The sequence below is a fragment of the Acipenser ruthenus genome, chromosome 10, assembly GCF_902713425.1.
Source record: "Acipenser ruthenus chromosome 10, fAciRut3.2 maternal haplotype, whole genome shotgun sequence".
Taxonomy (NCBI): Eukaryota; Metazoa; Chordata; class Actinopteri; order Acipenseriformes; family Acipenseridae; genus Acipenser; species Acipenser ruthenus.
The window spans coordinates 9,015,221-9,159,399 of record NC_081198.1 but is presented as its reverse complement, the minus strand read 5'-3'; the positions used below and the strand labels follow the sequence as shown (position 1 = coordinate 9,159,399).

At 38.5% G+C, this 144,179-nt stretch overlaps 1 protein-coding gene across 7 annotated transcripts; it reads right to left on the bottom strand.

The window, feature by feature from the left end:
- Positions 1-56,479: 56,479 nt before the first annotated feature.
- rasal2 (RAS protein activator like 2) lies at positions 56,480-142,121 on the bottom strand. Of its 7 annotated transcripts, XM_034014054.3 has the most exons (19): positions 141,636-142,121; positions 140,975-141,145; positions 98,198-98,325; positions 97,358-97,484; positions 77,521-77,627; positions 73,353-73,465; positions 68,706-68,859; positions 68,161-68,259; positions 66,700-67,254; positions 66,410-66,554; positions 66,139-66,283; positions 65,597-65,833; positions 65,054-65,255; positions 63,640-63,836; positions 62,191-63,121; positions 61,318-61,446; positions 59,817-60,019; positions 59,445-59,532; positions 56,480-58,754 (listed from the first exon to the last, which is right to left on the bottom strand). In XM_034014054.3, the coding sequence occupies exons 2-19, from the start codon at positions 141,141-141,143 to the stop codon at positions 58,587-58,589; spliced, it is 3,897 nt and encodes a 1,298-aa protein (XP_033869945.3). In that variant the 5' UTR covers positions 141,144-141,145; positions 141,636-142,121; the 3' UTR covers positions 56,480-58,586. The 7 variants fall into 7 exon arrangements, with proteins under 7 accessions (XP_033869945.3, XP_033869954.3, XP_033869938.2 ...); XM_034014063.3 differs by lacking the exon at positions 141,636-142,121 and having other exon boundaries at positions 63,640-63,815; positions 140,975-141,620; XM_034014047.3 differs by lacking the exons at positions 140,975-141,145; positions 141,636-142,121 and adding an exon at positions 111,835-112,615 and having other exon boundaries at positions 63,640-63,815.
- Positions 142,122-144,179: the final 2,058 nt, after the last annotated feature.

Below are 144,179 nucleotides of genomic sequence, written 5' to 3'. Positions count from 1 at the left end.
ATTGTTAATGACGAAATGTCAACACATTTAATATCCATCATTTTGCCGTTCCAAATCCAGCTGCCACTCAGGATCTTAATTGGTGAATATTTATAGGTAGTAAAAAATGAAAGCAATATACAGGTCTTGGTAATTTCATTTTTTAAGTATTGAATTTCCATGAGAAATTCAGGGCCATTATTATTATTATATTAGTGTGTAGTTCAGGGGACAGGCGCTAGGGCTCCTTCCCCGTTCTGTCCCTCCAATAATATCTGGCAATCTCCCTATTTAAACCCCAAGTCATGACCTTACGCTGTCTTGTGTTTTTTGTTTCCTTCATCCTCCCTTCCTCCTCCACCATGTTGCTCCACCTGTGCACTCGAGGCAAGTGAAGCTCACTTCCCAACCTTAGAGATCCAGCCCAGATTGACAATAGGGGTTGAAAGATTAAAATGTCACATAAAATGATTACACTCCACATACGAGTTCAAGCCAGAGAACAGTACTACCAATTGCTGCCCAGTTGAAGGAGTCACCTGGTGCTGAGGGCAAGGCACCAAAAAGTGATGTTGGAAACAGAAAGGGTTACAAAAGGTTCACTGAATGAAGTGTCAAGCCCATAAAAGAATGAGTAAGGTACACTACTGAGAGATAGCTAAAGATCCTGTAGGAATATCTAATGATACTCAGTGACCAGGGCCATGGACATACAGGATGCCAAAGACAGATACAGTCCATATGTTACACCTCTAGAGAGCAAATCAATATGCGAAAACAAAATGGGTTAATCAAATTAAACAATGGAAGATTGCTGCTTACTGGATTAAGTTTGAGATTTTTGGAAACAGTCAATGGCAGTTATTTCAAATACAGGGCAGCAGGACGTTAAACAATACAGAGCAGCTTCATTAAACCCTGGTGGTTATTCTGTGTAAACTGAGTGAGTGTTGCCTCGCACAAGCTGATTCTGAGCTTGCAATCCCAATGACATGGGATTACTGTATAAAACAGGGCAATCACCTGAGGAATTCTGCTAACACAATAAATACATGCTTCATAATGTAACAAACACCTTGTATGTTACTAAAATATTATATCTAATATATGTATTTACACACACATATAAGCATCATTATGCTATTTTTAAGTATTTATTATTCAGTTCTATATGTGGTAATTTTGGCTGTGAAGAAATCTGCTGCCATATGCCATCAAATGTGGCTCTGGCATACCCTTATAGTTTGTAATTGGCATCTTTTTCTATGCAGCCCATCTGCTCATCACATTCATAGAGCACCTTGTCTCTGCAGCAAATGGCGTGGTGTTTTTTTATCTGCTGGGGGAAAGTAGCTAATGGGGTTCCAGAGGTACTCTTCTGTACTGCTTGTCTACCAAGAATCAATCTGAAATTCAAGACCCTTGTAATGTGTAACAAGGCATTCAACAGCTTCACAGAAGCATTTTGGTCAATGCCTGTTGCATATAACACAGTATAACACTGTGGCAGTCTGGCTCGCAGTGGTGAGGTGTGGTGACGTCACAGCCCAGGAAGTAACTGAAACTAAACAGTGGATGGGCGGGTGAAGCTGAGTGCAATAGCACTCAGCGTATTTATTAACAAACAAAAGATTTAAACAAAACACAAAACAAAAAGGCACAAGGGCCAAACGAATAAACAAACAAACAAGTAAGTGTCGTGCTGGCTAATCCAGCATGTTTTAGCAATTGTTAATTATGTCTTATTCTCCTCGCGCTCTTTCTCTCTCCGCTCTCCCATACTCTCCTCTACACTCAACCACGAGTGCAGAGAGCTGCAGGTTTATATACTCTGGCCGAGGGATTAACTAGTTGTTAATTATCTTATTACCCCTCGGCCAGAGTCTGCACGCATTTGGTAAGGATGCATGACTGTCAGCTAGTTCAATAATCAGTAGCTGATCAGCCATGCATCCTCGCAGGGTTTATAAATATAATAATAAAAGACGCTGCGCTTTTACCCGCGCCGCAAACAAAAATACAAATAATAATACATAGGGGCGGGACACTCCGCCACAAACACATATTGTATGTACGCTAGGTATGGATTTCAGCATTAAATTGGTCTTGAATAAGAATTTACTGTAATTTAAAGGAAGTACTGCAACTTATAAATACTGCAGAATTCTCAAGATCACTAGTTTTAAAGGATACTGAGAGACTGGGTTTGATTCAGTGACGTGAAACAACTAATTAGAATGGCATACATACAGCAAAGAGTTAAGAGCATTTTGCATTATAGTTATAGCCTATTAGACAGCTTGCCACAATTAAAACTTTAAGGCATTGTGTAATTGCCTAATTAACCTTTACAAGTACACATTTAATTACATCCTGCACATCTATTGCCGTCAAGTCAATCTCTCCTTCGGGATTAATAGTTCTCTGCTCAGTTAATTGTTTAAGTGACATCGGGGAATCCTAGACCCTTTTTCACTCATTAATTCTGTAGAATAACATGCATTTAGATAACATGCTGTCTATGTGTCTTTGCTTTTTATATGTTCAAGGGTACCCCCAGTTGAGAGAGCAGTACGTTTCCAGCTGTGCTCCCCCTGTAAGGGAAGTATCCTGCTGCCTCTGGGATCCATCTTTCTACCTGACACTGGGAAGTGTCAATGTGACAACCATCCTGTCAAATTGTAGCCTGTACAGTACTGGCAGAAAGTCTTCCCCTCAGTCTTTGGGCCTCAATTACGAAAGGGTTCTTAAAAGTAGCCATAAGACGCGTGTTAACACAATCCCGTAACACGCGTCTTAAAACTATACCCAAGTTGGTAACACTTTATATTAAGGTGCTGCTTATTAATGTTTTATAAATGTATAATTTATGTGTAATAACCATGTTATACAGTGTTAGTAAAGCATTATAGGTGGTGTATAACCATGCAATAGCCATAGACGGAATTCCATTTAAACATCCCAAAGTACAATAGTTTCTAAAAATGGCTATTGCATGGTGTGGCAAAGTGGTAATTAGCAGCAGGTGTATAGCAGGTGTGGGGCGGATGCAGTAATCCCAAGAACAAACAGACAACAAAGTATGGGTGAAATGGTTAATTTAATGATTATTAATCCAATGGTCTGATGACCAGCCAGCAAATAATAATTAACTGGCAAACAACAATGTGTATTGCACAGTAATCAAAAGGGTTGCAGTCCCGTAAATAATAAGCACAGTACTAACACGCACAATTAGACACACACACGATCACAAGTCCAAAGTGAGTGCTCTCAGTGCTTGTGGTGAAGTACAATATAATACGTGTTATACTTGTGAACAAGTGCTGATAACAGTGTTAATCGTGACGGTAGTGCAGTGTTGATCCAGTTTTGTGCGGCCCTTGGCGACAGCTCCGGATTCGTGTTTAGCCGTCTAGTGCTATGTAACAAAAACACAGATAGTTACTAAACAAACACGAACAAACAAACAAAACACTCACAAATATTTTTTTCTGTATGCTTTCTCTGCATCTCACATGGTCCTTCCAGTCTCTCAATAAAACCCAAGTGAAGGAACTGATTACAGTCTACGTGCCCTTTTTATGCTGTCACGCATGACCCCTTGGTAAACTAATGCAGCTGCCTTAACAATCAACGGCTGCTACATTGTTTACCTTCCGGGTCAATACGTTCTTGAAACAGAGACTTGGTTCTTCCAGACTGGCCAACTCCCCGACCCGGGAAAGAACTGTCAGTCCAGCCCGTCAAAAGAACTCTGTCGTTGCTGCTTCTCACAGGTCGGGAGGGAGATTTACAACCAGAACTCATTATATTTCTGTCACACATGGTTATAAACCATCTATACTGCTTTATTAACACTTTATAACACAGCTATTAAGCATCTATTATATATTTATAGAACATTTATAAAAAATTAATAAGCAGCGTCTTAATATAAAGTGTTACCAATAAGTTGGTATTTACTAATGTGAATGCCGCTTATTAAGACGCGTGCTATGGAAATTATTAGCATATTAAGATGTTCCTTATCACAGGAGATAAGGCGCCTCAATGAAATGAAGACATAGGGGCCACTGACTATAAAGGAATGAGCAGAGATTGAGATACCATTTGTCAGTTCTTGACTTGTACTAAATATATGTATTAAATACATATTTGAAAGGCAGGAACGCAAAAATAAATAAATAAATAAAAAGTTATAAACAATCCTACCTAGACACTGTCATGGCTGTACAGTATATATATAAAGCATTTTGCTTATCCTATAGTAGCCTTTTTTTATTTTTTATTATCCATCATTGATTAGATCAGTCTGTCCTTTGGCTACATTAATGAAACAGTGAATACAACGAAGTATGGAGTTGGCATTTAGACCAGGTGGCATATTTCAGCGATGCCAGCAATGCCGTTCACGTGTTTTACAACGTCGATCTCGCAGACTGTACATAGCCTACTGTATAATCTATTGTAGCTAGACAAAGAATCATTTTGTACAGAAAAGTGCAAATCGGTTACACTGTGGAGGTACAGAATGATTTGTACAGAAGTAAAAGCAGGTGTGCAGAAAGTATCAACCCCGTGCCAGCCAACACATGCAATGGTATAGCTATGCTGAAACTGTGTGGAGAAAAAAAGGGCACTGTATGCAGGTATGTGATTTAGAAGAACACTTGTGATTGTAAACCCAATTGCCTTTATTTATTTATATTACCGTGTTTCAATTATGTCTGTATGAATGCAGTTATGTCTTTTGTTTTTTGTTTGCATAGAAAGTTATGTCCATTTTTTTCTGCTTGCATAGTAAGCTTTTGCATGCTTTTTATGTCTATAGGCTACATAAACACATTTATTTTCAATGTCCTGTTACTTATTTTGTTTTATTTAATCATAATATACCTGTATATAGATGCATTTCTGTTCAAAAGTTGTTTTTCTTTATTTATTTTATGCAGTCGACTGGTATATGTGCATTGTAGTATATAAACTTATATAAAATTCAAATTAGTCTTATTTACAGAGTTTCAGATGTGTAGTATCATGCATACACCTGTACCTTGTGCTGACAGACAGCTTTAAGACGGATCTCGGCTTGTAACACCTGCTTTCCATCAGTGCTATCTAGCACGCGATTTAAGGTGTGCTTCATGGTTAGCACAGTTTAGTAAATATCGTCTGCATATCATTAGCCTCATTAGTGCTCTCATGCCACATCATTTGAATACATCCCCATGCATTTTACATATTCAGCAGATGCTAATGTACCCATCTTGTTATTTTTAAGGTGTGCGTGCTAATTCATGTCTTATGCATTTAAATTGCGCTTTATTGTGGTTGATAAATACGGGATTATCTAGCATGCATCTTATCCTTGGATAACACGCGTGTTATCTCATAAGAACCATGAGGCCCTTTGAGTCTTCTTAACAAGATAATATGAATATAAAAGCGCTTTTAAAAATGCACTTTTAAGCTCCATTTATCATGAAACAACATTTAAAGGCAAATAATTTATTTTTTTGTTAGGGGCAATGTCATAGACAAGGGCAACTACAATGCAAAGAACCACAATATTAACTTTTCTATATTGACATACCAACAATAGCACAATGCTCTACCGTTTCATGGTCACTGCGGAGTATGTGTGTCAAATCCACAGTGTTAACATTAAGCACCATTTAAAAAAAGAAATTGGTGACTTTGTTACTCAGGTACCTCGAATGTTAATGATACTGATGTCTGGAGATCACAGACTATGATTGGATTTGTGCATGAACCCAAATGAAAAACTCTACATGCTAAGAAATAAATAATAATAGTAATAATACATGAAGCTTTCAGACATAAAGCGGAATATGATTTGCTCTGCAGAACCCCTGCTTTTAAACAAATGTATTCAGTATTTCTATTAGCAATTCTAATCAGTGAGATCATCTAATCAGACCATCAGCAAAAGTTTCAAAAAGAGAAGTTGATGGGTCAGCTCTCATCTTAGCAAGAAACCACAGGATGCCTTTTAATTATAATTGGTACAAAATACTGATGTGAAGACAGACTGAATCATTAAGATGATGAACAGTTATTTATGTGTATCCCTTCTCTGAAATATTGCAGCTTAGGGATATATGTAATCCCAGGTAAGCTCCAAGATGTACCACAAAACAGCCCGTCCACACATACAATCTGAAAAGATATGTACGGTAGATAAAAGTTGCCTTTGCAGGTTGATGAGTTTCTACCTCAGAACAAACTCAGGGATGAAAGGGTTAATCCAAGGCAACAAATTCTAATAATTTATACTATCCCAGAAAGCTCATTTACAAAACTAAAACATATTCTTTGTTGCAGCCCTGAGATTTAAGAGGAGTGTTTCTAATTAAAACTGAAGTCCTCACATACATGTTTGATTTGGTCTTATTAAAATTTAGGACCTGCATTACCCTTTTTGATCTCCCAGAGAATTAAATTATAGCTCGATACCGGCAATTTCATTATGTACAATTGTTTGTATTCGTTGTATCATAAGTTATCATTTTCATTATGTATATGTGGTTTTATCCGTCGTATAATAATAATTTCTGCCTCTCCAGATGAGCTACCCAGGCTTTAGTGGGTTAAAACCTGTACATTTGATTTAAAACACAGGTTAGCCCATTTTGAACTGTCATTTCTGCCTCTCCAAATGACCTACCTATTCTTCAATTGAGGTATCCTATTTGGAGGGGAGGCCAAGCATTTTTCAGTGGGATGCTCCCCAGGTCCAGATGTTGTTTGGCTTTTTTTCACTAAAAAAATGTTTTACAGTAGCATCTTGGAAATGGTGTCCTTTTTTCAGAACTTGTGTCCTTTTTTCAGAACACAAATATATATATATACAGTATATACCTACTTATATCCACTTGTTTCTTGATATTTATAAATGTTGTAAAAACATATATATTTGTTCTTTTAGATCTATGTTTAACACATCATATTCAGTTTGTCCTGTTTGTTTTTTTTTATTTTCTGCTGCTTTCTTTTTTTGTAATCCTCATTAGGTCATGCCATTTTTTTAATGTCAAGTGTCTGTCGCTTACAGTGTCCCAGTGAATTTATTTTGTTAGTTACTTCTTTCCATTTCTCATTTCTTAATGGTTTTTGGCCTGTGAAGTGTTAAATAATATTAACTGATTTTTTTTCCATTTCACAAACTAACAGGTAAATTTCGTATTTGTGGAAGTTTGTTTTCCTTTTCTTTTTGGCTAGTGCCATAGTTGCATCAGTGTTGGAGTCGGAGTCTGCAGAAGCCGTAGCTCAATCCTATTATATTTGCCTACTAATTCTTCCTGTTCACGATACCACTCATTTATCTTTGCCAGAAGGAAATTCTAAATCTTGACTTTTGGCGTTGTGACCAGACAAAGTCAGCTTTTGAATGAGAACAAAGGCTATCCCAAATTTGAATTTAAACCAGTTTCCCCAGTCTACACTCTCAAAAATTCTCAAAATGTCTCTTTCTTAGAAATGCTCTTAGTAGTGCAATTCCTGAATTGAGCAACCCCCATGGCAGCATCTTTCCTAAATATTTTATTTGTGTGATAACACTTGTGGATTCAATTACCCGTATTCATTCCATGTTTCTTTGTAACAAATGATGTTGATCACATGTATTCATGCTTGAATTAACAATTCTCACAATCTGTTAATTCATGCACAAATGCCTTATACATGTGATCAACATAATGTTTTTACTTTATGTTGATCACATGTATAATGTTTATACTATGTTTTTAACTAAATCCACATGAATTAACAGGGCAGAATTCAAAATGAATTACTTCAGAACTGAGAGGAAGTGCATTTTATTATTATTATTTGTTTATTTAGCAGACGCCTTTATCCAAGGCAACTTACAGAGACTAGGGTGTGTGAACTATGCATCAGCTGCAGAGACACTTACAATTACGTCTCACCCGAAAGACGGAGCACAAGGAGGTTAAGCGACTTGCTCAGGGTCACACAATGAGTCAGTGGCAGAGGTGGGATTTGAACCGGGGACCTCCTGGTTACAAGGCTGTTTCTTTAACCACTGGACCACACAGCCTCCTATGCAAGTGTTATTCATTAAAGTATTTTAAAGTGTTACCATTTTGAGTGAGAAATATATATATTATGTTGTATTGTTTTCTTATAACGTTGATCACTTACAATATTACTCAGCATGGAACATGGTTCCAGATGAGACAGATTTGTTTGCCCAGAAAACCAGCATCTGACTCTGCTGTCTCTGTGTTATCAGACTGTCCACCTCACCTCACAATTCTACGTTTTTTTTATTTTTATTTCAGTTAAGTCCAGACAAGACAGAGGTCATGCTGCCTGTTTTTCTGGGTTTTCTAAAGAATCACTTCTTCTTTGACATGGTTATTGATGGACAAGATGGGTCACAGGTTAGACATCTGCTTGTTATCTTCAACCCCAAGTTAACCTTTGAAACTCATGAGAGGTGGTTTCTTTCTATCACCATCAAAACATCCCCAGACAGGGGAATGGTCTCTACAAATATCTGATACCATAAGGCTTCTCAGTGTCTTTGGACTGTATTCACAGGGCTAGTCAGTGGGGGATAGTGGAGGAGATTAAGACCTGCGAGAAGGGCTACAATAGACTCCAACAAAACAGGAACAAAATACACAACATAACAACAAAAAGTTTGTTGAATCCATTTAGTTTTAGAATTTTAGAAGTCTGACCTTCCTGTACTACTAGTCAATTTGATCAATCAGCTGTCCATTCCCATGTCACATTAGAACTAGTTATTTTGAGTATTACTTTGGTGCTACAGGGGGGCCTGAATTTCTCAGACCAGTCCTACGGTATATTATACATTTATCTGTGTGCTTGTGCTACAAAAGCAGCCTGAGCTTTGCCTCCTCTAGGGCTGATTGCAGCAGTACATCTATGATAATGATCTGAAGGCAAGCCTAATTATTCTCCTAGTTTTGACTTTCCTTAATTGGGTAGCAAATGTTTTCATTGACCTCTAAGCATGTAAATTGCTTTTCTCTCTAAATCACGTACATAGACTAAACTCTCTAAGTGGAGGTTTTCTGTGGACTGCTGGGCTACAAGCCTGTTTCTTGGTATGTCCTCTGGTACCGTATGCCTTATCTTTACTTGCACGTTTCCTTAAAGAGGAGCCTATATGGTGTATTCTTGTAATGGGCAGGAAAGATAACAGCAGCGAGATTTAATTAGGATTCATTATCTCAAAGTGATGTGAGACTGCAGCAACTAGAAGTGTTCTATGCAGTTCTATGGCTGTTAAATCCAAAAGGGCTGTTAGTCTTTAATTTTTTTATTCATATTTGTTAAAATAGTTAAAATGCAAATTAACCAGTGGCCTGGTTTTTTCCAGTTCTCTAGTTGCAGCCTTGCTATTTTACAGCCGCTGTTTTCATACGGTTTCATGTTTTGTGCTGCTTTTTTGCCCTGTTATCAAATGCTAGTCTAAGCATCCAGATGAAGAGTGTGTGTGTGTGTGTGTGTGTGTGTGTGTGTGTGTGTGTGTGTGTGAGTGTGTGTGTGAGAAATATTTTGATGAAAATGGGCAAAGACCCTATGGTAATTCTTACAGCCAAATAAAAGTTCAGTAATTCATCTTGCAATTGATTTATTATCCCTAGACATAAATAAATGATATTAAAAAAAGCAGAAACAGGAGACATATGAGCAACATATTGTGTAAAAATAATATCAGTTATTTACTGATGTTCAGGGCCCTTCATGGGATAAGCTCTGCAAAGGTTTGTCATCTGACTTGACACAGCAGTTACCATCCTGCTGCTGGGTGGATAATTAATTTTGAAATGTTGTTCCACAACAAAATCAAAGCAAGTGACAGGGGTCTGAAAATCTGTGAGGAAAACAATATATATATAACAGGAAAATATCTTTCTTCGTGAGAGCCATTTTTGATAGTTGTGTGTAGAATATTTACCTGTAGTGCTTGGTGTACCATATTGTACATCACATAATAATACTGTAGCTAATGTGTATTTTTGTCCGACACATGTGTATTTTGCTTCCAGGAGCATCTACACAGAAACAAAGTCCTAACTTTAATGCACAATATTACCTCAAACCTTTTACTTAATCCTAACCTTAAAGTCACTTAAGCATTTCATACCGGACAAATCGATAACCTGCACCCTTTAAATGATTAGGAGCCAGTCATTGTGGCCCTTCAAAAAGCAACGTAATTACAAATACATTATACCAAATACGAACCTTTTTCTCAGTTACACAGTACAGGGTTAAGGTTTGTAGAAGCTTGGTGGGGTATTTTATGTGAAAGTTTCCTTACAGCTGAGTGCCTTATCCCCCACTGTAGAGCCCCTGTTAGGAGAGCAGAAGGTTGCATGTTTCCCCACTTCCCTTCGCTTCAGTGTGGCAACGTAGGTGGTGCTCAGTAGGAGGCATCTGCTGCAGAGATGTCACAAGCTGACAGAAACTACGAATAACATATTTATAAAAGCAATATGACTATGAAATGCACTTTATTATTATTATTATTATTATTATTATTATTATTATTATTATTATTATTATTATTATTATTATTATTATTTCAAAACTAACACGGTAAATACAACTATGTAGATAGATTAATGTATTGGTTACAGTCAGTACATTGTCAAATAAAAAATTGTTCATGACAAACTATGGTTGATTATGGATTTAGACATTAAGATAAGTTTGCTTCATTATTATGAACATGATGATAAGCACAGTTATAAAACTTGAAGAGTGTTTTGTGTACAGTACATTCAGTACATTATTTTCACATTTAATAATGAAAAGACTTTTACTAATGCAACCAAACTCATTTGGCGTTAAAAATGGCCCACACTGTATTAAAACCAACTGAAGCTTAATTGCATAAGAATACATTTCATTGGAACAATTTACTGAGCACTGGTGATTTGATAGTACTGTACTTTCATTCAGAATGTGCAACAGGTTAGTGGCACTCTAACTTGCAGTATACATCAAATCAATTATATTTTGTATTACAAGGAGCCTCAGCCCACAAACACAGAATTTAATTTAAATATAGATAAATTACAGAATAAAAATATGTCACACAGTAGACGATGTATGGTGAAATCATATTCATTAGTTATTATAGTCTAAGGCCAAGACCGCTATGAATACAATGATTCCTACTATATTTATATCCAAGCATAAAATCTGGTCTATTATTTTTTCATCTTTGTCATAGCATTTGGAAAGAGCATTTTCAGGGCAGCAGTGTGGAGTAGTGGTTAGGGCCCCAGACTCTTGACTGGAGGGTTGTGGGTTCAGTCCCAGGTGGGGGACACTGCTGTTGTACCCTTGAGCAAGGTACTTTACCTAGATTGCTACAGTAAAAACCCAACTGCATAAATGGGTAATTGTATGTAAAATATATATATATAAAATGTGTAAAAGTAATGTAATTGTATGTAAAAATAGTGTGATATCTTGTAACAATTGTAAGTCGCCTGGACAAGGGCGTCTGCTAAGAAATAAATAATAATAATAATTTTGCAAAGTTCCTACTGATATGTTGTATGTTTTTTATAAGTCTGGTTCCAAAGCAGCCCCATTTTCCAGGCCACCTTCCTAGTAAGCAGATGATGATTACAATGTTCTTTATATTAATTAAAATGTTTCATACTGAGAGTTTAATTACTTGACTTTCACTGAAATTGCCATGCTGTGTATTTTTGCCGTTTCATAGGTAATTATCGCTATCTGGAAAGACTTTCCATAAAAGTTTCATGAGCAATTTTAAAGAGATTGCACAATTAAAAGTCCTTGACAACCTGATAATCCAGCAGACCAAGTAATTAGGAAAGAAACATTGAAGTGAGAGAATTACGAAAGCAATAGTTAGACATTCTACAAAAAAGATACTAACCCATTCGGCGTTACTAATGACTTTCTTGATTGTAGATCCTGGAAAACTGTCAAAATACAGATACCAAAACATTTTTTTAAATAACTCAAACATAATTATTTGAGTTATTTAAAAAAAAGTGGATACTTGCCACAGTTACCAATATAGAATGGTTTTGGAGTAACCAAGCAGTTTAACCTTGTTTTTAGTTGTGACGTACGTGTTTGTAAGATGCAGGAATGTACAGTATAATTAGGGCTTCTGTTTTTCGGGTTTTATTAATTGTATTTTTCGGGGCTTTTGTTTTCGATGTACTGTATGAAATCAGTGTTTTCGGTAATGTTTTCTTGACTGATTCATATATTGAATACATACTGCGGACTCAGACATAGTGGAAAATTAAATGCCCCTCGGGAAGACTATTGTTACCTCCAGGGTGCAATGCAACGTGTCAATAATTTCTACTATAGCCCTCCTCTCCAGTCCATACTTACTATATATAATAACGTAGCCTCTCCGTACTCAGTTTGTTTGCCCTTTAGAACATAGAACCAGACACAAGAATTGCACGGTGAAGCACTTTAGTGCACTTTTATTTTTACAACACAAAAATAAACAAAACAAAAGCCTAGCTCAAGCGTAGAGCCTAACTTCACTTTAAACAGTCCCTAATTACCAGGGCTGTTTACCAGTGACACTTTTACAAACACTTTACCTTTATTTTTCTTGAACAGCACTTCTCTTCATAAACCAGCTCCCTAGTAATCTCTAATCTAATGGAGCTGGAAGCTTTCTTTTATAGTATGTGGCTGTTCCCAATTGACACCAATTATCTCTTTTGGGAACAGCCACATTCTCACATTTTTTGGCAGGGACAGGAATTAACGCTGGCCCTGCCAACCACCACCAAAACACAAACATCACCCAGACTTTATTTACATACAGAGCTCTTGCTCTGCCACAATTACAGATGTACGGTTGAAAGACTAATATAAAAAGTGTGTGATTAGCGTGAGAAAAATAAACTTCTTAGACTAATGATGGAAAAGTGTAGCAGTAGTACTCGACTGTGTTAGAAACATAAAGTCCCTGGAGGTATTATTCTGTCTCACAGCCCATTCCTGTGAGGGGGGGTCTGATCTCAGCAGGGTAAGCCAGTAGAAGCTCAGCGTGTGATTTACAGATCCCCTGCACTGCTGAGCTGCATGGAATCTGAGATATAAAGAGATTGCTTAGCCTGCAGGCTTTAACACATCTTTTATAGTGCTCCGACTTTTTTTTTTATATATATTTACATATGCATCCCCACAACGGTCTTTTCCTAATATTAGTTGAGCTATCTATTGTTTTTTAAAGTTTGTCTTAGTTGTGAATAATCTTCAGAAGTGATACCAAATTAGACATACAGAATGTACACTGTGGGAAAAAAACATGGCCCTGAATTCACCAGATCTAAACAATGGAAATACAAAAATGCACAGAATTGTTTATTGTAATGTGAAAATGTATTAAAGAGTTACTTTATAGGACTCTAAATGACACATTGTTACAAAAAGAATACATGTTTGTTTCGGGTTCTGCAGCCCACCTGGGATGTGTTTTCCTGCTTTTCCACTAGTGGAAACATACAATAAAGACAAGGCTATTTTAAAGACATTCAGAAATGAAATGACATAAATACACACATATCTCCAACTTCCAAATTATGTCACGTCTGCTGTGTAGTTCCTTTGGCATATGAAATCTTTCAGCCTTGGTCCTCTCTGACCTTCTTGGCAATTTAATACAATGGAAAAAAAGCTGTCTTGTGCTATGGAGTAACTAAGAAAACATCATTCGAGTAACCTCAAAAATCCCCTGATGTCACTTTTAAAAAAAGGAAAAAAAAGTCACCAGTTTGAGTAGTGTTTTCAGATACTACTTTGCAACTGCAGTATTGCAGTGATTACCGCTGTGAAAGAAACAAAGAGAAATTATACATACAGCTAGATCAAAAAGGAGACACACAAAATAAGATTGTGAATACAAAAACCTTCCTTGAAGCCTAAAAGGAACTGATTATTTTAATTGACTGGTGTGAGGGATGGGGATAATAAAACAAATTAAGGCTCCTGTAGAATGAATTGGCTTATGACATACAAAGATGACTGCACTAACTCATCAAAACACGATAGCAATAGTGAGGAATCATTTCCAGAAATAAAACTGATGTACATTATAGTGTCATTTGCAAGTGTCATAAAAAATACCCCAATTGATAGTTGTCCCACTTTAGCAGTTGCAAGACATTCAAATTAAAGTAACAACCCTTTGCTGTGTGTTTATTTTCTTGCAGCATGATTTCCCTTGGTTCTAACTACATCTACATGAACGTGTTGCTCAAACACTAAAGCAAAATTTGAAAGGAAGCAAAAAAAATCATTGCCAGGGGTTCACACAGACCCTCAAGTCTCATTTAACGAGACTTTAAACTATTAACATACAATCCACTTCCATATTTTTTCCAATCAAATCCTCCTACCCAGTGAAGGAATTCTTACAGCAGGGTTGATTGCTTTTGCTCACATTTTGATGTCTTTTTTTCTTGCTTTATATCTTCGAGCAATCAGTCCTGGTGAGCCGCCGGGCACATAGTAAAATTGTTTTATATCAGCAAGTCTGATTCCTATTAGAGTAAGTGTTTTTTTTCTTAACAGCCTGTCATAAAATACATAACGTCATCATCAAACTTAGGCTGATCACCATAGTGCCTTGGGGCCAGATGGTGTAATCAGTTACACACCACTTTTAGCTGATACAGGAAGGGGCTACAGACCTAACTACGCACAACAAAAGAGATCATGGTTCCAAATGAGTTCTGCATTCCAATAAAACAGTGGGCCTGGCATTCAATTGTTTAAATATGTTATTGTAGCGCCTCCTAAATTTAACAGGTAGCCTACAGCTATGGCCAGAAGTTTAGCATCACCTATCATATTATGATTGAGACATAATTAAATATATATATTTTTATTTAACATAATTTAATTGAAGGAACGATAGAAATGACAAAACGATATCACAAAAGTCTACCAGAGGCTATAATAGTTGTACAATATTTCATGTTAGATTTCGAAATATCTTTGAATACATGAATACATAAATAAAAGGTCTAAATTGTGTTCATATAGTTTTTCTTGTGAGAGGGACAGTGGCAGAAGATACGTGTTTGTGTGTCAGTCACGTGTCTGAAGGAGTCTGTTTCAGATCTGCTCCAGTTCTTGCTCTAGCCTTTAGCTCTGTATTTCGTCTTTCAGCCTCTTGAGAGTCTTTTCTTTGTTTAGTAATGCGTAAAAAACGAAATCATATTTATTGGGTTACTTTTGTATTTATATAATACAGATCTGGCAACCCTGCCCCACAAGTCACAAGAATTTTGAATATCAGTTTATTTCAACAGAAGATAGTGGGCCACATGTTTAAAGTCCCAGGGTGTAGTACTTGAATTAAAGTTATAAAAATTAATACAATCTTATTAAAACCATGGTTATAGGATTTAAATAATGTGCTATTGCACTGACTTCCAAGCAGAAAAGTATTCTCCCCAGAACGCTTTACAAACGGTCCAACCAGCTATTTATTCACCAGAGACCCTATAGGGTGGGCACATACAATATCTTTTTTACTTTCATTTTTGTCCAGGTTTCATTTTAGAACGTTACCCACCTACAATTTTTATCCTCAGGTGCAACATTTGTATCAGGAAATGTGGCTCATCAGCATTTGACATTAAAAACAGCTTACAGAGAAGATAGAAATGTTCACAATCATGAAAACCCAGACGCATTGAAGCAAATTTGGTGAAATGTAGAAGAATTGAAGCATGTCAATACACCACACAAAGAAAAAAAATATATATATATATTTAAAGATTCAAAATACACAATAAGACCTACTGTCTTCAGTTGTTATCCAATCAGAACCATACTTTGTGTGTGTAGCAACTTCGAAATCACCCTATGAGAAGATTATACCCTTCATTACACTGATTTGACATCTGCTTTCACAATATGTTAGAAAGAGATTATACATATTATTATTATTATTGAGGAATCATAATGAGCCGCTGGTGCCACATGTTAATGGGGAATGCTAACATCAACTGCATCTGATAGATTTTTTTTTCTTTAAACAATTTAAGGATTTCTCAAAATCTAAATTCAATATAGACAATACAAGATTCTAGGTAGCAGGAGGTTGACAAATTCATTATTAGGGCAGCAGTGTGGAGTAGTGGTTAGGGCTCTGGACTCTTGACCGGAGGGTTGTGGGTTCAATCCCCAGTGGGGACACTGCTGTTGTACCCTTGAGCAAGGTACTTTACCTAGATTGCTCCAGTAAAAACCCAACTGTATAAATGGGTAATTGTATGTGAAATAATGTATAATGTGATATCTTGTAACAATTGTAAGTTGCCCTGGATAAGGGCGTCTGCTAAGAAATAAATAATAATAATACCAAGGGAAAATAGCCAGTTAGGAATTATTGGACTTTACTATAATAGAAACCGAACTGTGCAGTATGTCGGCTTTTTTGAAGAGTTTCTTTACTGTGCAGTCACTCATTTCCATTACGTACACTTTTTTGTGATGAAGCAGTGCTTGCAATACTGGGATATTAAATTCACCTGCTGAAGTGACCAAGAAGTTGTGTAGCTCTGCTGTCACCACCAACATAACATTATTGAGCAGGTTTCATTTGACTTCATGGAGCAAAATATGTTGATTCTATAGGGTGATGCAAAACTTTTGGCCATTGCTGTAGTTATGCACATTGCCCCCTCCCTATCCCCCTCGTTGGCATAAGTAGAGGAATTCATATGTATTCATACTTCAGCCTCCTTACTGATCTGATAAAAAGCATCACATGAGCACTCTCATTACATTTTGTAATGCTGTGGATTGAATTTGTATTGTGGCTGTGTACATTTGTACAGCATTTAGAGTATATCACTTAGTTCTTCTTCTTCTTCTTCTTCTTCTCTTAGCTAGCAATTTAAAACCTAGTAACTCGAGCTAACTAATCTTTTACGAAATCTTTACTAATATAGAAATCAGCAGTTCATGGCTCAGTGTACCTTCAAACTGTACGCAAGCAGCAGAACATATATGTCTAACAGACCAGTATTTTATTTATTGTAATGATGTTCTTCCTACGTAAGTGTTGGCGAATGTTTCAATATTTTTGCATAAACTACATTGTAGCACATACTGTAGTTTGGATCGCAGTGAGTTTTTGTTTACAGTACTGATCCTCCCATGTCAAATAACAAATACTGTGATGTATATTGTTCATATGAGCTGTATACCAGCTTTTTATTATTATTATTATTATTATTATTATTATTATTATTATTATTATTATTATTTTTATTATCAAAGAGCAGTAGAAATATATCGCAACAAAACATTTCAAGAAGTTCCTTATCTGATTTTATTTTATTTGTTCTTTTCCTTCTGACTGTTTCAGTGCTGGGAGATTGTGTGCAGCAGTTCACAGGTTAATAGTATCTGGATACCTACAGTACATGTGACCTTAAAGCTACTGAAGCACAGATTTTTTTTAAATGCTCCAACAGTGTTCTTAACATACTCTGCTCTTGTGACAGCTGTGTGTTTACTTTTTTTTTCTTTTCTGTACATTCTATGAATATGCTCATAACAATGATTGTTTTTTTCATTGTCTTTTCAATCAGTCTCAATGGGATTATGTGTTTTTCTCTTTATCTGTAGCAAAACACAAAATTCCAGAGGGGCTGGGTATTCTAATTCCAGAATCGTCTTGTTTTGTTACAAAAAAGATTCTTGTGAAATAATTGCCTTTCTTCAGCAGTGTAGTCTTAAAATGCTATTCATCACTTCCATCCTAACCCAGTAATACATATTTTTTGTAAGTGCAAAAAGTATTGCATTTGTTCACTAGTGAATACTAAATCTACTAAATCTACTAAATCTTTATTTTTATTTTTATTTTTTTGCTGAAGCAACATTTTTCTGAAAAAAATGAAATGTATTTCAACTGAGCATTTCCTGTACCTACAAAAGTATCTGAGATGTGTTGGTATAACCTGTAAGCCGGGCAATGGCATTTCCACTTTGAAAATTGAAATTGGAAAAATGCCTATTTACAGTAAATAAGATAGTGAAAAACATACATGACAGGTTTAAGTGTCCCTTCCCATTAAATACTATATAACTGCCCACGTTTGTACATAGGGAGGTGAAAATACTATTGTAATTTCCTCTTCCTTTAAATTCAAGTCCACAATGCCTTAACACAAGCTGTAACTATCGTAACTTCCATGTGTTCATAATATAAGACCTTATACAGCTACAGTGGGGTCTGAATAATACCAGAGCTGGCAGAAGCTTTCTACTTATTTATAGTCAAAGTTAAGCCGCCACAGACGGTTGTTTCCACTTTATCACAGGATAAGGTAAAGCTGCTACAGCATTACAAATCTCCAGTGCAGACTATTTTCATCTTGCTGTAATTCATAAAATGAACCAAAAAGATGGTATCACAACCAGTCTGCAATTTCTATAGCCGTTATGATTGCTGATAAATAGACAGACATTTTAATCTCTTATCTCTGTCCAGTGTGCTTATTTTTCTTTTTTTCCCCTTGTGTTTTTATATTTAGTATTATGGTACATGTTATAATAAATGTTGAAGAAAGATGTATAAATGTACAGCTATAGTCAAATGTTTTGCATCACCCTATAGTATTGACACATTTTGTTTCATAAAGTCGAATGAAACCTGCTGAATAATGTTCCCTTTCAATTCGAAGACGACCACCAACAACATTACATATGGGATATGCCTGCCTATTGGTAGGTATTTTCTGAACGCTATACCAGAGCTGCCGATAGGCCCCTTCCTGGGATGATGCCCTCAGTCCCGCCTACCGAGGGATTAAAACCGTCATACTGAGGAAGCCATTTCTCTTTTTGCCTCTCAAGATGGTAAGACCCTCTGTGTTGATATCTAAGCATATTGAGAAAACAGCTTTGAGTCCACTGCAGTTTCCTTGTCTTTCAGGCTGAAAGCTGGCTTGCCACTTTCATGGAATCAGTGACTCCTGATTTAGCCTTTTTTCTTTCTATCTTTCCTCAGCTACCTGTGCGTGGTTGCGTTGCAAGCTGCTGCTTTCCTATCTGTGGTACGTGAGTCGACTGCCTGTGCAGTATTGTCTCCTCTTGACTCAACTACTGCAACTCTCTATATGGTGGTCTCCCGGCACGCACCTTAAACTGACTGCAGCTAGTTCAGAATGCAGCTGCCAGGATCCTTACCAGATGTAAAAAATGTGATCACATCACCCCCTGTCTTGCCCAGCTGCACTGGCTACCTGTAAAGTTCAGGATTACTTTCAAAACTCTCCTGCTCACCTACAATGCCCTTCATCACTATATATATATATATATATATATATATATATATAGATATATAGATATATAGATATATAGATATATAGATACTGTGCACTCTATTGCTTCCAGCATGCTGAGAAAACCAGAAATGTCATAGAATTTGTTTTCAAGGCTTGTAAGTACACCCTGACTTTAGTGAAAATTAGGTACTTGGGTGTTCGTCTCAAATACATTGAGCCCAACTAGCAACACACGAGAAAAAGCGGACTGGGAAATGCCAGCAAAAATTGCGACTGTTTAAAAGATGCTTTCAAAAGTTAACAAACAAATTGATGCAATTGTAAGTGTTGCAATTGCCCGCAGCTTTAGTACATCTCATTACACACTTTTTTATATTTTATATTTTTGATCTCCACGCTGTTTTTGTGAATTTCTGCAGTAACACCCAGAATTACATATTCATTTAAGGCTAAAGCTCAAATAAGAACTGCGGCTGCAAAGCATTCGTTAAAATGACGCTAACAGCGTTGCGTTTGTTTAGTACATTTCATGCTACACTTCCTTCTGGTTTGCATGTGGTTTGCAACGATTGCAACAGACGCAACACTTTAGTACATCTACCCCCAAATGTCTTGTAGAAAGCTCCATTTATTTTCCTTTGAATACCACATAAAATTGATTGCAACACTTAAATGGATTATCCATTGGAGAAATATTTTTTTACTGTTTTGTTTTAAATGTAATGGTTGCAGAGGGGTGGGTGGGTGGTTGGGGTTGTTCTTGATTTCCACCATTTGGAGAAACATCAAGCTTTACAGATACAGATTTTCTGACGAACATGTAGGTACAGAAAGGTAAACTTGCACAATGTTATATAAAACAATGCAAATAAAATAAATACTTGTATTAATAATTTTTGCACTGAATTTCATCAGTTTCCTCATCTGTCAAACCTGAATATTGCACAAGGTGCAGCTTTAAAGACAATTACCAGACCACCTGCTACTCCACAGATGCTAATGGTATCATAGTATAATATAGTGCCAGAACTGGGTAATTTAATTTCTAATTATTTCTAATTTTTTTCTGTAGAAATTCAGAATTAGCATTCATTAAACACCTTGCAGGTGGTTTCAGATTTGTAATTAAGTTCCATGTAATAAACTTATTGAACTATATGTGACTCAGCTAAAGTGAGATGAGATGTTAATAAAGTCTTTGTGTTTTTTTAATGGCCAAATACGGTAATTTTCTGAACATTACATGCATGCATTTATAAATCTTGAGAGAATTTATGCATGCAATATTTGGATTATGAAGTGAACAGTACACTTCGGAAGTATTCTATACAGTATTGTGCAGTGATTTTGATTGGGTAGCATACAGGATTGTGTGTTATACAAGAGGTGCATATTATACAGAGAAATTACTGTAATTTGTTGTTTTCCTTTATCCTATAGATAATTCTATCCGGATTTTGTTTGATATTATTATTTTATGATTTACTTATTATTGTTATATATCAGAAATTGATAGAACTGAAAACACACTGAAAATATACTCGTAACATTAAAACACTTTTTTTCTCATGCATACAAAGAAATTACAGCTTTTGACATCTGTGTGCAGCCAAGAGATTTAAATACAGCTCCATACTATATTTGGTTTCAGTTTATAAGTTGTTTTTAATGACTACTGTATTTAAAACTATATAATATAAAAACAAATTAAAAGACGGTAGTGATCAAACTGGCTCAACTGAAACAGGGAAATAAATATCAGACCTGAACCCCAGATAAAAATGGACGTGTAAATAATGTATTCTATTTATTTTTCCATACAAATCTGTGGAAAAACTACATAATGTAAAGTATATTATGCCAATAGTGTACTCTGATCACAACAGCCAAGTTTAAGGACTTAAGGATTTTTCAGTTTTAATCATGTAACAAATTGAATGTGGTGACTGCTTTGTATCTGCTTATATTTTTGTCATGTGACTTGGGATATATTCCTCTTAAAAGGGTTGTTCTGCATCATGCATCTGGTAACTTGAAGCAAGCTATTTTAACAACATCATATTGAGGTGTACAGTACATGGCTATATGCAACAATTCAACACCTGAGCGTGCTGTCGCCCCCCACCCCCCCCCCCCCCCGAGAAGGAAATAAATAAAATGTACAAGTAATAATTAAAAATGTGCTTCATTTTTGAGAACATGGTGCTCCGTAACACTCACAGGGCTCAGTAGCATTGGAAATGGAGCTGTAGCCTTTTGGGACTAAGCTGTCACATAGGTATTGACACAACCCTCATCTGAAAGCCTGTTGGGGAAAACAATACAAGAAAGTCACTTGCACTTTGTGATTAATGTTCTTTTAAGAGAAACAGCAGCATGGCTAAAATACATGAGGCACTGAAAATATGACAGCGTGTCATGTGTCCATAATATTGATGTGTGTAAGATTTCTCTTGGGCATTTCAAGATCGGCCTTCCAGTTTTGTGCAATGTGTCACTGCATATGTGCTTCTGAATGTTTAGCCAGGGGACATTCAGATATATTCTATAGTAGGGACCAGAACAGCCAAACTGAACTGAATTTAGAACTAATGGCACTAGGCTTACTAGGACTCCCACTTGTTTTTGAGTCAGAAGACCTGAACATATTCATCTACTATGGCAAAGTAATTCTCAGCATGATACCATTGATAACAACATAAACAACAACAGCAAACTTCTTAAACATCTCAAGGTGCTTTGGAAAAAGAGAAAATATGAACTAGCTACTGCTTTGAAACAACACAAGGCTCTTTAACAAGACAGCAGACATACAATTAACATAAAGATCATTCAAAGAAATACGCCTTCATTCTGAATATAACAGGGATGGAGTCCTTGATAGATATGTCACATCATAGGATCAACCTAATGTGTATAATTAATTCAGGGCGATGCCATTCCAATCAGGTAGACAGGTCCTACTGGCCAGGCAGTGTATATACTAACACCACAGTACGAAATCATTAGGAAACAAAGACATAATATGAACATTACTGTTAAATATGCTGTACCATTAGGATGCACATGCTGAGCACAGGCACCAGTGACAGTGGAGAAAGGATTTAAAGGGTCGTGTTTTTCCTTTATGTTGGAATACTTACCTGACTCTTGTGTGATGTATCAGAAGAAGACATTGTGTTTTCCACACAATGAACAACAACTACAAGAAGTCAAACAGGACTTTTATATCCTAGGGTGATCAGTGCAATAGTTTGCACCCATGCGCTCATCTCCCTGCCATCAAATGATGGGAAATCGCAAGCATTCTTGTTCCATTAATGTCCAGGTGTCTACTATTTCATTACTAATGTTATAGGGAATGTCCCTGGGTCTTGCCATGCAGTCTTGAGTCCGCACTATAATGAAGAGCCTGCCACCGGGCAGTGCTTTGCTTCTTGGTAACTATTCTTTTAATTATTAAATATTTCTGTGTTTGCTAATGAAAACAATGGGTTTAAAGTGAAAACATCTGCAATTCAGACAACACAAACAGTCCTGTAACAAAATGAATTATGTACAAATAAAAACATGCTTCATTTTAAGTAGATGAACTTTACAAATGTGTGACTGTTCATTAGAGCATGACAGCCCTTCAAGTGTCATTTCTGTACTTCCCTGTGACTTAACTGAAGTGCTGTATCTGTGTCTAACACTCCCAAATCACAAACAGTAGTAATTGACAGTAAAGAGGCCACAGGCTTTTTCAAAGTCAAGCACGACTGGATTTTTAGGCAGTCCTCTGCCAGCTGCCTGTTTTGTTTATACAATAACGCTGCTTTCTTTTTTGTTGAACATTTAATATCTTGCCATCTTTTTTTTTAACTCGTCATGTTTCTTTTTACACAAGACACCCCATTAATGTTGCTTGTGATCGATTGCCATGTTTTTCCTTTTTCTCATTCTGCCAGCTTTATACTTTCTGGACCAAATCATTTTTTTTTTATAATAACAGGAACATTCTCCAACCACCACTTCAAATTCTTTCACTGTAAATCTGGCAAATCACAAGTTTGGCCCTTTCGGAATGGTTTTCCTTCTATGAAGATGTATAACTCGCCTCATTTAAATAGAGAAATGTAGTTTCCAAAATGTGCATGCAGAAAACCAGATGTGTTGGCTTTGAAATAGAGGAATTATGTATTATGAAAATTAGTCAAAATCATTTTATTTTCACTAAGTGCATTACATTTTAGTGAATAAGGCCTAAGGCATCAATTCTAACCAATAAAACCCCAGCAATAGTTGGGTTCCACTCATCAACAATATGAGTTTTCTGGTACAAACTGTAATCATTTGTGGATAACAAGTATCAATGCATTAAGAATATGATTTATATGAACAATGATCATATTGAATATTAGTCAGACTAGCAAAATCATTACATGATTTAACATTATTGCTTCATGAAACTTCATCCCATAATATCTTAGGTTAAGGTTTTCAATTTTGATTAATTCCTTTGCCCTTTACAGAAAACCACTAGAGCCTCCAATCTGCACTTTCACATTTACTATTATCACTACCTCCGGAGACAAATGTGCTAACCTCACTTCTTCTTCACCCTGTATTAAGACACTCTGCTCTAGTGGGCCAAGCTGTGTATAGCAATCTAGTGATTTGTCACCGAGTTGCCAAATGACATAACAGGGTTTCTGCAAATAACCTATAAATGATCTAATTGACATTTTGGTTGTGTTGACTGTTGAAATTTGATTATGCAGCAAGAATACACAAGTGGGATCATACTTGGGGACACAGAGGCTATGTATGAAACTTGGCTTCAGAACCAACAGGCCAACAGGTTGTAAGCAGGTCAGTCAGACAAGGGTTACACGAATGTGTATTAAAGTTTACTGACAATCTTTAATCACACACACTAGGATAACTGTACGGTACCAGCATTCACAGATATCTGACCTACAACACAAGCAGAGCTGTGGGCAGTTGAGTTGCATTGCACTACAAAATTGAACTCAATATTTAAAATGTAATTTGAAGGGGCTCCCGAGTGGCGCATCCAGTAAATGCGCTCCACGTGGAGAGCAGGATGTGCCCTATAGTCTGGGCGTCGTGAGTTCGAGTCCAAGCTATTCCTTTGCCGACCGAGGACGGGAGCTTCCAGGGGGCAGCGCTCAATTGGCCATGCGCCGCCGCGGGGGGGGGGGCTAGGTCGGCCAGGGTGGCCTCAGCTCACCGCGCACCAGCGACCCCTGTAGCTTGGCCGGGCGCCTGCGGGCTTGCCTGTAAGCTGCCCGAGAGCTGCATTGTCCTCCGACGCTGTAGCTCTTGGGTGGCTGCATGGTGAGTCCACATTGTGAAAAAAAGCGGTCGGCTGACGGCACACACTTCGGAGGACAGCGTGTGTTCGTCTTCGCCCTCCCGAGTCAGCGCAGGGGTGGTAGCGGTGAGCTGAGCCTAAAAATAATTGGCCATTTCAAATTGGGGAGAAAATAATTTTAAAAAATTGGCAGCGACTAAATTGGGACATATGGGCTTAGTCATTATTTTAGATAGGGTGTGGCAAAGCCATGTAAAGCTTTATAATGTAAGTTAGAAACTGGACCTTCAAATCAATCCTGAACCGCACAGGAAGCCAATGTAAGGCTGCTAACACAGGGGTAATGTGTTCATGTTTGCAATTGCAATTGAGATAAAACATGACTTTAAATACCAGAGAAAAGAGCATTGCAATAATCAATCCTAGATGTCATAAAGGCATGCATCAGTCTCTCAGCATCTGCCAGCAAAAGAGGACGTCTTAGTTTCTTTCTTCAGCTCCTACCTGCTGAGAATCTCAATGGCCTTCCAAACTACTTTAATACTCATTGCATGCCTTCTGCCTCCTCGGCAATGGGCAGGTGGTGGAGCATGTGATGTCTTATTGCTCCTCAGGTAGTTTTTCTTGGAGCCGCAATCCTATTTATCTGAGGTGCAGAACTCAAAACAAATCTTTTGAATAGTTCTGAGGACCTCTCGTTTTGCTCTGACAAACCATTCTGCTTGTATTTAAAAGATATCTAAGAATGGGGATGTACTGTATAGTCACATTGAAAAAAATGAAGGTATTTTATAAAACATCTACCTGTCTCAATGTCTGAATATGATTAATATACACTGTCATTAAATAATACCACCCTACACAAATATAAATGTAAGGCTACAAAAACTGATGCCTTTACATGTATTGTATAAATGACTGAAGATTTAGTATTGGGTGTTTTAGGTGCCAGTCCTACTTCCAGTAATCTGGTCTATTTTTTAAAAGAACTCAACCTGTCATGAACTTGAAATCAACACATTTTAAAAGAACGATTTTTTTTAAAATTAATAGCTATTTACAGTTTATAAGAAAGAACAGTGCCCTTTATTTATTTAACGAAAGCCTTAGATGCAGGCCTGTAATAAAAACATATATCTTTATAAACTTGTTTACATCTTAACACAACATGAAACAAAAGTCCAGAATTACTTGTTTCTGGAGAATGTCCTTGTAATCTCTTTATATACCTCTGAACTGTCTGGAGGCCTTTAGTAAGGATTCAAAACTAAATTGAACAGGCTGATGGAATGTGTTGGTGATAGGGCAACTTTCAGAAAACATTCATTTGAAATAAACTGATTTGAGGAGAATGCCTTTGTAGAACAAAAGTGCTCAATAATTGAGTTTATACTGCTGCAATAGTTCAGAATGTTTTACTTGCAAAATGTATCATCTGCAAGGGGAGTTTAACTTTCTCTTGGCAGACAAAGGCCGGTTCATTGAGGAATGAAGTGCTGCACTCTTTTTTTTTAAGTCACAGCTTTAATCGCTCACAGCCTGACAGAAGAAAATAAATAGTCAAAGATAAAATATTTTTCAGCAATAACAGTAATGTGTGATTTCCCTGTCCTGTCGCTTGTCAAAGACATCTATGAAAGGTAAAATTGAAAGTCACTGTTGAGGAATTCTCTCATCTACTCTGTGTACCACTTACTGTAGCTGTAGCAACAGCATAGAGCAGAGATCTGCTAACTATGGAGGTAATTCCCTATTTCAGCAGCTAAATGAGTAAGAGTGGTTTGGTTGCTCTAGTCCCCATATTTGAAATGTCGTTTTCACCTGTTAGGCCTGAATAACCTGGGTTGGGTCCTTGCAAACTTGGTTTGTTGTTGGATTTTATTGGGTTGAAGAAATGGGTTGGGTTGGGGTTGGTTGCTGAGGGAAACTGGCAGGTTTTTCTGTACATACCAATCAGTGACTGTAGCATAGCAGTGAGGTCCGCAGAGAAGAGCATTGAGTGGTGTGGGGCTGCGCTTGGGGTGTAATGATACACTAATGTAATGAAACATGTCAGCATATGCAGGTCATATTATTATATGCATCTTGATGCATATTATGGCACTGATGGACTACTTTGTTGAAAGTGTAGGGAGCTAGACCTCTTACTCTAGACTAATGTTTTTTGTGACCTAGGCAAGGTTTAACAAAATGCTCTCGGCTGGACTGTGATGTACATTTACAGCCTATTTGTGCTCACAACCATAACCAGAAAAGAGGATTCCCTACTTAACCTAACCAATAGCAAGAAGTTGATGTGACAAAAAAGAAAACTTTGATGGTTCCATCCCAGTCATGGTCGGTACATACTCCCAAATAAAGAGTTTCATCACCTGTACTGTCAATTCAGGATGAATTAATCAGACCTGAAATAAAACACAATAAGTGTGGGAGGTGGAGGAGTGTCACATCCTCTTAGATATCACTATGGTATGGAGAATTGTTATACTTTCCTGGAACTTTTAAAAGTGTTAAACTGCCTCAATGTATCCTTTCTCTAAGCTGTAGCTTTTCAAATTTTAGACTTTCTTTTCTAGATACATTTAAGTTACATTAAATTTGGACAAACGGCAGATGATAATATTGAATAACTAATGTTTTAAGTTTTTTTTGTTTTTTTTGTGGTTCTCTGCCCCCCCACACAGATGGGACACTTTTCAATCAATTAAAAACAGCAGGACATACTGTAGTACAGTGTGATTCCCTGGACTGTTCATAGGCAAGGAATTCCAACTGCCAACTGCCTTTCTAAATGACAAGGCACCTGCAGGTCACAGCAATGACCAGGTGTTTATCTTACCAGACATTCATTCCTGATATGGACAGATACAGAAATCTGCCTAAGGCAGGGCTTCCCTACCCTGGTCTTGGGAACCCCATGTGTCTTCTGGTTTTCATTCCAACTGGGCTCTTAATTACTTAACTAAACCCTAAAAACTAATAATTTGCTTAATTAGACTTTTTTTTATTATTTTTTTTACTTATTTTCACCTCTTAAACAGTTGCAGATTTCAAGTTAGCTATAACGTTTTATAAGTAACTTGTACTCTGCAACCTTTTAGGAGTTGAGAACAATTAAAAAGTATAATTAAGCAAATGATTAGTTAAAATAAGAGTTTAGTTAAGTAATTGAGAGCTCAGTTGGAATGAAAACCAGAAGACACGAGGTCCCCACGGTCAGGGTTACACCTTATTTTAGCAATTAGGTTCTCTGAAGTGCCAAATAGCATCTACCGATGAGCTGTCACCTTTTCAGTGAGAACTGACAGCTCCTCAGGAAAAATAAGCAAGACTGTTTCTAAACCAAGGTTGTCAGCCGCTATAGCCATTATCACATCATTAAAATTGACAGTGAACAGAGAGGCAGTGACATCACTAGTAATTGGCAACAGTCAATTCGCAATTGGCTGGTTTTGCTAACAAATGTTGTCTTGATGAAAAGTCATCAATGATCATCAAATAATTCTGTCCCAAAGAATAGTTTGTTTCTAAAGCATGCATTGTAGATGATTTACCAGCATAACTTTGTCAGGTAAAGGTAGCTTATTGATATATTAGGCTTGGTTTTCCTGGACAGGGAAGGAAATTTGAATTGCTTCCTCTGAACAAGGCATTTTTTTCTGTAATGATATACATTATATAACATAATTTAGATATGCGGTATACATATTATTGAATTGTATGGCACTGTTTCAGGATAACACAATAGAGGGAAGATGCAGTTTAACCGAAGGTGGAGCAGCATGCATATTTATTAGATATTTATTAGAAGTTACTCAATAGGGCCTTGGTGCTGTAACCTCTGTATAAGATGTATTTGTTATTTAGTCTCTCTCAGTGTCGACATCATTCAACAAGTTATGGCATTGTTTTATGTTATTATTTCTGTTATAGGAAATTTCTAGTTATTCCCTATTTGGATAAATATGGAACAGCAACATGAGCAACAGCTTTTGTAACTAACTGTACATGAAATTTTGTTTTTTTTATAATAATTATAAAACAATACATTCCTGCAAGTACCTGAAATAATTTACTCGTGGGATTCTGAAGGCATTTACAAGCCACTCCATCTTGACGTCAACAGGCCCCCTCCAGTGAAATGCTTCTTTGATCTGTACTATATCTTGCTTACAGGTTTGCTTTTGTTCTCTTCATTGTAAGGTCAACCTTCTCGGGTAACCAGGGGACATAGCACAGATTTAAATGTCATAAGCAGAATTTAACACAGTACCCCAGAGATGGCAAATAAAGGCCAATTATTATTTGGATAACAATGATTAAAAATCCCTTATATTACTACAGCCTGAAGTTCAACATGAATTTGGGTGACTCAAGGCACTATGACACTATGCTTCAATGAGCCAAATCACTACACTAAACATTAGGGCTAAGGCTTAGCAGGGGACATAGATAAAAAGAGCCAGCATACACTGTGTAGGTACTTATTCATGTGGTAAATATGATGCCCATATAGACATCACTACTAAGTGTTGCATAGGTTATAACTTATAACTAGGGCCTTGTGTTTTACACAACTTATCTTTTAACCTGTAATTTAGTCCTACAGCCAGAAGATGTCAGTATAGCCTCCACAGTAAGCCATGTAATGAGAAATCATTAAACAATCATCCAATTTACATTTGAATTAGTCATTTCATTACTACAAAGTATGTATTAGCAGATTAATAAACAACGCTGTAGATGGCTACTGACATTTATTTAACCCCTTATTTCCCTGTGAATACATACAACAGGATTTTAAAAGGAAGTATTTTTCAACATTATTTCAGAAAACTCATAAGTGTAAATACATTATTTGTAGGTTTTAATTTTACAGTACACTTTTACGCAAATCATTTTGTAAATCTGGATCTCACCGGGCAGAAATATGTATTTCGTCAACAGAAAAGAAGATATTGTTTTTATAATGGATGTCCCGTTTCTGGAACCGATCCACGAACACCATATTTGATAGATTCTGTAACATATGTAAGCTGTGTTTATCTATTTGTTCTTTGTTTTGTTTTTAGTGGCTTTGTTTTGTTCTTTGAGTATAATGTAAAAAAAAAATGTTGTTCATAAGAAGCCCATAAGTGTTATTTATGTTTGATGAAAGACAACAAAATCCATTCTCAGTTATTGTGCATTATATTTTGCTATTAGACTTAAGCATTGTCCGTTGGTTAACCCGGTCTTCTTTTATGGATTGAAGTTGCTCTGTGAAAATGTGTCCAGATGAAGAAGCACTTTCATCATCCACAGAATTGGTAACAGCTGACACACATATTTTAGCCTTTCTTGCTAAGTTGGGAAATGGTTATTCTGCATTCTCCACAATTTGGTCAAAGAAATTCCACTACCATTTCCTTTTGCATATAGTTGATATCCCTCCATTTCTGAATTTACAGTAAACATCAAACCCTGGAATAGAATCTAACTGGAGGGGTTTTTTATCCAAACTACAAACATGTTGTGTGTCTCAAATCCTTACTGCCTTCAGAAACTCGTGAGCTGGTTAAATAAAATATGATTTTATTCTGCAATGATCAGGGTTGTAGTAACTTGTTAATTTTTCAAAAACTTTGTGGAAAGTTTTAACAACACACTGTATGTTTATTTTGTCATCTGTGCTGTGCAAATCTCATGCCAGTGCAGCACACCACATGAATATTGCTGCGTGCAATCTCTCAAATAAATGCTTTTTGAGTTTGTTGGTGCATCTATTTGCAAGTCTCCAGGTAAGCTTTTTCTTTAAACATATCCATTTCTAGAAAGGTAATAAATGTCCCTCGTAATTAGGGGGTATTTTCTAATTGGCCAGAATTTAATGGGTTAATTACTTAATTATTCTTTTGATCAGTTTAGCTGGAGTGGTTACACGGACATCTTGAGGTTTAGGACTGAATTGCAGGTTAGTCATGTTGCTCTAATTCTCTTCATGAATTTCACAGGGCCTTAGTTAAAACTTATGCTTTTTAAGGGAGTGGTTAGAATCTCTAGTACTGTATTAATATTTGCTTGATATTTAGCCTGTGGTACAGTTCTCAGATAACGTTGATCATAATATCAATTCAAGCTATTTACAAGCACACATTTTCAAGTTTTTTTTTTTTTGTTTGTTTGTTTAAAAGTAAAATAAAATAAAAAATACATTGTTTTGTATGTACTTAAGACATATTTTTTAAGGTTTGATATTAAACTATCCTCAGTTGTTGTGAATAAACTCAAAAAGTATATATCAGTTTCATGATGATCAAACTTGAGGTAAGCTTTGTGAATAGGGTTAATTACTTCAGATGGCTGAAGAGAATGAAACTGTCATATTTCATTTTAAATACATTTTTAAATACAGGTTTCAGTCCTTTAATGGTTCTTTATCTTCCCTTCAATCTGACATTTGGTGTTTTTTCTTACATGTCAAAATGAAACACTGCATGCTGCCACTGAATTCCCAGAACGTGTGTGTATCAGCAAACAGTTCCCGGGGGGAAACACAGTGCAGCCTATTAAAGTTCCTTTCAAGGTTAGGTCGCAATCTCTTTAATGTACCAGCAAGGTGAGAATCAAACAAGTTAGGGTTAGTTATGAGACAAGATTTATTGTGTTCAATCCTGATCTGGAAACTTGAGCTCTTGGGATAAAGATAATGTGAAATCGGAAAGAGCTGCAATAATGCTCCAGTGACATTCATTAAAGGGCAGAGAAATGTATCAAACCCAGAGGCAATAGCTTTCAAGGGAAAGAAGAAATCTAGACCAAATGGAAAAGAGTCAAGTGTGACACCAATATTTGCCAGGTAAAGTCCTTCTTCCCTTTAATACTGTTTAAAATGTATACTCTGGAACAAAGTATTGAAAACTTCCCCTTGATAGTATCAATGCATTCAATAGTAAACACAGTTACTTAAGTTTAATTGACCGATTTAAAAGGGGGCACTACTTTCAGATATTTATTGTCTGTGATCTATTTGTTATTTTGTGTTAAATTCAATCATATTAGGTGCTCCCGTTTGATTGTGGATGAGGTGACTAAATGGAACAATTTTCTGGATTGTGATTGTGTTCTGACCCCTGCTTGTGTCTCTAAAACAGCTCTGTTACAATATAATTCACTCCAGATATAGCAATTCCACCACTTAGCAGTGAAGTGAATGCTTCAGTGATTATTCCGAATTTTAGGTATTTCACACGCCTCTTGACAATAGGAGCGGTAGGGCTAGTTAATACTTTTATTGCCTTTCGTTTGTTATCAAATCAAGCGCCACATTCATGGGCAGCTGTTAACTTTGATTTTGTTAATTAGCACACAAGCTGTTGCCTATCTAGTTTACATTGCGCAGCAAAAAGGAAGAAATGGAAATCAAAACAGTCAATCGGGTCTTGGAATTACATTTCGAAATGAATGCTATAAACATCTGCTGAAAAGGCATGCGGTCTGTGGATGTAAAATTAGGAGAAAAAAAAAACCAACACTGTGACTTTGAAATATTGCAGGAAATTAAAATACATTAGCATATCTAAAAGAAAGTTAAGACGGATTGGCAGTTTTTTAAAAAAGAACAGTAGGATGGCTAGGGGGAGGAGATCTAGCTCATGTCCCCTGAACCACACACCAAGGTTACAATTAACCCTTTCTACCTTTGAAACAGTTGCAACAGCAAAAAAAAGACACTCTTTGAAAAGGTTGCTGTTTACAGTTAAAAGAACACTGTCAATCAACTTTCTAAATCATGATCTGAATCTTAATTTAACAATTAAAATATCAGATATATACTGTACTTTTTTACATTTACTAAAGACTTTCAAAAGGTATACTGTTCTGCTCTGTGTAAGAGGAGCTTCTTTCAAGTTAAACCTTCTCTTGTTGTGCAAATAATTATGGGATGTCACGTATATCTATAATCTTACTTGAAAATTGGACTGAAATGTATTTGGTACTGTAAGTGGCATTACCAGATTTGTCATGCATGAAAGCTTACAGGTGCTGGTGTAAATAAAATTGCCCTGTAATGTCACAAAAGCTCCCGTAACACATTCAACACACGTAAAAAGCAGAAGAAAGCTAATATTACATTTCTCCATTATAAACAGGAGTTAGAGATTATAAAGAGAGATGGTCAGTGTCTCTGTCTGTCTTGAAGTTATTGGGTGGAATTTAAAAATAGAAACAGTTTCTGAATGGTTGATGTGTTTTGGCAGGGCATTTCACAGTTTGGGGGCATAATCAGCAAGCTTTATCCCCTCATGTGCACAATCTGGCCTTAGGCACCAGAAAATGACTAGGAATGCAAGCAGTTGTCAGCTCAGTCAAATAAGATGGAGCAAGGCCATTTACAGCATATAAGTAGTATACAATTTGGATTCCCCGAGTGGCTCATTCAGTTAAAGCGCGGCCGCTGGGAGCGCAGGATGAGTCACACAGCTTGGATGGCACCAGTTCGCGTCCAGGCTGTGCAAAGAGGCCGAACTTTGTTGGGGACCCCTAAGGGGGGTGACACATTGGCTCTGATGCTCTCGGATGGAAGCCCACCCGCCTCTGCTCTGGATTGCTTGGCGTAAAAGCGATTCTGGCTTTAGGCTTGTGAGATCGGAGTACGATCACACGCCCTCAGAATGCCTGTGCTGTGTGGGGACTCGCTGCAGTGAGGAGAAAAAACATAACTGGACATTCCAAACTGGGCAAATTAAATAAAAATAACTGGTCACTCTAAATTAAAAAAAAAAAAAAAAAAAAAACATACCCAAATTCTACTGAGTCTGGAAACTAAAATGGGTCCTATATTTGATTTTGTTCTATTCAAATTATGGGATTTTCACAAACTACACTACCCAAAACCTCAAAACATCCTAGCCTTGTCAATTTAGCCTGTCCTTTTCCCACGCTAACCAACATGTCCCATCCAACTTGAGTACCTTTCCAGAAGGCATGGCCAAGAGCAGAAGCTTGACGTGGCCTTGCACCACTTCTAAATGTTGGCTATAACCTGGATTTAAACCAGGGCTCCTGAGATGCAGGGCAGGATCCTTTGTTATCAGAACCACGATGCCTAGGAACTTATTTTATTAGATTATCATTCCGCTTGGTTAAGTTGACCTGGTGCTAAATGAGAAGGCAGGAGGTTGCTCCCTGCCAGTTCAAGCCATACATCATTAATTTCCTGAAATCGAGAGCTGTTGAACTGGAGACTGTAGCACAAACCCACTAAACTCATTATTCTGCAAAAATATCCAGTTAACTCCCATTCACGCATTATAATTCAGTGTACATAGGAGCACTTTCTCAAAGCAATTTCACACATTCTATCCATCAGTCTTTTTCATGGCATAATCACCATTAACCCGTTTCACACATTCCTTTTGTTTTTATTTCTTTCCTTTTTTATGGAAAACATATGTGTCACTTATCCTATTCAAAAATAAATGAAAATAAAGCTTATAGTTTTCTCTCTAGTACCTCAGGTAACATCCTGTGCAGCACTGTAGCACAGCAGGAAAAACTACCAAGAATCCTACAAGCACAATATCCCTTTCAACACAGTATGAGATCGATCGATCTATCTATCTATCTATCTATCTATCTATCTATCTATCTATCTATCTATCTATCTATCCAGTGTAGAGAGAGAGAGAGAGAGAGAGAGAGAGAGAGAGAGAGAGAGAGAGAATATTTCCTCAAGCCCTTATCATCAATATTTTAAAAGCAATTTTATGAAGGTGGTGCTAAATTGCTATTCACTGATAACGTGGTACTGCAGTAAGAATAATCCACAGGACTTTTATAGGTGTAACAACACAATCTAATATACAGTAGGTAGAAGAATAGCAGTGCTGGTGATCCCCTGTTACACAGCATTGTCCAGTATAAGTCTTCTACACTAAAATTAACACTAAGGTAAGGACATAAATGAATACATAGTAACAGCATATGCAATGCCACTTTAGTACTAATGCAGTGGATTTAGAGTTTAGTTAAAATGTAGAGTGAGAGTGCAACTAAAGTATAGTCATTGTGTAGGACATCATTTTGCTTCAGCTTCCCTGTCACCACGTCCCCCTTTCCTGTCATGATGGGATGTGACAGAAAGCCAATACAGTAGTTTAAACACAGAAGTAACTGCTGCTTGCAGTCTATGGCTTTCTCTGTTATATTCCACCAATATCGTATTAATTACTCTGCAAAGTCATCAAGCATCTTGCTGACTTTTGAATATCCAAGTAAATATGAGATTGTCACCCAGCTTTTTCAAAGCAAGGCAATTTCCTACTTGATGGGTAATACACATTTTATAGGCTCCTTTTCTTGTGGTGCTAATCATTTTAGAAAATGTTTTTCAAAAAAGAACATAGTAACCGAGACTGCTGATGGCTGTGAAAGTAAAGTAATTAAGCCATCAGCATGGAACATTCTGTGCAATGCAGAGATTATAGTAATCAGTGTCCAGCTGGACCCTTCAAAGTTGAATGCAGCTTTAGATCAATGTGCCACTGAATGAGTCTAAAGGAAAGTTCTGCTTGTGCTCTTACCCTAATTTCAAGAAAGCTATAACATTACATCTCCACAGTTTGGAGCAAAACAGCCTCATAGTGACCATAGTTTAATTGCACTTTATTTAACCCTAGATCTTATTGCATCCTTAATCATCCAAATGTCAACATAAACAGCCAACATAAAAAATCATAAAAAACAGAGTGAACAATAAGAACTAAGGTTTAAATTAGCCAGTGTTTGTATTAGTCAGTACTGATTTAAAAACATAATGGACTGTTCCATATTACATTTTAGATAAATATACAAATGTACAATACAAAATAAAACACTTGTTTGGAGTAAAAAAAATGGATCTTTGCCATTAATAATGGCATCGCTATGTGTGAACTGATTGGTTAACAAAAGTTGCAAGGCAAGATGTATAATTTAAAATAAACTGTCCAGATGATTTAAACTAAATTGATGGGAGGCTCATTTGCACAAGCATAAAGCTGTTAACCTCATTTCATACTGCCTGTTATACCTATTTCCATTGTTACTCAAGTGCATTCAGTTAGATAATTGAGATATGTAACTCATGCCATATACTTTTTAAAAGGTTTAAACATTGTTTACAGCAACAAAAATAAAATATGTATAATAATAATCAAGATTAAAAAAAAAACCTTCTCATCTACTGCTCAAGCATAATTTGAAATGCATCTTGATTTTAAAGTGTCCATAGAAGTCGTTCTTATGTACTGGTCCAAGGCAGTTTTATATAAAGCCAATTTTAATAAAGATTAATGGAGTTGAAAAGGCAGTTTCCAAATTAATATTGAGTGCTTCTCATATTCCATGGCTATTTACTATAGCATGTTCACCCCACGTTTCAATAAATGCAGCCTTATTGGTCCCAGTTTTATTTAATTGAAGTCAATAGCTGTGTTGCTCTGCTTATGGAAGTGTTCCAGTGCATTATATGTCATACAATTTAAGGACTGCTAGCTGCAACCCCCCCCCCCCCCCCCCCCCCTTTAGAGATCAGATATGAAATATATCCTGCAGATTTACTCAGTGACTTTTTTTTTTTAAGAGCTTGTGTCAACAGGATGCTGAATAATAAGAAACATTTAGACAACTGTGCCAGTGCTTTGTTAAGGGAAACAGATGGTAGTGTGTGAAGCCCTCAGCTCATCCGTTATTTTGGTTTTCAGGTTCCTGAAAATGTATTTTAAATTGGACCTCCTGATCTGGCAGGCCAGGTGGAATTCTGATTTGCATCAGAACCCTGGCCTCACCACCAACCAATTAGAGCTCTTCATTTCCAGTGCAATATATACAGTGTAGGGGCTATGCAAAAACACACAGGTCGTTCAGTTTTCCACAGTGGTTAAAATGTTTATATTTTGGCAAAATACCAATGGTATGAAGCATTACGCACTGGTAATCCATTAAATGACCATGTGATTGTACCATATCAGTACCAGTGGGATCCTGTATTAAGTATCCCTGTTGTATTTGGTTCAATATCCATTGTGTTACTATGTTGATAATGTTGCAGCCTGCTTTGTTTTGTTTTTTAAATATACCTGCATAGTGTATATGGACAGTGTGGTAAACTTTACATTTAATGTGCAACTTTACCATGGTTAACTTTTATAAACTTGTCCATCCAGTCAAGCAGAGAATATACTGTATGGATCTACAGTGTAGAATCTCTTGTTGGGTGCCTTGCTGTTTGTTTTTCTGTCATCTTGGCTCAAGACTAGGTGGACGAGCATCCTGTAATTATGCGCCCAGATTGTGGAACTCACTTCCAAAATGTATCAGTCAGGCTGAATCACTCAGTCTCTTCTTACTGCATCTAGTTAAAAAGAGTTTTGCCTAACACACTAAAGGCTGTTTTGCTGAGTGAGTTGAGACGATTTTACAAAAGGTGTAGCCAAGTGTATTCTTTTAATTTCATTAGGTAATTGATATTGCGCTATTCTGGGGAAGAATGGTACATACAAATGGGGAGATTTGAAGTCTGGTACAACAGTAGATTGAACAAATGGCTCACTTATTATTTGAATTCCCACCGCAAGTCATTACAAAAGGTGCTAAACGTATATCATATTGTCTTGTATCAGTGTACAGTAGTATAAGCTTTGTCTTTCTAAAACATGAACTTCCCGTTGTCCATTGAATTTTAATCTTCAATTCATATTACCAAAGTGCTGCTAGTATGAAGTGCTTTCCTACAAATAGTTTTGGGACTTCTGGGATTTTATTGTAAACCAATTTTTCACGGTCACTCTCTTGCAAGCAAAGACATCTCAGAAAGGGTTCATTAATAAACAACAAATCAACAAAAGCTCCCCCAGTCGCAACAGGTCAACAGCAACTCAACTAGTCTTCCCCCAGGTTTACCAATAGCTTGAATCACACCAGGTTTGACTGTTATATTTCTGCCAGCAAGAATGGTCAAAACTTTCTTTTAATTCCTGGGGGACTCTTGAGCTCTCTTTTGACATGGACATGCAGTGCATCAGTCAACGGGTCTTTGAATTCTAGCACTGATGTTTTTGATGATAGTCTTAGAGGGTCTACCTTTCACAAAGAATAACTGAATACAACTGCAAGCTATGTTTTCATGACAGGGAAATCCAAACTTTCTATACTACATAAATTCAATATAGGAGGGGTGAACAGAATTATGTTGTAGAATAGAATTGTGATCATTATACATTTATCGTCCTTATTCGTGCCTGTCTAATAATGTATGTTGTTGTTAAATTTAAGGGATGAAACACTCCTGCTGTATGGTTTTCAATCTGAATAAAACTGTTTTGCTTCAACATTTCTTTGGTTGTATTGACAATAAATGAAACATGGAAACCATGTTAGTGGGTACTCCTCCCCAGATTAGTACAGTTGATCATTTCAGGTTGTTAATTGATGGGCATGACCAGGAGGTCCCCGGTTCAAATCCCACCTCAGCCACTGACTCATTGTGTGACCCTGAGCAAGTCACTTAACCTCCTTGTGCTCCGTCTTTCGGGTGAGACGTAATTGTAAGTGACTCTGCAGCTGATACATAGTTCACACACCCTAGTTTCTGTAAGTCGCCTTGGATAAAGGCGTCTGCTGAATAAACAAATAATAATAAGAAGAAATTTGATTTTTTTAAAAAAAAGCTAGCTTAGTAACACACATTTTACGCATTTGCTGGTCCACAACATGTTACTATTGTATTAAAAAATGTCTTCTTGAAGTTGGTAGTTACAAATTGATTACAGTTTCTGGTACCTGCTTGTATTTTTGCCTTTGTATCAATATAATGATCTGAACCTGCCTTCCTTTTATTTAAACTGAAAGATAAGCCTTTTCCCTTTTGTCTTCCTGAATAACCTTGAGCACGAGGCTCCTGTGAAAAACAGAATTTCCCTCCAGGTCAGGCTTTAGCACATAGGCTATAATGCAGACTAAGATAATCCTGCATCCTGTGATGGCTTGTGATGTACCTAAACTGAGTATTGACAGATTCAGAACTAAAGTATTTAAATAATTTAGATCATAAAGGTAGAGACAGTCCATTAGAGCTTTAAGAATATTGACATGTACACTACCATTACAATGGAAAAATATCCATTAGAATTGGATATCTTTTCTTTCTCTGGCTCTTTGGCAGGTTTCCATGGAAACAACAGAAAAGCAGAAAAGCTAAATCATAGTGTGGCAATGCGCCCCGCCCCTGTGTGCATTTGTGTGTTTTGTGTGTATGTTGCGTGTGTAAATGTTGGTGTATAGTCATTGGTACACGGGATATAAACGGGTCTGTGTTTCACGTGTATTTAAATAGTGTATATTTGTATTTAGGCACGGGATTGCACATCACGCACGTGCATTTAAAATATAATATGTGAACACGGGGTTTCACGTAATGAATTCACGTGCTGGGATTCAAGTGAGTAATTAATTAGTAATTGAATCCCAGCACAACAGTATATATAGAGACACATTTTCACTCACTGGTGGTTGGGTGTTCGAGAGTGGAGAACGGGTGAGGAGGAGGAAAGTAAAGGAAAGTAAAGTGAAATCTAAAAGTGTTTGTACTCACCGTGTTTGTTTGTCTCTCCGTGCACCGTTTGTTTAGTGTTAGTCCGTTTTGTATGTCTCTTTATTTTGGCGTATAGTGCCGTGTCCCGTGTTTTTGTGTTTCAAACCTTTTATTTTCTGTTTATTAAATGCTGAGCGCGATCACGCGCTCAGCCTAACCAAAATCCAAGTCTCTGTGTTTGTATTCCTTCCTGCTTCTGGTCTGACGCCACCCACTCTGGCCGTCTTTGTGACACGTGGTGTCATCGTGGGATAGCCGCGCCTCCAAGCGTCAGACCAGGAGGGGTTTTGTTTAAAAAAAAAAAAAAAAAAAAAAAAAAAAAAGGATTACAAATATTGTTTTTGGGGGGAAAAAAAAAAAGAAAAAAAGAGAGTCAATGGCAGAAGACGCCATCAAACTGCGGGGCTGGTTCCTGGAGAATGCTGGGCTGGAGGCCCAGTCTCTGCCCATGGTCGTCCGGGCTCTGTGGATGATGGACTGTGAGAGATGGGAGGCATATCAGGAGGAACACACCCCAAACACCTTGGAGGAAGGTGTGGAGTTTGTCCTCAGCTACCTGGAGGCAACCATAAATGGAACAGCAGCCCAGGTAGCAGGACCACCAGCAGAGGAGTACCTGCTGTCCCCATCTCCACCAGCAGAGGGTGAGTACCTGCTGTCCCCATCTCCACCAGCAGAGGGTGAATGCCTGCTGGTTTTGCCTCCACAGCCCAAATGGGAGGAGCCTGAGCGTCCACAGCCCAAATGGGAGGAGCCTGAGCGTCCACAGCCCAAGCGGGAGGAGCCTGAGCGTCCACAGCCCAAGCGGGAGGAGCCTGAACGTCCTACGCCTGAGTGGGAGGAGCCCGAACGTCCTACGCCTGAGTGGGAGGAGCCCGAACGTCCTACGCCTGAGTGGGAGGAGCCCGAACGTCCTACGCCTGAGTGGGAGGAGCCCGAACGTCCTACGCCTGAGTGGGAGGAGCCCGAACGTCCTACGCCTGAGTGGGAGGAGCCCGAACGTCCTACGCCTGAGTGGGAGGAGCCCGAACGTCCTACGCCTGAGTGGGAGGAGCCCGAACGTCCTACGCCTGAGTGGGAGGAGCCCGAACGTCCTACGCCTGAGTGGGGGGAGCCCGAGCGTCCACAGCCCAAGAGGGGGGAGTCGGTGCGTCCACAGCCCAAAAGGGAGGAGTCGGTGCGTCCACAGCCCAAAAGGGAGGAGTCGGTGCGTCCACAGCCCAAAAGGGAGGAGTCGGTGCGTCCACAGCCCAAAGGGAGGCAAGTCGGGGCTTCCACAGCCCTGGGACCCAAGCCACCAGCAGAGGGAAAATGCCTGCTGGTTCAGCCCCAAGAGCCGGAAGGGGAGGGGTTACAGGCTCAACCCCCTGAGAATTTTTGGGGGGGAGAAGGGCAGGATGCTGGTGTCCCCCAGCAGCCTCTCGCTATGCTGCTGAAGGCAGCACGGCGCGCACATGCCCAGCCGCCACAGCAGAGGGAGCCAGCACCGCCAGGAGCAGAGGAGCTGGAGCTGCCTCTGCCTCCACCACCTCCAGGAGCAGAGGAGCAGGAGCTGCCTCTGCCTCCGCCACCACCACCGCAAGGAGCAGAGGAGCAGGAGCTGCCTCTGCCTCCGCCACCACCACCGCAAGGAGCAGAGGAGCAGGAGCTGCCTCTGCCTCCGCCACCACCACCGCAAGGAGCAGAGGAGCAGGAGCTGCCTCTGCCTCCACCACCGCCCGGAGCAGAGGAGCAGGAGCTGCCTCTGCTGCCCGTACCTCCGCAGGGAGTACGGTGGCCGGAGCCCCAGAAAGGGGAGCTGCCGGCCACGAAGGGGGAGGAGGTCTGGAGACCACCAACCCCAGCAGCAGTTTCGCTGCCGGAGATCGTGGGGGAGGTCCGGAGACCTGCTCCCACTGCAGCTTTTTCGCTGCAGGAGTTCTTGTGGCCGGAGCCCCACAGGAGGGAGCTGCCGGCTACGAAGAAGGGGGAGGTCGGGGGACCACCTGCCCCCGCAGCTTTTTCGCTGCAGGACGGGACCAACAGGCTGTCAGCCGTGCCACTACCGGCAGGGGTGCTGACAGCATGGCCAGCCATGGGCCCACTGAAGCCTCCCTTCCCAGCCCGAGACTTTGTCCTGGACTGCTGGGTTTTTAAGGGGGGAGGTGGCCGTTGAGGCCATGTGTGCTGCGCACAAGGGGGGGTATATGTGGCAATGCGCCCCGCCCCTGTGTGCATTTGTGTGTTTTGTGTGTATGTTGCGTGTGTAAATGTTGGTGTATAGTCATTGGTACACGGGATATAAACGGGTCTGTGTTTCACGTGTATTTAAATAGTGTATATTTGTATTTAGGCACGGGATTGCACATCACGCACGTGCATTTAAAATATAATATGTGAACACGGGGTTTCACGTAATGAATTCACGTGCTGGGATTCAAGTGAGTAATTAATTAGTAATTGAATCCCAGCACAACAGTATATATAGAGACACATTTTCACTCACTGGTGGTTGGGTGTTCGAGAGTGGAGAACGGGTGAGGAGGAGGAAAGTAAAGGAAAGTAAAGTGAAATCTAAAAGTGTTTGTACTCACCGTGTTTGTTTGTCTCTCCGTGCACCGTTTGTTTAGTGTTAGTCCGTTTTGTATGTCTCTTTATTTTGGCGTATAGTGCCGTGTCCCGTGTTTTTGTGTTTCAAACCTTTTATTTTCTGTTTATTAAATGCTGAGCGCGATCACGCGCTCAGCCTAACCAAAATCCAAGTCTCTGTGTTTGTATTCCTTCCTGCTTCTGGTCTGACGCCACCCACTCTGGCCGTCTTTGTGACACGTGGTGTCATCGTGGGATAGCCGCGCCTCCAAGCGTCAGACCAGGAGGGGTTTTGTTTAAAAAAAAAAAAAAAAAAAAAAAAAAAAAGGATTACAAATATTGTTTTTGGGGGGAAAAAAAAAAAGAAAAAAAGAGAGTCAATGGCAGAAGACGCCATCAAACTGCGGGGCTGGTTCCTGGAGAATGCTGGGCTGGAGGCCCAGTCTCTGCCCATGGTCGTCCGGGCTCTGTGGATGATGGACTGTGAGAGATGGGAGGCATATCAGGAGGAACACACCCCAAACACCTTGGAGGAAGGTGTGGAGTTTGTCCTCAGCTACCTGGAGGCAACCATAAATGGAACAGCAGCCCAGGTAGCAGGACCACCAGCAGAGGAGTACCTGCTGTCCCCATCTCCACCAGCAGAGGGTGAGTACCTGCTGTCCCCATCTCCACCAGCAGAGGGTGAATGCCTGCTGGTTTTGCCTCCACAGCCCAAATGGGAGGAGCCTGAGCGTCCACAGCCCAAATGGGAGGAGCCTGAGCGTCCACAGCCCAAGCGGGAGGAGCCTGAGCGTCCACAGCCCAAGCGGGAGGAGCCTGAACGTCCTACGCCTGAGTGGGAGGAGCCCGAACGTCCTACGCCTGAGTGGGAGGAGCCCGAACGTCCTACGCCTGAGTGGGAGGAGCCCGAACGTCCTACGCCTGAGTGGGAGGAGCCCGAACGTCCTACGCCTGAGTGGGAGGAGCCCGAACGTCCTACGCCTGAGTGGGAGGAGCCCGAACGTCCTACGCCTGAGTGGGAGGAGCCCGAACGTCCTACGCCTGAGTGGGAGGAGCCCGAACGTCCTACGCCTGAGTGGGGGGAGCCCGAGCGTCCACAGCCCAAGAGGGGGGAGTCGGTGCGTCCACAGCCCAAAAGGGAGGAGTCGGTGCGTCCACAGCCCAAAAGGGAGGAGTCGGTGCGTCCACAGCCCAAAAGGGAGGAGTCGGTGCGTCCACAGCCCAAAGGGAGGCAAGTCGGGGCTTCCACAGCCCTGGGACCCAAGCCACCAGCAGAGGGAAAATGCCTGCTGGTTCAGCCCCAAGAGCCGGAAGGGGAGGGGTTACAGGCTCAACCCCCTGAGAATTTTTGGGGGGGAGAAGGGCAGGATGCTGGTGTCCCCCAGCAGCCTCTCGCTATGCTGCTGAAGGCAGCACGGCGCGCACATGCCCAGCCGCCACAGCAGAGGGAGCCAGCACCGCCAGGAGCAGAGGAGCTGGAGCTGCCTCTGCCTCCACCACCTCCAGGAGCAGAGGAGCAGGAGCTGCCTCTGCCTCCGCCACCACCACCGCAAGGAGCAGAGGAGCAGGAGCTGCCTCTGCCTCCGCCACCACCACCGCAAGGAGCAGAGGAGCAGGAGCTGCCTCTGCCTCCGCCACCACCACCGCAAGGAGCAGAGGAGCAGGAGCTGCCTCTGCCTCCACCACCGCCCGGAGCAGAGGAGCAGGAGCTGCCTCTGCTGCCCGTACCTCCGCAGGGAGTACGGTGGCCGGAGCCCCAGAAAGGGGAGCTGCCGGCCACGAAGGGGGAGGAGGTCTGGAGACCACCAACCCCAGCAGCAGTTTCGCTGCCGGAGATCGTGGGGGAGGTCCGGAGACCTGCTCCCACTGCAGCTTTTTCGCTGCAGGAGTTCTTGTGGCCGGAGCCCCACAGGAGGGAGCTGCCGGCTACGAAGAAGGGGGAGGTCGGGGGACCACCTGCCCCCGCAGCTTTTTCGCTGCAGGACGGGACCAACAGGCTGTCAGCCGTGCCACTACCGGCAGGGGTGCTGACAGCATGGCCAGCCATGGGCCCACTGAAGCCTCCCTTCCCAGCCCGAGACTTTGTCCTGGACTGCTGGGTTTTTAAGGGGGGAGGTGGCCGTTGAGGCCATGTGTGCTGCGCACAAGGGGGGGTATATGTGGCAATGCGCCCCGCCCCTGTGTGCATTTGTGTGTTTTGTGTGTATGTTGCGTGTGTAAATGTTGGTGTATAGTCATTGGTACACGGGATATAAACGGGTCTGTGTTTCACGTGTATTTAAATAGTGTATATTTGTATTTAGGCACGGGATTGCACATCACGCACGTGCATTTAAAATATAATATGTGAACACGGGGTTTCACGTAATGAATTCACGTGCTGGGATTCAAGTGAGTAATTAATTAGTAATTGAATCCCAGCACAACAGTATATATAGAGACACATTTTCACTCACTGGTGGTTGGGTGTTCGAGAGTGGAGAACGGGTGAGGAGGAGGAAAGTAAAGGAAAGTAAAGTGAAATCTAAAAGTGTTTGTACTCACCGTGTTTGTTTGTCTCTCCGTGCACCGTTTGTTTAGTGTTAGTCCGTTTTGTATGTCTCTTTATTTTGGCGTATAGTGCCGTGTCCCGTGTTTTTGTGTTTCAAACCTTTTATTTTCTGTTTATTAAATGCTGAGCGCGATCACGCGCTCAGCCTAACCAAAATCCAAGTCTCTGTGTTTGTATTCCTTCCTGCTTCTGGTCTGACGCCACCCACTCTGGCCGTCTTTGTGACAATAGGTATGCTGTAAAGTTATTGAAATGTTATTAACACTTCCTGTAGATAAGTGTCAACCTATTAAAAGGCCTATTTGATAAATTACTGTTCTTTAAAATGTGCTGTAAAACATGTCAGCCCTTTGTTAGTGATTCTTACTTTAAAATTGACATGGCTAACATAGATCCTTCTGCTTTTTTTAAACTAGAACTTAAATAAATCAGTACTTGCTTGGAGGAAACTGCACTCAGTGGTTCCCAACCCTGGTCCTGGGGACCCCCTGTGTCTGCTGATTTTCATTCCAGCTGAGCTCTCAATTACTTAACTAGATCCTTAAAATTGAACTGATAACGTGCTCAGTTAGACCTTTTTATTGTTTTCAGCTCTTAAACAGTTGCAGAGTTCAAGTTACTTATAACACGTAATAGCTAACTTCAAATACGCAACTGTTTAAGAGCTGAATACAATTAAAAGGTTCTAATTAAGCAAATTATCAGTTCATTTAAGGGTCTAGTTAAGTAATTGGGAGCTCGGTTGGAATGAAAACCAGCATACACGGGGACCCTGAGGACTAGGATTGACAACCACTGAGAAAGGGCATTTTAATTTGAATAATATAAATTTAGTGTGCCCAGTTATTTTACCCCATGGTTTTCTCCTCAATTTGAAATGTCCAATACTTTTCCCTCTCACCACAGCAATTCCCCACACAGCTCAGGAGAACTGAAGGTTCAGTGGGTGCCCTCTGATCCCACGACTGAGCCAGCTTCCTTTTTTACACCCAGGACCTCAAGAGCGGATGTCAGCAAGCTATCGACCTCTGGGGGACAAAGGCCAGCCCTGCAGGTGTCCGCTTTTGAGCTCACTGGTCACCTGGCCAGCAGGGTTTGCTGTAGGGCGATGAGGAGAAACAGTCCCTGACAGTTTTGCATCCCTAACCCACTGGAGTGCCAGAACCAATGTGACACTCCCTTTGGAATCCCCAGCAAAGACCAGCTACTTCACACAGGCAGGACGCATACTTTATGTTTTACAATAAAAAGAATCTTGTTATTAATAAAAATGAATACATTTGATTCATTTAAACCTATAACATATATTTTTAACAAAAAATAGAGTCTTTTTTGTGTGGTTTCTTGACACATAGCCCCAGGGAGTATAATCTGACAAGTTGCCATCTGAAGGCAGCCCACGCAAGGTAGGATCATGGTGTGTTTTTGGAGCAGACCCCCAGCAGGAAACAAGTCTCTGCCGCTGATATGCTAAGCAGGCTGTGGCTTGCGTGCTCCAGTGAACAAACATGGGAATGCTCTGCGGAAAGACTTTCTGGGCAATTATCATATTGACGATACTTTTTAAAAAAGAAATATATAAAGACAGCAGTCTCTTTCAGAGAACAGTCATGGACAGCAATGCATAAAATAGAGAGTGGGACTACTGGTACATTATTTCTGAAAAGGATCATTGCTCTCCCCATTGCAGAGGTATGGGGTACTGTAAATGAAGAGCAGTGGACTGCTCATATTCAAGCTACAATATAAGTACAATAAACACTAAAGTACTCCGAATTTAGGGCCTCTCTATTTAACTACTTGGCAGAAGAATAATTATATGATTTATATACTGTATTTACACGAAGAGGAAATTAATAATATGATTTACCATCTTTCAGAAACCAACTGAGGAAAGATTATTTATTATTTGAGACCGGCGGAAAGCTGATCTCGTAAAGTGTAGCTGGTGTGGATGGGGTTGAATCCCCCATCCTAAGTAGCTCGTGGGAATGTGGCTGGAGCCTTAATAAGGTAATTGTTTAATGGGTAATTAAGGCTCCAGCCACAGTATAAAAGACCCACTCCGGGCTCAGAGAGTTGGAAAGAGTTTAGGAGAGAATTAACCAGAGAAACAGCGAATGCTACCAGCCAGCGAACCACGCTACTCGTTTTTATAATAAGAATTATAATTTGTGTTTGTTACTTTGGCCCATGTGCCCTTTTGTTAATTATTGTGTTTTTGTTTATTTTGTTTATTAAATAAAACGCTGAGTGCCAATGTGCTCAGTTTCAGCCCCATACCTTTTGTTTCTGCACTTCATCCTGGTCCGTGACATCACTACACGCCTGCGCACTGCAACCACTCTGCCACACCTCCATCTTTAAAGTGTTAAAAAGATTGCAGTTTGTTGTTTGTTGAAATATGCTGCCTCTTTGTACGGAGGTGTTTACTGTGATTCCCTGTCCATGGCACAGACGACAGGGCCAAGGGAGCAAACGGTTCTGTCACTTATGATTAATGCTGATGAACATTCATTAATGTAGATTTTTCAACCAATTCCCCCAGTTAGAGCATGCTGTTGAGCTGCTTCATAAATGGGACTGTCAGTCCCATTTAAAAAGCACTAGATGCACCTTGTGTGCAGAAGCGACACAATTAATGGGACACAGTATTTAACTGACTCAAAGGGCAAACTCCATATTTCCGTGGATGTAGCTGAAACAATCAATGCCTTTCTGAAATAGTTATCATTTAAATACCTAACAAGTGAATAAAGGAGGTGTGGATGGACAGGAATTGCTGAGTTACAAAACCTCTGGTTAGAAAACAACTAACTGGTTAGCGTGCCTCTTTTAGCAATATATTATTTAATTCCATTAAATTGCTTTGAATTCCATGTAAATAATGTTTATGATGCACTCCACACTTATTTTATTAATCCCCAAGCATAGCATGTATTTATTGTGGCCAGTTATTATTCTCAGGGGCAAGGTCGCTTAAATCAATGCATTTTAAATGTACAGTACCATTAATTGATGCTTAGTTCAAATATGAGTTAAACACATTCAGCAGAAATGCATAACGTGCTACCATTATTTATTTAATAAGTGTTTGTGTTGTTGTTTGTTTTCAAATTTTCACAGAATTGAAATGTGTAGCTTTTTTTTTTTTGTTTGCTTACAGTAGTTCTGATCAGGAAATGTAGTAATGCAGCTCCAGCATACAGTAACCCAAAAACATGCTGACGGGTCACACATTATCTTTTTAGTCTCAGACTTTTAATGGGCTGTTATTGCAGAAGCAATCACTCTACATGCCACTGCATTTAATAACTGTTCCTTCAATCTCATAGTTCATACCCATTCCTAGAAGGAAACTCAGTTTCCCTCAACTTAGATGATGATGGAGTGTAATAGTTGACAATAATGATATTATATACCGAAGGTCAATTCAGAAAATGCTTAGCTCTGTTGACTATTGAGTACACTGCTTCACATTCATTAAGTCTTATTTGTCCCAGATGACTCCCTTGCCAGGTGCTTCATATTATCCTACACCTGGTAGTTAACTGGTTACGAAGCATATATTTTGACCCTGGTCCATTTTTAGACTTGACAGCTCAGCACTGCCACCTAATGATTAATTGGCATATTAGAGGATTGGGAAAAGCATGCAAACTTCTACAAATCAAATTCTGATTGCTATTTGTAACTGTCAAACCAAGTGCCTTGCCCACAGTAACAGATTTGTCACACTCCTGAGTGGAGTCTGCTTTTATTTTGTAGCAATCGGCACAGGAAATCTTAAGATCTGTAGCCATTGTCCTTGGATCAGAGCTGTGCTTTCAGTGCAACCTTGCCAGGTCAGCTGTGATGAGGCTGATCGAGGCTTGAGTAGCTGAGTTGTTCAATAGTGTACTCGGCTTAAGTGAGAAAAATAAGTGTTTTGGCACTTTTCACTCAAAGGACACCTGCCACAAGAGGAACCAGCTGTGATCAAATGTACAATAGACTAGCTGTCAATGACAGTATTGTGTGTGAGAGTGTCTTCATGTAGAGACATACATTACTTACAAACCTGCCCTAAAAATCTACTTGTGGATTTAGAATCATTTTGAACACGTATAAAGGGATATTTAAGATGCAGAATGAGATGATTTTGTTAAAGCTGGTAACTACTGTGAATTTAATTGGAAAACGTTATAAACTTACATTTTGCAATTTCTTTGACCGTCAGTCCTTATCATTTTGCGATGTTTAATTTGCTCTTTCCAGTCACATGTGTTCTTGTTCCAAATCATTCTGGTGCTGGTCCAGGAAATAGAGCTTGGAAGTGTAATTTAAGAAGCACTCTAGTCCACAAAAACATTAGATCTGTAAAGCTACTTTAATTGATAGTGCAGTCCACTGAAACTGTGCGCTAATACTGCAGACCACAGACTCCAGTAGAAATGAAAGTGGAGCCAAGAAAAAGACCTAGCTACAGTAAGAATTTCTTTGGTTTTTGCCTGTGAGATTTTTATTATTGTTTTATAATGTAACCAAAACACCCCAGGACACCATGGGTTATTTCTTTCTATGAGTTGCTTTGCATATTATTATTATTATTATTAGTAGTAGTAGTAGTAGTAGTAGTAGTAGTAGTAGTAGTAGCCATAGTAGTAGTAGTCGTAGTCATAGTAATGGATCAAGAAACTATTTGAAAACCTATTTACAAATATGCCTGCACACCCATACAAAATAATAATTCAAAATATTAAAATACACACATATACACAAAATAGACGTACACAAAAACAACTTGAATTAGTTACATATTTTTGGTTTCCTGTATGAGGGACACCTAAAGAATGCACAATACATTATTTCAGCACCAGAGACAGTTCCAAAACCAACAACAAAATTAGATTAAATTTCAATGACATACAGTACAAACATTGTTAAGATAAATATGTATGAAGTTTAAATAAAACATTTTTAAAAGGTGATCATAGTTTCAGCTTGAGGAGTAACGTTGTATCATGGTTTTCACTAAGAGCTTGGTGGCAGCTATAAAGGAATGCTAACCAATGATTTAAAATGCATTTCAGCCTACTGTGGGAATAGATAGATAAGTCGCATGTATAGTTTTAGTGTTCAAATTAGGCTTTCGTTTATTGGGACATGCACGTGTGTAATCTTCTGGCCTATTCAGTGCGAAAATAGGCTCTGTATTGATAGCGTGTAAAACTGTAATAGTGGTTCTCTCGTTAGCATATACTTGCTGTTTACTGACAGCCAGATGAATGGCTAGTCAGAGGCTTTCTGAAAGCAATGGAAATAAACTCACTTGAATTACAAATCGGTGCTATTAAACATTTGTACACTACGTCCCTCTCTCCCCAAGGAACCTGCTGTTGGCCATGTTACTGCACAGCTGCGAGAATTAAATAATCTAAATGATTTCAGCCCGATGTTCTGCAGAATGCATTGTTTACCAACCCATTTGTCGAACAAACCACATAAACTTCACTGCTAATTTGTAAAACTAAAACGTAGCAAAATGCCATTGTTGTAAATGTTGCTAAGAAGAGTAGGTACAATAATATCAGACAGTTTCCTAAAATAAGAAGCCTTTAGGGGACCATATTTTTTACTTCAAATTGTTCAATTCTCTTGTTTTGTGACTTGCAACATATAATTTTTAATTTGCAAAATGCTAAGGATAAACCAGGGACATAACATGTTATAATAATTGTTTTCAATTAAGAGCACATTATCAACTTACAAAGTGTGATATTAATTAATTGCTGTTACTATTGAGAATGATACCACACTGTATTAAATATGCTGTTACAGTTTAAGAGGGCACAGCTTGTTAGAAAATTCAATAATTCCATTAATCCCATTGTAGTGCAATGTCAGGCAGTCAGAAGGGCTTATAGTCTTTGCCATTTGTTAAAAGGGTTAAGCCTATGCCAATGTGAAAGTAATGGGAAAGAAACCCTATAGCTTAAAACCATCTTAATAAGGTGTCCTAAATTAATGTTTAATTTTAAGACTTTCTGGATAACTTCCATAAAATCTAATTAAACGTCTCACTGTGTCTGCAATGTGACCCAGCAGGGGCTCTGGAGGAATTACTTCAAGATAAGATGCAGCTAAGCTAAAGTATGATAACATGAGATGGCAGGAAACAGGAAACTAGTTGCAGATTGGAATAAGAAGCTGTGGATGCTGAATTTTGTGAAGTGGAAGGTGTTTTTTTTTATGAGTTTGATAATCTTTCAGACACATTTAAGCAGTGATAAAGTTCTGGTTGTAGCCTAGTATGCTTGGCATTAGCACTGAAGGAAAGGTGTAATAACAAGATCAACAGCTCACCATCCATATCAGCAATAGCTGGCACACTGAGAGCAGAGCAACTATAGGAAAGGTTATTAGAACTAAGATTCGCCTGTGACAATTGGACACTTCTAGATTGGAGAATGCAGGCCAACACCTTATTTTCTCACCAAGAATGCTACAAGTACCCTTTGACCTGACTTTGTCCTGTGGTCAGTCTCAGGACGCCTTGTTCTAACAGTGCCATGAGAGGATTCGCTGAGGTGGAACAGCAGTGGTGGAGTGTCCGGGATTATCCAGTAGAGGTGGGTTGTCAGGGATTCGTCGGGCACTCCATGATCCGGCTTCTCAGAGGTACTGGATTCAGTGGACAGAAGTTATTATTATTATTATTATTATTATTTATTTCTTAGCAGACACCCTTATCCAGGGCGACTTACAATTATTACAAGATATCACATTATTTTTACCCATTTATACAGTTGGGTTTTTACTGGAGCAATCTAGGTAAAGTACCTTGCTCAAGGGTACAGCAGCAGTGTCCCCACTGGGGATTGAACCCACAACCCTCCGGTCAAGAGTCCAGAGCCCTAACCACTACTCCACACTGCTACCCACACAAGTTGCGGCATATAGTGAAGGCTCCATCTGAGGAGGCAGAGGTTGAGGAGGAAAGAGGCCAGTTGGGGACCTCAAAAGACAGCTGATGGAGGAAGTTAACATCAATGGAAAGGAATGGATGGCTAAGTAAACTGGGCTGGGTTGGAGGGGGGTGGTGCTGGAATGCCAGCATCACTAATGAGCCTTCCTGAGGTGGTGTGGGCTAATCTGCAAAACACAGAAGACGGGAGATGCCCATCTGACGACACCTGTGAAGTGACCCACCCAGCCATTCCAGACGTTTGCCATGCTGAGGCGCTAGGGAGGCTGCACTTTGGTTGATCCCTGGAGCCGGCATCACCGCTGTGGTGTGTGCTGATGCACCAGGGAGGCTGCAAATTGGCTGATCCCTGGCGCCAACGTTACACTTCCACCATTAAAACCAGGTCAGTAGGAAATCCACGTTAGCAGTGAAGCTACGAAAGCCGAGTTCAACATTAGCATGAAGCAAATAACAGTTATTCTCGTGTAATAAAAATCAGGAAATCAGAACCAGTACATTGTGAAATATAATTGCATCTTAATTAAACATTAATTTGAATCAAGTCTGGTCTCATGCTAGTGCTAAACTGCAGTAAAAATACAACACAAGTAGTTTTTAAAATATTTACTTGTTGCTGTCTGTTAAGCTCTACATTATGAATTCATTATTGGAAGAAAACAAGAGTAATCTGCTTTGAGAGTACCTTTATCAGTGGTATGGTAATCCATGTATGTCCTATGCATAGGACAGTCACACAGGAACAACTGAACAGGGTTAGGAGATGTTCAGCACTGGAGTGAATAAATGTTTTTCTTGTATTGTATTTCAACTACATCCAATCAGTGCATCCAAAGAGTGTACATTAATATAAAAAAGGATGGTGCAGTGCACAAATAGTGACACCTGTCTCTGACTGGCATTCTAAAGAGGCAGTATTCAATACTCAATGGTTCTCCTGGGTATTATGTTGGAAGGTCTGCAAGGAGAGTGCAAAGCAATGAACAGCACTGATAAAAAGAAAGAAAAGTTTGCAACAAAGCCAGGTGATAGTCTGCAGAGAGGTTTCATGGAAGCCTGTGACATTTCTCAAGCTTGTCTGAGGTGGAAGCAGGAAGCCTCTTAAGATGTTAAGGTGCTGTAATTTAATGTCTTCAATAATGTAAGAAGCAAGAAGCCCAGCGGGAGGCTAGTTAGTTAACTTCTTTCAGCGACATGTGATCAGAATAGCAAGCTGTACACTTCACAGAGTGGTATTTTAATTTGTCATTTTTAAGGTTTTATGATCAAACATAATAACGAAACAGAATCTAAAAGCTGTTAGAAAATCCATCCTGTTTGTGGATTTCCTCTAGCTCTAATTCCCCAATTTCCTTTTTATTTATTTACCAGTGTTTCTGCCTCAAATATGTATCTTGCAATGCATTTCAGACTGCTGACGAGACTCATTCAGGCATTGAAAGATGGCTTTACTTCTGTTTATTTAGAAACTAGAAATAATATTCACATAATAAAAGTGTGTTGTATAATCATATGAACTATGTACTTTTGTGAAACGAAAAAGGGGAAACTGTTTCTAAAGAAATAGCTATTCTGAATATAATAACAAAAAAATACTGCAATTATAGCCTCATATACCATTAAATTAATTATTTAATTGGTCTCAGCAACACTAAAAATTAACTGTCCAGAATGAGCATTTTATAATATTTTTGAACATATCAACTACTGTTGCCTTCACAATAGAGAATAAAGGCTTAATTTATTCATGAGGAGATATTCCTTTTTTTAACTGAATTAACTTTAGGTTAATTATAGTATATTGCAATCTAAAGAGATTTAAGTGTTAAGTATTAAATACCTAATAGATCGGTAATTAAAAACTTGAGGCTCTTAATTTGACTAGATCTACTGCATCATATAGTACAGAGTGTGCATACTGATTCTTCCCAAGTATATTCAGATGTTGTTCTTTTACATGTATTTCAATAAAACTGTTTGTAGAAGTGCTGCATGGATGTTTCCACCATTGGGGGGACTTTTATTTATAGAATGAATTATTAGGTGTTAGATCACAAAGCTAGTTTTAAACAAAAAATGTCATTCTGGGGGTCTGTTGAAATGCTCTGTGTATAACCTAAATATGAAATGTTCAAGAAAGATTAAAAACATTCCACATTTCCACAGTGAGTTTCTCCTAGTTGACTTGGTGCCAAACATAAATACTTTACATTGCTACTGAACAAGTGAAGACATGGCCCACCAGAGCTGCTTTTCAACCTAGAATTGTATTACGACACAAGGCTTTGGGTATTGTAACATACATCTTAGTTCCTTCCCTTTGTAAACAGTGGGCTTTTACACTGAAAAGCTGCTGGTGCACTATTTATATAATACTAGATTTAATTCAAGTTTCAGTGCTTCAGTGAGTCAGAATCAGTCGGCTTGTCAGGTCTTTATCTCACAGTATGGTACTTTGAACTGCTGAGAACACTTTGCTATTTCATGGTTTACATTGTAAGTGGAAATGAGCCATGTGTATCCATATGAAAGAATCACAGAAGTTTCAGGTCCCAAACTTTATTTCTTTAGTTTAATGTTTTTGTACTGTACATTGAACCAGCTCACTGAGAAGATGGATCTGTGCACCACTTTGTAAAAACAGAAACCAATTGTTTTATAACTGCCTGATACCAATAGCAGTTAGGGGTGACTTAACACTAGAACACAATTATTGCAAATAAAATTATTTAAACTTTGATTTAAAAAGCTTTCAGAACATTTTCAGTAATGAAGAAATATTTAAAAAGGGATGAACTGTAGAATATATCAAACATACAGGTACACCATTTATATGCAACATTTTTCACACATACCTCGCCAGGACATGGAATAGGTAGCAGATGCCTAGTGGAGTATCCTTCCCGGTTTTACTTCCTTGAAATACTTACCAAAATACTATTTGTGATGTGCACATGAACAAACATCACAATGCCCCAGCAAACTGAAATAAAATAATGTATTTTTCTAGCCTTACATGTTTGATATTTATTACCTAAGTAGCCATCACATCATAAGTAATACGGTCATGTAAAATCTTCATCTAAGATGCATATGGTTTAAGTTCATGTTACATTGCCTCTGTCCATTATTGCACACCTATTAAAACTATAAATGCCTTATTGGCATTGAGCAATCCAAAACATGGCATTATGCTGATTGATGCCTCTTTATTGGTTGTGTCAATAATCGTTTTAAGTTAAACAATTAAATGTAAAAGGTTTAATGTTGTATTGCTCAGGCAGTTGTCAATTTTCAGATTGGTAGTCAACATAAATCTATACTTTATGTGTTCCAGCGTCATCAGTTATGCTGCCATTGCTCAAACTTTAAATCGATGAAACACAAACATTGAAAATTAATTTGCAAATAAAATAAAATGGTTAACTTATTTGTGTGAAACACAGCCGACGAGCTACATTATTCATACTGCCAGGTTATTTCTGGCAGGACCAGTTAAATCACATATCTCTACCAGTTATTGAAACGCATCTTTCAAATGCGATTCTAAAATTAGCTGGGGCAGCTAAAAGCATGTCAGTCGCCAGTGAATGCTGGTTGTGAATTTTTTCCTCACTTTGATATATTTGGTGAGGTCAGACATCCTTGTGTGGTTTCAGAGCACCAAATGCATTGCCCTTGGCTTTACTGCTGTATCTGTGACAGTCCTGCACAAGATTGACATGGCAGTCACCCTACCTAATTCAATATTAATATCTTCATCCCAGGTCAGGCTTTCTAGCATTGATTCCTTGTAGCTTAATTCTTTAACCTGATATAAAATTGACCTGCAACAAGAAAGCTTAAAAGAATGGCTTGTATTCAGCCACGTTTTGTCTTAAAATACACTAGTGCCATAAGAGGTCAAGCAAGCTTATCATGTTTCTCTGTGACTCATTAATGAGTCTGTAAATACAGCATCAGTTGCAAGACATCATTTGTGCCAGACACTATTACCCTATTTCTGCTTACTAGTGATATATGCAAGAAATGTAAACAACTGTGTGAACAGTAACTTTCTCTTTAAGGTATTCCAGGAAACTATTTTGAATCACCTATAACTTCAATAACTTGATCTTAAACTTAAAAATTCAGACATACAAATAGAAAATAAATGAATACTGGGAGAAGGCATAAACTATGATCTTATTTTCAATCTAGCCCCTAGTGATTTTTGTAATTGCATTGTATTAAAATAGAATATGAATATATATATATATATATATATATATATATATATATATATATATATATTCAAATTCAATGTTAATCATGTGAGCAGATTCCACATATTTATTTCAGTTTCATTTTTTTTTTTTTTAAACTCATTTAAGATCCAATATTTACTGTGTGTATCCTGGGATTCAACTTTGAAAAAACACTGCAAGCAGCAGAGCTTTGTTTCCTTCTCTCCTTTGTATTGTTCATCATGTTTGAAATATTTTCTATAAGCTCTGGATGTAACTTGGGATGCAGAAATTACATTGTTTATTGAGCTTTACTGTCGATAATCATGAATGCCACATGGTGGAGTTATGAGTCTTTAAAGCACCAGAGAGAAAAACAATTCAAATGGAAGACTAGGAAAACAAAGAGAACTACATAGAATTCCCAAAGTGTGGATTCCTGAGACTAAGATTTCAAAAGTCATCTCACATAAAAGTGTTGCAAAACTGTTTTGAACCAGCAGGGGATATGGGTGTTTCTCTCTGTTGATGGCTGACAATGGCTTTCTTGTCAAACAGCACCACCATATGGATCACAGGGGTACTGGAGGCATTGTTTGACAGTGCTGTGGGAAGCGGCACATTTTTAGACTTTGTCATGGTCATATATTGTCACTTTTGTATAAGGCAAAGTCTCTCCTATATCTGCCGGTCACATTAAAAGATGTATTCAATAACAAACTTTATTTAAGCTAATATATTATGTTGTTAAATTGTACACAATAACCTCTGTGTGTGTGTGTGTGTGTGCGTTCCATCCCTTTTCAACCAGGAAAATGAAATTAAACAACTCTACCGCCTTCCACACACAAATTAAAATTCCAGCTATAAAAGGTATGAAATGATATGGCAACTTACATTGAAAGGGTCATCTTTAATCAGGATTTACATCAAATATAGTAACCCTATTGAACAAATCTTTGGGTGTATTGTTAGGCTTGGTACAGCCTGATATGTAATGCAGTTTTTTTTTTTCTTTTTTAAATGCAGTTACTATTAATTACAATATCGTTTGTTTTCTGCTAAGCACAACAGCCTTGTGTCCTAAGTCCTGATTGCAGTTTCATTTAGCCAATGGGAAGACTTTAAATCGGTCACACCAAACTGCGTTAGCTATACGTTAAACATCTGTGAACAGGTGCCATCAAAAACACAAAGGCTTACAGGTCTTACAGGTACAAAGTGCAAAGATACAGCTAAGGCTTTCACAGGCAGGGTTCAATTTCCTATCTGAAAAGTGTTTTCTTCAGTATGTGCTGTTACTTTTTAGTGATCCATCCTTTTTTTTTTTTCAACAAGACTCCCTACAGCTCTACAGATGTTAGTGTCCCTTTAATTTGGGAGGTAATACCACGCTCATTTTCTTAATATGGTATTCATGACCACTATTGCATTTCTAATGCAATAAATATTTTCACTTAATTGAAAACATTTTCCACCGAGAGCGTCCTTCCTTTCTTTCCTTCTTTGTTCCCTTGGAATAAGGTTTCCGTCAGGAGTTACTTCAATTCTTGGAATAGGAAAGGTAACTCTGTCTTTAGTCTAATTGCTAGTTTGAGTTTTTTAATGCCCCAGTTTGGTGAAGCTTTACACCTGTACAGTAGCACAACATGCTGAAGATAAACATTTTCCAATTGACACAATGGCCTTGAATCTGATCTTTAATTTGGGTTAGTATAACTAATATACAGATATGTTTATGTAACTGTTTTTAAAGTTAGTATTTACATATTAATAGAAATATCCCTTCTGTTATAAAGAACTTAATGGTGCCTTGATACCCCTGTTAATTTGATATACAAAGTTACCGTTTATATAAATACAGTGAACTTGCACAAGTTTATGCCTTTCCTTTCTTTCCATCAATTATCCTGGAGTGTAAACAAGTACTTGAACAGCTTGAGAATAAGGTGACTCAACTTAATAAAACACCTCATGAAGCACTCGTCAGTTGTGGGGGTTTTACATTTTACTTGACTTATTTTGTTTTTTTGTTGTTTTTTCATCTGGCAGTGCAATTATTGGACGATCATCAAATTAGCTTGGTTGGACAAAGTAACTTTGTTAACTGAACGGTCAAGCAAATTGCAAATCACCTACATGTAAAGAACACTTCTTAAAACCTTGTAACAGGCAGACAACTGTTACTACCATGAACTGAACAATAAGATGCATTCAATGAATTTTAACAAAGATCAAAATATATCTGCCAAGAAAACAAGGCAAATAAAAACAAAACTTTCATTTTTACCCAACTGTAGAAAGAAGGAAAAAAAGAAAGTCCTCTTTGGGTACAAAAATACCAGGGAGCAATTCTGAAGAAGCAGTGAACTGGACAGCCTTAGATCTGTAAAGTTAAAAAGCACTTACATTTCATCAAAATAAACAGACAGCATTTTAGATTAAAAAAAAGGACAAACAAAACTGGGATTGCCAAATTGAGTGCACAAAATGCCATCACACTTCTTTTAATCTTTATAATTTCATTAAAAACATTCCTCCAACCTATACTGATTCTATAAATCACTGTTACTCTATTTCCTATATGATATGTACAGCTCTAGCTAGTGAATCTCAATTACACACACACAAAGAAAAAAGAAAAATTCTGCATAAATCTGCTCTCTATGTCTGCACAGGGGAACGTTATTTATAAAACACAACTCGCAAACACATAATATCTACACTCCCCCCCCCACCCCCACCCCCACCCCACCCTTTGAGTCCTTTCCTTGGCAGTATCTTACAATACATCTCTGTACAGACCCATACAAGATATTTCTATATACAGTGATATGGAGGGCAACATTCCTTATCTATATATTTTGTAAATAGGAACCAAACGCAAAGGCTATTTCTTTCTGTTGATTTAGCAGCACCAGTAGTAAACCAGTCGGTTTCAGTCCATTAGCGACCCATTCGCTAGCGCTTTCCCTGTGCTGGGTGCCGTTGCCGATGTTGTCAGCAGCTGCTGTTCTTGAACTCCCCGTTCTCTGTGATGGACAGCTTGGTGGGATTGGTAGGCGAGATCCCATTGCGGGTGTTCTGCACACTGTAGCGTTCCTTCACCTGCGTCAATGCGCTCATGAGCCGCGAGTTTGCCACATCCAGCGAGGAGATCCTCTTCTCCTAGAAAATGGGAAGGGAGAGAGAAAGAGAGAGAGTCAGGCAATCCCCCTCTTTACCCCTTTCCAAGGCTTAAAAGATGCCAGTACTCCACTACATCATTGCATAACACAAACAATTTATGGTTATTAAAAAGTCTAGAATGATGCCAATACTGACAACAGTAAGTACCTGTCTATTTCAAGCACTGTTCCTTTCTAAATTTAGCTGACACATGATTTAAAGTGAACCATAAAGCTGGTAAACCCCTCTATTCTATAAAAAGACAAGCCAAAATCCCTGACAAATAGGGGTAAAGAGCTAACCTCAGTGTTTTTTCCCCAATTTTCCTTTTTCACCTTATTTCTCCAGGATACTAACCTTAAATGTCTAAACATTAAAACACTGTCTGATTGTAGCTGAGCTTAAGCACACAGCAGAGCCCAGCACCGTGCAGTGCAATGGTAGTACACAGGCAGAAAAATGTTATTATCATAACCCTGGTTCCCTGAAATAGGAATATTAACCATTACAAAATGGGTGTTTCCCTTTAGACACCCGAACTGAAAAACTATACCAAAGATTCTCACTTCAGTTCGGGTGTCTTAAAGGGAAACACCCATTTTGTGAAGGTTAATATTCCCTACTTGAAAGGGAACTACATGTTTAATGTTATTCCATCTGCCACCACCACCTTTCCAGTGAGTCCATTACCTGTGCGTCAATAATTTTCTGTTTGGAATCAATAACGGCCTGCATCTCAGCATGATCTCTCCTCAGCTCCTCTTCCACTGCCATCAACCTAAAAGCAGATGGATAACAGGGGTTTCTTCATTTTTTCCACAGAATTAATACCTAATTCTAATTAGTTAAAGAAAACTGCCAAAGCATGTGATATAAAAGTAATGCTGTTCCACGTACAACAGTATGCTTCAGATTCGTTCAAATTTGAACAAAGTTTTCAGAAACACCAACATAAAAGGCTATATTAAAGTCAACATAAAATAAATAAAGAGAGTAAATGGCTACACCACGGTAGCGTTAGAACGTCCGTGTACAAAAGACGCTTCTGTTGTTGTTCAGTACCTGCTGATGATGCTCTTCATCTGACTGTCCTTCTCCTCCTGCTGCCTCCGCAGCCTCTCCTCGCTGTCCTCCAACCGGGCCTTGTACTCCATCAACAGCTTCTGCATCTGCTGCTCCTGGGCCAGTAGCCTCCGCTCATATTCCTCAAGGCGCCGGCTCGACAAACGCAGCTTCTCCTTCAGTTTTGCAATCTCCTGCTCATACTTGTAAGAGCAAACACACAGCAGTGAGGGGAGGGGTTATTTTTTATGTCATATAGAAAATAATAATACAAATAATAACAACCTGATAGAAAACAATAAGTTAATGTTTCGGTTAAATCAGGTAAATATACGGTGTTCACTTAAAACCTACCGTAATTAAAATCAGTTGACTTTGCATTCCTTAATTACTTACACTGACTGTTAATGAATAGAGTTCTGCTGACTGAGCGGCATGCAGTTTTTCCCTTTAAAAGAATATAGTTAGGGCTTCTGATTTTCGGTTTTAACCAATGAACACCGGAAAACACTGTAAAAACTGTGGAAATGGGTTAAGCAATTCATGTTGACTTTACCCTTTTCACATTAAAAAAAAAATAAAACATTACTACAAAAATAATAATAAATATATTTCCCTGTGCTGCTGGGCAATGTCCCACCTTCCTGACTTGTATCTATCATTGATTCGTTCTGAATACTTTAAACCCGCCCCAACTACTGAGTGACAGCACATTCCTACATTTCTATTGGAGACTCCACTTGTGAGATTTAAATTGAGATTACAATCAGGATGAAGGCTTGTTAGCGGGATTTCAAGCTGTATTAGTTAAAATACTGATGATTTAAAACAGAATTGTGGCGAAATGTACAAAAATGCCTCCACACAAAAACCCCAGAAGAATGTGCCCGTGACCATAGGGATTTCGCTGTGGAAGACAGCAAAGGAAAGAAGATACAACTTAAGTGTGTAAGTACTGTTGAGTTACTATACATATCTTGACACAAAAAACAATAATTTCATACAGTATATGAAAAATGAAAACCCCCCAAAAAAACTAATTTACATAAAACTCGAAAACAGCTAAAAATAAGCACCGAAAAATACAATTAATAAAACCCAAAAAACAGAAGCCCTAAATATAATAAATGATAATATTTGTTTTTTAAAAAGAGCTGGGATGTGAAGCCCTGTTCCCCAGCTCTTTACATATTGCAGAGTGCAACCCCAACAAAAAAAAAAAGATAAGCAAGGTTTCTCCAATGTAACTGACCTGAGGGATGAAACCTTGTCCATTTTTCCAGCACAAAGACAAAACTATTTTATGCAAACCCAGAGGCAGGCTTCAAAGGGGAGTACATTAGAATAAAATCGACACATAGGTTCCTTGTATCATTACATTCATTAAATAACTGACAGAAAAGAGGATCTTATGAGAGAATATAAATGTGTTTTCATTTTTGTCAGGGTGCTATATCCTGTGCATATTAAAACCACAAATGAAATTGAAATCGCTCTTTACCTTTTCCACATGCTTGCTCTCATCACGACCCTGCTCTGTCTCCTCATCCTCGTACTGCCCATTGTTGAGGACCCAGGCCGCCGTCCTCTCCACTGGAGACATTGTGATCGACTCCACAGGAGACTGCACCTGAAGCAAGGACATCGCACACACTTCCAGTCAGTGCCGACAAAGCTTGTGTCTGCTGCAGCATGGCTGTGCTGCTGTTAACAGTACTGTTAAAACTGCTGGACACTAATTTAGGGCATCTGATATCCTTCCAAAAACCAACAGTATGTCATAAACCATTTTAGTGGGCGTTTTCTCCATCCCTCAAGTATGTTTGTTATCCGTTTCTTTAAAGTTTACAGACGCTGCTAAAGAAACCACAGAAATCTTGAGTCACTGCAGTAGAGCTGAGGAAGGAGATACCCACAGGCGCAGGCAAGCTGGGTTAACATTTCCCCAGCATGTACATACTGTGCTGTGCTGTACTGTACCCACTGTATACGTTTGCACAATAAATGGCACGTTGTGCACACTGAATCAAGCGGATATTCAGATCTGATAAGACATGTTTATGGTTTAACTGTTAAAGCACACATACACATTATTATATAAAAGTATATTTGTATTTACAGCACAGAATAGTACATTAGTACAAGAGGTGGTGAGTAACTGTGGATCTGGATATACCAATAGGCAACCAAGTCATCTCAGACACACATACAATGTCATATAGTGTGGGTCATGTAATCAAGGTGGCCTTTGGCTTGGGAATCCAAAACACTAGTTAAAAGGCTGGTGTGTTGACCATATGCTACAACATTGCTTTGAGCCCCTAGAAGGATTTTAACTGCCATACATAAACAAATAGCAGTCTGGTGCACTCACCTGTTGAGCTTGTTGAGGTGGTTGTTGTTTATGTACCATTCTGGCTTTGGGCACTGGGCTCTCCCTGGAGGAGGTAGACTGCTGCCTGGAACGGTTTCCATTGTGCAAAGACGCCTCAACAGGGACTGGGATTCCTGTAACACTGCTCGTGCTGCGCAGTGAGGCACTGTGGGGCAGTGATCGAGGTGTTCTGGCACCCCCACTCCCACTGTGGCTCTGCTGCTCCACGCGCACAATCTGGGCCTGACCGGCACTGTTCTGCCTAGGCAGGGCCACAGGCAGAGGCATGGCGTGCCGATCAAGCACGGTGTGGCGCCGGGGGGCACAGTCTTCGCTCTGCGTGCTGCCCCTGCTGAAGTCCTCCATGCTGCTGTTGGAAGGGGCGCTCAGCTTAACAGCGCCAGCAAAGTCCTCACTGTTGCTGTGGCTGCGTGAGCTCTCAGTGCTCAGGTTCTCTGAGCTGGAGTCTGGCCCGCAGGCTTGCTGAGGGGGGTTGCTGAGGTGGTACACAGGGTTCTGGAAGGACAGTGGCTGCAGGCTGCCTTGATGGCTTAGTGCGGAGTGCAGCGGTCGGCGGATCTGGGGGGCGCTCTGAGGCATGTTCTGTGCCTCCCGTGGAGGGGGCTTGGCAGGGGCTTGGTGGTGATGCTGCTGCTGCTGGTTGTGTGGGTGTGGGTGTCCCACAGACAGCTGGCTCCCAGCGAGCCTAGCTGACACCTCGTGGATAGACACCCTCTCGCTGTGGCTCATGTGACTGTCCTGAAGGTCCATGAGCGAGATGCTGCGGCCATTGGGCAGGAGTTTTTCCCGCTCTTCTTTGTCAGAGTAGCTTATGCTCTGGGTGGACGACTGCTGCCCCGGAAGCGGCTGCTTGCCCCGGAAGTATCCATCCATGTGCTCCTGTGCGGGTGACTTCACTTTGTGTAAATCACTGGAAATAATAAATAAACAGAAAGTGAGTAAAGGTCTCTAAGGTTGCCCAATTGCTCAATTCTACATTCCAACAGAGTAATACTAAAATGTATAAAATTAGACAGCAGATGAAAAGTCTCTCTTATTCGTATTATGCACCAATATATATATATAAAAAAAACTAAAATGGAAATACTGCATTTTAAAAGTTTAACTTTCAGGTAAAATAAGATGCTGTTTCCATAGAGTAGAAATATCTCACTATACTTAAAGTACAACCTGCAGCACAATATCTTCTATATCTTTTCTTACAAGCAGATGTTTCATAAAAAGTTATTATTCTTGTTAATATTAAACTGACTGGCAGATACTCCATCTTGTTATTATCTTGTAATATGGACCATGGCAACTGACATCACATTAAGTTAATGGACAATAGTTCTGGCATTCTAACTGGGCATTGAAATGGTGCACGACGCATCCTTCAGACACAAGTAATACCAGAATATATTTGTCACAGCACCTATTATACAGTACCTGTCCCCAGGGTCTTCAAATATCCTGTGCAGTCCTGAAGCAACACTGCCACTGATATTCTGGGAGGAGCTATGATCCTGGAACCTTAACTGCTGCTGGATGAGCGTCGGATTAGACAGAGACCTGGTGATGTCACCCAGGATACGTGGGAGTGGCCCAAGCTTAGCTACGGTCGCCTGCAGGAAGGAATTTTCACCCTGTGTTGGAGGTTACCATGGCAGAAACATCCCCCCGGTTTTTCAAATGGGATGATAGAGGGCGGAGTGTCGGTGGTGGTGGTGGTGCGAGCAGTACCATAATGCATTGGTGCAGGCCAGCGCAACCACGAAGACACAGTATGGAAGAAAGAAGGGGTAGGGAGTGTCATCACAATTTGGAGGAGGAATGAAGAGGAAAAACAAAAAGGAAAGAAATTAGGAACCAAAAAAATTAAATAAAAATATAACCATGCTTCTACATAATTACTGCCATTCCAAATCAAAACACACCATGCAAAAGCAAAGTAAAAGTGGGAGGTGGTAAGTATAAATGATATAAAAAATAAACAAAATCCTGACAGACTACAAAATGGCTAAGGAACTGGGTAGTTTGGTAGAAGGTTGTTATGTGGCAAAGACAAGACACATGCTTAACATGAGAGTGCAGTGCTGTGGGAGGGGAGCAGAGGGGTGCGGGGGTCTGGGAAAAGCCCCAAGCACACCTTGTAAAGGTCAAAACTTTGCTGTTACCAAGTCATCCTTGTAAATTCATTTCATTTCTACAATATGTACAAATAAGGCATTCACAGCAGAAGAAACCTTCTTATGATTAAAACTGTTGACTGACAAATATATGGCTAAAGATGTAGCATTTACTTATATGAAGACCAGCGGAAAACAACAATTGCTATTTTCAGAATATAATCTCACAATCTCATGGAACGTATCACAAAAAAACATTAAAATGCTAGTAAATCCATATTATTTTCTCTGACACTGCTAGATGTAGGGACATAACAATCCAGTAGGTGGGGCTGTTGCCCAACAAATCTCCACCACCCAGCCTTAGAATAACAACTTTTCTGTCCACCAGCACACCAAGCACACTTTTCCCTTCACAACTTCAAAACATTGAAGTATTTACTTTAGGTCCTACAATACATCATATATATTAAACAAACACAATATAAAATCGAAAGGTTTAGTCTATATATCAGTGGACCCATGCACTGTAGGTGGTCATATGCTTTTTCAGTATTTGCACAGTAGTTAAAACAAACACTGTCATGTTAGAACCAGCATTTTAACAGAATAAGTATGAACTGGGAAGTTCCAAAGATTATACTAGGGTAGGAGAAAACATATGTGGAAATACAAACACACACAATGTGAAGGTGAGTTGTTAGTCCTGGTGACTCCACCCCCAGGCCACGTACCTTGTCGAGCTGTGAGACCACCTCCCACAGGAGCGAATGCAGCACAGAGAGCTCCCGGCCCAGGTCTATGTACCCCTCAAACCCAGGCGTGTTGGATATTGTGTCAGGGTTCGAGATTTCCATGAGGAATCGCTTCATCCCAGCCCACTCGTGCTCCAGGAAGTCATTCATAAATGCCATGTACTCCTCCTTGTTGCCAAATCTGAAAGACAGTTTTATTTTACACATGGAGAGCTTTTGCATTTACAGGCTATGTTAGTAGACTACCATGTACACATTTCCAAACTAACTGGGCACTAGTATATACACCAACTTTACCTGGTAGATATTGAAAAACATTACGTCACATTCAGTGGTTTTATTTTAAACCAGAAGTGCAGCAATAGAAAGTCTACAATAGGGTATAATGCAATGAAAAGTAATGAGTTAACTGTGGAAAGAACACTGTATTCTGTAAAATAGGGGTACCCAATTCTGGTCCTAGCCAGCCATTCCAATCCATGTGTAATAGGTAAAATAAAATAAACTACATTGAGAACGTACTTGGCGAAATTGGCTAGGTTCTGGATGACCTTGGCTATGAGGGTTAGTGTGCGTGACGTCTGGTCATCTGGGTACTCCTGCATGAGGTTGAAAAGGCTGGGTGACATGATGGCAGGACACAGGAAGCGCAGGAACAGGGAGGCACTGATGAGACGTTCACTGATGTCCTGCTTCCCGCGATTCAGACACTGTTGCTTCCAGGCTGCAAATACCTCTTTCAGCTCACGAGGAAAAACACTACAACAAAACAAATGTAAATGTCACTATTGATGTCTGGTCTGCTGCTTTTAACAAACTGATGAGCCACCAACATAGTTAAAGGTAACAGTTGTCACCACATATTTTGGTCTCGCCCATGCTGTATATAATCATGAAAAGATAATAAACTGCATTTGTAATGCTTGTTCACCTGATACATCTCAAAGCTCTGAACTGTATCATACTGTACATGCCAGAGCTGGACATAAAATATAACTCTGAATAAATAACAGCCCATAAAGAAGAGTGGATATATATCGTTGCAGTAGATGGTCATGTCTTACCAGTATGAGTTGATTATCTTGCAGAAGGCAAGTTCACAGCACATTTTGAGGTTACTCTGGTGTTCAGACAGTTCATTCAAGGGGCATTTACCAGGATCCACCTCACAGTTCTCATCTGACTCATACAGCGCCTTGATGAACTCTCCTGGAAGCACGAAACAAATGTTAAAACATATGTTCAAGTAGCACTTTGCAATCAGTGCACCTCTGTAATAGCTAACGATACCTAGTGTTTGATAATTCTCTACTTGCAACCTAATCCCGGTCTTACCCAGTGCGTCATGAAGGTATTTCTGCCCAACCAGCTTCAGGTACTCCTCAATGGCTTTGGTTGCCAGGGTGTTTTCCCGGAAGATCAGGACATCATGGTCTCCACAACGATCCACCTCCGACATCACCAAGTCTGTGAGGAAATCCTGAAAGAGTAGTAGTCGAAACAACATGAAAAAACTTTTTATACAGGCCACTGATCTACTAAAATAAATCCACATTAATATAGTTTATATAGCTTGTTTAAGGGGTATGACGTGATATAGTGTTAAATAAGACTGCTACACCTACCCGTGCTCTCCCCGTGCTCTGCAGAATATGCACCAGTGCACATGCCATCTCTTCTTTGTTCTTGACACTGATGACGGGCTCCAAGACGGAACACAGCATTGTGTAGTTGTTGGTTATGAACTCTGCAAACTCCTTGTACTGCTCCATGGGGAGGATGGAGATGGTTTGGAAGCGGGACTTGATGCGGATGGAAGGCCCGCTCCCCTTGCCCTTGCTGAGTGTGGGGGTGCTAACCGGGTACCATTTCTCCACAAACTGTCGACCGGTGACACTGCCCATGGGGATGTTCACCAGCCCCACATAGTTGTTCTTGTCCTTCTTCTTTTTCTTGTCAATGTCCTTGTAGATGTGCACAGTGATACTGCGTACCAGTGGCAGGCTGTAGAACTCAAAGTGCTCACCCCAGAAGAGGTTGTCTGCTTTGGTCTTGCTGGTGGTGCGGGCATACAGCACGTCATCCAGGCACAGCTCACAGAAATACTTCTTCTTGGGAGGCAGGTCCTTGGCCTCAATAATCCACAGCCGCAGAACATTCTCTGCCCTCCTGCAGTTGTCCTTGGTAGATAAAACAAGCCTCAGAATTAATATTATATAATATAATCAACTAGCCTTTTCCAAGCACAGCAAATTCTCTTGAATAAAAGGCCTCCACATCAAAAACACACATTGGATGTAACAGATTATCAGCCAACATGTTGTTTTGCTCGTACATGTTCTGTAAACTTATATAAACTTCTGTAATGCATATATTTGAATTCATTACATTTAGGCTATATTGAAATGCATTACAGAATATATATTTTTTAATTTTAATGAAACTAGTTTTAATAGAGCTTTTAGGACAATTCAAATCATACAGTATATATAGGGGTCTGTTGCCCAGCCTTGGAAATGTTACATCAAATACAGTGTTTATAGCTGTATGGAAAGTATTTACATTTTATTTACATAAGCAAAGGTAGAAGAGCCTATTCTGCACAATCAACAAGGGACAAAATGATTAGCCTTTTTGATCAATAGACTACCACTTACCTAGATTACTATTCGTCAGGTCTAGCCATCTTATCAACACAGTGTTGTTTTCAGGGAAATTAATTTGCTTCAATGTATTTTTGTTTTTGTAACAAATGTTCATGTAAGATATAATGATTTCCCAAGATATAAGTCTTTACTGAAGCCATAAAAGTTTGTTCTATTAATATCACAATGTTGATATTTCTTCTGGGGAAAGTTAATGTGTCGAGAGAGAGAGAGAGAGAGAGAGAGAGAGAGAGAGAGAGAGAGAGAGCGAGAGAGAGCGAGAGAGAGCGAGAGAGAGCGAGAGAGAGCGAGAGAGAGCGAGAGAGAGAGAGAGAGAGAGAGAGAGAGAGAGAGAGAGAGAGAGAGAGCCATGCACATCTAAAATGTACTGGTATTGTCCCAGTTGTAGATGTCTAAGCACAGCCTTTACAACAACCTTACCTTGTTTGGCTGCACTGTTCTCTTTAGGTTCTCCATCCACTTGTCCCTCTCTGCTGCGGATGAGCAACTGAAACACTTGCTCCCCCCTGAATAAGCTACCTGAAACACAGAGGATCTTATCTTAGCTAACCCTCAAAAAAACAGTCACAGACCACCATGCAATCACTCACTCATTCAGTCTGCAGGACATTAACAGTTCCCAGCTCTCAATGTTGCCAGTTCCCAGCTCTCAATGTTGCAATGCCACACCCTCAGGTCAACAGATAAATGCATTTTTATACTTACTATACAGGCCAGTAATCTAACACGGCATGTCAATTTCATGAAATGTGTGACCAATAGACCACAGCATCAATCTTGGCCAAAAAACAGGTGGCCCAAACATCAATGGGGAAGATTCAATGTTAAAAGGCAATTGGTAAAATACAATACTGTATAAACTGTAAGTGTAATATTCTTGCATTTATCAAATTACCCATGTTGGATGTGGTTTAAAGCAGTGAGAATCTGGTATATTGTAAGTTAAAGTGGGCGTCAAGATTTACCTCAAAACAGAATTCCTGACCCAGAATGCTGCTGTGCAGGGGTTTGATAAACACATCATCTTCCATTCCCAGCTCCAAGGCTTCCACTGCACTACCAGGGCTCAGCAAAGACTCATGAGAGCGCGACTCCTTTAGCTTGGGCAAGCCACCGGACCTGCAACAAAACAAAAAAAAAAAAGATACATTCAACATTACTTATTGTTAACAGAAATAGGACCACAGAGAGCTTTTCATCTGCCTAATGAGGAAAATTATCAATAGAAATGGAGACAGTGACTGTGCCATTAAGGGAGATCAGACACTCAAGTGCATTAATGTTTCAGACAGAACTTTCTTTTCACCAGAATGTACTGTTTCACTTCCGTGGTTTAAGATTCACGTGTTAACTCTTCAATACCTGGAAGGCAAATACTGAATTTCTTTTTAAAAGGAATACATCATAGGTTGTAATGAGCTAGCATGTTGCTGTCATTAATCTTTTATTTGTTTTAACAGCAGACATCAAACAGATAAAATGACTAAAGTTCGAAGTGTCAGTGTGCCACAATCATGCTAACATATAATTCCAATAAAAAAATCTGATCGTTTTAGTGTTCACATTTCCCAAAGGAAGTCAAAGTTCTTCCCCTGTTGTCCTACAGTATATTTACATACACTAAAGTGAATAGCAGCATCATAAAATGTACTATTTCATTTCTTACTGAACAAGACACCTACGTGAAACAACTATACAGCCACTTCATTGAGCATCCCCAGATCATAGCGATATCTCATCCCGTGGTTAAAGGCCTATTTATTCTCTTCCTCTGAGTAACCTTGGCACCTCCCTCATTCCGCCCAAAAAGTCAGAGATCTTTCTACATCTTTTTTTTTTTTTTTTTTTTACGCAGCCAGTAACTCCGATCAGCAGCAGACTCCAAAGCAGCCCCAGCTTCCTCATAACCTTCCTAGCTTTCTGTTACCCACCACCTTCCCCTTCTCCTTTCATCTTGCAGGTAACATAAACAAGGGCCTGGCTCCGCCTACAAACCTCCCCACCTGACGCTGTTGCTATGACAATGCACCTATAAGGAGATTAGCTTTTAAGGGCAGCAGGGACTTGGCAACAGTAGATGCATTCACAAGCTCTGTTCTTGACAAAACTGGATTGTGTTCCTTTACCAGTGTTGAACCTGCAATGTTTCATATAATCACTAATGCATGCCATCATTTCCAGATATGTAATGTGTTTGTTTATGAAGAAACTAACATAAATGTGCACCAAAATATACAGAATAAACACACACACACACACACACCAATTCTTTTGGATCTTATAATATAGGACAGAACGATTTGGGACTATTTAAAACTATATAAAATTAGCAAATAATACTGTATTGAGTGGTACATTTTTTTTTGTTTTTCCTCTGACGTGATTGTTTTGCTAGTGAATAGCTCTCTGTAAAATCCCCTTGATGATGGATTAGCAGCTCTCTCTTCCTGCCACAGATGGGATTAGATAATCAAAAAGCACTGAGAGTCCATGTGGAAAATGTAATCTCGAAAATCCAGGATTATCAGGCAACAGAGGGACATGACCCTCCCACCCCCCCTTTACCCCATGCTCAGTGTGACAAAAACACTGAACTTCGTAAAATACATTCTATACAAATAACCTCGTTATAATTGTAAAAAAATCATAATCATAATAACACTCTTTATTCAGGCAACTGTTTTCATATGTTAAAGTCAACCTGCTACAAGAATAATTCACTTCTTTTTTTGCCAGGTACAGAAACTGAGTTGTAGCATCTTTAACCACAAGTTGAAACAGAGCCAGGTGGATCAATCAGTCAGTCTCATTACCTGCAATGAAAGTGATTCCAAATCCAGTTACAAGCAGATCCAAATAAAACAGGTCAGGGTTTATCTCTCTAGTGCTTTCCAGGGGAATCCTATCTACAGCATCTACCTGTAGATCTTTGAGACCTACCTCAGCTCCCAGACCTTCTTGAAGCCTGTTTAACTTCATGTTACATTTAATTGTGTATTCAACATTCAACATTCAACAATTTGTCATGAATTCATTTTGCAAAATGTCCATTCTCTGCTGACTGGGGAGCCCTGGATTGAGCAATCCTGTAGACTGCCCTTGAAGGTGAGCCCTCAAGGTCAGGAGCACTAGGATATGTCTGCATGCTCTAATTGGCTTGAACACTACCTAGGTTTTCAATTTACTTAGAAATTGTATGAAAGCAAATAGATACAAAACAAACAGCCAAACTTCTTTTTAGTCATATAACATTTTTAGAATAAAAAGCAAGCTGGAATAAGTTTACAGTGTTCCTTATTAATAGCAGCTACAGTATAAACATAAAAAAACCTAATTAATATATTCTGGTTGAACATAGTTGTTCTATGAAGAGGTTCTTTAGTTAATCCCTACCTATGAAGCAGGAAGTGCGGAGCTACACCCCCATTCCTGTGTCACCTGTAACAGTACACAGGCAGACCCATTAGCACACAATCTTAAACAACAATCTAGCACTGCAGTATGAGATAAATACATACAGTAGGTCAGAAATGATTCTTAACTCCTTAAAAGACAGAATTATAGGCTACATGTAGCTGGCCAACATATAGTAGTATATTATAATACTGTATGTGGTCACTTATTAAATGTACATTGAGTCAATTCAGAGAATACTGTTTGCATTTCCTCAGCACTAGAATTATACACAACAGTGTATCCTTTTCAAAACACAGAACATATAGTCCTATTGATTTTAGGCAGAGGGGCTCCCAGTGGAATATTAATATCACCCAAAGCCAATATCAAATAATTTGAAATAACTAAAATCCCTATTCACTAGGCAGCTTTAGTTTTGACCTACCTGAAGCGTAGCGTATTGGAAAGGTAGATAACCCGAGTCCTCTTTATGATAAGTGTAGAAGCCATGGCTTACATTGTCCATTTAAATTCTATTTTTTTTCCTCTACCGTTCATGGAGGAAACACATGGATACACACACACACACACACACACAGAGCATTATCCTTGCTCTCCTATAATCCCTTAAAACCCACTTTCACTAAATCACAAGGATCTCCACGTGGCGGATGAGCTCTGATGCTAGTTACACTCACAGGTCCAGACGTGCGCTACTTGTTTAGCACTCTCCACTGCAAGAAGGCAAATAGCAAAGCACATTACTGCCAACTATTACGATATCCACTCTAGAATGATATGAGATAGGCTGGGCTGGGCTGGGTAAAACAAAGGTGACGTTGTTGTAAACCAAGCAAATAAAACTGAAACAAAAAGTAAACAAAGCTGATTGAGAGCTTGGTTCACCAATTGCTGTTTGTTGAGGTTGGTCAGGTGACAGTTACTAAACTGGGGAATTCACAAAAAAAGGAAAAAAAAAGTTACTTTAGAACAGAGGAAAATTATTATTTGACTAGATGCATGCTCCCCTTTCTCCATGGGTTTTTCAACTGAGCAACTCAATCTGACAGTATGCTCTGTCCCCATTCATCTATACCACTAACCAAAACAGCGGACCATGCTTACTTTCCACTGTAGTGAACAAAGTTAGTAAAGGTTTCACTTGATGGATATTTACCTGTTGTACTACTATCATTATAAGCTATGTAACTGGATTTCCCTTGCCATCCGAAGTGCATCATCTAAATATTTGATATTATATAATATAATTACTGTACCACTAATGTACAAGGAGGCCAGCCTTTCAGTAGACAGTTAATGACTGTCTAGAGTGTTTAAAGCTCTATCCAGTTATTAACTTTTCAGGAAAGTACTGGCTGTAGTAGAACCAAACCTTAATTTATTCTAGGAATTAATTCTACATTTGAATTCAGTGTGGGAATGGTTTAAATAATTCTAACCAAAACAGCGCATAGGGCATTTTTTAAAAATATGGATAAGTCAATTAAAGCAGTAATCAGTTTTTTTTTAATGTTTCTGTTTTGCCATGTTCAGAAGCTCTATGATGTAAATTGATAATCATCAGCTTCTAAAACCAGTGCCTTCGACTAGGTGGGGCTATATTTTGAACAAGCAGTCCAGATAAACGGTTTTTCACCTACATTCCCATCCTGGAATGACCTCCCCTGCTTTTGCAAGCAGGTTCATTCAGATCCAAGAAAGAATGTCTAGGAAAGAATCTCTGTGCGTGTGAACTAATTACACATAACTCGAGGAAAAAGACACTGACTGTTATTACAGTACCTTTGTTTTTTTATTATTTAAAATGAATGGGACTAAACAGGAATGGTCTGAGCATGCATTTGAGCACAGAAACACCAGACAACAGAAACACAGCTTTGAACTTAGCCAGAAACAGAGGACTGTCGGGATCAATTTACCTGTACAGATTATTTTACATTGAATAATATTTAGCTGTATATCCCTGGAAGCCGATGCTTCTGCATGAATGCTCTACTGATTTTACCAGTAGATGAGGCTATTGGACAAGAGTTGGTACAGTGCACAAATCTGTATGATAGGCAAATGTAAATATTTATTTACTGCTACTGTATATCACTTTATCACAACATTGTCAGTAAAATAAAATAACCTTTTTTTATTGAAAAACACAATATTGCTACCAATATATATACAAGCGAAAATGAAAATCAAACCTGTCATTGTCGCTGTTTCTCAGGGAGGGCAGTCGAAAGCTGGTGTTGCGATCCAGTTTGGACTGACTTTTCGTCCTCTTAATTGAACCCTTAAGTCGTTTGCTGAAGAAACCCTGGGGGGGAATACAAGGAAGCCAATTAAAAACTATTGTAAGCCAGTCAGTCATGTGGATATTTGTTTGTTCAAAACATGTGACGATTTAAGACGTACGAAAATAGAACAATAAAAGAATGCTCTTTACATTAATAGAAGATCAATAGAACTTCCTTACTGTCACTTAGCTATGCTTTCTGCTGCTTTACTCATTAACAGTGCAACTGGGGAAATCTGGACTAAAACCATAAATATTGCTGAGTTACGGACACCGTGGCTTTAGCTAATGCTTACCCATTTAAAGAGTGCCCCAGGGCTGAAAGCGAGGAGAAGAAACATGCTATTGAATAAAAATGACTGGTGCAGGACAATTTAATGAGGGTTAAAAGCACCCAACTGACTGAGAAAGACTGCTTTTATCCCCATTGAACAGTCAAGTCTGTTTCAGTTGCCATGCAAGATGGAACCGGGAACCTGGCTTTTAATTTCACACAACAAAGCCTGCTGAGAAATACATGACAAACAGTGGTAAACAAATCCTGTATTCAATTATTTTAACACTGCTATCAGTCTACATTCTGAGAATATTCAGAGCATAAAGAAAATGCTATTTCCAATTCCTTTTTAACATGAATTCTCAATTCCAATTCCCATTCCCTTTAAATAAATTCCAACACATCATTGATCAAAATTACAATTAGCAGCATTCAGTTAAAATAGGCTTCTTACAGTGGCAACAAATTACTTAAATTAAAGTCACTGTTAGTTAATTAAATTGGCTTCAAATGAATGAAGTTGAACCGTCACGACAATTAGTATGTCTCTAAAATGTCAACTCCTTCAAAGGAATTGGAATTGAAAAACAGGAATTGACCCCAACCCTGATCATGCTACAATCGAGACCTACCTTTATTACAATACAATATATAACGTAAAGAAAGTATTACGATTCATCAGTATGCAATGAACCAGTACACCCCTACCCATGACTAGGTGTTCTGACATTGCATTTTCTTTGCCATAAGTACAATACCAGTGCTTTATTAGTTTCTGGCAGAGTAAACCTGGAGGTGCAGTACAGTACCTTGGACCCAAGCCTGCTTTTCAGCACGCTTATGTGGTGTTGGGGTACTGCTACTGTATTATTAGAGCTACTGCCATTGGAGCGAATGGAACCAAGCATTCAATACACTGTACTGCTGGACAAAGATATTTAAGCATTATAACTAGATACTCAAGAACATAAAAAAGCCTAACAAAGTTACAGAACTCTCTAGATTGCACAGCACAAACAGCAACCTTACACAATGCATTTTAACATATCTTGGGTCAAAGGTGATGAAGAAATTATCTCTTCATAGAATCTGTCATGGATTTCTGCATCTTTACAGGAAACTAGCACTTCCAGTATCAACAGAAACCAACTTTGTTTTCTATAGGTGGCTGTCTACCTACTACAGATACTGTATGTCAATAAATAAAATACCTACATAAATCATGTAAAGTACATAAAAGGATTATGCATACTATTTATATTATTATATTTTTAACATTTATCCCCATTTAACTTTTTTTTTTTTTTTAATTATTATTTACTACTTCCAATGCAAATGAGCCATATGGATTCCTAACAGGGATGCCTACAAACTTTACCTGTATCTACTGCTAGATCCTATATCCTGGAGTTACTAACTCAAATTGGTCTAACACTAATAATCTAAAGTGTACAATACCATGTACCCAATCTTAATACCGCAAATTTTTTTATTAATAAACACCGTCTCTTTTTTGACTAGAAGTAGTTTTTCAATTAATACAAAAAACACACACTTTTTATTGTCCTATTATGCCTATATTGTTAAAACAATGTTTCAGCATCAGCACGCCCTTAACTACCCCAGTGTGTGCTACTGTATCAGAGGGTTATGTCTATGTCATCAGATGTGAATTATGAATATGATGTAAGGAAATACTGATAACACTGGGAAGTTGAGTTTGTCACCAGGTCATATTAACCCATTACATTTATATTAATTTTTTACAAATAAAATACTGGACTTTAATACCAATAAATCAGTGTATGTCATGGTCACCCAGCACAGAAAAGCTTGACAAAAAAAAAAATGTCATTGCAATCCGTGCTCGCTTTGATTCATGGTGCGGCCTCTGACTTTGCCACCTATTGATCTCTGCACTTGATTTCAATATTGATTCATAGAAAGTTTCTAATTATTTCAGAGGAAATGTAGCATAACTAATGCTCTTTTTGCTACACTGAACTCTTTAAATAAAGCCACTGTGCCAGTTCCAGGGTGACAAACAGCATTACCTCTGCATAATTTTACTGCAGTAAGTGCACACAGTTGCAATCAAGTAGCTACTGTACCAATTAAAAAAAAAAAAAAAAAGAATTAAATTGAACTTTTTTGCACGGGGACACTGCACAACACAAAATGCTGCATCAAATACGCAATACTGAAACCCCACATGCTAGGAATGCTAATAGCTTTCTTTTTCCTAGCGTTTCCTGCAAGAGGCTTTGTCAGCTATACATTTTGCTGTTACTGTACTTGTATTAGATTTTCATATGTGGCAATATTTGCCCCATATTTCTGCATATTTTTGTATCCAGGATTGTGTTGTTAACTACAATCAATATGGTTTACCCTGAAATCAGTATTTTGGAGGCAACTTTACTTTAAGACTTTGGAAGCCCAAAAATAAAAAAGCAAGTTCAGATTTGAGCTACTGATAGCACTGTATTCACAGATTGAGGTAAAGAAAAAAGATTGACATTTAAAAAGGCATTCCTTTTTACTATAGCCCATTTACAGTCAACCCATTTTTACTATAGCCCATTATGCTTACTTTTTAAAATGTGCATAGGTATAAAACAAACATACAGGCTAGTTGCTTCTAATGCACCAACAGTTTGAAATTGATAACGTATTTCTCTTGTGATGCCTAACTTTGTGTTTCACATTTAAAAGCTATAATAAGAACAACTATGTTAGTAACTCTAATAGTATAGTTTTCAGGAGGTAACAATGTATACATGGAGAAAGGTAGACTTCTGAACTTCACAAGCACACTACTGAAAGGTTATACAGACTATGTAACTGTTTTTACTTCAAACGTCAGGCCTTCAAAAAACAACACTAGTTTAATAGACCAAGGCCAATTTAAGACCTCAGAAAAGGGATTTTCTGTTTTGACTTTAGGCCTGGTTCTCTGTATCAACTCAAAAGTGCTAGTCTGTGGTTTCTTCAGAGTCCACTCATTCATTTCAGACCTTTTGTTTCTTAATTAATAGTTTGCTGTTCTGTTTAGATTGAAGTAAAATAAATGTTTCTGCATGTCTAAGCTGAATTTTAAATTGTTTATTTTAATTAGCTTGATCATTTAAAACAGTTAACCCTTAAAGGCATTCAATTTAAAAGAAATAACTTCATTCATGAACAAAGATGAATTTCTACAGCAAAAAGATACCAAACACATACACAGATATACTGTATGTTAATTGAATTCATTTATACCAGAGAGAGAGAGAGAGAGAGAGAGAGAGAGAGAGAGAGAGAGAATATACATGATTTAAAATTAACATACAACATACTGCCTCAACTTGAAACATGTTCATGTATTGTACTTGCTAAAGTAGCTAAATGAGAAACTGACCCATGGGCCAAACCATAGACTATGGAGCTTGGAGGGTTGACTGAACTGACAGCTAGCATCTGGGTGCAAAATACTGCAGAGGCTTCTGAGGTGCTGCATATACAAATGCATCACACTGCCTGGCCTTGTCAGACACACTCATATCCTGTGCTACTCAGTGTCTACAACAGCAAGGAAAGACTGGGAACAGAATAACTGTTCAAATATAAATAGTCTACCTATCCGATTATTAAATTTAAGTTCAAACAGATTCATCTATTTTGTTGAGGTCCTGGAGAAAGTAATACATTAAAACAAACCTTAATAAATAAATGCTTTTTCCCCCCATTATGAATACCTTTCTAACAGTAGCAATCAGCACATACATCTTCATATCTTATCAATAAGAAGTTAACATACCGGCACTTTGAAAGGGGAAGAGTTGGGTCCATCCATGGAGCTGTTCTTCTCGGAGCTCCCGAGTCCCGATATACTTCTCCTTCTTGGGGACCTTTCAGCAGACACCTCTGAAACACAACAGATGCCCATTACAAGGATAGTAGCTACTGTATAATACTATAAATTCTGACTTTTCTTATAGGCTAGTTTAACCTTTTCATTATATTCCAGAAAGCTACAGTAGTTTTAGCTTCATCCTCCTTTTACCTGCTTGCCACTACATTACTGTGAAAAAGACATGCAACCCCCTGCTACTACCGTACGTGCAGCAGTTGCATAGCTGATGTTATCAAGGACATCTGCAAGCTCTGTACTGTATCTCACAATCCAAACAAAAAAACACAGTACTGCTGTACAGCAATTCCCTATTTAAAACAGCAGATGCATTATGAGCAGTTTCAATACAAACTTCCGAACTGCGTCCTGCCAATGTAATTCAACCATGCCCTACAGGTACTTTATTGAACCATCTCAAAAGAGAGGCACTTAGTTTCTGTGCCCATCTGTAATCCTTTGCTTCTCTTAGTATGTGTCAACAAAGGTGGTCAATGCCAATCAGGATGATGATAACTTCACAATATGTGTTTTTTAAAAAAAAGACTACTATAACAGAACCCATTTTAAATATACAAAGACCCATAGTAATTTGAAAAATTGAACAGACCAGGTTGGAACCAAACATGGTCACCTAAAGATGAAAGGCATCATACCCCATCGCTGATCGGCTGAGCCAATCATGGCAAGCATCTGCAAACTATACTCCAGTGAATCCTTTCCCAGCTACAGTACCAGATGGAAACCTGCTTATCAATCTGCAGCAGTAACACAAGCCCCACAGCTTCCCTATCTTCGTGGTCTCCGCAGAGAACAGCAGTTAGCATGGTGATCTCCAATATGGACTAGTAAGAATACAATACAAAAACGTGATTTTGGTTTTACACAATCAAGGCCCACATACAGTAACACATGAAAATATTGATTATAAATATTAAAAACATAAGGCTTCAATTATTGGGCGACAACACTGGTATTGTTTCAATTGAAAATACCCTTATCCTTACTGGACCAGTCTTATCGGATGTGATATCTTGTAAACTAATTTGATATCTTGTAACAATTGTAAGTCGCACTGGATAAGGGTGTCTGCTAAATAAATAAATAAATAATAACTTTGCTGAGGTTACTCCATCTGTCTTGTTTGACACAGTCACAAAGATGAAAACTACCAGTTGTCTCTTAGATCCCATTCCCACTTTCTTGTTTAAGTCCTGTTCATCAGTCTTGGGTTCCTTCATTACTAATCTTATTAATAAATCTTTGAATTCTGGAGTAGTGACCTCAGGATTTAAATGGGTTGCTTAAAAAGCCCACTTTGGATGCCTCTGCATTCTGCAATTATAGGCACATTTCTAACTTACCCTTCCTGGCCAAAGTTTTAGAACGGGTTGTAGCAGCACAATTACCGTCTCATTTGGTATCAAATCAGCGTTATGAAACCTTTCAGTCCGGGTTCAGACCTGCCCATAGTACTGAAACTGCTTTAGTTAAGGTAGTTAATGACTTGCAGATGGCTGCAGACTCTGATTCACCATCTATATTGGTTCTTTTAGATCGAAGTACTGCTTTTGATACTGTAAGTCACAAAGTTGTTTTTACACCGTCTTAAATCTGTGATTGGTCTTTCTGGTATAGTTTTGCAGTGGTTTAAATTTTATCTTTCTGACAGAACACAGTTTGTTACATTGGGTGGGACTTAATCTGATGTAATCAGCCGACATGGTATTCAATTCCATTGTTATGCAGATGACAGTCAACTTTATTTGAAAACTACACCAGATATTACTTTGGCTGTCTCTCTATTGAATAATTGTCTAGCCGACATAAAGACGTGGTTGCAGCGAAATTTCTTACAGCTTAATTGCAGCAAAACAGAAGTAATGTTAGTGGGTTCGCCGCATCAGATCTCAACGGCAGCTGATATTAGCCTTGAAATTGATGGCCATGAGATCAGTGCCACTTCATTGGTTACCAATCTTGGTGTGAGATTTGACCCTATGTTACCATTTGAGGATCATATATTAAGAATGTCTGCAAAGTGTCTTTCTTCCACCTTATGAACATTGCTACACTTAGATCCTCATTATCTACGACTGACGCAGAAAAGCTTACACATGCCTTTATTTCATCAAGACTGGATTATTGTAATGCTCTTTTTGCAGGTATCTTCTCTAAGGTTATCAACAGGTTACAATATGTTCAAAATAGTGCTGCCTGTATTCTCATTAAGACCAAGAAACATTAGCATATAGCTCCTGTTCTTGCTTCTCTCCACTGGCTGCCAGTTAAATATAGGATTGATTTTAAGGTTTTATTACTAACTTATAAATCCTTACATTCTCAAGGCCCTGCCTATCTTAGGGATCTCCTTCACTATCACATACCTAAATGATAATTGAGCTACCCTGAATAAATCCAACAATCGATGACTTAAATAATACCTTCAAGTAGTACCGCAAACTCCTGAAAGTCAGCAGCCTGGCCAGAAAACGAAATACAAAATGGCACCTTTTTAGAAACATAAAATAAATAGCAAGATATGCAGATATTGGCAGCGTGTTGTTGTAGCTTTTTAATACATTTGAATTAAACAAAGCAAGCTTCATAAACATAATGCTTACCGGACGTTTGTTTAAAATAGCCCAAGCAATATTTAAACCAAGCTTCTTATCGGCTGTTGGCAATATCAAGAAAGAGCGCAAAGTACCGTGACAGAGATATTAAGAAAGCAGAATCAGGGAGGCAGGGACTTCTAGAGTTAAGAAAGAAGCCATGAGTTGCAGGTTACTGTACATTTACCATTTGTTTTGTGTATATATATATATATATATATATATATATATATATATATATATATATATATATATATATATTTTTAAAGCTTTGCATGGAGATGGCTTATAGTAAACCGCATAGCAACACTGTGTATTTGTAGCCTAATTAATCTTGTTTATGTTTGCTTACTTTTAAAGCAAAGAATTTCCCCATGTTTAAAGCAGTTTGAGTGTTGTTTTTGTTCACTAACCTATTTATACATGTGTAAATGTCAATTTCTATAGATGTTCACAAATCCGACTTCCACAAATCCACCTACGCCCCAGTCCACAGGGGGTCAGAGATGCAAAGTTGTATTGTACTTATACTGTAGACAGTAACTACAGTAAACCAATTGGAGTACTCTACCACCAATAACATTTTTTAACAGATCAAAATGGTAGTTAGCTGTAATATTACATAACTATATTACAGGTACTGTAGGTAGAAATTAGCATCATACATAATTTACATACATAATTACTGTATTAAAAATAAAGTTGTATACCTCTATCACAAATGTTCCCCATCACTTGAAGAAAATCACATGGACAACTCTATCCAGCAGCTGATTGGCAGAGCACAGACTCTGACTTAGCCAATCACCAATGTTCTGGTTCCACCTTTGGTCATCGTTTAACCAGCTCTATTGCCTCTGTGTTTTTGAAAAGTTCCTCTACACCTCACCAGTTAATACACAGTGTCCCACTAACAGCGCTGTCTTCCTGCTCCATGTATATTCACTCTCACTCTCTCTCGGATTCTGTCATAACCTTCACTTTATCACTGGCCCAGACTCTGGCTGCGAGAGGATGAGATTCTACCGCAGTTATTCAATCAAATCGCTCCAGCTGCATTACTCTATTACTCTCAAATCGAGCTGCTTCTGCTGCGGAGTCTGCCTGCTGGCTGCACCACAGAGACAGTGCACTGAACAGAGCTCCCAGAGTAGCAAGAATTAGGAGAAATTTATAGTTGTACTAAACCGAAAATCTAAAATTTCCTTTAATGGTTGTCTAGCAAAACCGTAACTCAAAACACCCAAGCACATCCGACTTAATTTCCAAAATGATCAGGTCTTGCATTTTTGCAGAGGCTGCGGGCCCCTGTCCAGAGCTTACTGTAACTCCCCAAGGGGTGGTACAATACAGAACTGTATATCAGCCGCTACAGTAGCGTGACTCATTATTTTTTATAAATTCTATTATTCACATTTGAACACATCTGTATTGTTTAGTGAAACAACAACAGAAATCCTGCTTAATTAAAAAATGTAAAAATGATTTCCATTACATGAGAGTAGGTGTTAAAACTTCATGCTGCAATTTACAACTATAATTCTCTTCATTTAGTTTTTTTCTATAAACACAATATCTACTTAAACTGTATATTTTAAATGCAATGTTAAGTTTTATACTTTACAGTGGGCTATATTATATTTAGGCTAATATGTAAAACACATTTTACAGCTATGACCCAAAGTTGTTGTATATAGCTGTATACTAACACATGTATACTTACTGACAAGCAATGCATAAGATACAGTCTAATTAAAAGCACAATTGCCACAAAGTGGTATTCTTCAGATCAACAGCTTAGGTGGGATCTGATCTAAAGATTTAAAAAGGTTTCCAAAATCAGTAATAGTGACTTTTTCCAACAAGATAAATTACCTTACAGTAAAATCCAATAGCTCTGCTTTAATCTCAAGACTATGGGAAACACAGCTTCTGTACCAGGCTCACTTTGTGTTCACGGAAGGAAGAGTTAAAGAACAGCCTTTCCCAAAGTAGCGTGCTCCTGTCCAGCACTCCACCCTTGATTTCCCTCACAATAAGATCGATGCATCTTCCTAAATTTCTGCATTCAGTTACAGCACAGCTCTGCCACACTGCAAAATGTAATTTACTGTACAATCAGAAAATACAGTGCTGTTAAACCAAGCTGCACAGTACAGTATAAACTTCCACTTTAATACATTCTTTTTCTTAACCAATAATTGTATGCCATACAGCAAATGGAAATGTACTGTTATGTCAACTAATGATAACATTAACACCAACATACATACGGGTCATTCCATGCCAACTCAACTAGTGCCGTTGCTCGTCCGTCTCAGATTTTCCTAGAAAAATTCACCTGGGGGTTTTCAGACATGCTGAGTTCAGAAATGATAGCCATTATTTTTTTCTTTTTTTTCTTTCCCCTTCGACCTGTCACCTTGCAAAGGTCAACGTAAAGTGAGAAAGGGACCTTGACCAGAAAAATCACTCTGGGTGCAATTTAGATGCTACCATCATGTGTAGCACCTCGTTCTACTCGTATTGAATAGGGCTTTTCAGAAAAAAATACCAGGCGCACCCTACTCACTTCTGGCAAATTGCAAGACGAGGGGTAACCGACGACTTTTATTCAAACTTCAGCCTAACCCTTTACCCTGTAGGGGAAGTGAGTCCTAACATGTAAGTATTGCTGTAAGGAACCAGTCTTCCAAATTCTGTGAAAAACTTTTGGTTTCAAGTCCCACCACTGGTCATTTTTTTTTTATAAGTTGTGGTGCCTACCTAGGGGGATAATTGATTGACTGACCAACCATTTGTGAAAAAGTCATTTGCTGCATTCTCATGCTAGCCAATCAGTCAATTTCAGGGACAGCTGAAAGTCTTTGGTTTAGGAGGTCTTCGATGACAGAGACAGGTGTATTTAAAAGGTGCTGTAAACAAGGAAGATGTTTTTTTTTTTTAAGAAAAAACGTGAATGTAGTTTTTAAAACCCAACTAAGTAAGGTTCTGGTCAAATGTGTCATCGTAACGACGAAGTCCCAAGTCCAATGCAAGTTCATAACCCCTCAGCTCCAAGGTAGTGCCAGTGGAAGCACATACTGTTACTTTTTCCTCTAGATAAATCCTCAGAGAATGCAAAGTTGACGAAAGTGTCAGTTTGGATATAACTATGTGGCACTTTAGTCTCACCAAAGTGGCCATAAGCAATGCTTGAATGCATGACAAACGCAACTTCAAAAATCTGACAAAAATCCAAAATCACCCGGATACCATGATATTTTGCTTGATGCTTGTAGATCTCATCAACATCTATCTAAACATATCATTGAGTGTTTTTTTGGAGCCCCACGCAGGTTATTATGGCCTAAACTTGGTACAAATAGCAAAAATTCAAATTTCAATGGGGTTTACTGACCAATGGTGGGACTTGAAACCACATGTTTTTTCAATACGAGTAGATCGAGGTGCTACACGTGATGGTAGCAACTAAATTGCGCCCAGGGTGATTTTTGTGGTCAAGCTCCCTTTCTCACTTTAGGTTGACCTTTGCAAGGTCACAGGTCAAAGGGGACATTTAAAAAAAATGGCTATCATTTCTGAACTCAGCGTGTCAGAAAACCCAAGTGAGTTTTTCTAGGAAAATCTGAGACAGACAGGCAATGAAATGTCCCTTTTCTGGTTGAGTTGGCGTGGAATGACCTATACATATTTTTTGGGGGCATTTCACCTTCATATAGTAAAGAGAACAAATTCAACAGGAAAATGCATTTCAGCATGATAATGATATCCAAGCATTTCTGCTACTGTACTAAAATAATCAATAAATAAATCACATATAATTGATAAAAATCAGTCCCATACCAGCGATTCGGGAAAAAGAAAATATGAAATACACAACAGAGACTGTATTTTGATCAAGAATATGGATTGATTTGAATATTGGGAGTGTAGGAGTTCCGGGTCTACTGCGAGTTAAAATTGCATGTCATCTGCACTACTCTGACACAAATGCACAGTACAGTACAGTACAGCAATACTATCCACCTGTAGGATGTGGCTTGCCTTTCAAATGAACACAGAAAAGACCAGTCCAGTTAACGTGCTTCTATGACGCCACAGTAGATTCATCAATCACAGGCCAATTCCCAGTAGAGGACACATTGATCTGTTCCAATGGAATTAAGCTGTTGACTGCCAACAGCAGCATTACGCTTATGGGACTGAACTTGGCTCATTAGCGCTTTCTTCTGAATGACAAGTAATACTTTTTTTAAACAAAGTTATTAAAAAACTGGATAAGGGCAGACGTCCTGGATAAGGATGTCTGCTAATTAATAAATAAATAAATAAATAAATAAATAAATAAATAATAAGCCGAGGCTGCTCACATTACTGCATTATTACACAGTAAATAGCTTGACAGCTGCCAATGATAAAGCGATAATATTATGGTGATGTCACTTGTCATTATGTTACGCAAGGGAAACGTACACCGCCAACTTTTGATTTTGAAACCAGCAGAAACAAAACAATAGAAAATACATGTTTCTATATTTTATGTGACAGAATTTACAATGTTTCCACCTAACAGACGTATTGTATGCTAAAATCTTAGTAAAATTAATAACACAATGGCACCACGTCAGATTTTAAAATTAATTTCAGCTGACATTTGCCACTGATGATGGAATCCACAACCAATTAATGTAGTATTTATTTGAGGTTTATTTATCACCATAAAAATGACACTAACAGCCTTATAAAACTACCATAATGGCTTTAAATAAACAACTGATGGTGCTTACTTGTCAATTGCAGTGTTTCCTTGTTTTCTGTGTTTCGCTACTGTCTCAGTTTTATTCGAATGTAAAACCTCAAGGTACAGAACTTCCATGTACTGTACAATGTACAATAATACTGGTCAGGCGCTTGGACAAATATGTACATGCTAACTTATTATTATTATTTGTTTATTTAGCAGACGCCTTTATCCAAGGCGACTTACAGAGACTAGGGTGTGTGAACTGTGCATCAGCTGCAGAGTCACTTACAATTACGTCTCACCCGAAAGATGGAGCACAAGGAGGTTAAGTGACTTGCTCAGGGTCACACAATGAGTGAGTGGCTGAAGTGGGATTTGAACCGGGGACCTCCTGGTTACAAGCCCCTTTCTTTAACCACTGGACCACACAGCCTCCTTACAAATAGTTTTGACTTTGTTTTAGTTAGCATATTACAACAAGTTTAAATAGTTACCTCACAGTCCCTTGCAGTGCAAACTTCTAAAATACATTACAGTGAGAATGAAAGAAATATTGTACAATATACTTATTACAGTAGACTAATAACAGTAACGCAGGTCAAAGTGGAATTATTGTGTAACCTTAATATCCAGTGTTTTTTTTTTTTTTTAATATGAAAATAATAAAACGTGAACCTTTGTACATAATGCCACAAGATAGAGCGCATGAATTTACGACAGTAAATCAATTTACAACATCACTTTCTTTAAGCAGCTGTTTCTTGTTTGTGGTTGAGGTACAGTAGGTGTATGGATGGTACTGCATACTGTTGTGATCCGTTTGTCTTTGTAGGGGATGGAAATCATTCTCACAGCAGAAAATAAGAAAAAATAAGTCTGAGGCTGGGCTTTTTTTTTAGCCAGCTATATTACATGAATAATTAATTCAGCCCATCCATGCTCAAATATCACTGCAGTTATGTTCTGAGGATTTTAATGTAAGGACAGACAAGGTGAAAACAAAATAATCTCATCAAAGACTCAATCATTGAGAAAGCCAATAAAATATTCACAAGAGCTGATTAAGATGTTAAACCGACAGGGCTTCTTTAGATGGTATAATGGAAGGTTTATTTTAAAATCTATATTGTACAAAGATTGGGTTGTAAAATGGAAACTGAACCAATAAACTCAAGTATATATTTTGGACAGAATTATCTGCTACTTACAGTATACAGTAGAAAGGGTTGTCAGATATACAGTATTGTACAGTCTTATTGATATATTTACCTTATGCTTTTTCTTATTTATCTTTTATAATCTGGACACATACAACTTTAGGCTACAACAGTGCTTAGCAGGTGTAATAGTATGATGCAGAATGCAGGTTGCCAAATGCGTCTTACAGAAATACATTGAGAATTAAAACGTGCCACACTTACCAGCTCTATGGAATATAGAGTTGACGGCAATATCTAACTTTTATTATTATTATTATTATTATTATTATTATTATTATTATTATTATTATTATTATTATTATTATTATTATTATTATTATAACAGGCAAAGCAAGGTTTAAAGAATTACATGTTAATCTTCAGCGAATGCATTTGTTCTACGAGCATGCATGTTCAGTTTAACGATAATAAAACCTTAGGATACATTTATTGGTGCTGGCTTAAAAACCTGCATTAGCTGTAATCAAGTTACAAGCCTCCCTTTCCATTATGACAGATTACACATCTTAACCCTTTTGAAGAAATCTTTAATAAAGTATTGATTATTCAAAGCACCAGAGCAGACATCTATTCTCAGGTAGTAGGCCTAATTCTAGTAACAGAAAGCTGAGTTGGGTGGTTGGATGAGCAGTGTGATGTCTACAGGGAGTACGAATTACATTTCCCAGAATGCACAGAAAATTATTTTATACTGACAGATGAATTGTAGAACTTCTTATTTTTTTTAATTTTTACCTTTTATTCAACATCTTTATTTATAAAAAATCATATTTATTGACATGTAATCCCCACCCCCCCATGGCTAAATTAAGTGTCAAACACTCTTGAAGTGACAACTCCTTAGGCAATAGTCCAGTTTAATCTAAACTGTTGTCACTCCACAATTTTAAAGCTCCAACAACAGCAAGCAGTATCACACATGCTGACCTACAGAGTGACTACTGTACCCCACTTCAGGCTCAGCATATCTGTATCCATCTCTCATCGCATATGGCAAACAGTATGACATAAAATAGAAGACAATTAAAGACGCTTGCCAAAGAAACTGTCCGATACATACTGTAATGAGAATGAAGTATGAAATCACAAGTAACACAGGTCTCTGGACTTTCAAGCTTTCAAGAATTTCAAGCTACTGTACCTGGGATTCCGGATTTTAACCTCCCAGTTTTAGTAATAGAAAAATACAGATCCTGTATCGACCAATGGAAATTGTCAATAAAAACTTAGTACCCTCTGTAAATTGCAAAACTGAACCTGGAGGTGAAAAGATTGACAATGTGATAAAATTCTAGTCACTACTCTACCTACACCCATAAAAAATGCCTAGGAGGGACTAGTACAGTATTCCAAGAATCTAAAGCAACCTGCTTTTGCTGGTACAGAACCTACAGTTCAAAGCCAGTAAACAAAGATTACACATGGATTATTATGATTATGGTCAACAATACGGCCACTGAAAGGTCACAGCAAAATTATGACACTCCAAAAACATGTTCTATTTTTAGTGTTCTCATGGTCCCCTTTGAAGGACCAGCCTTTCCACAACAACAAACAGGAGTTGAAGAGACTACAATAACACTGCCCGCTCTGTTGGGAGTGCCTACAGGATTTTTTGGGATTACAGAATCATTTCTCAAGATTTCCTTGATAACCCCCAATACTGACGTTCAACTCCATTCCAACTTAAAGATCTTAGTTTAGCAGGAAACAAAAATCTAGCAAAACAATGCAAAAGATGTCCTCTCTCTGCAATGTGCATGGAGTTATGGCCGATGACCCTCTGGTACAGTAAGACTGGAAACAGGGCTTTGGGTGAGGTGCTACTTAGCTGGGACATCAGAACCCAGATAGACGTGATTTACAGTATTGCTCAACAGGTACTGTACAATACATTTAGCAAAAAAAAAAAAAAAAAAAAAAGCTCATCCCCACCAGACTACACATTTAATTGCTGCAAACATTCACAAATTCACCCATAACTTCAAAAACACTCGATTAAGTCAAATAGTAAAACATCTTAACTATCACCTTCATCAGCGTTCTACTTGAAAAAACAAAATCAGCGTTCTACTTGAAAAAACAAAGTACAGTACCAGTAAATGGGGAAACTCCTAGCAACCATTTAAAATATTTACTTGTAAACCCAATTTCAGAGCAGACTGTCAACAAAGCACACTGACCTCTGCGACAGTGCTACACAAGTGGCCTACAGGATCTGTGGGTTTACGTATTATTTAACTCAAATTAATAAATTGGTGATAAGAAAATAAGTTAAATAAGAAAAAAAAAAAGTATACAGTACTATAAGGAATAATGTTCTCAGAAGACAGGTAACACACATGATTCAGATTACTGCCACACGATAACACATGTTTCTGTGTTCTTGTGTTTCATTGTCATTGCCAAGGATTCAGTACCCTCCCTGCACCTGAGGCACGGATTAACCCAGCCTAACACACAAACTGCACCTAAAAAAATGTTCCTGTGCACTTACTGATAAACCAGGCAGCCAAACTATTTGAGGAAGTGTCGTAATCAGTTACAAATGTATAAAAAAAAAACAAAAAAAAAAAACCCTAATTGATTCATACTGTACTGTGCCAATTGAAACCTGCAAACCTGTGTCACCAGATAAGACAATTTTTTTTTTATTAAAAAAAAAGGTTTCAACAAATTCAACAATTATTTATAACACGTACTTATTAACCTATTTTTAAAATAGCTTGTCGTACACTAATCAAACAGATTCAGCTTTAACCATACAAGCTCGCTGACAACATAAGTTTACAAAATCTGTGCAATGCTAATGAGCAGAAAAATGAGTGATGTTTTATTATTACTGTTAAAATTATCAATATTTGGCAAATGACCACAATAAGTCACCTTTTGAGTACTTTTGAGTGTTCAATGTAACTACAGTAAGAAAAAAGTTATCTTTAAATAATTGTATTTTTTTCAACTACTTTAATACAGGTCTTGTCTTATTGTCAATTTGCAAGAAACTATTTTTGGCACAGTGACTCAAATATACATTATTGCGATGTATTGCTCATACACAGCCTCCACTTTGTAAACACAAGTGCTGTATTGTTTTCCTTTGTTTTGGTTTTATTTTACAACAGGTATATCTGGTAAAAGTAGATTATGCAATAAAGCACTCCTTTTAATTGTGATGGTGGTTGAAAAATAAAATGCCAAGCTCGTCAACAGTTATTTTCTTAAAATCAACATACATATTAAACAAGACTATTTATCATTTAATCATTTTCATATAATAAAAAAGTTAAACACATCTTAAAAGAAAAAACAAACACTGTTCCTGTTTCAAAAGCAATGCATTACCATTTCCACTGCATCAATGAGCAACGTTAAGGTGAGCATAAAGACCGGCGAATGATACAACAGCGCCGACTATTGAACCACTTCACTTTCATGCTCTACAACCGACGCCAATCACGGCCCCAAATAATCTAAATATAACTCTTTGAAAAGCTGTTATCGTTATCTGGTGGGTCCCGATACAATAATGAATCCGTAATTACTGATATGTTCCCCTCTACTGTAGTTAATATGTTCTGCTATAAAAACTTCTAGTACACTTGTTTCAAATTACACTACAAATTAAATACAGACACTCGCTGGGGTGCGGGTATACATAAGAAGAGGTTATTCAAACATATTTTAATATCAGTAGTTAATACTGAGTTATGTTAGCCGATACCGGGGACTAAAGAGTAGGATACTCTTTGGTCAAATGTTTCAACGTCTGTCGTATGCCTTATGAATGTTATTACCGCCTCACCAGAATGATAATGCTTAAGAATCAGGTTAGAAAACAGAAATAAGACAATACAAATAAAACAAAAACTTACCTGTAAACTGCGTGATGTTATGCTGGTGTTACACGCCCTCCATGCTTGCACTACACTGCTTGAGCAACGATCAAGAAAGTTAACATTTCTTTCTAGCTCACTCTTTAGCCTCTATGCCTGCCTCTTTCTCACCCCAGACCGTTTGGAATGTTGAAACGCCTGATCCCAAGCCAGTCAAACCCACTCAGCTTCTATTTCTCTGTTCCTCTATTCACTGGAGCACAACAATAAGCAGTCTAACTATCTCCGAATCTGAATGCAAACACACACATGCCGCGTGCATCGTTCCTAGAGCAGAGCTCCCTTGTCCTTTTTCAAATCTCATCCGTCTCTGATTCAGCAGGGGGTGTTTTCTCTATTCCAACTTCCAACTGTTGCTTTTACTCTAACTATTTTTTTTCACGGCTTTTTTTTTTTTTTTTTTTTCACGGTATGGCAACCAATGTCACAAAATCCACCAGCTTCTTGAGAATGCTGATGCTTTTATTCATTACGTTATAAAATTAAATGTTTATTTATTGACAGTTATTCTGTGAATGTAAAAAAAGAAAAGCATAACTTGCCACAACGTATTCCTTTGTACTTGACGCTAGTTTGTAATTCCTTCCCTCTATCCTTCTTTACAAGAGCTGTTTAATAAATATATTGCTATTTTAAAGTCAATCAAGTAACTACAATACCATATACTGTTAAATAAATTGTCTTTCTAGTCTGCCCGTGTCGTTCTTATGAAATGCATAGGGTCTAACAGCAGGGATTACTGCACATGTATAAACAAACTGCCCTAATCTGTGAAGCAGTGTTGCAAGGTGTCACGAGAAAAACAAGCGGCACAGCCTTTCAAACGAAGCCCAACCCATTTCAGAGGGAGGGGAGTGGGGGTGTTTATACAAATTCCATATTTTTTAATCGTTTTTCTGTTGAACGAGTGGGGATAGGATTCTAAAATGCTAATGACGTTCCTATACATTGACAGCATTCAACCCGCGACTCTCAAAAAAATAAAGCGACTTGTTAAAATAACAAGCCCAAATCCGCGTATTTTAAGCGGACTTGGCAACTGTGCTGTGAACCCATCCTCCCGCTAAACTCATAGCTCAGGTCATGATAAAACAGCAATGACGCAGATCCTCTGAGATGCACAGTGCGTGACTGAGCGGGATAAACACAACTCTCATGTGGATATTGGCTGTTGGTATGGGGGTGCAAGAACACCACAGTTAAGATAATGTACTGGTAGTCACACAATATGTTACATGTGACAGCTGCAGAAGTCATTTCAGTCTGGAGTCAAAGTAATTGTTGCAGTCAAAATACACATTTTTAATTTAAATAAACAAGGAGACTCACATTACTAAAATAAAACAAAAGAAAAATGGCTTTAAAACAGCTATTGTGCTGATGAGAGTACCTGAATATTCAGCACTCTGCTGAAGCATATACTCAGATTGGCAAGGGGTTGAAACCTCTGTTGTGCCAGACCTGTCTCTGTCAGCATGAGCTATTTAAGGATTACCAACACTGGCAAAAGGGGTAAACAAATGTGTTATAAATTATTTGTTGCATACTGATGCAGCTTTGTACTGTTGGGGTTAACTACTCACAAACTTGCGGTACTGCATAGGCGAAATATTTCCCAGTAACTTGAGATGGCACATCTGTAACAGATCTGCTGACCCTCTCTGCCTCATCAATCGCAAACAATAGGCACTTGCAGAAAGAGTCTTCCTTTCCGACAGGGACTCTGAGAACACAGTGGGTACTCTGCAGCAAAGGGGATGTAGGATATAGCTTCCAGCACTATGCAGCTATACTGCACTGTACCATGGCTCATTCAAATATTGAGATATTCAAATGCACCATATTTGCCAGATCTAAACCCTATGGCCTCAATCACGATTGTATACTTCTTGAGGTTTCATTGCATCCTGGAGCATTTCTTTCCTTGCCAGGCTTCCACAATGAACAGATTGTATCTCAAGTTATTTGCCACAGAGCGCACAATACAGTTCTCAGTGCTTCATCCATAACTACTAAACACTCAACAGTGATGAATTTAGAAATACTAAAATAAACTAAAATTCAATAACTATTTCCAGTTTTTGGCGCTTCTAAAATGGAAGCTTGTACTGGAAGACACAGACATTCTTTTGCTGTGAAGCCCACCTTATTTTTAAAACCACCTGGATGAATTTGTGGAATTAGCATGTTTAAAAAAAAAAAAAAAAAAAACACAGCTGACCGAAGCATAGCACAAGACTAAGAGCCTTTGACAAATAGGCTCCCTTTACAGCCAATCCTTTTTTCGTTAGACAATATTTACATGGGAACTTACAGAAAGGTTTTCTTTACATCTAAAACTGTAATTCACATGTTATGAGATTGTTATAGGAAAGCTGCATTTTGACCGTATCAAAGCCCTTTAAAAAAGATGCAGTTTCCAGAGATACAAAAAAAAAATGCCATATAGGCTGTAGTATACCTCTACTCCTACTTTACTGTGGGAGCATATCAAATACAGCAGTTTAAAAACATTTCACACAGTGAAACAACTTTAAAAAGCCATGAAGGTCACAAGTACAGTGACTGGCACAGGCAGGGATGTGAAAAACAGTTCAAAGAAATCTTTTGGTGCGACCCAGAGTGGTGGCAACCAACTGTATCTACTCTTCCAGTAAGTAATGTCTGCTGTGGTTGAGGTGCCCCTGTGAATTAGATTTTACATCTCAGAGAGAAATACTTTTAAAAGCAGCATGGTCCTACCAACACGTTTAGTCTTGCACTAAAATGCAATTCATGTGTGACTGCTTGCTTACATTATTACAGTACATAATACAATTAGATTGAAGCAGCTAGACTATCATCTCAGTTTGGGTAAATAATTTATAAGTAACTGTATTCTTCAAAACTGATGGGATGGGTGCAGATAAGTCAGTTAAAAGTGAAATTCATAAACACTTTTTTTTTTTTTTTACAGCATATTACTTTCTTATTCATTTTAACCAGCATAGGTTTATAGCTGTCATATACTGTACACCACTTTTGAGGCCATTGAAAACACCTCTCAATTAAATGATATTGTTATTCACGCTCCAATTTTGCACCAATTTTGCAATTACGCTGTAGCTTATGGATTGGAAGATTGTGAAACGGATCCCTGGCCAGCACTGACTAAGCCTTAGCGTTAGTCAAAACTAAGCATCACCGGGCCAAACACGACGCAGATAAACTCCAGAGGGACTGTACTATAATTCCTACTTAATTTGAAAAATAATAAACCACTGGGGAGAGAGTTAGTTAGTCATTTAATCTCAGGGGCGTCACCACGCACTATAACCCATAGAAAGTGATTTTGCTTGACTAAGCTCTTGCGTCACTTTGAAATGAAGAAAACAGTGGTGGAAACTTGGTTTACAAACTTGGTTTACAATGTGCAGGGGTTAGAGAACTTCATCTGTAAGCCTGTGTAGGGAAAGAACATGACATGACAACCAGCTTTGTCAAACTACATGCACTTCTATAAAAGAGCAATAAACACTACCCACAAAACAAATCAATTCCAAGACAAACGGGGTACAAAATTCAAGACTGTTTTAAAGGCCTGAGGCAATTGTAAAACCACTGTTAAAAGCATTTCAATCAGTAATGCTTCTGGGATGTGTAGCCCTACACCAATGTTCTACAAGACTGATGAAAGAATATGTAAATTGCATATTAACCAGAAAGCTCCCAACAGACAACATAACATAGTATTCCTGGGATGGAAATAAGACAACCTTAAAATAAACAAACTAAGTACAACACAGGCTAGAGTTAATGTAATTCTGGAGCCACTAGCAGAATCAAATTGTGGAATGCAGTGCTGCTAAGCAGCGTGGGATCAAAAGATTCTGTGGCACTTCAAGCAATGACACACAAATAGAACAAAACTATTTGAGAAATAGGCTTATTTAATTTTAGTCAGTGTGAAAACATGAATATTTCTAGCACAGTAGGAACTCTATTAATGAAATTTCAAATAAAATTGAAAATGAACTTACTGCAGATTATTTATGAAAACAAACGTGTAGTTTTTAAATGTAACAAATTAACTGTTTTTTCACCAGACAATAATGCATTTTTTTTTTTTTTTTTTATAAATATAATCCTGCAGTATGCAAGTATCTGTATAGGACTCCAAACCAGACACCTCAGTACTCCACTGAAAAAGCAGTACCATTTTTTTTTTTTACCATTGTTTTCACAGCTAAGGGCAACTGTCATTGTATAAATGTTTCACTGCAGAACCAGCTTAGAAAATCAGGCATTTTTGTCACCGGCAAGCCTAACATTGTCATACAAAATAGCCCCAGTGCTCCACCTCTTGAACCTTACTGGCTCTGAATAGAGTTCAAATGAAGCTGGCCACAGAATAAAACAGAAATCTGGAGCCTTTCAGATCTGATGCGTGTGTACTTCTAAGCAACAGTGGCTCCTGCTATAAATTCACATGGTCTGCAGCAATGACTTGTGTTTGTTGCACGGTGCTAAAAACCTGTATAAAGCAGTCAGTGCATGCCGTTCCCCCCTCCTCCTGCTGCACTGAACCCACAGGTCCTGCAGGCCACAGACCTCATTGCCTACTCCACTGCTGCTGGGTCAAAAACACACACAAAGCTTTTCTGTCTGTTGCTTTGAATTCCAAACACTGAGCACATGCCAACTTTCCCAAACATCTTCACGCAAAAGAACTTGATTAAAATAAATCAGCATTCAGTTATTTTGCAGTCTTCTTTTTCATACAGTAAACCAATGAACTATTGTTCAAATCACACAAGCTATTCAGAGTAGACCTTTGGTATTTTATTCTGCTTCTGTGCACTCGACTCACTCAGGTATTAATTATACACCACTGGAAACGGGAGAGTGCAGAGAGAAAATGAATAGCATATGCAACAGATTGTGTAAACACTAAAGAAGAAATAAATATACTGGATATTTACCATATTAAACACATGGACCCATAACTTTGTGTAATATATGTATTAAGAGAATATTCATAGTCCCTATACAGCAGGTGTTTTGGGGTACAACAGCACCATCTTAGTACAAGTTTTCCTTAAAACGTGCAGCACTGTTTGTCAAGTGTATACAGCACCACTGTATGACTATATTGTATGACAACTGAAGCCAGTGCAAATACTGGAATTACATTGAAACACTTAAATATCAAGGAAAACATTACGTTTCCAAAAGCTGTCATTATATTTAGAATTTACAGATTCTTGCTCCGACTACAGTAGATATAAATATCTACTCAGACTTTAGATACAACAAAAAAAACAGAAGACAACCTGCTATTTAATTTTGAGGGTCTGGAGGCGATGACTACGAGTGTGGGTCCTTCACTCTATTCCCTGGGACACCATGCACCACAACACTTTTCTATACAAATGTGTAAATAAATGGATGGAAAAGAAAGTAGATGTCCTTGTACAATAACTTCGATTTGCAAAGGGCTACACATTTGTTTTACTTTATTATTTTTATAGTACATGACTGACCATCTGGTGGTTCAGTTATGACTTATTGCAATAAAACCCAATTGAAATGCTAAGCAGCTGTTCTGATGCACTTCGTATTTATAAAAATAGTCTGGAGAGAAGAATGACTCCATTCCATGAAAAAGGAAAGAAATAAAATAAACTATTTATTTAAACTTAAACTTGTATCCTTTTGTCATATTTAAATGACGGTCTTATCCCAAAGTTAAGAAGAAATATACCTTCATAAGCAGCTACTGTAACAGTTACAATACACATATACAGCTTGAAATCAAATACAACAAATCACTGCTGATCAAAGAATAAACAAGAATAATAAATCCAATGTCTTATCCTGTAAATACCTCTGTTAATTTTCCTGAGCACATTCCTACTAAAAAAAAAAAAATTAATGTATGATTAAGAACAGTCTCAAAGTTATATTTTATGAGGAACTGCACTTGCCCCAAGTCACTCTGTTTCTGAACAACAGCCCAACTTAACTGATTGAAAACCACACAGAATGTGACTTGGCATCACTTCCATGCTTCTGGTCCCAACAGAACCAAGACCAGGTGTAATCTTCATCCAGTTAGTTCAATTTATTACCAGTGCTGTGTCAATCAAGCAACCAACCCATGTCTGTTCTCTTGTATCCAAAATAAACAACATCTGCAATTGTTGTCAACTGGTAATGCCAAGGAATGCTGCCTCACCACACAGGAAGCACAAGGTTGATGTGTTTTTCAGTGACAAAAGGACTGTATGAGGTACAACACAAGAAACACAACACTGCACGGCAGTTACAAAATAAAACAATCCAACTTCTACAGCAGACTGTCCATCATTTTCAGTAGTAATTTATAAAGAAGAAATATAGCCATACCATCTTTAATAACCAATACACCAACCCTTGTGTATCAAACAAATACTGATCGCAGCACTACATTTCCCATCATCCTCCTGCTCACATATGTAACGGAGATGGATTTACCAGTGAGCAGGAGGATGATGGGAAATGTAGCTCTGAGAGGTCCATGCGGGTACATGGGAAGCCATCTTGAGGCAGGAAATGCAATTTAAAAGTTTAAAAAAGTGGTCAAAATGTAAAAAAAGAAATTAAAACAATACACACACCTTACGTAAACCGTTGTAGCAACACATGGGAACACGTAACACAATAAAATAAAAATATTCTTCATGGAGTCCCTTAAGGCTCAGGCTAGCCAATGTAAAAATCCAGAAACCTTCACGTCATAACAATTTTTGTCTATTACCCCCTCTAGTGGGCATCCTAGTTTTTTCTATAACCTTAACACAGATGCCATATGTTTAGCTTCCTTAAAATGTTTCGCTACTGGGGAATTTAAATCCTCCCGTCTAATCGCACTCTTATGCTCAGAAATGCAAGTTTTAACAGGTCTTGTAGTTTCACCAACATATATAAGTCCACATGGACATTTTATTACATAAACCACATAATCAGAGACAGATGGAAAGTAATCCTTAATATAATACTTCTGTCCAGACTATGGATGGTGGAAGGTCTTGGATCTAATCATATTACACTGTGCACAGCGTCCGCATGGTTTATTCCCCCAATAGCTCTTATCAGATAGAAAATGTGTCTTGGTTACCATCTTTGTTTGTAAGACATAAGTGGTGGTTCAGAGAAGATCGTTTCTAACTTTTCATTCTCAGCAATTAAATGCTCACCATCCCACCCCTAGCAAAGGCTCTAGAAAAAAGCTTGTCTCTAGCCTACCCAGCTTTGCAACACCCTCAGGCTGGTACTCGGGGAACTGCGCCTCCGACGGTACGCTGACTGTCCTCCGCAGGTTTCTCCCCTTGGAGGAGTCTGACTGGCTTTCATGGAGCACCTCAACCGGCATCTGTGATGGAGAGAACAAGACCAGCGGTAATGAGAATTCTGAGCCCGCACTTTCACATTCTGTTCATGCCTCTGGTGATGAAAACTAACATAGTTAATGTGGGATCATTCCATGTATGGCAAGAGATACTGGTTCACCCTACACTGCATGTTTGCTTTTTTCTGCATGTTATTTACATAAAGTCACAGGTCATAATTCTGGAAAAAAAATAAAAATAAATAGAAGATTTCTAAAGTGTAACACCAACTACATAAACACTGGTTCTTTATATAGAAAACAAGTGTGATTCCACAGGACAGTGTGTCTAAATAGGTTACTAGAGTTTACATGGGTTGTACATTATATTTAAATTCACTAGAGGGACCCGAAGGTATGGGCTGGACTTTAAAATCTGTTTAAGGGGTTCACTAGCGAGTAATTTACTGAATTTTCGTTGATCTATTTTGCATATTCAAGTATATAATGCATTTTTCTGAATGAATCTGATCCATACCAGTCTCCCGTTACATAGCAGTGTGAGCCAAGCCAAGTTTCACATTGGCTTCAATAAGAAACAACATTTTATACCAATGAAGTGTGGAAAATTGGCCTCATAGTAAACCTGCATGTATGGTACACTATAAATAACAACGGAATCGTGTTTCCGGTGTCAGCTGTGACTGTATTTGATAGTTTTTTTTTTTTTTTTTAAGTATAGCTCCAGGCACACTTACCTCTTCCTCCTTGTTGAGCAGTATCAGCTGGTTGTCGGTCAGGATGCAGTACTTCCTCTCCCATGTGGTGGTCTCGGTATAGGGGGACTGGCCGCAAGACAGTCGGTGGGTGGGCGGCCCCTTCACATCTGAGAAGAAACCAAAAGGAAAGAAGTCAGTGGACAAGAACAGCGAACCAAAGCAAAGAATTGTCTGAAATACAATAGGTCAGTCAATGACAGAAGAAAGTCATATTGTCAGATGTCATATTGTAAACACAAACCAAATTTAGGTCCGGTATGCAATACAAACCAACGATGTGCGTTTCACAAAAAGTTGTATTTACTGCAAAGAACATTACAGTAATTACAGAACATTGTGTCAGCATCTCCTAGAAACAATGACAACATTAAAGCGTAGAAATAAAAAGCACAGCCTGTCCACAAATTACAGCTTTATGCACAGTATGTTAAGGTATTGGAGAGCTTGATACATTAAAACCTCTTTTGGTGAATCCTGTATTGAGGGGGGGTGGGAAGAGGTTGAAAAGTATTTGTCTGCATAATGTTGTGTGACCACTAGATGGCATTAAATACATGCAAACAATGTCTCTCCAACTGATGCACTCACAATAACAGGCTGTCATGCAGTAGGTTTATAGTGTACTAAAGTACATACTACTTCTTTGGTGACTTCAAAGTTTATTGGTAAGGGAGAAAGGGTGAATCCGTCTCCTCTGCAAAGCAAATGCTGTGAAACTCAATTTCTATCACTTCCAAAAAAATAAAATATAAGCCTAGTCAGTGCAAAAGGTGCTAGCAATCTGCTGGCTGCAGTGTAATGTATTGGAGTTGCTGTTTGAATCTGTTTGAATTTTTCCCCCCTTGCCTTGAACAAGGTCACCGACAAACTACTGTAACGTAATGTACAAACTAACAATGTAAGTGTATTAAAAACTGCTTGTTTGACAAAAAAAAAACAAATGATAATACCAAAATGTCTTGCTTAAGGCAATAAAAAGGCAGCCCATCAGTTCCTATGCTGTGTGATCCTGGCATACACAAAGACTGTGACCTCCTAGTCCCCAGTACATCAAACCAGATCTAATACTGTTTCACTCTGCCTCTTTTGGGACATCTTATAAAATGAATAGATAAAAAGCCTAGTCGATCACTGATTAATCCAAATCCCAGGACTGCCATAGTACAAAAGGCAGTGTATTAAAAAGCTGTAGTTATGAGAATATGAACAAAAAAGATAACTAATGAGGTATCCTAATTATATATATATATATATATATATATATATATATATATATATATATATATATATATATATATATATATATATCACTGTAGCCTTTTTTGTAGCCTTACAATGATATATATATATATATATATATATATATATATATATATATCACTGTAAGGCTACAAAAAGCACAAACAGTCAGTACAGTAATTGGCAAAAGAGCAAGTCTGTCACAGCACTGCGCATCACACAGCATGAAAACAGTGTTTATGTCAGTCAAGGGTTGGAGGTCATGAGCTTTAGCCTTTAGGTGCCTGCATATATCATTCTACGGGTAGAGCAAGCTCATTGAACAAACATATATGACCTTAAAACAGGGGGTGGGAAGGCAGCTGTAGGTTCAATCTGTCAGATCTGAATGAGCTGTGTTCTTCAGCCCAGTGACTTTGGGGACATGCCAGGTCTCGGAGCTACAGTGGTCAATTAGAACTGGAGAGACCAGCAGGTGTTGGCGAGAGCACCACTGTAGTATTTCTCCACCGGAAAGCAAAGTCTCAGCAGTGAGTTTCAGTGAAGACCTGCAAGCACTGACAGATGGAGAAGGTAGGGACACCAGAATGCATTCCTTGTGCCAGATGACTTGGTAGGTTTTCAAAAGATTGCAGTCGATGGTAAGAAGTTATAGTCTGGTACAGTACACAGCCTGCTGCAGTTCATGCATTTGACGACTGTACAGTAGGTACTATAAATACATCAGTCTCCATGTACTTAAGAACACATTCCATATTTTAGTGCAATTTCTCTTACTTCTTATAAATCTGAGTTGTAAAACAAATGTAATCCTTCACAGGTTTTATATTATTGCGTACTGTACATGACCTAGCGGTTACAGCCAAGGTAAAAGTGAAAGGGAACTTGGTCTCACACATTAACTCAGTTGGCCTTCCCTAGATGGACTAATCACTAAAATCTGTTTTATTATTAACATTAAGGCAGCAGGTAGTTACATAACTGATCAAGATTAAGCAACGTTACAGTGAACAGTTAAACAACGACCTTGCTCAGATGATCACTAAACTTGAAAACACGCTGATGTATCTTTTTGATCAACCAACCCCCGTCCCAAATATAAAAGCTCAGATACTGCATTGCTAAAGAAACGTTCTAATTTAAGTCTCAAGCTTTTCTTAGACTATGCAGCTGGCTGTATACTTTAAAAGGACAGTCTCTATTCTGCATTTTTGTAACCACAAGAGCCTCTTTTCTCACACACAACATCCCCTATTAAAATGCAATGCTTCTTACAAATAAGATCACTTTCGATATGTTGAAAACATAAACGGTATGCCCAGATACTGAGTACTGTAATGTTAAAGTCCAATACTTATTTTTTAAACAAATGTAGTCAGTCATTTTAGCGTATACATTACAGTACAACATAAACCTTTATAAATAGGCCAACCTCAACTATCATATTTCCCCCCATGAAACAATGAGGTTTTCAGTAATTGAGCAACACACATGGTAGATCATACATGTTAACAATTTGTCTCAACAAAAGATAAAAACAAGCGAGCAGTATGAATTATTATTATTATTATTATTATTATTATTATTATTATTATTATTATTATTATTATTATTTATTTCTTAGCAGACGCCCTTATCCAGGGCGACTTACAATTGTTACAAGATATCACATTATACATTATTTCACATTATACAGATATCACATTATTTTACATACAATTACCCATATATACAGTTGGGTTTTTACTGGAGCAATCTAGGTAAAGTACCTTGTTCAAGGGTACAACAGCAGTGTCCCCCACTGGGGATTGAACCCACAACCCTCCGATCAAGAGTCCAGAGCCCTAACCACTACTCCACACTGCTGGGATATATATTGTATGGCATGCCATTGTGCCACATCCAGTCTTAAAAAAGCAAAACAAAAACAACTCTGTGCTTTCAGTGCTGTAAGGATATTGTATCAAGGACTTATATAATTTCCAATTTCAAACACAGAACTTGCGGAAAGCATTGCCAGAGGACTTGCTATGAACAGCCGTCAGCTGACTTACACTCAGGTGTCCTGTTTGCTCTTTCATCATCAGCAGGGACTCTTAACACCCACTTCCCAAAACCAAACGCCAGACTTAGATAGTAGTTACTGTATTAATTATCACACAAATAATAGCGGAATAAGGTTAGATTTTGTTTCCACTGAAAATGTAAGGAATATATGACTTTGCAAAGTGTTTCAGGCATATGTTAAACACAGAGTAGGTATAAAAATAGCCCCTTTCTTTGTGGGAAATGTATAAGTGAATGTGTATGAAAAGCCTTACAGCAAAGAGGCAGGGATACAGTATAGTAGTGTCAGCTTTTAGTGGTAAATCAACCGCTTTGTCAAAGCCAGCAATGAACAATCTGACCTCACAACTCACCAATAAAGGGCTTAACTAGAAGTCATCACAGACCAGCGCGTCAGCTATATTAGTCATGGAGATCAGTGACATATTGTAACTGTCTTAAGTGTTTATGTAGGCTCCCTTAAACTAAGTTACCACGGTCAATTTGCACGGTGATTTTGCAGTTTCCCCAATAGTTATCCTGTGCATTTACCATGTCTAATATGCTGTTTTGTTTCTGCGTGCATGCAGAAACTGGCTCCACCCTTTACAAATTAAATGCCCGTCTCATGGACGTCGCACGAAGAAAAAAAAAAACAAGCAGGCAGTGAAATTCAATCCCTTCCCTATCCAAAAGATATGTGTTGATTTTTGACAGAAAAAAAAAAAGATACATATAACACAAAAAGACAAGCAGAGACATTTGTTTAACTGTGTAAAAACTGTGCTTTTTGTGTCACACTCAAAATACACCCCACTGTACAATTAAATTACATGGGGTGGGAGGGTTATCTGAGCTTGGGGACCAAATTTAATAATTGCCAAAATATTACTTTTTTTTTAAAAACCAAGTTGTTTCATAACTTAACAGTTTAGCACCATGCCAGTATAGCATTAAGTTAATGGTGAACGGCACCATTTCTTTTCTCTTCTTCCCTCCCTGACGATTCAAAAGGTTAATCAAGTCCTTGCTTTGAGAAGCTTTCTTACGCTGGAGGGAGGGGTGGGGTCGTGGTTGAGCAAGTCCTTGAACTAGAACGGGGGACGGGGGGAGGGGACGGAATCTGACCTGTACTCCAGGAAAACAGTGAATGAGTGGTTAGTCAGTTGGGATATTTCAGCACCCCAGTAGCAAAACTGTCAAAGACGACATTTTTGAGCCCCATCCTGGAAAAGTCTGGCTCTCTTGATAATGGGGAAGGTCTCCAGACACTGGGGGAAGGGGAGGAGTCATTAAGCAATGGCTCCAACAGAGCATCCGACACAGCTCAGCGAAGTCTGGAGGAGAAGGAGGTTAGGGAAGTCTGGAGGAGGATGTTAGGGAAGTCTGGAGGAGAAAGAGGTTAGAGAAGTCTGGAGGAGAAAGAGGTTAGGGAAGTCTGGAGAAGAAAGAGGTTAGGGAAGTCTGGAGAAGAAAGAGGTTAGGAAAGTCTGGAGGAGAAGGAGGTTAGGGAAGTCTGGAGGAGGATGTTAGGGAAGTCTGGAGGAGAAAGAGGTTAGAGAAGTCTGGAGGAGAAAGAGGTTAGAGAAGTCTGGAGGAGAAAGAGGTTAGAGAAGTCTGGAGGAGAAAGAGGTTAGGGAAGTCTGGAGAAGAAAGATGTTAGGGAAGTCTGGAGGAGAAGGAGGTTAGAGAAGTCTGGAGGAGAAAGAGGTTAGGGAAGTCTGGAGAAGAAAGATGTTAGGGAAGTCTGGAGGAGAAAGAGGTTAGGGAAGTCTGGAGGAGAAAGAGGTTAGGGAAGTCTGGAGGAGAAAGAGGAGGCACATATTTTATGTTAGATTTTGAAAGCCAGGGGAAATTGAAGCTATCCAAAAAAACCCTCGGGTCAACGAGTGATACCATCAGTCAACTAAGCATAGCTGAGATTGCTGCGGTACTTGAGGCCACAATGACAGAATCTCTGAACACTTATCCATGAACATAAAAAAGCACAGTAAAAAACTATAGCCATAACCCTTGCTGGCAATGGATATTTACTATAGCTCTGCAATCAAATTACTAATCCTTGGGGTTTGTTCCTCACACATGGAATCTGTGTGTGAGAATCCATAGTGGTCCCTTTAAAACCATTGTAACCGATGCATAGAGACAGTACCATAGTGCTACTGTACACAAAACAGCCCAGTATAAGAACATAGTCAACCACCATACTTGAAGTTACTTTAATTTTGTCATAAAACAAAATCCACAGCAAATGGGGCACCATTGGCACACAGAAAGAAAACTCAATTACTGTACATACTGTACAGTAACAAATGACATGAAGGATCTTCCCCGGGATCAAATAGAAATATATACAATACTGTGCTTTTAAAATACATTTACAGACATACAGTAGAACGGTCTTGCAGCATTCCACATAAGCATGACCTGCATGTGCTGTAGATCCCCAGTTACATCATAGATTTCTGCTAAAAGGCTGTAATGAATTAAAGGGTCTAAAATGTGGCTAAATTAATCCAGATTTCACTGCATAAGGACTGTCCTGTGATTTTAAAAACATGACCCCCTGAGCACAGTACGTGATCTGTAATAAAAAACAAAGCAACTGCTATGTTTCTTACTTAACGGATGACAGTTTCAGTGCCTCAGTGAGATAATCTGATACAACTCAACTCAAACAAAAAGAGTGTGTCCACGAGGTAAAGCAAGGGGCTTAAAAAGGAAAAATTGTTAAAACGTTATGCATTAGGAATGAACTACAGTAATGCATAACCTATCCTTGTGCTGTTTGCCATAATCCATCCTTTGCCAATATATTGTTACTGTACATAAAACTTAACAAAAAATTAAATGTAGGAAAGATTCTGGGGCATAACTTCAACATTTTAGTACATGAGGAAGAACTGGGAAGGAGCTACTGTATCAGCAAGCAGATTTGGTAGGTATTCCTACAGTTAAATACACTTGTGATTGTCACAACACTCCAAAACTTGAAACCGATGCAGTACATTGTGTCATTCTCCAACAATAAAGACATTTTGAGGCTGCCAGCGAACAACATGTATATTTATGTTTACTGTATATGCTCCCCTGCCACAACACCCTACTTCATACTCTGTGATTAAACAGTGGATGGTATCCCACACATCAGCTCCGTGAGAGCCCAAAACCACAGATCTCTGCCATATTGGGACCTGAATAAGGGGCCTTTGTGTGTGACTGAAAAAGCATTACCTCATCGAAACAACCAACCTATCCCTGAAAGTAAACAATGTTAGTGTTTCCCCGGAAACCATCAAACATAGCAGCTGATCTCACCACAACATCATGCTGCAGTGGAAATGTGTACATGTACTGTACATTAGCTTCCCATTGGGGCTTAACGCATTACGCAGCCCACGTTTTCGAACAGAAGTTTAATCCTGCGCTAATCTTGGACAACACAGGGACTGATCTGTGTACCGCAATCATACAAAGTCATAGGTGACTAATTGCAGAACAAAAGTACAGTACGTTATAACCACCAGGACTAATTTGCATTTATTTATTGAAACACATAAAAAACATCACTTTTTTCCGAAGCCTAATTGCCAGTTACATTGGGAAGCAACAAGAGAATATTCCAATCTTGTCTTCTCTAAAGGCAAAAACAAGAAGATTCTTTTCCTCATCCATCCATCAGGGATTTTGTAGGCATATAGTCAGGTGTATGATTAAACAATTATACCAAACAGGTGCTAATGATCATCAATTCAATATGTAGGTTGAAACACAATCATTAACTGAAACAGAAACAGCTGTGTAGGAGGAATAAAACTGGGTGAGGAACAGCCAAACTCAGCTAACAAGGTGAGGTTGCTGCAGACAGTTTACTGTCAAAAGTCATACACCATGGCAAGACTGAGCACAGCAACAAGACACAAGGTAGTTCTACTGCATCAGCAAGGTCTCTCCCAGGCAGAAACTGCAAGATAGACAGGGGTTTCCAGATGTGCTGTCCAAGCTCTTTTGAAGAAGCACAAAGAAACGGGCAACGTTGAGGACCGTAGACGCAGTGGTCGGCCAAGGAAACTTACTGCAGCAGATGAAAGACACATCATGCTTACTTCCCTTCACAATCGGAAGATGTCCAGCAGTGCCATCAGCTCAGAATTGGCAGAAAACAGTGGCACCCTGGAACACCCATCTACTGTCCGGAGAAGTCTGGTCAGAAGTGGCCTTCATGGAAGACTTGCGGCCAAAAAGCCATACCTCTGACGTGGAAACAAGGCCAAGCGACTCAACTATGCACGAAAACACAGGAACTGGGGTGCAGAAAAATGGCAGCAGGTGCTCTGGACTGATGAGTCAAAATTTGAAATATTTGGCTGTAGCAGAAGGCAGTTTGTTGGCCGAAGGGCTGGAGAGCGGTACACGAATGAGTGTCTGCAGGCAACAGTGAAGCATGGTGGAGGATCCTTGCAAGTTTGAGGCTGCATTTCTGCAAATGGAGTTGGGGATTTGGTCAGAATTAATGGTCTCCTCAATACTGAGAAGTACAGGCAGATACTTATCCATCATGCAATACCATCAGGGAGGCATCTGATTGGCCCCAAATTTATTCTGCAGCATGACAACGACCCCAAACATACAGCGAAAGTCATTAAGAACTATCTTCAGCATAAAGAAGAACAAGGAGTCCTGGAAGTGATGGTATGGCCCCCACAGAGCCCTGATCTCAACATCATCGAGTCTGTCTGGGATTACATGAAGAGAGAGAAGCAACTGAGGCTGCCTAAATCCACAGAAGAACTGTGGTTAGTTCTCCAAGATGTTTGGGCCAACCTACCTGCCGAGTTCCTTCAAAAACTGTGTGCAAGTGTACCTAGAAGAATTGATGCTGTTTTGAAGGCAAAGGGTGGTCACACCAAATATTGATTTGATGTAGATTTTCCTTCTGTTCACTCACTTTGCATTTTGTTAATTGATAAATATAAACTATTAACATGTCTATTTTTGAAAGCATTCTTACTTTACAGCATTTTTTCACACCTGCCTAAAACTTTTGCACAGTACTGTATATATATTTATTTTGATGGACATTGACGGCTGCTCACTAGTAAGTGGGCTGAGTAGGAAAGCTTTATCAGCCAACAATACATACAGCACACTTTCTCAAGTCAGGGAGAAAGAGACCAAACAGTAACCCAGAGACTTTGACAAAATGAACAAGGTCAGCTTATAAGAAATTAAGTCAAGTTGACAAATGTTTTAGCTAGTTATATTAGTAGTATGTTTTAAATAATGTTCAAATGCTTTTAATAAAAAATATACTGCACTTGCAGTATGATGGATACGTTTCTCATAATGTTTTCAAATCAGTGCCAATAGAACAATTAATGTAAGAAACTGCAACCTAGAATTTAAAACAAAGTATCTCTTTCTCAAATCAAATTCAGCACTCTTCCTCGGTTTACTCTTGTTGTTCTCCTTGACTTGACATGGTACACACCTCTGGATAGTCTGCCAAGACATGGGTTAAGGTCATGTCATCACTGACGCATTGTTTGCGCGTTTTGTTACCAGCAGAAATCTAAATATAAAACACATTGTATTGTACATGTAGCATGTACATGTACTTAGATTCAGTATGAGCTGTAACACTACAGGCATGGTTTGATTTTCTGTAGTCACTACATCTACAGTACATATTCATTTTTGTATATTCATTTTAGATGTAGTGCTCTTGAAAGACATCAGGCTTACAATATTGCGGTAACTGGCTCCCTAGCTTGTAAGGGACGTGTTCTATTGATACCAGCTTTGCAGTTACAGAAGAGAGAATGAATATACACACTTGCACAACCTTTGCTCCCTAATGCATTACATAAAAGAATTACACGAGGTCTAATAAAAAAAAAAAAGCACAGGTCAGCTACTGTCATTGGAAATAACCTGACATTGTTAAATATTTTACACATCTGTAGTCAGCAGCTTAGCTTTCTCTTCTTATTTTGGTTTCCATGATACCTCTTAAAGCCAATATGCTGTAGCCGCAGAGAGATTCAGTTTCATTGTGAAGAGGAAATTTAAACTCAAGGTGCAGTGCTCTATGAAATTGGCATTGTTTACTGTCTTCCGTAGCTGCTGCTATGCATCTGAAAACCCGCGGCTCCTTTCTGTGACTTTAGAGCTTAGCATTTGTCTGTATTCATGTCTCTGTGCTTAGATTGGGCCTACTGTAGCCATTTTTTTAAAATAAAAACTAAAACCAAAACAAAGACTGTCTTATATATTATTTAAAACCATGCCTGCACTTGTATCCTGATACAGTATTATTTTTAAATGCCCACTTCTTTAAACCAAGATGTCTTTTTTTTGGATTGCTTTATATCTGCCAGCCGCTGTTACAACCAGGTCAGTTAATGCTCACACAGTACAGTGACACAGCACAGTACATGACACAAAAGTATTACTCGATAGTTCAAGTAAAAAAAGAATCCTGCACTGCAACACTTTAGCAACTTTCTTTTATTTTTGCCACTCCAAATTAATGCAAATATTGTTGAGTAGTACAAGAGAAGACCAAGGGAGAGCACACTCATACTGAAGGCTGTGTGGTTTAATGGTCTAGCATTACCTGCGTAGTCACTCCTGGAAGCTGAATGTTTGGACAGCATTAAAACTGCTACCCTGTACACATATACTCTCCACTGAAGAGTCAGAGTGACGAACTCAAAAACTAGCTTCAGAATGGTTCAGTGTCATGCTGTACATTAAATTGGGTCTACCAGATTAAACATTTTCCCCCTCATGAAATTATATTTTTCTATTTGTTGTCGAAACTTGACTTATTGATTTCATATAATGCGGCACAAGAATAAAGTAGGTACAATCTTGTAATTTGCACATTAGTTTACCACCATTTTATGACTTTGGACACTGTCAGCTAGCAACCCATAATTATTTTCATAACAGAGGCTCACTCATTTTCAGTGGCATTTGTGTATTTATTTTATTTTCAATCTCAATACACTCAGAATGTGTCATGCAGCCCAGTTTCCAGCAAAAGTTTTTTCATGTGTTTTAAAATTAGATGAACTTACACAGCTACGTTGCTTAGAGACGGATCCAGCTCAAAAAAACCCTTAACACTTCAGCTAAAATTCTAAACAGATATACAGCAGCTAGCTGTCTTGAAAAACTGACTAGAAAACCACAGAGGTTGAATGGAGGTGAAAAGTACAAAGTTAATAAAGTTCAGTAAAGAGGAAGGAAAAAACAAGTAACTTGTGTTAACTTAACTTAATAACTACTGTTACTAATCTCCTGGGTTAGTAGTACATAATGCTTATCTTTAATTCACAAATGTAATAAACAATCTTAGCAGTTGCAAACAGAAAGCCAAGCAATCATCTGCTACTGGACAGCAGCCAGCATATTTACACACACAGACCAGGCTGTACAATGTGTGAAAGGGGGTGGATCAGGTTACAGGCTGAAGGTCTGCCAGTTCCTGCAGCAGGTGTCTGGGCAGATTCTGGGCAATGGCTACCTGTCCCCTGCTTGACCTGAGACTGTGCTGTGCAGAAAATCTAAACCTGGCCTTGTTATATACTTATAGACCACAATATATACAGAAGAGATAAAACAAAAACCAAAAAATAAGTCACTAAGTCAAAAGAATTAAAATGTCAACCAACATTATTAGTTTATACAAACCTGGCATGGGGATCAAAAAAAGTCTACACAATTGACTTGGAGTAGGCCCAAGTATCCCTTGATGCTGTAAATGATGACTACTAGCACATGAAATCCTATTCAAAGCACTAACATGATACCAGTGTACAGTACAAGAGTAATTTACTTGCAGGTCCTGCACTGACTTATGATGCCTGTGAACGTTGCTCTGGTGGTTTATTCAAGATCAGCTGAGCCCCCTCTACACAAAGCCTTTCTTGTATACAGCTCACACATCCTGTGTTATCATATCTGCTCCAGGAGACTGTGTGGTCCAGTGGTTCAAGAAAAGGGCTTGTAACCAGGAGGTCCCCGGTTCAAATCCCAGCTCACTCACTGACTCACTGTGTGACCCAGAGCAAGTCACTTAACCTCCTTGTGCTCTCTTTTGGGTGAGACGTTGTTATAAGTGACTCTGCAGCTGATGCATAGTTCACACACCCTAGTCTCTGTAAGTCACCTTGGATAAAGCCGTCTGCTAAATAAACTATTAATAATAATAATAATAATAATAATAATAATAATAATAATAATAATAATAATAATAATAATAATAATAATAATAATAGCTGCAAACAAGACTGGTAATGGCTTCAAAGACAGCAAGCTACAGCTAAAAAGAAAATTGAAGATCGAACCCCGACAAGGCCATAGTTAGGGGTCAAATGAAGGGACTCTGGTTATAATACTGCCTTAACTTTGGCCACCGTTTATCAAATGCTCTGGGTGACACAAATGAGGTAAAACCGCAGTGCCACTATATGGTGATGGCTTTTGCTGCACACTGGTCCAGGTCTTTAAAAGTGCTTTTAACTGCATTCACACTGGGTCCATTTCAAACGGACTCGGTCTGGTTTGTTTCGTTTGAAACAATGAATCAACATGCTTGCTGTTCACACTTATCTCCAAGCAAAGGGAACAAGTTTGTTTCGATGTGAGCTAAAGTTAGTTTTTCTGATCCTTTTCCATTTTTTTCAGGACCGAGTTATTTTGTGTTCACAATGCATTTTCAAGAGCACTAGGTTAGTTTATGGGCAATTCCAGCATGATGGATGCGACATTTGCACACAAAACGTAACTTTGTTACCACACACACACACAAGACTCCTTTAATTACTTAAATAAACATTATAGACTATTTAGATAATGTGCTTTTTAAACTGTATCCTGTTAATTCCATGATTCAAAGTCTCCTAATTTTAATTTTTATTTATTGATGTTACAGAAATGGACAAGCATTACTAGGTCAGTTTACATGTTCTCAAAAGTCTGTGATTTGTGGGACACAATAAGAATGACTAAAATAATTCATAATATTGTTTATTTTATTTATTTATAGTTTTGTACTTGCAAATTTTTTTCAGTAAGGAAAATATTATTTTAAAAACGGAAAAACTCAGGTTAGGTGAGGAGACTTTTAGCTTTCAAATGATGTATAACACATAGGTAAAACTCAGATTTTCAATTTAGATGGTGTAGGGCCACTTTTTACGGTTTCGCCCATGTGCCACATTCACATTGACGTTTAGCAAGCGAACCAGACTCTTTAAGCGGACTTTGCTGTTCACACTTCACACCAAGCTGACCAAACCCTCGAAATGGACCCGTGTGAACACAGCCTAAAAGAGCTTCCACATTTATCAAGGCAGCTGTCCGGCTGTCCATGTCTAATGCACAGTGCTAATGAATTGGATCACATTCTAATTTTGACAACTGTTGTCATGACATTAGGCACAGGACCTAATACTGCACTGTATCAAATACTGTGTATGGCAAAGGGAGGGGAAGATTGAAAAAAAGTAGAGGATTATGCCTACAAATGTGCATGTAATGATTTTCATTTTTAAACTTCAAGATTGGGTTGAAGAAAATAATTGCTATATTACTAACTCCTTATTCTCCAAAGAAAACAAATACCTTCATAACAAAAAGAAAACTATCACCCATCCCAAAAAGACCATCAGTATGATTTCAGATTTCACAAACAAACAGATGATTTTTTTTAGTGAAACATATTACAGGAAACCCATAACAGGGAGGTCCAGGTTTAAAATCATACATTTCATTATTTGTGTGTTGGCCCCATCAAATAGGGTTCTAAGCAGCTGGTCACCTCATGTACGTACAGAGTCAAAGAAAACACTACTTAAATTAACATCACATTTTCAAAAATAAAGTACAGTACAGTCACACAAGCACCACATTTAATATAATTAAAATGAGGAACTAAAATAGTCACATTTTCAGCAGCTTACATCACAGTATTGTAAGAACTGCATGTGGTTTGTATTTAGAACAAATGTTGGAGACTGACAATGTTTTTATTTTTATTTTAGGAGACAGACAGCTACATGTAGATATGTATTTTTTAATATGTCCAGCATTTGTACGTATAGTACTGTAGATGTGAGGTTTATTAGACCAGAAAAAGCACTCAATCCATACTCAAGTTTAGTCAGGAAAAGATGTATGTGGTCTGGTAAACTTTAACTTAGCCAGATAAAAGTTCTAGAGATTCCCTACATGGACAAAGTAAAGAAAAAAAATATAATATTAAACCAACAGCAGTTGCCTGATCACATTTCATTAACTATCGAGTACATTCAGCCTACCTCCCTTTGGCGTTCCCTTGCAAGGCTCTTCTTTATGGCTCAAAATCCTCGAAACTTGGCTGGACACAGTTGAAAACAACCCCTGTAAGAAATGCTGTCGCTGCTCTGCGTCCGAGTAGACCTGTCGCAGTGCCGGCTTCTCAGTGACTGCATTCGTGCCAGGCTCAGACACCGAGCGGCTAAAAGGGATCTGTGTTGGTCTGCCAGAAGCACAGTGTGGCCCTTGGACAGGCTCCACCAAGACATTGAGACTTGATGTTTTCCGCTGATGCTCCACTGTCTTCGGAGAGTCAAACTCATGGGGACTCAGATTCTCAAACATGCTTTGATTTAGCGCATCAACTCTTGTGCAAGTCTTCCACCTGTAGCTATCAATAGGCTTTTCAAAGTCCAAGTAGGCCCACTTATGTATCCTCTGCTTCCCACTCCAACACCACTGGTATTCATTTAAACTAACTAAGCCATCTAGACCCTGTATATTCCTTCAGTCTCTTCAAATTCATCTCCATTTTGCTCCCATCAAGCCAATTTCTTTAGTGTTTAGATTTTACAGAGATCACATGCTGTACTTTCCTCTCAAACCAAGGCACCAGAATGAATGTATTGACCTCAAAAAATCTTCATTTGTCTCCCAATATTCTCCACAGTCTGCAGGGTTACTAATTAAAATGGCTATCACTTAAAAATAACATTGTCATCTTGGTATAAAGTAAACTATTTGATCTGAAATGCTGTCAGTTGTTGTTCTTATTTTACTCAAAAGGTTTTAAGAAGTCCCCAGTTAGTGCTTCCTGCCCGTGGGTTGACGTTAGTGCTGTGAACTATGATTTAGAGGAAGTGGAGCTTTCAATATATGTCAGACAGCCACAGTCATGCTTCAGTAAGGCCAATCAGGGGTTTGAACTACTCAATGGTTTTCCGTACCAACATGATTAAAAATAAAACAATAACACTGTCAACAATACCATACTATCAAAGTGTCGCTCTGCTTGATGTGCTATTGAGGAACACAGACTTACCCAGCTTTTGTACCAGGTGAAAAGTGTGTGCCACGGTTTTCTAAATTTAATTAAACCTCCTTCAAAAGTGATTACCTTTAGAGGGTAACAATTGTTTGAAAAAAAATAAAAGAAAAAAAAGTGAAGCAGACTTTTAACCTGGTGCAAATGGTAAGAATACATGTCAGTTCTTCAAGAACGTTTGTGGTGAGTTACTGTAAATAGTGGTTAGAAACCCGTCTACTGTATATTACTCATTTTGTATATTCTACACGTAATGCTCACATAGACCCCATAGTAAGTACTGTAACTCGAGCAGTACCCTGGGAATCAGTATTGCTAAACAACATTTTGCAATAGTATTCTCAGTGTCAACCTTTGTTGAATTACATGGTAGAGGGGAAACAAAAATAAAACCTGTGTTTCTCAGTAATGGAAACACTTATTACTAAAGTGGAACAAGTGGTGACGCCATCAGTCCCTCCCCCAGAGAAAACAGCAACACTACTAACTGAGCTCAGGTCGAGGAGAGTTTAGACAGGATAGTGAGAAAACAGCCCAGGAAAAGGAGCCGAAAAACTTTGCTTGTGGTTAAGAGGTTACCTATATAGCTATACCTACTGTACACCTATTACAATTATATTAAGGAAATTATATTGTACCATCTTAATTTTCGATTATAAAGAGCTAATTTTCCTGACACGTATACATGTTGTGGTAAAGTATGGGGTAGAATAGCAGAAGGGAGATATATTGGTCCGCGTATCGCTAGGAGCATATACCCCATGTACCACTGCAGGTGCAGTGGAGACAGATCGATGTAGTTCAGTGGGACAGAAAACTACATCTCCCAGAAGACAATGGTCTAATGAGGCCAATTGGGTATAACAAATTAGTTAAGTATACAGCTGGTTAAATAATAATGGCTGGTATAAAAGACCAGTTCAAACAGGCCTTGGTTGGTGGTGTTAGCATGGGGTGTGGTTGCAAACACTTCTGAAGGAAACCAAGGAGTATTGGTAGCTAAACTGGATATACAAAGGTAAAACTAAAAATAGCTTTTTGGTTTAAGAAAGAGGGGAGCGAGCAGGAACTAGCCCTCTCCTTTTATAGTCAGGGACTAAACAAGTGAAATCACCCAAGTTAAGGTAGAGCTCAGAGGTTTTTGTTTGAATTTTTTTTTTTTTTTTTTCATTTAAAGGGCCAGTCGCCCTATTGCTGTGTGTTGGAATTTGAATATAAAAAAAAAAATAAAAAAACCCCACTATATTCACTGCATATTACATGTAAGTAGTCTGCCTACAACCCGGAAACCCTGGAAATTACGTCACTGTGTGAGGATAGCAGCCTAGACACAATACCAAAAGCGGGCGCTATCTCACAATTTATATATATATATATATATATATATATATATATATATATATATATATATAAAAATTGTGAGATAGCGCCCGCTTTTGGTATTGTGTCTAGGCTGCTATCCTCACGCATATATATATATATATATATATATATATATATATATATATATATATATATATATATATATATATAGATATATAGATATATAGATATATAGATATATATATATATGTGTATATATATTTTAGATATATTATTTAGCACGATGTATGTAAATTATAATTAATACAGTGTGACGCAAATAGGGATCAAAAGTAAACTAACTGCAACATAGCTTATTCCAAGTTTCCATTTAATTTTTAGAAAAAGTGCAATTCTCACAATGTGATTACCTGCATATGACAAAAGCCACTTCATAGCAACCATCAAATGTCACCGTAAACACTGCGTGACTGCCCATGGGGCGAGTGCAATCATTTTTCGGATCTCGGGTTAGATTGTTTTAAACGAGCTGGAGTCGATCCGAACCGCTGCCGGACATGGATCATTTGCTCTAAATCGCTCCCGTGTCCCTTTAGTTAAACAGTTAAGTTGAGAGCCAATCCAGACATTTCTAACCAGAAACCTTTTTTTTTCTTTTTTTTTCAGCCTCTGCATACACTGAAAGAATACCTTCATAAACCCTATTATTCTAATGAAATCTTTTTTTATGTCTGGTGTTGAGCTGATTCTAGCAATGTTCTTCAAACCTATTGTTTAACTTCTCTCACTGCATCCTGTTCTTGTCTGCACAACAGTGGAGACCTGCTGTATGAATCCACTTCACAGCCTGGCTTGCTGTATCATTCACACAAGCAGACCAATTTCTAATAATTATATTTAGAGAATACCTACTGAAACATTGTTTTGTTAGCACTGTAAATTGTTTCTGAGGTTAAGGCAAAGGTGATGATGATAAATAGTTTCAACAAGCTTTAAAAGAGTTATTTTTTGTACAGGTTCTCAAATTAAGCACTCCATAGATCAACCTGCACTTAGCAACACTCAACTTGAGTAAGAACAATCCAACAGTGTGTAACAGTGTGGGCATACATGCTCTGTGGGCTACATGGGAAGGTATTGCTACATCTGAAACAGTATTACAGCCATCAGCAATGCTACAAAATCAGATTAAAACGCTTTGTGGTTTTTATTAAGATACATATATATTTTTTTTTTACTATTTTATTTGTAGGAATGCAGAGAAAATAAACAAACAGTCTGCTTTTGCTTCCTGCCCCCTTGTCTTTATCAGAGTCTGGTATTCTGTGTAATATCAATAACTACGTACAAGCTTGTACTGGCATGAACATTTAAAAAACAAACAAACAAACAAACAAACAAACAAACAAATAAATAAATAAATAATGACATGTGATTACTGTATTAGGCTGTCAACATTGTCAGTGGCCTTTAATACAGCCAGCACTGTCAGGGAAGACTATGAAGCATGAGTTGTGCACATTACAGTACTAATCTATTTTGTGGAAATTGGACATTAACATCACGTTGAGTTATTTTGGAAAAGAGCACCAGTGCCATGGTCAAAATAAAGTACAATCATATATTTAAAAATAAATAAATAACATACCATTCAGAGTGTGGGATAACAAGATATCAGGAAAATGCTTTGTGGCATTAAGTAGAGTTATTGAACTTGCACTTATTTCTCACAGAGAAACACAATCTTCTTAACCTGGTAATATATTATATCTTTATCACTGCGGTCGCCCAGCTTTAAAATGGATATCCCTGGAACCTTGTTAAGAACTGGATCAGATTCCATGAAGAGAGAGACAGGGATTTGAGTGGCTTGCCAAGCCAATAACTGTGTGTCCCTCCTGCTGCTTCCTGTTTATTGAATTTCACAGAGAGAAAAAAAAAAAAAAGTGTCTTTGGTTTGAAATGTTCTGTAAATAGCCACATCCTTATCACAACAAACAATGGTTGAGGGATTTATAAACAAGAAGCCATAGTTATCTCTGCCCTTTAAAACACAGCAATTCCTGGAAGCCAAAGAGTATTCTTGTCCCTAAGGCCCACTTTCAACTAAACCAACCAAGGCTGACATTGTCAGTCCATTTTCCTCCACCACTTAACCTTCAAATCGACATACAGCTGTCTGTCTACAGTATAACCAAGCAGCAAACAGAAAGCAATCTGTTGGTTTATCTGAGGGTAGTCTTTCTGTAAAAGGTACTTAGTGTTGAAAGAGTTAAAGAGACAGACTATTCTAGTCCTGTAAAAGGGGGTTGAAATCCAGTGTGCTGGAATGTCTACATGGATAGTGTCTCCATCACTTGCATTATTCAGTGGCGTGTTTGAATCAAAGCTTGCCAACTGTACCCACTCCCGTCAGCCTCCGGCACTCAGTGAACATATGCTGGGGATTAGCATGAAAGCATCTCAGCCCATTTCTAACAAATGGGCTCAGAAGAACACATTTCAAAAGGTAACTGCAAAACTCTCAAATCACAACTTGTTATGCATTTGACTTGGGGTTACACGTGTCACCACTGATAAAAATCGGCCAAGCACTGACAGCTACTGCCGAGTGGTCTAATTAGCATCGACTCCCAAATAATTAATCATCAAGCCACCAATTACTCCATCTATGACTCTTAGGAGGGCTGCAGGCTACACGTGGTATAAACTATCTAATTGTTCCAGTAATGTGAGGTTACTGTACCTTTAACAGGCTTAGTTGTTATTTAATCAGTTTTGTTTTAGGCCTGCAGTATTCCTGTTTTGTAGATCATGGGATAAATTACTGTAGAGCACGAGTACAAATTACATTTTACGACCCCCACCCCCCCACACAGACAAGTCTATTCAAAAGAACAACGTACTGTATGAATGACGCTGTATTAGGGACAATAAGGAAGTACGCAAACAATGTTGTGCAATGGAGCAGAGTCACATGATCTACTAAGCAGCATATTCAGCAATGACTAATATATATATATATATATATATATATATATATATATATATATATATATATATATATATATATATATATATACACACACAGATAGTGAGCAAGAACAGTGCTCAAGGAGTTATTTTTTGGTTGGAGCGACTGATTAGAAACACTCCCTACCTAATAACATTTGCCATACTCTGTGCATCAACATCCGAAATGATATTATTGTAGGTAGCTGGTTACCAGAGACCATGTTGTTAGCGGCTAGAAAATAAAATTCTTAAATAAAAAATATTTTTCAAAATTGAATTAGGTGCGTGTGTGTGCTGCTTGGTAGAGTCAGTGCTGCCATTGTCCTAGACCTTCCGCTTGGCATGGCAGCTTACTTCTGAAGCGAGCGAGTGGGTTTTGTTCTTAGAGAGGAGCGGTACTGAGTCAGAGTCTTAAAGAGATGAAGACACATTGTATGGGGGTGTTTTTGTTCTATTTTTAAGTGAGGAGTTATATAGCCTAGATTATATATGTGATTTTGTCACTTCACTCAACGTTAGTATGACGCACATATAAAATGGTCTAAAATCGTTAAATATTTTGACCACCTGGAACTACTAATTCATCTCAAGCATTCAACATTTCTGGAGTGCATGTGGCATTCTTCAGAATGCAGCTCTATATGACACATTTCCATATTTCTCTTAGCAGCTATAGGGATAGAGAAGAAATGCAGAGACAAAAATAACCATTTGCTTATTTTTAATTTTTTTTTAATAAGGAGGGGAAATCCTTTCGTTCCCCCTTGACGATAGCCAGGCCAAGCCAGGGTGGAGTGGTCGGACAAAAGGAACTTTCCATTTCCTCCCAATCCCGCCCTGCCATTGTGCGCCTGCCGAATGGCAAACAAAGAAAGAAAGACAGACACACACCACACTGGGCGCGGGTTGGGGGGAAAGAGTATTTATGTATTGGAACCAGGGTCAACTGCCTTTATATTCACTGACAACCACCCGAGCACTCAGGGACATCAGTACAACTGACAGGGCCTGCTCAAGTTCACAATACCAGAGGAGGGATGCCGGGGCTGGCAGGGACAGTGACTGTCGCTGGGTAGGAGGGGATTTCTGAGTCTCTTGTCGATGTTATTAATCAATGCTCTATAAAGCTAGGAGATCAAAGTGCTCTATATTGTTTTGAATTAACCGATAGGACAAATGGAATGTTTTATCACCAAAATTAACTTACAAAAACACTTATCAGTATCTGTAAACACACAAAAAAAACAACGGTTTTATAATTACTAGGACTGCGGTAGCAATCTGACAACTACAATACACTAGACCCAATCTCTAAAGCAGCCCACTAAACTTGTTTTTGATGTCTAATTTTGTTGAATTATCTACAGGCAGCAGGCAATTCTCAAGGGGGCTTAATTTTAATGCAGCAACTGAAGAGAGAACAGTGTGGAAGCGCTTGGCTTCCAGTTAAACACTTCCTCGTCCAGGTTAGAGCTGCTTCAGAACAGTAATATAAATGACAGATTATCCTATGCAAAACACATCTCCATTTCACCTTCATTGAAGAGCACAAGCCCCAACAGGACAAATGTCCTAGCAGGTTTTAAAACCGTCAATCCAAAGATTCAAAAAATGGTGCTAATCCAAGCAAAATCACCTTAAACTTTTAACAAAGACAGATTTCCGACACGCTGCAGACTTTGACATTATTACTACTACTGGACACTCTTTTTTCAATCATTTCAGTGCCATCCCTTTATACTTAGCATAGTGTTTAAGAGAAATACTGTAATTTTTTTAAATAGGTGAGACTGAGGCACATACAAGTCTGTTGACTACTTGCACCCTACTCAGAATTTAAGTGGATTGGGAAATCCTGTTTGTAATTCAAACAAACGGGGAACTCATACAGGGATCATGTTGCTTTGACACTTTACTGGAAAGCAAAAAGCCAAACTTGCTTATGAATGAATGAATGAATGAATGAATAAGCTGCTGCCAGTCACACCATGACCCAGGGAAGTGCCAACGTTATGCTGTCACTCTTGGACATCTATCAGTACAGAATACCATTTGTTTCCCCTGACCTGTCAGAGTAAGTACAGTACACCAGCACATTGGGCTTTGGGTGATAACAGAGACAGATGGTTCACAGCTTCACAGGGAAAAAAAGTACCCGAGATTAAGCATTTGATGTTATCTATAAATAATCTGCAGGCCACAAATGCAATCCCTTCCAGAAGCATGTACCACAGGGCTTGGATACAGTCAGTGTTGTTGGCTTTACTCTGCTCCGTCACACTTTGGGGGCTCTTAATTTATAACAGCATTACAGTCCATTTCGCAAGCAGCAGTGAAGTACTGTAGCCTGTACTGCTATAAACTAAACTATAGCATGATAACCTGCAAAAACAATCTCTTAATTTAGGCACCATTCCATCAACGCACTGTATACACTAGTACAGTGCCTTGATTAATGAAACTCAAAAAATGAGTAAGGGACAAACTAGGGTATGTTTTCCAAATCAATGTTCTAACTATCCGTTAACCGCAGGACTTGTTTCTGTCAAACTCAACATCAATAAAAGCCTTCTGTATCTGACATGCATGTTACAGGTTAATTATGATTTATTGCTACTGTGGTACAATGTGTTCCATTTTATTGAAGGTACTCCTGAGGGGACACATCAATTGGAGGTATTACAATTCCAGAGGTTAAGGGGTTAAGATAGCCACACACCAAACTCATGCTCAGTCCCCTGTGGGTTTCAGGATTTTAATAACAGGAACACTGTACTTTTGGTCTGAGCACTCGCTGTGCATACAGTACACAATACAAGGAGTGCTTTTTTAAGCTGCTGTTTGATGTCATGGTTGGATTTATTTTATTTGAGGCTATCACATGAATTGCAGGTCTACATGCTTGATCATACAAAGTATAAAGGCTATTTATTTACAAGATAAGTAACCATCAGAACTCAGGCAGCAGTGAGCTTTCAGAATTTCATTGGGTATTGACAGTGTTTCTATAAGGTCTGTGAGCAAGACAACGGAAGATACAATGAAACTCTATGCAAGTGTAAATATAGAGTAGAGAACTGGGTATATGGCAGGTCAACATGTAAAAGAGTTTCTGTGTCAGGCCAATATACATACAAAACTGCTGATTATATATATAGTATTATATCTAAATTGAGGTCCACAATGAGAGGTAAGGCTTTCTTTTCTGTTGCCAATCCAAGGAGCTATGCACCCGTCTCCCCACTTTACAGTACATCGTACTGTGGCTTTGCTTCTTAGAGGTACACTATTAGAACACTGCACAGTACAAACACTTCTATTTAGTACAGTATGGGGATAAAAAAGGCCCGGTCACTGAACCACAAATACAGTTGATCAAAGGATGGTTTAGAAGCTAGGAAAATCTTAAAGTAATTGTAGGTAACAAAACAGTTCCATAAAATGTTTCCTTTAAAAATCCTAGATAGAATGATTTCTCCTCTAAGCCTCTACATTTTCTTGTGAGTGTTACATGTTCCTGTGGTGTTTTTTTTGGTTTTTTTTTTACAGTAGCATAACACAATATATGAACATATATTTTTGTTGAAACATTTGGCAATTTCATTACTAATTTAAGTGAATATTTTTTTACTAGTATTTGACGTTCTTGATGAATTCCACTTTTGGAACAAATTCTCCTTCTCCAAAAAATACAAACATCTATTCTGTGTATAAACAGCTGATAAGTGGCGTGTATTAAGACCATGGCTTTCCAAATGTTACCTGCCACACAAAGTAAGCCAATTAAAAACCATGAACACCGTTCAATATGTCAGATACAGCTACCAGGCTAATTTTGCTAGCCATTGATTAGATAATAGGCTAGTAACACGCACATATTTAATGAGAGCTATTCCACTGCTGCACACACACTCACGCAAACTGATCGATACTATGTCTGCAGTTGTTGCTCATGACGAAATATGCTCTCTGGAGATGGAAAAAAAACACGGTACAGTATTGATTGATGATGAGTGATTCTCTAACCTTTCCAACCACTGAGTTGCTTGCAAATCCATCATGCAGGAGACATATAATGAAGCCTTGGAGGTCAGTGTCTTGAGTCTAAGGTTTTTCTTGAATCAATGCAGGTTCAAAAAATACAGCTGGTTAGATCTGCTTATCCTACAGTCTTGTGGTCAGTGACCTTTTTTAGTTTAACACCAAGTTTCCGCACAACAATCATTAGGGATGTAAACTCATATTCCACAAATATTTGAAAACACTGAAAATAAGGAGGCCATATTGGCTGCGGGCATGTTTCATTGTTCAAGCCATTATTGGGAATACACATTACAATAAGCTGTTAAGGTTTTTCTTAAAACAGTAACAAAGCAACATAGCTTTTAAAAGGTTAAGAGGCAAGAGCAGTGAGAAAATGAGTTGCTAGGTGACAGCAACTGTTAGCTTATATCTAATTAACATCAATTAGAAACTGCAGGTATTGAAAGGTGCTGAAAACAGAATTGTCACTATGATAGTGTGGATGAGAAAATGTATTTCCCCCTACAGTATGTATGATAAATACAATGCATAATTAAACCAGCACAGATAAATTATATTTAAAAGCAAAGCAGTGTACACTGTATTCCCTCCAACGGCACTACAAAAGCTTTGTTGCCAACCGCAATGAACAAAAAACTACCTTTCAGAGTTCTTCCCACTCATGAGCTGTAGGATTAGTTTGGTAAAGTGAAACGGAGGCACAGCTGCACCTTTAGGACACATTGTGTGTGTATCACTGTAGCAGTGTGTGTGTGTGTGTGATGTTGTGATTGAATCCATCATCCCTGCCCCATCTCACCTACAATGCTACTCAGTCCAGGATATTGCCTGGCTCTTTCCTGTTGTCCAAACTCCTGTTTAATCTGGGTTGAGAAATTCCTAGAAACATTAGGGATTGGTTCCAAAACAGGAAAAGGACTTCCTCTGTTCTCAGGGCACGTCCCGCATCCAAGACTCCTGTGCTGCAGATAGACAGGCAGGTAGGCAATCAGGACAGCAGGCTTGTGGACTAGGCCAGAAGAAAGCACTTGCTTTATTGAAAAGTTTTCATTATTGAGCTTATAATAAAGTCTTATTGAATTAACAGAGCCTACCAGAGGTTTTGAGAGATTTATGAATTTTAGGCAAATGTTGTGAATACTTTACTAGCGTGATAGTTTGTGAACTTGGCCAATTAACCATTTCACATGTACAAGCTGATGCTGTGCTTTTTCTGCTTTGGTAAGTGCTCCCTCCTATACAGAGGGGATTACTAAACCAATGTAGTCCACCTCCCAGTGGGAATGCATACATCAGCTGTGCACTCAGCCAAAGCACACACACTCCTCTCCATTTAGAAAGCTTAGGGAGTTGGATATTATAATGCAAGTAGTAATACAATGCAAATATGCCATATGATATAGGGTGTATTTGTGGACATCAACAGTAGAATGTAACCTGTTTATCGCCCTATAATACCCGGTAGCTTCAAAGAGCACAGGTGGTGAAGGCCTTTCATTTAATATACCAACTGTTCTTGTTTTTTTCCCTTTAACACCTGCACACAATGTAATGTATTTGTTGACTTAGTATCTCCTTCCTTCAATGTAATTTAGTAAACGTCTTTTCTTCTAACCTGGATACTATTGTTACTATAGCATTTTGAGTTACCTGATCTGTATCTCTTAACACATAATGAATCAATATCTATTTAGTTTATAAATACATTGATCAGTACCTCTTTATCCATTTCCATCAATCTCAGTATATTAATTGGTACCGCATGCTAATTGTCCAGACACCTACAGTGTGTATTGCAGACCCAAGACATAAAGCTGTTGTTCTGTAGTTAATCCCTTAACTCTTATCTGCATTAATCTAAAATAGTTATCATTTACCAGTATGTTTATCTGGCGATCCAATTAAAGCCATCTAAAAACAGATATTTGCAAATGTATTATTGTGTTTACTTTACCTACAGTACACAACTAAAGTATTACCACTTTATTACAGTAGGAACTATAGGAAATATCAGATACTGTACATAATGAGGCTGTATACAAAGGAGCTATTGGGTAGGTGAAATGATAGTGGGTGCCCAACTAGTTGAACCATCAGCATAGTGTTATCACATCTTTAAGGATTGACAAATGTCCACTCCTGATCAGTGACTGCTGACTGCTGGGGGAAGACTGACACATTATGAAAGTCAATTCCTTATTGCACACACAAAAAACAAATAGTGCAGGAACAGAATGGTGTCTAACTATGTGGAAACAGTTACTTCCTTGATTGTATTGTAGCTTGACCAGTGGTCTAAAGTATGGCTATCAAAGACGGAAGCTGCTTAGCTTGCAAAGTTACATACTAGACAGACAGGGACTAAAGTCAAGGGCCTGGTGGTGCTTGTGTGCCGCAGATAGCAAAGGCAGTCACATGAATGTTAAGTGGAGTCACAGGGTTGAGTGATGGAACAGTGCTGCTGGGCAGAAGCATCCCCAGCACAGACCGCTGGAGGAGAATCTCTCCCTCTCACTCTCCGTCTCTGAATTTCTACAGACATTTTCATTCACATCAAAGTGCTGCTTTTATCCCAGCCTCCCCCATGTTTGTATTCTATTAATTCACAGCGTTCTTGTTTGGACAACAAAGTCAAGCCCCATAACGCAGCAGGGAAGCGCAAAGCACACTGAAGGTCAGCCGGACTGACATTTGATGGTGATGAGCTACTTCCCTTTCCGTCAAGGGTTACAAGAGTAAGGGCCTGGATTCAGCTCCAAAGCTTGCATTTAAGCAGAAATGATTTATAAACATTCATTTATTATTTAAATTGTTCAATAATTATTAGCTTATCACTACAATTATTATTATTGCCATCCCATGTTCATGTGTATTGTGGTTGGTACATTATCCACGGTAAAAAATAAAAAAAAGACCACTAGTTTACAAAAATAAGACATAGAATTAAAACTACAATGGAAGGAATGAGCTCATTGGAGTCTGATAGTAGGGGTCCCGATAAGCAGCTCCACGCTCTGGTGCAGTAGGTGTTCCTAGCTTGGGATCACAAAAGACCTGGGAATAATTCTCTTGTTAGGTAGTGAAGGTATTCTTACTAACTTTTCTACAGGCAGGCAGGCATTGGCAGACAGAGGCTGCAACATACTGTAGACCTACTAAACAGATAGATGGAGAAGCAGTTCCAATCCTGGGACATAGCTTGAGAGTACTTTTGCTGGGCTAGAGGATAAAACTGGCTCTTACCTCCACTTGACCAAACTGCCACATATCCAGAGAACATGTAATAAATACATTGTATCAATCAACTATCTTTGATATTCTTTCATATCTCAAATAGAGATGCCCTAGCCTATTAGGGCAACATATGCCATTGCTAGAACTAAAAAGCAGTGCCCCCACTGCCAAACCACCCGCCAGCTCAGGTCTTATTTAGTCCTGTAAGCCTGACAGCCATTTGCTTAACCTTTGAAACCTGATCACAGCCAATGGAGCCTAAAATTAGTCCACTGGAAACCCAACGCTAAGCAGTCTTCCTAGAGAATTCATAAATTAAGCGGTCGTCTGCAATATTTGAGAATGAGAGATATAAAGGGAAGCAGATCGACAGCAAGGGGACAAGGAGAAAGAGAGAGTGGTGGAGGACAATAAAACTCAGAGAGGGAAGGGATGCGTACAGTACAAGCTATAGTACAAGTCTTTTTCATGAAGCATGAAGACCCTGGTAAGATCACACACTCAAAATAGCTGATGTCAGTGTGATGTGTAGCATCAAAGCATGTGGAGGAGACCCCCACAATGATACCAATTTAAAATAGTTTGTAATCACCTGGTAAACTAACCAGTGAATAAAACATACAGCATATAATGCAGAACTGATTAGTCAGAATTGATATACTGTTTAGTCAAGAGGTTGCAGTGGCACCCACTGATATGTAATCTGCAAAGCATCATAGTGGTGTACAGATAAATGACAGTATGTATTTAGTTGGTTTTAGGGACAGGCAAATTATCATACACAGTTGATTTTTGATATAAGCGGAAGATTAATTGGAGAGGTGTAGGGGTTAATGGATATCAGCTCATTTAAACTGTATAAAGATGAAGTTGCATTAAAAACACACTCAGATCTGCTATATTAACCCCTTTACCACAGGTCCAATAACGATTATTGGTCTGTTTCCACTACGGGCACTTTAAAACCACTGTAACAAATGCATACTGTAGATTGATGGTATGCATTTATTGTTTTTGATAAATGGTTTAAATTGTCTATGAAGGAAGATACAGTATCTGTATGACACTGCTGAATTTGACCTCATGGTACGGTACAGCCTCCTTAGCTTGTAAGGTCAGTCATTCAAACATTTAGGAGGCTGTGTGCTCCAGTGGTTAAAGAAAAGGGCTTGTAACCAGGAGGTCCCCGGTTCAAATCCCACCTCAGCCACTGACTCATTGTGTGACCCTGAGCAAGTCACTTAATCTCCTTGTGCTCTGTCTTTCAGGTGAGACGTAATTGATGCATAGTTCACATACCCTAGTCTCTGTAAGTCGCCTTGGATAAAGGCGTCTGCTAAATAAACAAATAATAATTTAAATAACAGAGAACTAAAGGAAAGAGTGACATCACAGTAACAATGATGAATTCAACCACAGCTCAAGCTCGGGGATTTGCAGAAGATGTAGCCTTTTGTGTATTAACTGAAGCCAACAAGTAAACACTATCACCTGAAAGGGGTCTGGTTTGTGATCCAATATCCTAAGACTTTGTTTTACTGATCAAACTTAAGTACTGTATAGTAAACAGATCAATGCCAGTAAAGTTTGATCAGAAGGACCATTCCTGATGTTTTATGAAGCTTCTACACTATTAACATCTGATACTTTAAGGATCACAGAATTGTGAAGGTCAACAAGCTACTGTTGCTTCTTGCTAAGTGTTTCAGCCATGTGTAAAGCCTGGGGCAGGCTTTGAAGAAGCAAAAAAACCATTACAAATGATCTGTGGTCCTTTCCAACAAGAACAGTAACATCCTTGACCTCTCCCCTGAGGCTACTGAAGACTGTAAGCTTTCCAAAAAAAGGAAACATCCTGAGACAAACTACTTGGCTTCATTCCAAAGTAGAAACTGGGGGGCGGAAGAGTGTACTGTCCTCCTTTTTTGGACTAGCTCAGAATACAACCTGACCCAAAGAAAATGCAATTTAAAAAGGAGTGGAATGGCCATTGGATAGGTTGCCTCCCCTTATTTGACTGCATTATCTATCTGCATTAAAGCCAACAAAACCATCTCTTCATAGTCATAGACAAAAACTTACTCAGCTCCCCTGGGCACTATTTCATTATGAAAGAAATTGTTTTTTTATGTTTGTGCTGTCCCAGGTTTAATATTTTTTAAAATGTAAAAAGAATACTGTTTCAATGACTGTCATGAAATATTAATCAAAATAAACCTAAAAGCTCCTTGGAACACTTGAACAAGTTCTCTTTGTTAGCACATTTTCAAAGAGAAGTGGATCTTATCAATCACAGTGATGTGTGCACAGTACATTTATCTACTTAAAGTAAAGATATTTTTAAAGAACATTTTCATCTTCAATTGACTCCAACAATATTCTCTTGGAGCAAACTGCACCACATCAGAATTGCATTGAACGTCCTTACAATAACACTTCCCTGTCTTTATCCTTGTTTGCCACATGGTACAATCTGTTTCTCTGCTTTCTCCGGATGACAGTGAAAGAATGGGAGGGAATACCCCATTGTCTACAGCCAAAGATACTGGACCCTCCCTGACTGAAGCCTGCCAGAGGCTCGTTTGAGACACCCGGACATTCCAACAGCGCCAGGGCATCCAGAACAACTGCTGTGTCCTGTCCTTATCAAGTAAAGACAGAGAAAGAATTAAAACTGGGGACTGGCAACGGTTCAGGCATTCAGCGGTGATGCAAAGCTCATATTGTTCAGACCTTTGGAAATTTGAGAATTAAGCTTCTAATTAAGGCCCCACTTTCCAAAGGATTTTAACAAGCCCTTTCCTACAGTCAAATTAAGGACAAAATAGCGCCAGTCTGATCTATGATTTATTTAAAGCCAGGAGGCACTGAATGTGATAGCCAGCATCTTTCACTGTAGACCCACTGCTTGGATGTATTTAGTGTGGTTTTCTAATGCAGATCTGTTAAACAGCGACTGTTGAATTTATACTTTTACCGTTTTGTTATATTTATATTTTTCTTATGTAAAAGTGCATCATCCAGTTTCTTACTGGGTTCTCCCAAAGTGGGGGTTGCGACCCAGATATGGGTCACCAAACAATCTAAAAAAAAAATATAATGTTTAGTGCACACTGTTAAGAGTTAGTTTCACTATTCAAAATAAATATAATTTGTATACAAAATCATTAAACAGTAATTATTTTCTGCTTTAAATATGAACCAAAAAAAAAAAGGAAAAGGTGACATTTTACGTGCGGCAAAAAATGTCTAATTCTACTGCAGTTAAAAAAAAAAAACTCCAATTACCATCTTATATTAACTCTAGTTTTTCTTACATTGGTGATGAGGATGATCAGCATCCTCATGTGTCATGAAGTACTGTCTCATGAAAGCCTTAAGCCATCGGCATCTTGAGACACGGCATCCAGATTGTGTTGGGAAACACGAGATTCAAGAAGAAAGCTGATCAATTAGCTAAACAACAAGATGTTCTTAAAAAATCAGCCACTGTCTCAGAGAAGGAGATGAATGTATCCTACCTGGTTACAATGCATATTGCAAAGAACAAAAAAAAAAAAAAAAAAACTGTACAGCTGACTGTTGTCTGTATGTTTGCAATGCTTGATGTTGAATTGAAAATTAAAACTGGTATTCATTATGTTGCAATACAATTTAAAATGTATATTGTAACATGGAGGTAAAGGAAGCAAACCAGGCAAGTATTCTAGTGTCAAATGCACGGTTTATTTCACAAGAACGAGCAGTTCAATAAATGCAACAGTGCCCAGTCGTCAGCAGGGGCGAGTGGGGCATGGCCACACCAATAATTCCCAAAGACTACAAAAACATGTTGCATATTGATAAATAAACACATTTATGCATATTAAATAAATTTAAGTCCACAGAAGTGCTAGTGACATTATTTAAGTCACAACTTGCTTTCACCAGTAGCAAAAGCGCAACGCCAGAAAGCTGGAACAATGTAGTGCTGCCGCATGACACACTTGAGTGCCTCACAAAGCTACTTGTTACCATGGCAACTCATCACTGGAGAGTCCCTTTCTGTTGCTATGAGAACCACAGCTTGATGAGGCACCTACTGGATTTGGAGCAGTTAGAATTTGTGGGATTTTAATTTATTCAATAATGGCTTTAGTTTAATCTGATATTATATGCGACCTGAGGAAAATAAGTTTTGCAATAAGATCCCAAGAAGAGAGACGTTAAATTGTTAAGAACGGCAGAATAGCACTTCAGATTTTGAAGAAAGACAGTAAACGAACGCAGCAATGAGTTCATAAAATGGAAGGCAGCACTGTGAACAAAGTATTGTTGGCCATGTTTCCATCTTTCAACTAAATAAGACAAAAGGTTACATCTCTTTTAACAGAGTAAAACTGTCAATTTCTTGCCACGACATGCCAAGCTGCCTGTTCGTTTTAAATTATGTGATTATGTATTTGTGTCTTTACAGCCAATGTTCCACGCTGGTTCCACGCATATTGTGCGTTGAGCATTGACTCAACAAAAACGTCACTATTGTCACAACACTTCCGGGTATTTAGGAATGCTTCGTTGCATTCCAAAATGAATGGTAACATTAAAAATAATATTACAAAATCTTATAAAATATGCTGCATTATTTTATTTATATATATATATATATATATATATATATATAAACACATTTTCAAGCATAGCTTTCATGCGTCTTGGCATGCTCTCCACCAGTCTTTCACATTGATGTTGGGTGACCTTATGCCACTCCTGGCGCAAAAATTCAAGCAGCTCGGCTTTGTTTGATGGCTTGTGACCATCCATCTTCCTCTTGATCACATTCCAGAGGTTTTCAATGGGGTTCAGGTCTGGAGATTGGGCTGGCCATGACAGGGTCTTGATCTGGTGGTCCTCCATCCACACCTTGATTGACCTGGCTGTGTGGCATGGAGCATTGTCCAGCTGGAAAAAACAATCCTCAGAGTTGGGGAACATTGTCAGAGCAGAAGGAAGCAAGTTTTCTTCCAGGACAACCTTGTATTTGGCTTGATTCATGCGTCCTTCACAAAGACAAATCTGCCCGATTCCAGCCTTGCTGAAGCACCCCCAGATGAGTCCAATTTTCAGCTTTGCCCAACACCTGGTCGTCTAATGGTTAGACAGAGACCTGGAGAGGCCTACAAGCCACAGTGTCTCGCACCCACTGTGAAATGTGGTGGAGGATCGGTGATGATCTGGGGGTGCTTCAGCAAGGCTGGAATCGGGCAGCTTTGGCATGAAGCAAGCCAAGTACAAGGTTGTCCTGGAAGAAAACTCCATCATGCAATACCATCAGGGAGGCATCTGATTGGCCCCAAATTTATTCTGCAGCATGACAACGACCCCAAACATACAGCGAAAGTCATTAAGAACTATCTTCAGCATAAAGAAGAACAAGGAGTCCTGGAAGTGATGGTATGGCCCCCATAGAGCCCTGATCTCAATATCATCGAGTCTGTCTGGGATTACATGAAGAGAGAGAAGCAACTGAGGCTGCCTAAATCCACAGAAGAACTGTGGTTAGTTCTCCAAGATGTTTGGGCCAACCTACCTGCCGAGTTCCTTCAAAAACTGTGTGCAAGTGTACCTAGAAGAATTGATGCTGTTTTGAAGGCAAAGGGTGGTCACACCAAATATTGATTTGATGTAGATTTTTCTTCTGTTCACTCACTTTGCATTTTGTTAATTGATAAATATAAACTATTAACATGTCTATTTTTGAATGCATTCTTACTTTACAGCATTTTTTCACACCTGCCTAAAACCTTTGCACAGTACTGTATATACAATAATGTATATATGTGTATCAGTAAATAATTCCTAGTTTTTATATAGCAGCTTGATCACGGTTGTGGGTGTCGCCATCTTTCTATTGAGCAGCTCACCAGCTCTGAGAGTCGGTGAGTTTGTTGAGCCAACGCTGCCCGTCACTAGCTCTCAACGGTGAGTTTAGGAATGAATTTGAGTGTTGTTGCTTCTCAGCGTTGAACTTAGGAATGCAGCCAACATGACTTGTAGAACTAAATACTACGTGGTTTTAAGGTGTTTTTTAAACTGATGGGGGTATATTTTACATAGTGACTGCAGTCTATTACTTGAATGCATTAAAATGCTCTCAGAGGCATATGCAATGAACAAAGTAAATGTACTTTTAGTACATTAGCCATTGAATGGGGGTGGTAATAACTACTTTGTGATTTGTGCCTCACCTGCCAAAAAAGTCATGAGCCGCCACTGAAATGCAATAAACAATAATGAACACAGGATAAATAAAAGGATTTAATAAAGAGTCAGGTAACACACACAAATCTAACAGTCTCTGCGTGTCTAACTCGGTAATTTAAAAAAAAACAGCAGGTTCTCCCACAGTTTCAAAACTCACACTCTTCACCGAGCCTCCTCCCTCTGCCAGACTTAGATTTCGCTCTGTCGTGCGCGCTCTCCCAATCACAGGCACGCATTCCCATCTCACCCCCCATTATCTCAATGCACCCACATTGCCCATTAATCTCCATGGGGTCTTTCCTGCAAACGCATGTCTGCAATCAGCTGCAGTCCTATTGTCCGCACAAAGGGGACCCTTAACTCAAAAACCTGGGCTGGCTGTCGTGTGAGAGAATGTTCATAGAAGTGGCACATATCAAAAACTGTGTGAGTTTCACAGCCTGTGTTGAACAGTGAAAATGTCATTGTCTTCACAAAAGGCAATAAGACCTGGTTTAAGCCCAGACAGCAGTCCCTGTAAATTGAATTCTGGTGGTCTACTAGTTTTCGGAAAGCATCACCAAAACATAAAGGTCAAGGAAAATGCTAGAGTAACACCGTGTGTGCAAATCTAAAAGGATCTGAAGTAAACAGTCAATTACTCCAGGGGTTATGTGTCACAACCAGTTCCATATCCCCAACACACCTCATTTTGATCTCAAGTTACCACTCTGTATTTGTGCTGGCATGCTCTCAGATTTAAAAACCTAGCTTTAAAAGCAATATGTCCGTAACAGCCTCTGTGAAAACAATTACACAACCAGACTGACAGATGGAGGTTTGCCCCTCTGTGACGCACACAGCCTAATTAGCAGGAATTCTGGTTATACAAGGCTGGCCTGTCACCCTTTCCACCTTTACCGTTGCCAGGAAGCAACTTATGTAAGCAAAGACACCTCTACAAAAGCAACCTATAAAGATGGATGCAGCAAGGTCTTTTTATAAAATAAACCAGTGTTTATTCAGTTAATCACAATCGCTAGCCTCTAGAAAACCTTTGATGATCCATTGACTGACCCTGCCACCTATGACTGCCTGCATTTCAATACCTAATGTACACCCTATTGCAGGGTTCTCCCCAGGCCTTTTGAGCAGGGCGGGCCGCCCAGCAAAGTGACTGTCGCCCCTGGCTGAAAAAACCTGATCCGCCAGTCTTGCAGATGCTACTGTACCTTTCACAATAAGGATTGATTTCGCTTCTAGCAGGCTGTTGCTGCGTGGAAAAAAAAAATCTTGTAACTACATGACAGCTGTGTTACGTCTTGACATAACATTTAACCAATCAGAGAGTTGAAGGGGCGGGTTTTCTGTGTTAAGCACTTACAGGCTAAAATGTTAAAAATGACTGCTAAAAAAATAACCAATTATTTTCAATTCGAAAATAGTGACAATGGATGCAGGGGGTCAAAATACGCCGGCGATCAGCGCAATCCACCTCCTTATCGTATATTTGCACCGGCTACTTTATTAAAAAAAATATTACGATTATTTTTGGGTATTATCATTCAGTCCATTTTTTGTTATAATTTAAGGTGCTATATAGTACATAATAGCTATACCTATGCATTTAAAAAAAAAACGTATTCCTTTTGTTGTGACATCGTAACAATATGTACCCAGGTGCTTGTGAGAGATTGGGGGTTCATGTATAGAGGATGTACGCCTTTAAGAAGAAAGGCGTGATGGGATATCAGCTGACATACAAATACTTAAGTGCAGAGGTGCTGGATTTTTACACTCCGGTTTCAAAAAAGTGCTCCCGGCTATAATGTTCTGCCGCCGGGCTGTACAGAATTCCTGGGGCAACCCTGCTATAGCATACCAGCATGGATGTGCTCTGCAGTACCTGCTAAACAACGCTGTGGTGTCAATGCTGTTTGATCCGAGGGGCTCTTTCAACCTCCTCCAACATAAACACGTTTACAGGACACCGCAACAAACTTTCCGTAACCCTATTCCCAGCTTTAGAGGAACCCACATCAACAACTGCTATTTAAGGGGAAAGGATGGGGTTTCCCCACACCTCTGTCAACAGGTTTTAAAATGGATTTTAACAAGCCCTCAGGCTGCAGGGTCAAATTACTGAACCAGGCCTCCTATCTACTGTAGTTACTGTACCTCACACCACAGCAGCAAATACTGTACAGTGTAGATTCCATTATCCAGCATATTATGGAAGCCTATACAGTATTCACAATGCCATCAGCAAATTTTTTTACAAAAGGCAAAGTGGCACATTTCCTCAATATTGAACTGACTTACAGCACCAAATTGGTTACTAATTTACACTTAAAGTAAATGATAAAAATAGAACACCACATTCAATTCTTACTGTTTTCAAGAACAAAAATAAATGTATTCCCCACCAAAGATATACAGCAGAATCTCATATGGTGGGTTTGTAATATACAGACTTAACTCATCACAGTGACTCATAAGCAATATCTATGGGGCTTTTTGACTTGTGTAAGGTGAACTGACTTTGAAAAGAACATTCCAGTATTCTAACATTGATTCAGGATGTCCTGTAGACAGTAGCTGTGCTGTGCTATTTTTAACCTGTGGTTTATTATGGCTCAGTTATTGGGAAACATAAAATGTGGGAAGTTCCTGCTCTCAATGACACATTACAGTACATGCTCGGTGGCAAAATATTTCACTGAGGTTCGTGCAATGAATAAAAAGCCTCTAGAAATTAGTCAGATTTCTGGAAATAGTAATATGGAAAACACAATGCCATTTCTACCAGGAGATCATCCCTAAATAACAAAACCCTCTTCAAACTAACAGATAAACTAGTGTTTTTACAATTTTGTATGTAACGTTTGTTTGGAAACACCAGCCTAGCAGCTGAAAAGATTGAAGCCATCTCAGTGTAACAAAAACTACACATTACACGTTGATATAAATCAACAGACAGGCAGACAATCTGTTTTAAAACATAATGTAGCCTATGCTTATCTTAACATTTTAATGTAAATGTACCATCTTCATGAAGCTTATAAAACAAAGAGTCTATGTGTTTACCTGCCAGCTAATGCTTTATGAATACTTCCCTAAAGCAGAACCTTATAATAATTGTAATTTCTGTGCTGCTGCCCATGGACTACAAATTACAGCATGCGTATTTGCACAAGTGGACACATGCAATTACTATCTAATTGCATGCATGAAGCAGTTAGCTTCCAGGACTCTATTCTTAACTAGACGGAGGCTTTAAGGACAACCGCTTGGGATCTGGAGGGAATCCAGAGTACCGAAGGCCCACAATGAATTCCCTTCTGTTGGTTGTTTGGAGAAGGTGCTGGTGTAATTATGCTTGTATGATGTTCAGTAAATTAATAGGCCCATCACTTCAGCTGAAGCGCAGTGTCAAACGGATATGCTTATCTCTGAAGCTCTCTGCTGATGAGGCAAGGTGACAAATCAGTTTGGTAAGCACTTTGGAAATAGCCCTCTACTACAGTTATGATTTAGTTACAAAGTTCTCCCAACTACTGTATGGCCAAAAGTTTTACAATCACCTAGAACTGAGACATAATGAAAGCAAAAAAAAGTACTATATGAACATCATATCACATCTTTTATTTAACATCATGTAATCAAAGAAACTACAAAACGATATCGCAAAAGTCTACCGGAAGCCGTAACAATAGTATGTAGTTCAGTAGCTTGTCTCCCTGCATCTGATATTGTACTGTAGAGCGATCACTTTAAGGCACTGATAATGTGCTCCATCATTATTTGGTGCAGAATGCAGCTGCTCAAATCGAAATTTTGATGTTGTGACTTAAACTTTTTCAGGTTGACACAAGGTTGACAAAAAGTTGTGTTTCATGGGCCTGACGTTGAAATACTTTGAAGCATTTACTGTAGTATGCTTATGTTGCAATACTAGCAATTAGGATGTTCAGGACCGCATTTATTTGACTCGCCTAGTAAAAGCACTCCTGCTCAAAGCAGGGTGAGCGATGCAATGCAAGCACTAAATACAAAGTTAACGATCCTGGCTGGGGACCCATAGACCCCTGTAGATCTTCAATTAAATTTAAGTCATGTTTTTATTGTGCAAAGCAATCTGTACCAACTGGATAATGTTACTTTCAAAAGGTTTAGTTTTCACTGCCTTAATTGCTAGTTTGGACTTTTGCCACCAAGGTTAAAACTGTCTTCATATATTCACCCTCTACAGTACTGTACACTCCCATCAACCTGGAACATGGTCAGCAGTGATTCAGGAGGACAGACAGCCACAGAGGCTGGTCACTGGGACTAAATCTATGAGTCAGTCACACTCAGTGCAGAGAAAATGAGCCATGATAAACCACTTTAAAACACTTCCTGTTACACTCACTCCAGGCAGCCAAGGGAGACAGTTAATAAGCTTAGGCACAATCCCCTTTTTCTGCCCACGGTACGCCCAAGTTTAATTATACAGAGATCTAGTTAAGTCTCCTTAAAGTACAGGGGCCTGCTGATTGCCATTGGAGGACTGGTTGATGATCACCACATTACACTACAGCAGATGAACAATTCAAACCATCCTGTGTCTATAAAGATATAAAATATATGTGTTCACATAAAAGCTTCCAAGTTTACTTCTCCCTTATTTGTATGCAATTGACAGGCCTATATTTTTACTTTTTTAAATATAATTTTCTTAATCTCTCAGAACTTTAATTAATACAGATGTGCCTTGACCAAAACTGTACGTTACGTTATTCAGACTAAGCCCAATAACATATTTATTGGGGCTGCTAACATCATCATATTTGAAAACGAAACTTAAAAAAATTAATAGACTAATCGGACCGATTAATCAACGAAAGAGGTTTTTTTTTTTTTTTTTTTTTTTTTTTTTTTTTTACAATTTAAATCATGCATAATTTTATTTTTGTATATAAAATAAAATAAACCATTTTCTCTGCAACAGTCCAAACACAAGTGATGCAGGACTTAAACCGCTGAAGGTCTTAGTAGGTTTAACCAATAGGAGATTAAAAAATCTGCCCCTTGTTATACAGGTGTCCAATCATGAGTGAGCAGAGGCGGGACATAATTGGGAGTTTAACCAATGGGAAAGTCAAAGATTCTCCCTGGTTTTACAGCTGTGCAATCATTAGTGAGCAGAGGCTGGACATAGATATGCTAGAGTAGGGTGTCAGATGAGTTTCGCAATATTGCTTATTATAGAAACCGTTACTGAGAACTTCAAAGTAATATTTCAAATTGCTTTTTACAAATTAAAAAAGTCAACGGAGAACTTTGTAGTCGATTTGGTTACGAATCAATTTTCAAGAAAAACTTTCTTAATATCGTTACCTTTATTAAAAATGTGCACAGATTAATCCATCGATTAATCAACAGATCCAAATTTTGAATCGACTGACAGCCCTATAATATTTTTTTATTTATTTATTTTTTTACTTTACAGGCTATAAAAATGTATACATACCCTAGAAAATAATTAGACACCATGCAAACCTGCTAAATCACCTTTGGGATAACTCCACCAACAATAACCTGTTCATCTACAGGGCTGAAACAATATCACAGGATTAAACAAAATGGCAGCCTATTTTCTATAAAACAAACACAGGTTTCTTTCAGTTGTAAATAAGAACAGTCAGCACTGAAGTTAAGCAGATGGACTTGTATACAATTATCATTCCCTGTATTAGGAGCCTACATGTTTAAAATAAGCAAATATATTTATTTAGAAAATTGGTGGTGGGGATCCCTTTAACCCATTACATACACGATTTGAACTAAAATTATGTTTGGAAATCAGTAGGCAAATATTTTGCTTCTCTTTTCAAAATCATGACTTCACTAATTGGTTAAATTAGAACAAAAAAAATATTTTAATGAAATAGCAAAAAAGTGTAATACAACTGCTTGACTATTAGCATGGTCTGTGATATGGGATTCACACCTAACACTATTTCAAAATAAAAGCATTCAAATGGCAATACATCTGGTTTTCTGTGATATTTAATGATCACAAAAACAGGAAATGTTAGAGTCAAAGCTGCACTGTTCAGATTTCACTTACAAGTTTAACACTTGTTTTAGCAGTTTTCATTGCTTAGACCCAGACTTGTATTTTTGTACTGTACACCCAGAATGTCTGAAGCAAAAACAGAAAAAATGAATGTATAAAAACAGTTTCAACAATGTAAAAGTTGCAGCCTACTGTTAAAGCAATCATTATTGTATTGGTTTTGAAAACATAACCCTGGGGAGGTATTTTAGCAGCTTATCCCAAACAGGAATGCAATGACGAACTTGAGTGTCCTGCCGAGCTGGAGAACACAACCACTGAGCTCATTTACAAAAAAAAAAAAGAGACAGGTTACATCACTACCAGACCAAGTCACTCTGAGAAGGCGTCGAACATCCTTTCTCCTGCCCTGCTGTCCTAGTACAATCATTCTATTCATTGCACATAATCATCCTGGGATCTACAGCAACATTTCAGAAAGCTCTACTTCCCAGAAAAGATCTTCAACTGTGCCTGCCAGCGCAAATAACCCACAAGTTCTAGCACAGCAACCACAGCACTTTTATTGTATGTCTTCAGAATTGGTGTCCTATTGAAAAGCTAACATTAATATGATATGAATGTTGTCTACATTGTGAACAATATGGCAGTTACCAAACTGAAATTAATTTATGCTATTCTTGACAGTATTTGTCCATTTTAGGAAGCAGCATTTCCAAACAATGACTTCAGCAAAAATAACAGCTTAGGTGCGAATTAGAAATATGAATCTATTTCCCTTTTAAATTTACAAAAAACAAAGAATAACAATGCATGTGGTTAAAATTCATGTACCACCTGCTTTTTCAAAAAAAGAAGAACTACATTATGTTGCAATTGAACTTCAAAGAGGAAGCTTTTAAATGTCAAATTTAAAAAAATATATAAAAGTTAATCTTAAACTACTCTCTATTTAAAACCCAAGCCATGACATATTGTACTGGGGACAGCTGTCACTAGAGCTTTGACACTTAAGACTGGGAAAGCTGAACACAACACTGGCGAATGCCCAGCAGCATTACCCCCTCCTGATCTAAATTCAATTTTTTTGATTTTCCCATGCTTCAAACTCACAGTACAGTTCTATTTTAACAGAGCTTCTTATTTCACATCCACTTCTATCTGCCCTCTGCAACCTTTTCCTTTCACTGTGCTGTGCCAGAGTTTCAAATTAGGAGATGTATGGGTGGGTCGATGGGTGGGTCGATGGGTGGGTCGGTGGGTGGGTGGGGATGGAGACATCAGTTTATAAATATTTCTTGGCCATATTTAGGTAGGGATGGACAAAATGGAAAGTGACTCAGGAATCAATCTCAAAATGCATGTACCATGACAGTCTGAGATGACGACCACCCGCATAAAGACTAATGTAGACTCCATTAGCCACTTTCTACTAAAATACCTTTACGGTTAAAGTGAGCTGCTTGCACACCTTGATTAAAACAAATTGCTTTAGACAGTCAAAAGCAAAAGGGGAATTTTGAAAGCCCTTCAGGGCTCCCTAAGCTTCCCATTCTGACTAACACTGAATGAAATTACCAGCTCTGCAGAAAGCATGCTAGTGCCAGTGTTCTTCTATGCCAACCCAGTAGATAATTACTGCAAATCCTTACAGAAAATGACACATATATATACCAGAAAACCACAATAATGGGTGTGAATCACAGCAACTGAAATCCGAGTGGAAATCCGATTGTCCACTTCAACTGACATGCAAACACTATTTATCCTGCCAGGCCCTTTCCCACTATCTGTCTTCCTGCCCCCACTTCCTCTGTTAACTTCTTGTTTTGGGGTTACTTGCCGAGTTTCCTTTGCTCTTTTAATTTTATCTTTACATTTCCTGCCCCCCCAAAAAACATTTTTTGTTTATTTAATAACAGACGGGTGACATCCACAATAAACTCATCAGCAAAGAATACAGTAGGACAGCAGATCAAAAGACATGGACTGTATAGAAGAAAAACATAGAAAGGAAATTGATCAATTTAAAAGTGTTAAGCACTTTACACTAGTCCCCTGCCCCTGAAGATTTCCATGTATACACTGTGGAGGAACAAGGAATTGAAAAGTATGTTAAGGTATTCAGAGACTCAGAACAACAAAATGATTCTTGAAATCAATATGTGGCTATCAGTTACGTTATACAGATCTGCCATACGGCACTTTTCATATCACATTTCTTAGCTCCCGCTTTAAGAAAAAATGCGTCAAAGTTTGAAACAAAACTTGTGACAGCAAGCCTCAAAAGGATATGTTTAAAAATACAGAAAAAAAAAATACAGAAAGAAAAAAAAAGGTTTACAAGACATGCAGACTTTGCATATTTCAGAATACATACTGCAACAGGCATGGCATGCTAAATTGATCAATTTGCCGTTATGAAATCCAATTTTTGACGATAGATTTGTATGAAACTAAAATCTTTAATATAATCTAAATATGTTACCATAAAAACAACAGACTGTAACTGTAAGAACATGGTTATTATTCCACAAGAAAAATTCAGTATCTATTAACAGCATTTTGACTTTTGGGTCACTTCACCCCACCCTGTAGGTAGTACTAATGTAGTATCAAAAGTTACCATCCAGACAGCAAAACTAAGAATAAACTCAAGTCAATAGCAAGGTTGTCACTAACATGCTGTGGCACTTTCACCAAGGCACAACCGTTAAGACCCTTCGACTGTGCAGACAGAATCGCTCTTAAGTAGGGTGAAAGCTCCTTCTTCAATTGTACACTGTTCTGTACCTCACATCCCCTATTGGCTACATGCTTTGAGTGTTTTTACTCTTCTTCCTGTACTACAGTTTTGCACTTTTGGAAAGAAATGTAGTGGTCATCATAACCCACCGACCCAAACTCTACCTACAATATACACCTATGGTAAGCCGTCACAAATCCATTTGCTTAAATACATTATTCATGACCTGATATTTTTTCCCCCCTCTAGCAGCCTCTCTACTAGATTACTACTGTATTCAAAATCTAGTATAGGGGTTAGAGTTCTACAAGACTTAGTGTTCCCCACAGTGTCAGCTGCTTTTAAACAACCTGAAAGCAAAATACACTGGAGGCTTGCTTTGGAGGGGATAAATGGAAATCAGTTGAGGCTCATGGGTAAGAAATCTGTGTTTTTAGATTTACTACAGAGCTCTTGAAGTGAAGAACTCTTGTGGGCCTTAATCCACAACAAAAAGGGATCAATATTCGCTGTACTCTAGCCCAAGTGAATATGGTGGATCCCCAGAGCTGTCTATATGTCAGCCTTAAAATGGGAGATGTGCTGTTTATGAAATGTGATGCTTATGAACAAGGCGCTGGGCTGGCAGCTCCAATGCCTGGAATCCTTTTGTACTTATCCATGTTTAATATCTGGAGGGACCACACTCTTAAGAGGGTGAAAGAGCAGCTCACTCAGCCTCTCTGAGACTAAAAAGGTGCCAGTTGTGTTGTATCTTTGTGATGTCGACTAAACAGATTATGGTGCTTTACTGTGTTATCAAGCCGCTGAGATTGAAAAATTGAAAACAAAGTGATGTGGATGCAATGGAGCTAATGATGTTGAATACTGTATAGTTTCTTAAACTTAACTTATTTTAGATTTTATAATATTAATATTAAATAAATAGCTTTTAAAAAAAATCATATTAAAACGCGCGGTGCCCAAATTAAAATTACTGTAACCGCTGTACCTTAATGACCATAAAGATTTGGGCAATGGTGCTACAGTTCGTGACTATCGTCATGTGAACTGCCAGGTTAGAAACTAAATAATTCTTCCATCTAATTCTCCAAAGGGGATTTAAAATCCATGTAAACAAAATGAAGGCTCAGTACTCCAATAGTTAGTACTGTACTATACGTGTTGGTTAGAATTTGTAGAATGTATAATACAGTAGTTGCTACGACAGCTGCAAGGAATCACAAATTGTTCATCTGTGCGTGTGAACCTAACACGAATCACTTGTTTTGTTGTTGTAAAAAAACATGCTGCTGAACCAAGTGCCATTCACAATGCAAAACTATTTAAATGTGTCTATCCTGTGACTGTGCAAATAAACACTTGTGTTTAAGTTGTAGGGAAAACACAGGACAGAATAAGCAGTCTATTTCTGTGCGATCTCATCCCCGATCATAATCATAAGAAGAAAACTGTATAATCGTTTCTTACCGTATACCCGCACCCATCCCTGCTGTTGGCACACCGATTCCATTAAGATTCGATCCACCAACGGATCCAGGGACATCATTCCCCCGTGCAAAGAACCCAAGTCGTCCGTGATCGAGTCCGTTTCCATCCCACCGTGGTGATACATCCCAGGTACTGGCAAGGAGTCCATTCCTGGAGAATCCACCAGTTATTATATTTTAAAATCACAATCACAGTATTAATAATGGAATCCAAACACAACTATGACCATTCGCTCCCTTCAGTTGTACACCCAATCTCGGTTTAGTTGTTGTTTTTTTTTATTATTTTTATTATTATTTATTTATTTTTTACAACGATCCAGTTTGCTTTACCACCATCATCAGTACTTAGGAAGTTCAGTATTGAACTAGCGTGTACAGCGCTGTTTATATTTATTTAGTTGATTAAATGCATTCTGAATCCACATGCGATATAGCAAAAATTAGCGCTATTTCAAATCCAGACAACAGTTAAAACGATGAGGGGTTAGTAACCCACTTGCACAATTCTTAAGCCCTCAGCTGTTTTTTCAACCTAAGCTCCACTTTGTTTTCTCGTGGTACCAGGTTTGATTCATTAGCTGTACTCTAGCCCTTTTATCTCATAGACAACGCGCTTACAAATTCATTTTCCAACCTACTCTGTTTTAACCAGGATTAAAAAAAAAAAAAAAAAAACATTCGTTATTTTCTTTCTTTCCCCCTTTGTCCCAGCCTCAGTGATTGGACTCCATCTAAACGTAGACACACAATGGCAATGAATGTCTATGTCCCTCTGTTACATATCCTGGAGGTGGGGGCTTAAATTCTCACTACTGTCTCTCTTTTCTCATTATTTCGTCCCGGGATCGTCCCGTTAGGTGTCTGTCCACTTTACCCCACAGTCATGCTGCTCCCTTCTGTTAAACTCCGTAGGTTCAAACGGGGAAACAAAAATCCCATTCACGTTTTAAAATTCCCAAGCAGGCAGTGGCAGATTTCTCCTCAATCACATCTCCAGCCGGGATCCCAGGGAGATAGGCGAGAGTAGCAGATCACAGATTCGCTCGCACGTTCGGTCTCTCTCTCTTGTCAACTGGGCTGCACGAGTTGTGGGCACAGACAGCATAATCAAACCACTGAGGTTCTTCCACAGAAGTACAAAGATATAGACTGTCCGACTTGAATATAAACTTTTAAAGACGAATCAATTTAAAAAGCGAGATTCTTATATATAAAGCTTGAACCCTGAGTGTTTAAATGCAGAATTATCTAAAAAGGGTTGAATTCTTAATACTTTGTGGTAAGATGAAACAAACGTATAATCGAACTGCTTCCACCAAATGTCAATTTATTATTGAGGTTAAACAGTAAAAACATTTGAATAATTTACATCTCTCTCTCTCTCTCTCTCTCTCTCTCTCTCTCTCTCTCTCTCTCTCTCTCTCTCTCTCTCTCTCTCTCTATACACACACACACAGTCGCAGACAAAAGTATTTGGGCAATTTAAAAAATGAGAAAAATCACAAAGTGATTTCTGTAATTTCTAATTGTTCTATTGAAAGATATAAATTGAAGTACATATTCAGCTTTATAATAAAACAACAAATTATCACATAACATGCATATAATAAAAAAAAGAAAGTGCAAAAACTAATTTGACCAAAGAACTGAGAGAAGATGGTCAATAAACAATATTGACTTGAAGGCTGCTGTTGCAAAAAGGAAATCAAAGTTGATTGCAAAACTCAGAGCTGTATGTGTTGAAGAATGGGCAAAAATGTCTCCGGAAAGATGCCAGGAACTGGTTTCAAAATACAAAGGGTGCCCAAATACTTTTGTCAAAGTATGAAATTAGTTTTTGCATGTTATTGTTCATGTTATACATGCTATGTAATAAGTTGTTGTTTTATTATATAGCGTAATCTCTACTTAATTTATATCCTTCAATAGAACAATTAGAAATTATAGAAATCACTTTCTTTGTGGTTTTTCTCATTTTTTATAACTGCCCAAATACTTTCGTCTGGGTGTGTGTGTGTGTGTGTGTGTGTGTGTGTGTGTGTGTGTGTGTGTGTGTGTGTGTGTGTGTGTGTGTGTCTGTGTGTATTGCATATTGACAATAAATCTAATTTGAAGTTTATGAAGAAAAGTCCAGTTTTGCCATGTTAATATAGTGCTGTAGACATGCATCATGCAAGGACTATAACTGTATAAAACTATACAGTTGAATGCTGTTGGAAGTAATTTACCAAAAGTTGATGTATAAAATGTGAAAATAGTGAAAATAGTTGCCTAAGAAAGCAACATTAATACCAGTGTAGTGAGTTTCAGCAAGGATTCCACACATTCATGCTACTGGATCTCTGAGCCAGTTGGTAAAAACCAAGTTCCAAAAACTGGAAATACCCCCAAACTAAAGGTTCTCTGCAACTGGGATAGTCCATGCTTCTTTATTTCCTGTTTCATTGTATGAAACTTTTTTTTTTATTTGTATTATTTATATAGTCTCTAAAGAAATAAACAAGCTGAAGAATAATAAAACATTACCAGCACTTACTGGAATTTCATTGCAAGAAGGAAAAGTGTTTTACTTTCAATGTCTTTGCCCGACCCCTATGAACTTATACAGTATATACTACCACACCCTGAAAGCAGGGTATTCAAGACTCAACAATTGATGATTATCATAACAAAATAACAAATAATGAAAATGAATACTCTGAAATATGCAAGTGGAATTAGACAGCTTGAATTGTTCCCCATTGTAACTATAGCACACCAGGTGTGGTTCAGATACTAAGATGCAGGAGTAATAAACTGCAGCATCAACAGAAAAGTGAAACCTTGGAGTAATTGATCTCTGTCTCCTCTGAGATAATATCCCAGAAGGGATTAACTACACAGTAATGCTAAAAATGCACAACCACTACTATTACTACTGCTGCTGCTGCTGCTGCTTCTGCTGACACCAACACAACAACAAGTAATATTTATGAGTTAAATATATATATATTTACGATTGTAGTTCCCATACATTTACATGAAATTAGATTAGATTTCAAGTGTTGCACTCGTGTGATAGGATGCTTTTTTCTTGTCTAGCAAAGTGAGACAAGGAGTGTGGAAAACAGCATTTTCGCCCTTCAGTCAAATTTAAACCCCTATTTTCACTCACAAAGCAACTTTGGTGCTTTAAGGTTTAT

Coding starts and splice junctions, on each gene's coding strand:
- rasal2 (XM_034014039.3), bottom strand. CDS start 112,156: ATGTTTGAGAATCTGAGTCCCCATGAGTTTGACTCTCCGAAGACAGTG. Junction 67,255..68,160: donor GAACAGTGCAGCCAAACAAG/GTAAGGTTGTTG, acceptor TTATCTACCAAG/GACAACTGCAGGAGGGCAGA. Junction 65,834..66,138: donor AAGATAATCAACTCATACTG/GTAAGACATGAC, acceptor GTTTTGTTGTAG/TGTTTTTCCTCGTGAGCTGA.